This window comes from Triturus cristatus, chromosome 1_2, assembly GCF_964204655.1.
Source record: "Triturus cristatus chromosome 1_2, aTriCri1.1, whole genome shotgun sequence".
Lineage (NCBI taxonomy): Eukaryota > Metazoa > Chordata > Amphibia > Caudata > Salamandridae > Triturus > Triturus cristatus.
Window position 1 is genome coordinate 109095297 of NC_140580.1, and position 144179 is coordinate 109239475.

Consider the following 144179-nt stretch of genomic DNA (forward strand, 5'->3'; position numbering starts at 1 on the left):
CTGCGTGTACTGAACGAAATTCGTTTTGCTTTAATTATTTCGAAGTACATGCAGGTCTCCATGAACGAAATCAGCCCCCACCGCAGTGAAATCAGCCCCCTGCTCGGCAGAATTCCAAAACGCCCGGTAGCCAGTCCGGCCCTGGGGGCTTGACTGCATGGCCTGGGCTCAGGCCTTCCATTTGGCTGTGCCCAGCATGAGGTTGGCCACTGGTGACCTGTGCCCCATGTCCCAGCCACTTAGAGCGACTTTTGGCCACGTGCAGTGTGTGGTTGATCGTAGGGCCTGGGATCTGGCCAGGCCCTGCGTCCAACTTCCTCGCCCCGTGGACGGTTATCATTCCTGTCACTGACCAGATCCTTCTATATTTTTTTACATTTATTTTTGGAACCGCAGTAGTAGGTTGCTACCACAGTTCGGCAGCAGTTCACACTGTGTCCTGTGGTACAAGATGATACTACTTCAGTTGCTGATGACGTCACATATTACATCACTCATGACATGGTCAGTGACATCACTCATGACATCACTGATGACATCTCAAATGACATCACTGATGACATCACTGATGACATCATCCAGTGAATGTCTGTTTTTCGAAAAATTAAATATGTTTTATATATGTATATCTCAAGGTCGATGGAAGAATAAATGGGTATATAAGTGTCTAAATGGATGATTTGTTTTTGAAAAATTGATTGTGTAACTGACTGATTAAGTGTATCATAGTGAATACATGGCTTAGTGAGTAATATTTAAATATGTAAATATCTGTATCAGTCTCTCACTTTGTGTATAAGTGGCTGCATGGGTTGGTGATTAGCTACATGGGTGTCTATATAGGTTATTAGTTGGTTTTTTGAGTATCAGTCTGAGTGTCTGCATGGTTCGGTGGGGGGTATTACGTAGTGCATAGGTGCATGAATGAGTGACTCACTGTTTGTATGTGTTGAAGACAGCATGTGTGCAGGACTGTATGGGTGGATGAGTGTGTGTTTGGGTGTGTTAGTGAGTGAATGACTGTCTCAATAGTGTCTTTATGAGTAACTACATATGTTTTAAACTAGTTTATGTGACTATTGGTGTATATAAGTGAGTATATGTGAGAGTGAGAGATTGAAAGAGTTCCTGTATAAATAAGTATGTGTTTCTATAAGTGATTGTTTAAAAGACTAAGTATGTGTAAGTTTCCGTAGAAGTAAGTGTGGTGGTGTGTGTATAACTGTATATGCAAGTAAATGTATGTTTGATTCTTTATTAGCATGAGTGACTATGTCTGAGAGTAACTCTATGGATGAGTGGCATTGTGTAACAGGATGTATAGGTGTATGAGTACATATGATGAGTGAGTACATGTATGAGTGACTGTATAGGACTGTTGGTGAATGCGTGGATGTGTATGTGGATCTTAGAATTACTGAAGAGGTTGTTGTAACTGGTATTGGTATGTCCATTGTTTTGAAAATGTTAGTCTCTATTTTTGAATGTGTGTATCAAAGGGTATATTAGGGTGAGAGGAGGTCTGCCACTCTATCACAAGGATGATGTCATCAGTGATGTCATCAGTGATGTCATTTGAGATGTCATGAGTGATGTCACTGACCATGTCATGAGTGATGTAATATGTGACGTCATCAGCAGTGCTTTGCGGGCGCGCGAGTTATAGTTAGCTGAACTAACTATAACGGGGGAATTTCAATGGTTTTGTACAAGTGAAAAGTCCAGCTAACTATAACACCCCTGAAACCTATGGTTTTTTCCAGTGAATTTCTGAGGTTTTTTAAATGCTAATTTCTAACTATAACGTGCCTGAAACCTATGGTTTTTTCTGTGAATTTCAAAGGTTTTTTAAATGCTAATTTCTAACTATGCCTACAGAGATAGGACATGTGAAGAAAGAAGAAAAAATGCACAGAAAGAAAAAAAAAAGTGCAGAAAGAAGCAACAGAAGTCCGCAAAGACGAAGAAAAGTGCAGGAAGAAGGATAACGTGCAGAAAGAACAAAAAGAAGAGCAGAAAGAATCCTTGTTGCAAAATCATCCTGTACCCTCAACTTTTTCAGATGGATACTGGTGGTAACTGAGAGTGACTAACCAGTCCTAGAGCCAGTGCTATGTTAAAAGACACTTAGAATACAGTGAAAACACCTACATACACTAGGGAACATTATGCGTTGGGGTCCCCCTGTGATTAGCATGACCTCCTCTGTAAGCCCCTAGTATATAATAGGGCAGGGGGATTACAACTACCTCTTAAAACAGGCCACAGGGCGTTTTTGCACACGTTAACTCAGGCCCCGTCCCCTCCCTTCACCACTGTGTAAACACGCCCTGTGTCCGTTTTTAGTTGGGAGATTAAGTTCATTTGAATCCTGAGGGTCCCTAGGGTCCAACTAGCCCACTAGGTACCTCTAGTAGGTGCCACAGAGCTGTGTTGCAGAGAGGTGTAAAAAGTGGCACGGCCTGGACCACCTCTCTGCAATGCAGCTCAGTGGCGCTTACTGGAAGCACTTGGTGGGCTAGTTAGCCCCCAGGGGCCCTCAGTATTGAAGGGAAATTATATCCCCAATTTAAAACGTGCCATAGTGCGTGTTTGCACACGTCACCTCAGGCCCCGTCTCCACCCTTCACCACTGTGTAAACGCGCCCTGTGGCTGTTCTAAGTTGAGAGATTAAGTTCCCTTGAATCCTAAGGGTCCCTAGGGTCAAACTAGACCACTGGGTACCTCCAGTAAGCGCCACAGAGCTGCGTTGCAGAGAGGTGTAAAAAGGGGCTTGGCCTCAGAACACCTGTCTGCAGCGCAGCTCCCTGGCGCATACTGGAGATGACTGTTGGGCTAGTTGGCCCTCAGGGACCCTCAGTATTGAAGAGGAATTAATTCGCAACTTACAACTCACCAGGGGGCGCGTTTGCAGAGTGCTGCAAGGAGGGGGCGTGGCCTCCGGCACGATGCCAGTCTTTTATTTATTTTAATTTTTTAAGAAGGGGGGCTGTGTGGTTCCCCTTCTTATTCTAATTTATTGGCCCTGATGACCCCATCCCCCAGGGCCTGTCTCGTAATTATATTTTTTTGACCCCAATCCCCAGGGCCGGCCACTGTTTTTTATTATTTTTAAAAAATATATATTTATAGACACACCTAGGACATGCTGGACAAACCGTACGTACCTATCACCATGACGATTTGCGTGATATTCATTAAAAGGCGACTATGTATACAATGAATCCACGTGGAATGTATTTACACCACTAGTGAAGCTCTGACATGTCTGATGCCCTACCGTGCCTAATCCCGGTAGACACCCTTGTCGTTTATTTATACAAACATGGGTAGCTATTGACGGGCACATTTAATACACATGCACACCAAGCCATTCAAAGGGGATTCGACAAAAATTCGACCAAAACTATGCAAGAAACCCCCCTCACGGTTAATAAAACACACATCCACTGCTGGATGTGTAATACTTTTTATTTAACTCTCTGGAAAGTGGACGAACATCACTTGAGAGTCACAGCGCGCTCCTGGTAGAGCCCAATGCTGTGTTATACCCACCATTGCCTGCCGAGTGCCACACACCTCTGTGTTGTATTCCACCAGCTAGTGCATATGCTATGACACTCTCTGTATCTGCACTGTATCACCACCCCGTGAATATGTCATGCCACACTTGTCTTCGCACGGGTTATATTGCCCCATCTAACGTGCCTTCCTCGATGCCTATGTTATAACGCACAGTGCTATGCCATACATATTACAATCTGGGATCCATATCTTTGTCACAGTGCATATGCAACGTTACACTCCCCAGCACATATTTTATATTACAACTTTAGAGACTAGTTAGGTTACACAACACTGCCCTGTGCATATTACACTCCAAGGCGCATATCGCATAGCACGCGCTAGTGCCTGTGCTATCTCAAGCTCTCCAATGAATCTGTCACTCCGCACAATGTATTGCATATTATATTTCACGCCCGGTTCATCTTATATCACACTTTTGGGTGCATAGTTTATACCATACACTATATCTAGTTTTCATTTTCAATCGTGCTCTCAGGACTATGTTCTATATAACACTGTGTTCACCTACCCTTTTCACGGGCATTACATTTTGCGATAGGGGGTGGAGGGTCAGGGGGTGTTTCTGCCAAGTGAGCCCGGAGTCACAGTCACAAACATACTCTTCTTCCTGAATAAAAGTGAGATTATGCTGCATACTTGTTCATATTTTAAGTAGTTCGCACAGACACACGTTTTAAAAACAATAAAGTTCCTAATACCCGCCTTCTCTGAACAGTTAGCTTGCTGCCCCATCCCCCTCCTCCCTATCCTCTGTTGTGTGAATCCATGGACTAGCCTCCTCCCTCCTGCCATGCATGGTCTGATGTGCTGCCACTGCCCTTAATGTAGTATGATGTACCAGTCCACTCCTCCTGCCCTCCATTGCCCAATTCTATGCCCCATCATTGACCCCCTGCTTAAACTCTGTGCTTAGCTTGCTGCCCCTATTCTCCTTCCCCCTGCCCTCCGATGTCTTTGTGCATGCCCCTGCTCCATCCTTTTTGCCCACCATGTCCCATGGACCTGCCACTCCTATCTACTCTGAGTGTTCTGTTGAGCTGCCACTCCCCTCCCACCTGCCTAGCATTGTCAGATGACTGTAACCTGTCCCTGCCACCTCCACCCTGCCTGTCCACATGCCATGCCCCTATCCTCTTCCTCCTGTCCTACATGGTCCATTGTACTGCCACACCCTTCTGCCCTCCCTGGTCTGTTGTGCTGCAACTGCTCCTCCTGCCTGCCCCGTGCGGTCTTTTGTGAAGCCCCTTCCCCTGAACTTTCTTGTCTGTGCACAGGTCCTGACCCTCCCTTCTATCCTCCATCGTCCTTTGTGCATGACCCTGCACCCTCCTTCTTGCCCATCATAGCCATTGTGCTGCCACTAACCCTCCCACTTGCTATGCATGGTCTTCTGTGCTGCCATGGCCCCTCCCACCTTCCCTGTGTGGTCAGTTAGCTGCCCCTGACCCCCTCCCACCTTCCCTCCATGGTCTGTGTGTATGCCATAACAGTCTCACTGTTGCTCTTCATGGTGTGTCTTGCTTCTAGTGCCCATACTGCCTGACCTCCATGGCTATCTTGCTGCTCCTGCCCTGCCCCCTTGCCCCCAACCCTCTGTTTACATGTGCAGACCCCTACTCCCTCCCTCCTGGCTTGTCTGCTCCATTGTAATGCCCCTGATCCATCCCTCCTGCCCTTTATGGTCTATTATGCTGCAGCTTTCTCTCCTGTCTGTCCATTATGGTCAGCTAGCTACCATTGCCTCTTGCCCCTCTGTTCTCTGTTGTCCATGTGCATGGTCCTGTCCCCTCCCTCTTGCTTTCTATGGATTGTTGTGCTGCACTCCCGTCCTGCATGCCCTGTGTGGTGTATTGTGCTGCTGCAAACCCTGATGCCTGCCCTGCAGGGTCAGTTTGGTGCACCTCTCCATGTCCCTCCTGTCCTCTGTTATCCAAGTCCATGTCCCTACCCCATTTCCTTCCATAATCCAATGTACCATACTTGCGAACATTTTGAACTTGGTAAGAGGGAGATTTTGAAAAAGAACTGGGGTATTGATTTTCCCCTTTGAGTTACATTGAAAAAGAGGAGATTGTAGACAGGAGACAGATCAAATAAAGCCCATTTGAGCTTAAAAACATTGGACGTTTCCTGGCTGAATCGGGTCTGTTGACATGTATGGTTGTACTACCATTGCCTCTTCCTTCTGCCCACAATGGTCTATTACATTGCCACAGCCTCTCTTACAAGTCCTGTATTGTTGGTTTGTTGCCCCTGCCCCCCTTTCCACTGCCCTCCATAGTCTGTTGTGCTGCCACGGCCCTTCCTGCCTGCTCAGTGTGGTTAAATTGTTGCCTTTGCACCCTCCTACCTGCCTTCAATTTTCAGAGTCCGTGCCCCTGGCCTCTGCCTCTCAACAGTATCCTAATGAACAACTAGATTGCTAACATTCTATATTTATTACAAAAGTGTGGAACACCTGATGCATCTTGATGTAATTAAAACTGTAATACCTAGAGCATTTCCTTTAGAAATTACATATATGAGAGGGTCTTATTGGCATCAAAATTATGGTTAGTGCTCTAAAAGACTAAAATAAGGACATATTTTCTGAGTTTTCAAATAGCGACAAAGCACTTTCAAATTATTTGTAATCTTTATGTTTTTTTATCCAGTTGACCACTTGATTAAATGTTGCACCTTGGCGAGAGGATGTGGTGTTACTTCCAGAGCTTCAGACTTTGCAACTGGGGAACCAGGTTGGAGATTCTGCTTCAGCTCGACATTCTGTGATTCTGGTCAAATCACTTAGTCTCCCCATGTCTACAACCAAAATGAATTTGTTCTTGTGTGATGTAACCAATGCTCATGTAAAGCACTCCAATACCTGACAAGTCTGCACTATATAACACTGCAAAAACACAAAATAATAAGTGTTTTGCACACTTCTGTCATTGGGCTATATTAGGGCTACATCTGGGTGATTTTGGGCTACATTTGGGCTCTTTTGTCTCCGGTGGCCATCTTGGGAGATTTATTTGTTATGAAGTTTCCTAATTTCCTCATGTACTGCAGTCTCCTCAGTGGGAAATGCTTTCAGTTTTTTTACTTTGATTCCATCATGAAGGTATTCAGATATGTCACATATTTGCCATAAATTCTGAAAGTTAGCACTCTAGTTGCTCATTAGATCACTGTAGTAAAACTACTGTTCACCATGGAAGTCTGCTCCTGGTATTAAAAGTGCATGTTTCAGTCTGCATGTCAGAATTTTTTAATGAAATAGAAGAGGATTTGAGAAGTCACTCAAAATGTGCCCTCATTTTCTTTCTTCAGCATTAATCATAATTTCTATGGCAAAATGAACCCCCCCCATTGTGTTCCTTTTTAAATTAAATGTTTTAAGTGTTACCAGTTTATTCTCAGAACAACAGAAGGAGAAGGGTCCGTGTTCTCCGGCTTGGAACAGTGCATGCTGCAGGAACAGCGCCTTCAAAGCAAGGCAATGCAGTCAATAAATCGCCAGCTATGCCGCATACATCAGGACAATAGGAACATGGCAGCGGCAATACATGAGCTCTGTGCCACTTTGAGGGACACCCAAGCTGCCAATGACAGGGCTGGACGACGTGCCAATGCACGCATACACAATTATACAAAGGCAGTCAACCGCCTCTGCACCACCACCAGTGCACTCACACGCAGAAGCGTAACAATGCAGGTGGACATGGCACATTGCTGCCAGGACATTGCACGAGTGCTTGCGCAGGTGACCACTGCTGTGGAACAGCTGCAGACAGCCAATGCTGGTGGCAGCGCACTAATGGCCTCTGCTGAGAGTGAGGACACATCAAGCCGCAGCAGCATCACTCCAACCTTGCCAGGTGAAAGACGCCGCAGTGGCAGACAGGTAGCAGGCCAAGGGAGCACCATGGGTGCACTCACCCTGGACGGCACCGACGGAGGTGATCATCTGCGGGGACACTGCCTGCAACACGGGTGCATTAACCCAAAAAGGCTGTTTGCCCTATTACTTGTGCCTTCTCTGCACTGTGTGTACAACATGTGCTGGGGGCAATTACTATTTCTTGCATGTGAAGTGTGATTAAACACTTGACACATCATCAGGCTTTGTTGTCTCATTTCATCCATACTCACCTAAAAGTAGTTTTGTGTGATCTCAGTCCGTCTCTGGCGTCCAGCAGCTGCCCCAACTCCTGGTGCTGGTCTGGCAGGGAGAGCAGGGCGCTCGTCATCCGATGTGTCTGTTTCGGTCACATCAATTGTGGTGCCTTTCCTCATTGCCATGTTATGTAGCAGTGCACAGCTTGCCACGATTTTACAGCAGGTCTCAGGGCTGTATTGCAGTGCGTCTCCACTTTTATGCAGGCACCTGAAGCGGCTGTTCAGGATTCCAAAGGTTCGCTCAATGACGCAGCGTGTAGATCTGTGTGCCCTGTTGTGTAGCTCCTCTCACTTGCATTTGCAGGATCCAGGTATGGGGTCAGGATGAAGTCGCGCACTGCATAGGCACTGTCACCTGCATGGAAAAAAACACAATAGGTGAGTCAATGTTCCCCCCCCTCAAGTGATGTAGTGGATGTATTGATGTGTGCAATGTATTTACCAAGCAGGTACCCCTCCCCAAAGTCTCCAGCACTCAGACGTCTGTGTATTCCACTGTGTCTGAAGATGAAGGAGTCATGTGTACTGATGGGGTATTTGGCTACGATGTCTGTGATGTGATACTTAGCGTTGCACACAATCTGTATGTTGAGGGAATGGTAGCATTTCCGATTCCTGTAGACATATTCAGTTTCTGCTGGGGGTGTGATGGCCACATGGGTCCCGTCAATGCAGCCAATGACGTGGGGGAAACGTGCAATCTGGTAGAAGTCCAGTATCGTTTGCTGTAATGCCTGTTGGGTGGTGGGGAAGTAAATGTGATGTGAGAGCCTCAGTAGCATTGCATCTAGGAAGGCATGGAAGAAGCGCGAAAGTGCACTCTGTGACACCCCACCAACCTCCGCTATGACCCGTTGAAAACTCACTGACGCCAGGAGGTGCAGGGAGCACAGGACCTGCACATGTGTGGGAATTGTTTGTGTCCTGCGTGTAGGGTGCTCCAAGTGGGGTTTCAGCTCCTCAATCAGGTCCATTATGGTCTGTGGGTGCAGTCTGTACTTGTCATAGATGTCCTCTTCAGTGTTCTGGAACAGGGTGATGCGCAGCCTGAATATACGTTCCTGTCTCATTCTCCTGTGAGCAAGGGCCCGAATATGCAGCCTCCTGGCTATCACGTACATTGCAGCCATTGTGGGTGTGTTTGTTGCATTGTGGGCTGGTTTATGTACCTTGCACCAGTTTACCACCTGCAAGCAATTGGTGTTAATAGCGATTTCTTAAATTGCGAAATTAGTAAAATCGCAATTTGCGAAATTTTCATACATGTGTTGGCGATTTCTTAGCTTGCGATTTCTTGTTAGCGATTTTCGCTAAGCTAAGAAATCGCAAATTAAGTATTCGCAAGGAAATTCGCTGTTTTCATGTTTCGCAGCCTAAGAAATCGCTAATTTAGCGATTTCTTATTTTTCGGTGTGGAAGTGTGTCATACATATGTAATACCGAAAAATCAGTCTCAAACGCTGTTTTTTGCGATTCACAGCGTTTGCGACTAATTTTTCCTTTCATACATATGCCCCTAGATCACTGTAGTAAAGCTACTGCTCACCAGGGAAAACTGCTGCTGGTATTGAAAGTGCATGTTTCAGTCTGCATGTCAGAATTTTTTAATGAAATAGAAGAGGATTTGAGAAGTCACTCAAAATGTGCCCTAATTTTTCTTTCTGCAGCACTAATCATACTTTTTATGGAAAAATGAACCCCCTCATTTTGTTCCTTTTTAAATTAAATGTTTTAAGAGTTACCACTTTAATCCAAGCAAGATGGCTTCAGGTGTGCCATACGTTTATCATAAGTAGGACTGTTAGCGCTCTAGTTGTTCTTTGGAACTCTCTGGGAATCTGCAGTAGAACACAAAGGAATCAACTGACAGTCTCTGCCCTTGTTGGATGTACATGTTTTACTGAGAATGTCAGACTTCATTCTCACATGACTGAGAAAGATAATGTGAATTTACAGAAAATAAGCTCTCAGTTTAGCTTATAGATCACCTTCCAAACCTCTGTGGGAAAAGCATGAGAAAATATTTTTCTCTCAATCATGATATCCCAGCAGAAGGCTTTTTCACATGGTGAAATCACCTTAGAACATACCACAATTCCTAAAATGAGTATGGTACCATCAACAAATGATTTCTAATGTAACTAAAGTCTTAAAACCTTCTATTAACTGCAATGCTTTTTAATGAGGTGCTATCATGTATATTGGTCCCAAGATGGCTGCCAACACTTCTTGGATGAAGTGCTGACAGCCAATCAGATCTCAGGATGAGATGTGTGGTTAGGCTCTGCCCACATATATATATGATTTTACTTTTGATTTTCTCAGGAACTACTGAACAGATTGACACCAGACCTGCAAAAGGCACTTCCCTGAGCTGAGGACTACCTCTCTGCCAAATTTCAAGTAATTCTGTTCAGCCGTTCGGGCTGTACCTTGGACTAAAGGTCCCTATGGAAAATTGCATGGGGAAAATGCGTTTTGGGACCCCCCTTTTTTCTCAGCCCCCGCTTGACGAATCCCCCCGAGACTTTCAGGGTAGGAGCGGAGCGGAGCGCCCCACCTATTTTGAAAATTTCGCAAGGATTCGTCAACCGGCGCCAAAGTTATTCCAAATAGAATGTTGCGGATTTCCTATGGAAACACGGTCCTAACTATAACTATCTACTGGCGACCGCCAGTAGATAATATATATATATATATATATATATTACTTCCACCAATTCCGGTCAACAAAGCCAGGCTGTCACGGGCGGTCCGAGTCAAGACACCGGAAGTCTTCCAAATTCTGCACACCAAATTACTGATAGTTATCAGGAACCACTCGGACCTTTGTATTTTCAGACATTCTAGTTATCTGCGACAGGAAAAAATTGGAGGTGGCCTCATGGCAACTGGATTAATTATGACGCAACAATGAAGATATGACTTAAGATGTAACAAGTAATCAAACCCACTTGGGTAATGAAATGTTTTTCAGCATTGAATTGGTAGGGCTGTTAATTATGAGTTATGACCCACTGGGGTCAAATTCGATAGTCAACACTGAAAATCTCTGTACATATGAATGTTGTGTCGTGTAAGACAGTCTAAAACTTTATCAATATGTTTGCCGACAAGATGTAGTTTGTAATTATCAATGCAATGCTCAGTAAGCCCGAAAATTGGCAGGGTTGCTAACTATGAGTCATGACCCACTGGGGTTAGTATGCGATAGTCGGTACTAACTGACGTTTAATTTGGTTAAATCCTTACATATAAGAATGTTGTGTCATTTGCAATAGTCTAAAACTTTGTTGATGAGTCTGTTGACAACATGTAGTTTTCCACTATTGAAGTGAAAATGCATGAGATACTCCGATGTGTGTATTGTTACATATACGGTTTCAAATCAGTTGATATGTTACAAAATGGCCGCCATATTCGTGAGCAGTAACTTATGAGTGTTTGACATTAGTCCTTTGTTTATTTTCGGTATAATGAATTTAAAAACAGGGCAGAACGTGACTTCTATGAGCGTGAACAAGGCGTAATGCTGAAACGCGGAGTTGTTATTTGCCATTAAAATACGAATTTGTGCAACACGTCGAGGTGTCCGAGTGGTTCCTGATAACTATCAGTAACTTGGGGTGCAGAATATATATATATATATATATATGAAAGCCAAAATCCTGGAACAATCCATAATAAGATCCAACAAACAGGTACGGACCACGATGTGGAGAATAATTCCTTTTATTTCAGCAGATTAAAGTGCAAAGTGCATAAAAGTCTCACGCAAGTGCTCAGCCTGACGCGTTTCGACTGCCCACGGCAGTCTTGATCACATGACGCGCAGGACCAATGATTCACTTTATATAAGGTAACCAATAAATTTGCCGCTTAGATAATTGCCTACACAGTTTACGAGTTAACATAAACATAGGACTGCGTCTTATGCCATGTATACAGGTAAATGCTTATATACTTCCAAACGCTAGCACATTACGTCAATACAAGGAAATAAATACAAATTATCACCACAGTCGGTATGAGAAAACATTTGTCGAATTAGAACATAGTGTTCCTGTATGCTCATTTCCTAATCTAACGTTGCTGTTCTAATATTGAACATACAATGCTTTATGAAGTTTTATCTATTTGTGAACAATCTGATTAACTATTGCGAAAAAATGTTCATAAATCACAATTCACAAATGTCCGACTTCATTGAAAAGGAAAATAATTTATCCGTTAGTGCTGACTCTATCTAAAATATCTAATACATTCCTTTTAACATACATTGACTGGCGTTATTGCTAATCAGCAAAATTATTTTATAATACTATAGTCATGACCCACTGGGGTTAGTATGCGATAGTCGGTACTAACTGACGTTTAATTTGGTTAAATCCTTACATATAAGAATGTTGTGTCATTTGCAATAGTCTAAAACTTTGTTGATGAGTCTGTTGACAACATGTAGTTTTCCACTATTGAAGTGAAAATGCATGAGATACTCCGATGTGTGTATTGTTACATATACGGTTTCAAATCAGTTGATATGTTACAAAATGGCCGCCATATTCGTGAGCAGTAACTTATGAGTGTTTGACATTAGTCCTTTGTTTATTTTCGGTATAATGAATTTAAAAACAGGGCAGAACGTGACTTCTATGAGCGTGAACAAGGCGTAATGCTGAAACGCGGAGTTGTTATTTGCCATTAAAATACGAATTTGTGCAACACGTCGAGGTGTCCGAGTGGTTCCTGATAACTATCAGTAACTTGGGGTGCAGAATATATATATATATATATATATATATATATATATATATATATATATACACCCTCCATGGGTCCCTACACCCCAGAAGAAGCATCGTCTAATTTTGGTATTTCGAGTGAGGGGTGCGATTTGGACCGGCCGTCGAGGAGTAACCAAACCGTTGGAATTATAATTGCTGAACGCGATGGATGCGATGACACTGTGATCCGTGGAAGGTAAGCCTGGGCTTTTTTTCCTGTTCGTCCCTAAGGGGGAGCGGGAAGCTCTCTTGTTTGTTGGAAGACTTGATAACTACGCTCTCCCGGGGTTAACGACAAGGGTAGCCGGGTTTGCCGAGCGGTTCACTGGTCGTAACTCGCATGATCCCTGAGTCGAAGTCTTGCCCTGAATATACTCCGGGTGCATTATTTGTGCATCTTGTGGATTATTTATTTGTTGGCATTCACTGGCTCATTAAGCAATACACGCCTCGTGCATTCCTGAAACTTATCCCTTTAAGTATAAGTAGACAAGATTCTTTTGAGTTACTGACGGCAGAGGGAACTTCTGATCACAGAAGGGTAGCATCGGTAATTCAATAACATTGATACTGGTCAGAGCATCAGCCCGTATGGAGGAAGAAGCTGAAAGAAGAGCGGCGGCTCTTACCCTTTTCAGTAGGAAACCTACAACCAGTTCACAAATTGGACAATCGACAAACCCCACCAATCAATCTCTGGAGGATAAAATTAAGAAATTAGAGAAACTCAAAAGAAGTGAGATCTCAAAGTGGTGGGAAGCCACTTCTCTGCAAAGCTATGTCGATCAAGCTATGGCGCCGAGAGGACTTCGCATCTTTATTACCCCCACTTACGAAGCTCCGAATCCAAAGATGCTGGAAGACTGGTCACAACACTCAGCCTCCAGCTCGAGAGGAATGATGGAGATCCTGATTAAGTACGCTTGGCAGGACAGGGAGGATCTTCTAAAACAGATCACCGTGAGCATGGCCGAATTACAGCAACTGCTGGATGCAGCATCTTTGAAAAAGGTATTGGAAACCATGAAAGAAAAACTTTCCAAACATGAAGAAGAAATAAAAGCACGCAAACAAAGAAAAATGAACAGAGACCATTGTGACTATGAAAGTGGAAGAATATTAACTTTCAGCAAAAAATATGACCATCTTTATAAAATCCAAGAGTCGGATAAAACAACATCCCTGGTGAACTGTAATCCGATTGTTACTGACAACTCCATCATAAGTGACACTGAGTCTGATGTCTCCGGTGGTAATACATCTGGCGAAGAAAGAAACATAAGGCCGATTAATTTTTTAGAGGAGTTTCGGGTCCTGCAGAAGGACCGACAATCCACGAAAGACAACAAAGCACCAACATCACGGGGTCGTGGACGGGGAAGAGGCAGGGGAAACGTCGGAACAGAAGGAAGAGAATCCAACAACGCTGGGAACACAGGCAGAGGACGGGGCGCAGTGGGAAATCGTCGTACGCGCTCAAACAAAAACTATTAATGGATACCGAAACGGTAAATAGAACAGTGGTGAACTTGTCTAAAAGACCCATGACTGATACAGAAAAACGTACTCTTTGCCTAGGACTTTCTTTTTGCCCCTCTTCCCCCTTCAAATACACGGATACGAGAATTGATCTTTTTAAATATGTCAGAAAACTTAAACTTAAGAAGTGGCATGCTTTAAAAAGACTTGGTTACCAACAACCCTCTAAAAAGGCCAATACTACACCTGACACGAATTTAATGATCAGTGATGTAGACACATTGATTACTCTAGCTGAGCTAGCCCAAGAAAATAATGGCGTTGAGACCACTCAGACGCTTGAAGACATGGAAGTGACACATGCAGCAGCAGCTATGACCCCCTTCAGGGCCCAATCTACCTTCCTACCCATTTTGCCACACGATAACATTGACTCTTTTCAGGACTGTACCATCAAATCTCTCATAGAGCTTAGACTCAATACTTCCAAACGTACTTTTGATACTAAAAACAAAAATAATTTATCTTTTTCCCAGAGACAAGCACTTAAAAAATTGGCTGATGATACCAGCATTGTGATCCGCCCGGCAGACAAAGGGGGGAACGTGGTGATACTGGACAGGGAGGATTATATTAACGAGGCAATGAGGCAATTAAGTGATGATGATTTCTATATACCGATTACCATCAATGTATATAATCAAAGCATCACTGACATTTGGGATAAACTCAGCGTATGGCGAGACAGAGGTCTCATTGAATGGGAAGAATTTTGTTATTTAAAAAAAGACCATCCTAAATTGCCTATTCTATACCTTTTACCTAAATTGCATAAATGTAAGACCAAACCCCCAGGACGCCCCATTGTGTCTTCTATCGGATGTGTCACGGAACACATCTCCAAGTACATTGACCACTTTTTGAGAGAATTTGTCATCCTTCTCCCAAGTTACCTTAGAGACACAAAAGATTTTCTGGCCAAGATAGAAAATCTAGAATGGAAATCTGATTATCTGTTTATGGTACTTGATGTAAAATCTCTGTACACGATCATTGACCATACTCAAGGGCTCGAGGCATGTGAACACTTTCTGAAATTTAGACCTCTAAAATATCGTGAGCATAGCCGGATGGTAATGGAAATGACAGACTTCTGCCTCAAGAACAATATTTTTTCTTTTTATGGCGCCCTCTACAGGCAGACAAAGGGTACTGCGATGGGTTCTTGCTTTGCTCCCAGTTTCGCCAATTTGTTTATGGGATACTGGGAGCAAGAAATCTCTGCTAGTACCACCCTGCAGAAAGACTTCCAACAAGTTATCTTATGGCTACGCTATATAGATGATTTGTTTATCATCTGGAGCGGACGCCAGGAAGAAGCAGAATCCTTTCTGACTAAACTTAACACCAACCAGTATAACATTTCTCTGTCTGGTACCATACATGCCAACTATGCAGAATACCTTGATGTTCGCTTGGAAATCAAGGGGGACAAATTATGTACCTCTTTGTTCCGCAAGGAAACAGCAGGTAACAGCATCCTGCATGCCCTCAGCAGCCACCCAGAGGCTCTCAAATGGAGCATCCCCTTTGGGGAGCTGCTGAGGGCAAAAAGGAATTGTAACAACCTTGAATCCTACAGTGTAGAAGAGGACATTATTGTTAAAAGATTTTTGAGCAGGGGATACCCGAGCTGGGTTCTCAAAAAAGCTCGAGAACGAGTTAACACAGTACAGCGCATTGACACTCTCAAAGATAAACCCTCTATTGAGGAGAGCAATGATACGTCAGGGACACGGATGATTTTAACCTACAATTCTGAGGTACAAAAAATCAGACACATACTGACGAAACATTGGAGTATTCTGAAGTCTGACAACATTTTGTGTAGTACTCTACCTGACCGCCCAAACATCACTTACAGAAGAGACAAAAACATCCGTGATATGGTAGTTAGACACGACATAACCCAGTACCCAACCAATGAAGGACATGGTTTGTTAGGTTTTTACCCGTGTGGGCATTGCAAGGCGTGCCGACACAGTAAATTCATGAGTACTGTAGAGTACAATGGGATCAGTAAAAAATTAACTCAATTTCTAACATGTAGTTCCAATTTTGTATTATATGTAATTGAGTGTACGTGCAAATTATGGTATATAGGGAGCACTATTTGTCCAGCAAAGAAGAGGATACTAGAACATATCAGAGCCATCTCCCACAATGATCCTAAATACCCGGTTGCACGCCATTTCAATGAACGTCATTTTGCTAATGTTGCAGATTTAAGCTACATGATCTTGGAACAAATCCCCAGGCATCCTCGAGGGGGTGACAGAGTATTGACTCTGAGGCAACGGGAATCAAGATACATTATCGAATTCCTGACCAAGAGTCCGAGGGGATTGAACTTGGATGAGGAACTGTCCATACATCTAAAGACATGACTTGATTCCCCTGTTCTACTACTGACCTGTGCCCCACTAGTACTCGGAACTACATGTTCTATTGTTTAATGTAACTGAATTTATTTGAAGCTGTCTCATCGCATTCTAACTTTGATACTTGTTTTTCCTCCTTTTAGGCTGATGTTTGTCATACACATCAAATTCTAATGTGAATTTTTTGTATTGTTTTTATACAGGAGTGAAGGAAGGAGCCCCTTCTTTGGCACACACCGACACGGGCATCCTACCCTTTCCTCCGTTCCTGTTTCCACCGTCACAACTCTGCACACTGGTATTTGGTACTCTCCTTAGTGATATTCATGGATAAGTCAAGATGTAACTGAGATTTAGGTTTATTTGGAATGTCCATCCTTCTCATGTGGTTTAATAACAGCACTGTGCATGCAGATAGTCACTACCACTTCTGAGAAACTTAATGTATTTGACACTAATTTTCGTTTGATTGTTTCCTTATCTCTTGGAGGCATTCGCACACTTTAGGTATGCGTGTTGTATTGGTTGAACACAGTAGCTACCTCAGCACCACGCAGCGGATGTGTTTTGATTTTATCAACCTTGATTCTCACTATGAACACGCTCAAGACCTTTTTATTTTATTAATCCTAAGTTAATTGGCCATATGGCAGATAACTTTATTGCAATTGCAAATGATACCTCTTTTAATTACTCATGGTTGTTTCATGACCTCCAAGATGGAGACTATGCCGGTATGTCAACATCGATGAAACTTGCGAAACACGTATAACATTTTATCGACATACTGTATTGGAGTTAACTGTCTACATAGCAGATGAGCTTATTTGCAATTTTGCGGATCATGCCTCTTTTAGCATTTCAAACTGTTATGCAATGTGCATCATGGCGACTATGCTCGAGAGCGAGTCGAGATATCACTGATTTGGATATTTGTGACATTCACGTTTTTTCAGTGTGTTTCTGCTATTTGTATAATTCTTTACTGTGCAATTAATGGCATTGTGCTACACATCGTGTATATTATTGATGTACGCTTTACCACTCCAATATGGCGACCTCATTTGCCCTTGCTCAGTCTTTCCTTGATTTCCATGATACCGCTTCTCACTCGTAACTTTATTTAATGCCAAGTGGTGGCAACTTTTGTTACACGTGATCAAGGCTTCTGCCGAAACGCGTTGTGTAATAAACACTCTGACCTGAACTACGTTGTTGCTGTGCCTTTACTACTGAGAGCATACGAACATTGTTTGGAGTTTTTTGTGGAACATATATATATATATATATATATTACTTAGCCTAAGGTAAAGTCCTTTTAGGACACCGCACATTGGCCTGTGGATCAATGCATGCTCCCCTTGCCCCTCTGCTATGACCTTTTTACTTTTTTTCCAGACTCAGGGACTGAGTCCCCGAGTCCTGTAATATTGGTTGCCAGATGTCTCTCATCTTGCAGTCAGCCAATCATAACATTTCCATACCATGGCTCCTTCTCTGGATTTGCTGTAACAAAATGGACCGTTAAAACAAAGGGTAAACCCAAAAGTCACTGGGACCTGGGTGTCAGACAGTAGAAAGGAAATGGTCCCAGAACATACGTGCTTTTAAAGCCTGAACAAAATCAACAACAATGAATATTGCAACAATCAAGGCAAGTCCAAGTGTTATTTAATCACACCTAGATAAAACACATTTATGTGTAAATAAATTCACATTGATCAAAAAGTGCGGGGTGCCAAGGGGAAAAGGTAAGGGAGTGACGAGTTGGGTAAGGTAATGGGATAAGTGACGAACCACAACCGGATACAATAGGGCGCCCGGGTGGATGAAGTATATCTTTATGTATCTTCGGTAGGGTGTAGATGGTAGGTAGTCGTGGGCATTTCTGGTTCAGGTAATCAAATTCCAATTTGCTTAGAAAGCCGAAATTCAAAGCATCCAAAGTGATTTGGTGAATTTCACCCATCAAGTCCTTGGTGGGATCGGACTTAAGCAGGGAATAGCTAACACCATCTTGCAGTTGTCTTAGAATTTCCGACTTATATGCGGTCGTGTCTTGTACCACTATGGCTCCCCCCTTGTCGGCGGACTTGATCACAATGTCTTTGTTGTTTTTGAGGGTCAAGAGTGCCGCTTTTTCAGACTTGCTGGTGTTGGGTATGGTGTGTTTGTATGTCAAAAGCAAGGTGTTGACATCGTTCAGAACCATGCTCTCGTATGCCAAAATCCTACTACTCATAGCATTGGCAGGTGGGACGAACTTGGATGGAGGCCTTTGTATTTGTATGATTTATTTTAAAGTATTTCCTCTCTGTCACACAACCATTTGCCCTTTTACGCTCATGAACCCGTTTGGATCATTTTTGTTGAGTGACACAATCTAAGGTTTGGAGATTATTTAAACAATTTATAAATACAACTCGTGTTTTTGAGAAACATGTTTTAGCCCTTAGCATTATCCACTTAATTATTCATCACCTTTATATTTCATTAGTATAGCCTAACTAGCCAATTGCTCCTTCCCCCAACAAACTACTCAGGTTGTCTTTCTTCTAATACACCGGCGCGGGCAGCATCTAGCGTCTGCGCCCGGTTGAGCGTCACGCGGCGCGTGGCGTCTCCTTATGAGTGCGCTTCCTCACGGGTCCAGTGCTTTGTCAGAAACCCCGAGCACCGCATTCATGGATGCCGTCTAAGGTATGGGAGCTCCCTTTTCTATCCTTCCGTTGAGCCGTTGTTTCACAACCCTTTACGCTGGGAACGCGACCCAAGGTTTAATGTGTGGCACTTTTTCCTCACTCTGTATTATAGCACGTTAAGATCTTTTCCGTCTAAGTATATGACAATTTCTTTCCTTTTTAGGTCTCGCCTGAGACAGCGCTTTAGCGCTGCTCTGGCGAGAGCTATAGAAAACGGGGATCTGGAAGTGCAAACAGTGCTTTTCAGGCCCCCAACTACAGTGCATGTGCGCCGGGCGCGCGCACCATTTGGCAGCCTGCCTGTACATTTCGGGCGCTTTGATGTTCTCAGTGAGCTGCGCGGCCACTGCGAACATCAAAGCGCCCGCGAAATGATTACTTTCACTTTAACGTTCGACCCTACTTGGCAGACTGGTTCTCTGTTGCTCTTTCCTCATCTGCTCTCTCTCCTCAGAGTCCGTCCCTCTCCCTGTTGCAGCAGCTGGCATTACACGGGGGAGGGTGGCTCTTCGTGCCTACCAAAAAACAAGCATTGGCATAGCCAATAGGTCTCGCTTTTGAGACCTTATAAGTATTTAGTTATGCAACTGTTGCATAGTTAAACACTTATAAGGTCCCAAAAGCGAGACCTATTGGCTATGCCAATGCTTGTTAATCTTGGATGTGATGCTACTCTACCGCGCATGGCATTGATTGAGATTCCGGATAGGTTTTCTTAAGATAGGCTTGAACATCTGTTGTTTTCCCTATTATTGACGCACAGTTAAATGACAGATTGCACGTCCCACCACGTTTCACGGTTTTGACTATTCCCTCTTTGATTGAACGCTATTCTGTTGATGACAGATTAGGGGACCAGGTCCTTGTCGCCCTATATCCTCTTGGTTTGGATTACAATTTGGGTTTTTTAAAATAGTACTCTTTTCATTTTATTTATAGAGGCCGATTCCCCCCGTGATTAATTTCACTTACCATACCGATGTATGCTACGGCATGTGATGATGGAGTAATTAATACCTCCTTTGTGATTTGATCAATACTAGTAAGTTCACATTTATACTCATTTATACTATATGAATCCATTTAGCCGTTTTATGGATCATCACATTGACACCCTAAATTCGTTATAGGTGTTCTTCACTCTCACCCGTCTTTGGAGCCCACCAGCCCTTGCGCCTTTTGACGCCAAGTTGACAGTGACTAGATGTCCGTTCTCTAACATGGTAACTATGGTGATGCCTTCCCTCACCCAGTCTCCCTGATTAATCCTTGTGGGACTCGATACAACTTTTAATACCTACCCAATGTCTTTATAGGTGCCTACCCTTCTTGTCTCACCGTCCCCTTTGTCCTGAGGAAGACCCCGCCAGTAAGGACTGAATCAACCTACCTATGCCTAGGGGTCGAAACGTCGACATATGATTATGCCAGTACTCTCAATAGTGCAATGAGCACTGTGTCTCTTCGATTGTATATGGTTTCTGTCAAATCATCTAATCTCTCATGAATGAATTTCATCCTGACTATTTGGCACAATATTACGTGCCCAGCAATTGATTTGTACCAGTGTTATAAATATTTGTATGTCACTTATCCCATTACCTTACCCAACTCGTCACTCCCTTACATTTTCCCCTTGGCACCCCGCACTTTTTGATCAATGTGAATTTATTTACACATATATGTGTTTTATCTAGGTGTGATTAAATAACACTTGGACTTGCCTTGATTGTTGCAATATTCATTGTTGTTGATTTTGTTCAGGTAACAAAATGGACGACAGGAGAAAAACTTCCTGTGACCAATCAGAAATAAGCAGATTTTGAATTTTGTATCAGCAGAAGTACTCCGATGCTGGTTCCACTGTACCTTAGTGAATTAACGGTCCAAGTATCTATAACTTATTCTGTTGGTTAACCCCTTCATGCCCAACCAGAGCACCTCTTTAAATGCTAATTTCTCAAAAACTACTGAACTGCACAGCTTCAGAATAAAATATATCACTTCTTTTGCGTTATTGTTACTCAACATTTAAAAATAGCATGTATACCAAGACGGTTTCATGGTGCTAAGTAAGTAGAGGGATGACAAGGTCAATACTTAGTAATAAGTCTGTTCTTCCCTATATCTTCAAGGTGAATGAATCAACAGTTAGGACCAGTAATTCCTTACTTATCTTTACTACAGTTTGGTAGTTGATATTTTGGCTATGGTATACACATACACATGTTAACAAATCAGTTTTCTACCCAGTAGCATGTCAAGACACCGTCAAGCCTTGCTTTAGATACGTTTTGAGAAGTACTTTTAAAATTCTTGAGGATGACATATCTGCACAGCCTGAGTGCTTTTTAGGGTCCTACCGTGGCTCTTGTCCATTTCAAACGGTGCAAGAACAGCATTTTGGACATGAGCGAGATCTGTAGTCCTTCCCACCCTCTAGCTTGGACAGCTGGCACCACTTCCTGTGAGTGCCACGGGAAACGAAGTGGCATGGAATAAAGGCAATTATAAAGAAGGTTATTGGTTGGAGACCAGTCTGAGAGACAAGCTCCACCAAAAGAATTACAAATAGAGGTTAGCACTGTATACAGAAGGAAGTAGTCAAAGATTCTATTTGGTGTCTGCATTTTCCATAGGAGATGGGTGGAGCCCATATTTCCCTATCTGCAGATTACAGACTTGGCTCACGTTTCTTCCATTTCTGGTATCCACACCTTTGGAAGAAAATGGCAGACAAATAGTGGACAGAGTTACGCACAAGGAGCAATATGGAGTGCCTGGAGCCCCTCTGCACAAGTACTCCACTTGTTTTTCTGGATGGCAAAGTGTGACTGAGGAAACTCTGACTGCCCCACTTGTCTGGTCCGATGACAGAGATCGCATTTCAGTGGTCGAAATGTGGCAAATCAGAACTGTCGAAATAACCTAGGGGCAGATTTATGTTTCCTGGCGTATCCCTGCAAATCAGCAGGGATGCGCCAGGAAAGATGCGTCACGCAAGTTTACCCTTGCGCCACCACAGATGCGCCGCATTTACAATGCAGAACATCATGGCGCAAGGATAAACAGATGCGTGACGCATCTGATGGCATAAGGGTGGCGCATTGCTGGAGTCGTGTCGCAAGCACGACGCAACTCCAGCAATGCTCAGGGGCTGCCCATACCGAACATGCTGTGTCATGCCTTACGCCTGCTTCAAGCAGGCGCAGGGTTTTGACGCAGCAGCGTCGGAAAAGTGACTCAGTGAAATCTTGTAGATTTTACTGCGTCACTTTTCCGAGGCTTTTTCCGACGGAACACCCATCCTGCATACATTAAACCTGACGCAGGTTTAATGTAGGGCAGGGCTTTACAACGTAACGCATCTCCCTAGATGCGTCACGTTGTAAATAAGGCACAACATGGTGCATGGTTTACGCCGCCGCTGCGTCACAGAAGTGACGCAACGGCGGCGTAAATGTCTCGCAAGGGGCTTGTAAATCTGCCCCCTAGTGTTTCTCAAACTGATAATCCTACCTGAAACCAACCAGAAATTGTGCGTTTGTACAATTGTGGGTTCGACTTAGAATACATAGGAGAACCTATACATTTCAGACCAGCTAGGTAGTCTTGTAAAGCCTAGGAGGCATGAGGCAAAGAGTACCGTGCAGTGGTGGCGAGGTGGACAAACTCAGCAGCATGGAATTGCAATGCAGATTGAACTTGAATGTGGTTCTGCCTGCTGAGTGTTCAAACAGGTGGGTTCCTCCAGTTCAAACCCCTTGAATAGTGTTTCCCACCCCTACTCATTATACATGAAATAAAGCTAGACACAAATGCAAGAGCTGCACATTTTCAAATTTGATCACAATGACAGAAACTTACATTATTCCAACATTTTATTATCGTACGTGACCAGCAGCTATCGCATTCTGGTATAGTAACAGAATATAGTAACTAATATATCACCTCAAGCAAAATTGGGTCCTAAATTTTGTTTACAAAAATACTGCCCTCTTAGAGTTAATTATAAAAATAAATCCACACCCTGGGACAATTAAACAATATTTACTAGACCAGATTTGCGTCAGACGATATTTTTGCTAGCAATAGTCTCACGTTTCAGTGTTTGCGACAGCCAGGATGCAGAGCCGGTGGATTGGCTTGTCTGCCACTTGGACCCTTGCATCACCGGCCCCAAAGGGCATCACCAAGGAAGGATGGCGACTCGCGAGGCTGGAAATTCTGATTTGTTAATTACCTCCCGGCCTGGGAATGGCGCCCTCATTAGTGCACGCAGGGTGCAGGGCCGGGAACAGGCTCCATTTAGAAGTCGTCATAGTGTGAAAATATCATTAGAACCCGCACTTCGCTCGAGCTCCTGCGAGCGTGGAGCGCCTGCAGCCTGTCTGTGGAGGCGAGGAGGATGGCGGAGCCGAGATGCCTCGTGGGCTCTGTCCATACTTGCCCACAGGCCGCGATACATTGTTTCCCTCCCAGCTGCTGGAGGAAGGAGGCAATCTGCATAACATGAGGATGGGACGGCAGAAGCGTGAACGCATTTTCTTTCCTCTCGCCTAGGGCGGGCGGGGGTCATTTCCCGTGCGGCTCCAGAGAAAGATTGTTTAGGTCGCCAGGAAATGGGGTTGATTTCAATTCGCAGATGCATCACTGCGGTAGTGGAATGCTAGAAAGCCGGAAATAAATGTATGAAGGCAGAGAGTGAGAGGGGGAGTGAATGAAGAAGGGGGGAGCGTGCCAAGTTTGAAGGGAGAACTGATGAATGAGGGAGGAAAGAAGTGTTGAAAGAAGAAAAAAAGACTGATGAGGAGGAAAGAAGGGGAGAGGAGAAAGGGAGTGGGAAGAAAGAGAAGGAAGGGGGAAAGGAGGAGTGGAAGAAAGTATACCAAGGGAGAGAGATGAGAGTGAGGAGGAAAGAAAGAAAGGATGTGATGAAGAAAGGAAACAACGAAGGGAAGAAGGAAGGAGGGAAGGGGTGGATGGAGGGAGTAAAGGAGGAAGATGAACAGAAGAAGAAGGGAAAAGGGGAGAGAAGTGTGAATGAAAGGGTGAAGAAGGGAAAAAGAGGAAGGAGAGAACAAAAAAAGCGTAAAAAAAACAAACTTGTGTCGGGGGGAGGGACGAAGAAGTGCTTTCCTTATTCTGCTCCAGGAGGACTTGAGTGACGTCCACTCCACGCGTTGGGTGCTGAATGAAAGACCCATATGAAACTGCAGACAGAGGGCGCAGTTGGGCCCAGAGGTGAACGTAGTTATAGGATGTCTCAGAAGCTGCCGCGCCTCGCGGGAGGCGACGGACCCCTGTGGAAGCGCCTTCGATGTTGATCATTAGGGCTAAGCACAGGGGGGACCCGAGGAGCAACTCTTACGGATGCAGACCGAGGTGCGTGACGCAGAAGCCTTCGACTAAAGGATAACAACAAAAAGAATAAATACAAATTGAGATGTAAAACGTTTTTATATAGTGCACAGTTTATTTGATGCAAACCGAATCAAACTCATGAGCATTTGTTAAAGGTTAATACTGGGGTTAAACACAGGGACATGAATGACTTGATGCTGTGATGCCTGGAAGAGACCACAAGGGAGGGGGGGGGGGAAATGTGAAAATATGTATATAACACATTAAATGTATAGAGTGATTTTAAAACGGCAGTTATTTTATCATCCGAGGCGTTGTCTAGTCTAATGGCTTTGTTTGCTGACTCTTTTAGACACGCCAGATGGTCCGATAAGCTTGCTGGATCTTTCTTGTCGTCGCTGGCATCTGCGGGTATCTGAGATTCTTAGCACCTCAAAGACATGTCTCGCGCACATATTGAATGGAGCCTGGAAGAGAGCTGAACATTGTAAGGCAACACAAGTGACTTGTGGTGTGGATGCTGTATCATGAAGAGAAAGCAAAAGACACACAATAGAAACCGGTCATAGGATGCTTGTTTCCAGTCCAGGGAGGACCAGTCCAGGGAGGACCTGGCTTGGCAGTTCGGGCTGGACTGTTCCCATGAGGCACAGGGTCAGGAGTGATTTGCATAAGGCTGGGTTCAAACTGGAATGGCATGGTGAGCAAAAAAACGATGGATTTAGGCCCAGATCTCTGTACAGGGGTGAATGTACGACATTGTTCTGCATTCTGTCCATCAATTGCTAGTTTTTGTATATGTCACCCCGAGTGGGTATGCCCAGACGTGGGTCCCCATGCCACTGGAATCAAGCTATTCTGGTTGAAGAGGGGTGAAACCCCAAAACCGGTCCTAGGATGCTTCTTTCCAGTCCAGGGAGGACCTGGCTTGGCAGTTTGAGCTCGACTGTTCCCATGAGGCACAGGGTCAAGAGTGATTTGCATATGGCTGGGTTCAAACTGGAATGGCATGGTCCGCAAAAAAACGATGGATTTAGGCCCAGATCTCTGTACTGGGGTGAATGTATGACATTGTTCTGCATTCTGTTCATCAATTGTTGTTTTTGCATTTGTCACCCCGAGTGGGTATGCCCAGACGTGGGTCCCCATGCCACTGGAATCAAGCTATCCTGGCTGAAGAGGGGTGAAACCCCGAAACCGGTCCTAGGATGCTTGTTTCCAGTCCAGGGAGGACCTGGCTTGGCAGTTCGGGCTGGACTGTTCCCATGAGGCACATGGTCAAGACTGATTTGCATATGGCTGGGTTCAAACTGGAATGGCATGGTGAGCAAAAAAACGATGGATTTAGGCCAAGATCTCTGTACTGGGGGACATTGTTCTGCATTCTGTCCATCAATTGTTGTTTTTGCATGTATCATGAAGAGACAATCTGACTGCACGACAGGGCCCCAATTGGCAAAACTATCTCGAACCCTCTTCCGGGGTCCCACACACAGATGCCAGGCTTTAAATCAAAATTTAGTCAGCTGGTAAACAGATTATTGTCCATTCTGTATGAGGTCCTCTATGGCAACTGAGACATTTGTAAATGTGTAAAAACACAGATAAAGATCATTTGAAAGACGAACATCTAATCTTACTTATAGTCATGTATTTTAGGGGTGTGTGATGTACATAGTTCACCCCATTACCAGAGCACTGCAGTATTTCCTCTAAAAACTACCGAAATTACATGTGCTATGTGGAATCACCACTATTGAGCCCGTCCCTAGAAAATGGATATTACAGGTATATTTTCTCATTAAAAACACTAGCAAGTTACCTACATAGGCTCCTAGCAAGAGAAAAAGACATATTGCACCCCCAGTTTCAAAATTCTCCCAAGACATTTCCACACCAAAATAAGTTTTGCAAGAGAAAATTATTCAACTTATATAGGCATAACAAAACGAGAAACTACACATACAATGAATAGTCCAATAATCGGTGCCTACAAGACATTATGTTCACAAAATAACAATATGTAGACCCCTAATAATGTTATTTCACACATATCTTTTATTCTCTCTCTTCATAGGCAGTGCTGTGTGTGTTGCTTCTCATGAGATGCTGTAGATGGTGGTGGATTATTTGGTGCTGTGTTTGTCTTAACTAGCTGCGGCACCTCTATTGTGGCTTCCACATTGGCTTCTGCTGTGTATCCTAGGCCTATCAGCAACTTTATTGCTCCTCTTGGTCTCCTCCCAGACTCGGCTAGAGAAACTCTTGGTGGCTTCATGTGTTCCGGCTTAGGGGTGAACTGGCAGCCTGTACTCCGGGTTTAGGCCTGAGGTATGAGAGGTGAAACCATCAAAGAGATTATTCCACATTCAAATAAGGGGTGATTTGTTCTAAATATTTCTGAATTTAATGCAGGGGACCAACCTCAAATTCACCATGGAAGAGTACCTATAAGGATACAAACTCCACCATATTGCTCGCCTCAGCTACAACCAGCCACAATTACGTTTGGAGTCAGCAACATATGACGATACTCAGCCACAAGGCCCTAGCCCGAACCTTGTATAGTCAGTGGTAAAGGAGAACCGGGGAAGCGAAGAGGGAGCCTGGAATAGATGCTCAGAAAGAGGAAAGGCCTAGGCTCATTCAAAACAAATAAAAGCACAGAACTGAGCCCAAGGTTGTCGAGGCCCTTAAGGGTCAGAGGTGGAGAGACTGATGCTGACGATCTTTGAATCAAAAAAAATATATAAGTAACGTATTGTCCAGTGTAACCAGAATTGATCAACCAGATAGCCAACAAAGAACCAAGCCCATTACAAACCCCGGAAGCCCTGGTTCCTTTAGGCCTTCAAGAAAGCAACACAACAGAGGGGCAATCGTTAGACTTCCGGGTTGACAAATAATCTAACAATAACAAGGTGGCTTTCAGACTCTGGTCTTGAACACAAGGTGGCCCCACAGGAGAATCAATCCAACAAGGGATACTTAAATAGTAAACATGTCCAGAGTATTACGTTTAAAACCCTTTGGCATGCAGATTTGGTTTGGCCGCAAGATGTCTCGGATGTATACATGAGCAAAGAATAGGACAGCTGTAGGAGAGTAGGATCTGCACGTATGTTGCCCCCAATTTTTTTCTAATGTTAACACTGGTTTCTGGCTATAGTCTGGCTGGGTCCCTGCTAATCAGGGCCCCAGTCTCTCTGTTCTCTCTAAACAACTTGGAGTGCATATTAGATCCACTAGTGATTGGATACTGTGGTACCTTATGAGCCCTTAGTATATGGTATATTAGGTACCAAGGGCATAGGTACTTCACAGGCCTAGGGGCTGAAGCATGTATTATGCCACCCCTGGGAAGCAGGCTAAATCTGACACCACAGGCCTGCTACTGCAGCCTGGGTGAGGTAGTGTTAGCACTCCTCACTGAGGTATAGGTTCCTATATCTCACCATACACACATATATAAACCTATCAGTCACCCCTAAGGCAGGCCCTATCAATCCTGAGGGCAGGGTGCTTGGTTTACAATGTGAGGGGGTGCCTCTGCCTGAGCAGGGCCCCTCTGCAGCGGTCAGGGTCTATTCCCTGTGGCTGTTTGTGGATGCGGTTAAACCATATACTCTTAAGTGCATTATAACCTACCGGTAAATGCTAACTTTGGAATGACTGCATCAAACATGTCGTCTTTGGTGTCAAACAACTTGGAATCATACCCCCACACCAGTAACTGGTGTGGGAGTATGATCCCACCCTTTTAGAGGGGACGACATGTACCCACTGTGGAAACACAGTAGAAATCTGAAAGCGCCCTGGCATCACAAAATTGATGCCACCAGCACAGACACTGGGCTGCCCTCCTGCTGCTGACTGAAACTCGCAGTGGAGGAGGCCCAACAATAGGCATCCTGTCACATGGAGGTGTCACCACCTTCCAGACAGGATTTAGTGTATTGGGGCTGGGTGTGTGCACTCCTAGAGTGCTTTGAAGTCCTGCACTGGGGGAGCAGTAGGCTCCTCTGTGCATATGCCAGCTCAAACCGGTTCAGGGGCTACCTGTCCCTGCTCTGGTGCAAAACTGGACAAAGGGAAGTGGGTGTAACCACCCACTCCCCTGACCCTCCCAGAGGAGTGGTCATAGAGCTAGTCCCTCCCTGTCTTTTAGTATAAGATAGGGAACCCTTGCCATTGCAAGTTAGATATCCCTGGGCGACGCTTTACAAGAAGAATCCTGGCCCTTCGACGTTCCACTACCTTTGGAAGACTGAAGAATCTCCCTTGGAGTCAAGGAGCTGTGGAAAAGCAGCCAGTTACTGTCGAACGCCCAGGCTGTTGGCGCAAGGACGCCTCTAATTTCCCATAGCAAATAGTTACCAAATAAAGAGACAGGCGCTGGAAGCTGGAACGCAAGAACAGAGTTTATTTCTCATGAGGAGAGCCTGTCATTTCGGACACGCACACAGAATGTCTTCGGGAGGTGCTCTAACCACATCTCTGAGGCCTGGCCTCTTATACACAGGTTTATTGCTTTATTACACGTGACACATTCTTGTTGAGACTTTGATGTACGGAAAGACATCCTTGGAATCCCCACTTCAAGCTCGTTCCCACACATATCTACAGTAAGTGATGGCTATTCCACAGCAGGATACTCTGTCGATTCCCGGAACGGGGTATCTGATCGGATCGCACTGGGTGGGAGGCCTTTGATTAGTCGGAGATCCTTTGAATCGGGGCAACTGCTTACAGGAAGGGGGCCAATAAATGGCAGCTGCAGGACCAGGTGGTGGCTTGGGAGCGGGGCAGGGCAGAGGAAGGGGGTTCATCAAAGGACGGGGAGGTGCTGGCCCCGGGTTTTTTTTTTCGCTTCCGAGGTAGGGTCGCGCTGGGGAGGGGTGTATGGTCAATGCACGAGAGAGCGGGGGGGGGTGTTCGCAGCGCCAAGGGAACGCGCTGGTGATCGGCGAGGGGCAGAGGGGCCATGGCGCTTTCAAAATGGCTACTGCTTAAGTGAGCGTACGGGCCTGAGAGGGGACAAGGTGGCGCCGATTATGTTGACATCGCAAACCAGATTTTAACAGTCCTCCCTTTTCAACATATCTAGCCAGCTTGTCTAGCCGACATCCACCTTCGTTAAATTCTTAGCCACGACATCGTAAATGCTTTCATGCGTTCCTGTTTTCAAAGTACAGAGTCTTAGGGCAGACAGGAATAATCTGACACAATTGTACATAATTACATGTAGTTGATGTGATAGGCGAGGAGGTAGTGCATACAAAATTACATCAGCTGCGTCATATGTCAGACCCGGAGATAGGAGGAGGGAAGCTCGCTTGAACACAAACATGATACCGTAAAAAATGTTCTGGCAAAACAAGGAATATTACGTACATTACTTAAGGCCTAGACTTCGTGTGGATCAAACTAGACAGCATAGCCATGTGCACGGCTGATGTTATACAATTGTCATTATACAAAGTTAATGTTTCTTAACTATCAGTGTACAGTTGGAAGTGACCGATGTAATATCTTGAAAACTCGATTGGAAGATAGTCAATACGAAAGTGGTTGGGAGAGGAATTCAATTCAACATGAGTTACAGTCAGAGGGGGGGGGGGGCAATGTCCAAAAGGGAGTTCTTCTTTCCAGTGTCCTATTACAGCGAGCCAACACTCGTAAGCTCTCATTGTTCTTCTTCTTTCGTTGGCACTGTTGAGCACCGGCGGTGGAGCTAAGGTCCAGCTCAAATCCAGGTTTTCACGTTGCAGGGTGTGACCATTCTTTGCTCTCGGATCACAGTCCTGTTTTGTCCTGTTTCCTAACTGATCTTATCCTAGGTACCTTGAGACGGGGTACCCGCATTTCGTTCTTCTTTTGTCAAGTCAAGTTCAAAATCCCATATGAAAAAAGGGGGGGGGGATAGGGGCGTGCTTTGGGAGGCCGAGGGAAGAGGGGGTGGAGTGGGATCGGATCAAAAAGCGGACCAAGGAGAGCAGAATCTTTTAGCACTGAGCCCATCAATCGGGCTCGACGGGCTGGGACTTCAGGCACGAGCTGATCAGTGAGCAGGGGGGCTTCGGGATAGCCCTTCTTTCTATCGCTTTCCATGCTGAGAATGGTGCCTCGTCCTGCATTTTTTTTCTCCGTGGCTCCCCCTTGGTCGAGGCCATAGATGTTCCATGATCCGCAGCCAGGCTGTGCGTCACGTCCGACCCCTCTCCTCCGATGACCGCATGTTATCTTTGAATGAGTACAAGAAACAAAATCTTAGAGAACTGGTAGGGAAGACGTTTACACACTTCATTCTCTCTCCCAACCCCAAGTAGTCGGGGAAACGTTTATCGGTCACTCTATGGTGGATGTCTCTTAACTCTTATGTCGGTGTATGCTACTAACTCATTAATCATTGCTGTGGTGCAGGTTTGCGAGTGTTCCTGCAAATTTCCATCATCAGGTCTGCTAGGTGTTGATTCCTGTACCTTATAAACGTGGCAAGAAGTCTGACATCTATCAACTTCCTGGTCTATCAAAATTCGAACCGGCTTCTCCGGTAGAGACTCGTCTTTCTAACACAAGCCCTGTTGATTCATATTTTTCTCCAGGGACTGCTAAGTTTATGAAAAAGTGCGAGGTGCTACTGTCATGGGCTCACAAATATCTGTTTCGGGGAGGAACACAAGCTAAACATTTTTCTTGCTGGAGACAATAGTTAACCTTTATCAGTTTTAGGCGATGTATCTTTAAAAACAAGGTCATCAGCTGTATTGCTTAAAATATCCAGGGACGGCTAGTACAGAACTGGGACTATTCTGGAAGGACGGGGTGCTTAGACGCTCTATTTCTGTGCAATGGGCGGGGCGATTCTGAGCGATGGAGGTGGAGTCGTTAGAGCCCTAAAACAACAAAAACCACTGACATATAGTTCCCGTTATAAGGGCCAGATTGGGAGACATCAGTCGTCTCACCTGTCCTTTCTTTCTCAGCCAATTAAGTTCCATCATTTTACAGAAAGGAGAGGTAGTAGTGTGGCAAAATACGGTCGTTTTGCTTCTGTCAATTTTTTCGAACACTGTCGTGTTTAGGCCAATTATACATATACTGAGGAGGTACAGTGTCGTCATCTATTCAAAAAGAGGGTAAGGGAGCCTTCAGCGAGGGAGAGAGAGAGAGAGAGAGAGAGAGAGAGAGAAAGTGAGAGAGAGAGAGAGAGAGAGAGAGAGAGAGAGAGAGAGAGAGAGAGAGAGACGTGCGCATCAAGTAGGCTATTTGGTACACGTACGACATAAAACGAGAGAGAGAGAGAGAGAGACAAACGTGTACGATAATAGGCTACTTGGTGTACACACAACATAGAGCAGCACGGGTCAGTTTTACGTACAAAAACACAAGCTGGGGGAAAACATAAATTCAACGTTCACGTACACACAATACCGGATAGGGTGTAACAGTACATACATCAAGCACAGAAACCTAAGACGAAGACACAGAGCTATTTTGGGTAAGGGGACCTTTCCTTTCTTGTCCTTTTTCTATGCGTGCTGCGTATTTTCAGTATTTTCCGTAATTCATTTTGGGGGGGGGGGGGGGTCGGACCTTTTACTCCCCTCCCTTTCTGGGCAATTTTGTTGGAGGCCTCATTTTGAAAAAAAATACTTACTCCTCTTTTTCAGGTCGGACATTAGTCCAGTCGTGTTTATACTCACGGTGGAGCCTTCCAACCCCTGGGCAGGCGGTGATCCAAACTGAGGCAGAGGAGGGGTATCGGTCGGACGTTCAATGGTACAACTCTTATTTTCTAAGTGGATGGAAGAAGAAGTGGTGAATCTAAAACGTGCCAGTATCCCTAACTTCTGGGCTGAGGGGGGGTTTTGGATGAACCCTGACCTGGGGTATTCTTAACTTCTCTTATTTAGTCAGCACACAAATCGACGCACTGGTGGTACATTTGGGTTATCAGTTGGAGTCGGGTTCGTCGTACTGAAATGACCCTTCAAGTTTCTGGTGTAAGTCACCCTCCAATTTATTAGCTTCCGGGAGAGGGAGAGTCGTTTCTTCAAACGAGGAGTTACCATATTCGGGCTTATTTTCCCATCCCCTTGATCAATAGACAAGCATTCCAGTCATACAAAGACGTTCTCTCCAGCGACCCAGGCATATGCAATACATACACATTCATACCGTACAATCAGGGCACGTACGCACAGTCATACCATACAGTTTTTCACGTTCCCAGTGATGGTCTGCACTCCACGCACCATCTCACAGCGCTTGTCTATGTCTTTCCCTACATGGAGCACGGTGCGGTCCATGTCCACTCCATTCTTCAGTCGGAACTCCGATGTAACCTACAGAGAAGAAAAGAAGGGGGGGGCAGCATTCAAAGCACATCAGCGCACATAAACACGAAATAGTTCTACTTACCACGTACCAGACTAGCTGCAGGAACGTATAATACCACAGATCTTGACTATCCTTTTCGCATTTTTTTTCTGTGTACTATATCCTTCCTTTCTACTATACCAAAAATGCTTCATTTTATTTGTCCCTAAATTCGAGTTCCCTCTTCGTGCATTTGTTTCTCAATTAGTCGTATATTATGGGACAAAATACCATACCTTACATTCGGCAGATACCTTAAGCTACAGTCAACCATTTTCTAACAACTCTGGAAAAAGACAGGTGTGATGGATACAAATTTTCATCAATCCAAAATTCAGGCAACGGGTCTGCATTATCTGTCTTCTATTGTTTGGGAATGACAGCCATTATTCAAAACCTTACCAACCTAGGCGATGGTTATGACGCTGATTCCATAATTCCTTCAAAAACCCTTTATTGTGAAAATGTCAGTATACAAATACGGGCCTACAACCGTATAGGCCGGCCACGGTGCAAGAGGCGTCGAGTATCATGAGCAACACTACCTTAACGCGAAAATAAAAATAATCAATAATGAGAAGACCAGCATCAATAAGGTTGTTCGCATGCCCAGTCAGTACCCTCCCCGTCCCCCGCCCGCCATGTGCAAAAAGACCGTATACATATCCCTTAACATCAATGCCAAGTAACCGGAACGCCATAAGGAGTTGTAGGTCCCTCCTACATCGGCGCCATTTTGGGGCGAGGTCGGGTGGGTCCAGGGTACAGTCTAAATGTTTCCACTAACTAGCGGCCGGACCAGAATCCCTTTTCGCAGTTCAAAAATTTTTTATTAACGCCAACAGAAAGAACAGACAGCATGAACCGTGACTCGAAGGTGGGGAAAGCAAAGTTTTTTCCTACCGGGTCATGCTGAGGTTCCACCGGAACTGATTCGAGTTGGTAGTCTACAGTGTCTCCTGGTAATTCAAACAGAAGCTGGCGTCAGCATGAGGGCACCACCATCTCGCAGCAACGCCGTGGTCCTTTCGGAGAGCGGGACAGCAGGCGTGTCTCTCTGCCGACGCCCTGAATCAGTCTCTCTCACGGCACCAAATGGGGACAAGATGGCTGCCGCCCGGGGCAAAGACAAGTTAATGTGGAATGATCGAGCAATAGTGGCGGTTGCCCCCACCGGAAGTCCGCGGGAGTCGAGGGCCAATGACTCCCGTAGAATCTGCAAAGCTGAGAGGACGTCTTCAAGGGTGGGGCCCATGCCCGAGCAGGCAAGCTTCCGAGTTCCAAGGTAGCCCAGAGCCATCTTAGTGGACCAGGCCCGAATCCGAAGAGCCGGCCGCCATTTTGAGAGTCCTGTGGCAGCAGCAGTTCTCCACCACAGCCACCGGAGTGGGTCCCCCGACCAACCAACTGCGGGGGCCCACTTCTTGGGTGGAACGCTAATGGAAACTTGGTGCAGAAAGGAACCTCCGCCTGGGTGGTCGTCCGGCAGGTGAAACGTTAATGGCTGTCCTGCTGCAGCTGGCCGGCGAGGGAAACGATAAGGGGCGCTCTCTCAGCTGGTCGGAGAGTGAAACGCTAAGGGGTGCTCTCTCAGCTGGTCGGCGAGTGAAACGCTAAGGGGTGCTCTCTCAGCTGGTCGGCGAGTGAAACGCTAAGGGGTGCCCTACTGCAACTGAGGAGCCTCCACCTGGGGAGGCGGGGGAGGCCCGTTCACGTCGCCTCCCCCCCAGGGCACCCCACGCCGTCTTTCGGCGCAGCATTGTAGGATGGCCAGACCAGCGTAACAACTTGCTGGACACCACCTCGGTGCCGTCCGGATCTCGGCGCGCCGTGTTGCCTCCGGCCTATTCGCACAACAGTCCGCCACTGATGCCGCCTCACAGGCCGATGGATTTTGTAGGCTTTTTTAAAGCCCAAAGCCGACTAAAAGACAGACCAAAGCAGCCCAATGTTGCTACTCCGAGGAAGGAGGGACAGGGACTGTGTCAAGCGGACGGTGAATGCTTTGGGATGGATGTTGCAGCAGGCTGCCATGTAAATAGTTGTTTAAAAAGAGTGTTTTAACGTGTTTACTCTGTTGGAGTGTTGCATATACCTACAAGTTTTTAAAGCGTTTTAATCATACTACTTTGTTGGAGTGTTGTACATATTTGTAATCTGGCAACGAGCACAAAGATGTTACTGCATAACCAGAAAAAGACATAGCCCAATTGTGCGCGATTCCTTTTGTTTTTCTATAGCGATTTTTATGCCATAGTTTGCTAGAAAGGTACAGCGGCTAATCCGTATTTTATATGTATGTCCTCTTTATTAGGGGTGCCCTCCGGTGGGGCCGGACGAGCTACCTCTAATAAATGGTCCGGGTAGAACCAAAGAACCAATTACCAATCAGTGGGGAGAAGATAGGCATGACGGGTTACAACGGGGACAAAAGTCTGCACTACCTATCTTTTCACTGCTTGCAAAGACTAGACAGAATATCTCTATTCCACGTTATTTGTAAGCAGAGAATACCTCCAAAGAACCAATATCGAACAACCAGTGTTCGGACAATCAAACAATCAAATGGTGAGAAAGAGATAGGCACGACGGGTTACAACGGGGGACAAAAGTCCGCGTTACCTACCCCTCACTACCTGCAAAGGAAGAGAGAATCTTCGTATTCTTCTCCGTTTGCAGACAGAGAATCTCCAAAGAGAACCAATGTATCAAGTAGCAACCAAAGCTAAATGGACCAATCAATGAAAAATACTAGTATTTCCAAACAATTCCAATACAAACAATCAATCAAATAGTCAAATCAGATGGATAAAACCATTCTGCCAATCAGACGTATAAAACGTCCTACTTAACCTTACTCGGACCACGTGGACAGTTCTTCGCCTTCCCCTTCCAGCGCCCGATCGTCCTCTTACTCCAGTTTTAGCACAGCACTCCTGTGGGGTCCCAGTCAGGACAGCGGGTCACTCGAGAGAGGTCCGTTCAGAATTGGTGAAGTTCACTCGATCGGCAGCCAGACGAGGGTCCTCTCCAGGCAGGTATACTCCAATCGTTTAGACGTTCACCCCGTCGTCAGGACCTCTCTTACTGAACCCACATGTCACTGATGGGCCCCGCGTTGGGACGCCAATTGTGGAAAAGCCGCCAGTTACTGTCGAACGCCCAGGCTGTTGGCGCAAGGACGCCTCTAATTTCCCATAGCAACTAGTTACCAAATAAAGAGACAGGCGCTGGAAGCTGGAACGCAAGAACAGAGTTTATTTCTCATGAGGAGAGCCTGTCATTTCGGACACGCACACAGAATGTCTTGGGGAGGTGCTCTAACCACATCTCTGAGGCCTGGCCTCTTATACACAGGTTTATTGCTTTATTACACGTGACACATTCTTGTTGAGACTTTGATGTACGGAAAGACATCCTTGGAATCCCCACTTCAAGCTCGTTCCCACACATATCTACAGTAAGTGATGGCTATTCCACAGCAGGATACTCTGTCGATTCCCGGAACGGGGTATCTGATCGGATCACACGGGGTGGGAGGCCTTTGATTAGTCGGAGATCCTTTGAATCGGGGCAACTGCTTACAGGAAGGGGGCCAATAAATGGCAGCTGCAGGACCAGGTGGTGGCTTGGGAGCGGGGCAGGGCAGAGGAAGGGGGTTCATCAAAGGACGGGGAGGTGCTGGCCCCGGGGTTTTTTTTTTGCTTCCGAGGTAGGGTCGCGCTGGGGAGGGGTGTATGGTCAATGCACGAGAGAGCGGGGGGGGGTGTTCGCACTGCCAAGGGAACACGCTGGTGATCGGCGAGGGGCAGAGGGGCCATGGCGCTTTCAAAATGGCTACTGCTTAAGTGAGCGTACGGGCCTGAGAGGGGATAAGGTGGTGCCGATTATGTTGACATCGCAAACCAGATTTTAACAGAGCGACTCCCCTGCTTGGCAGGCACCAAAAACTTGAATCAATGGTCGCAAACTTTCCCGCTCCTGCCGGAGTCCAAAGTTCCTGCAGCCCCAAAAGTGGATTTCCTGACTTCTCAATGACCATTGTGAGTCCCCAGCAAAGCTGAGGTGAGTGGATCCCACGAGTGACGAGGAACAGCAATACCTGGGTACCATACACTATTGTCAAGTGCAACCCCTTCACGATATTCTACGAACTTGTGCTTTGGACCATTTGTGGCCCAAGCCTCCAGCAGGTAGTGCACCGAAAATCAGAGGCCTACCCCATCCCGAGTGACCGTGGGCTTCTGTAAAGCATTTCCTCATGAGGCATCTTTGCGATCCATTGCCCATTGGCTTGTGGGTCCCCTGAAGACTTTCTTATCAAACCAAAGAGCTCCCCTGGTTGCTCCAGGCTTGCCCTCACTCACCCTTGCTGGGCGAGTCCTTCAGACCTTGCTGGTCTGCCCCATTGACTTTATTCACTTCTCATGAGACTTGCTGTTGCCAAGGCTTGTTGGCTCCAATCAGGTTGCCGACACCTCAGTCAGCTGCAGACGTTATGAGATACTCGGAATCCAGCTGCTGGTCATCATCGATCCCTCCTGAACCTCATGGGCAAAGAGTCAAAATACCCTTGATCACCAGAAATCACCCAACATCGGTGGGCATCCATCTTCCAGTCCCGGGTCACTGGCAAGTGACTGTGAACACTGTCCCTTCTGCTTTCAGGTCATCTTCATCTTGAATCCAGCCTTGGATTCCACCGGACACTTCTCCAGTCTTCGCAAGCAGCAAATCTTCTTTGGCTTCCATAGAAAACAGCGACCCGACACCAAAAGACACCTATGCACCCGGCTTCCCTGGGTGAGGTAACTCGTGCACTCCGGTGCCCTAGTGTGTGTTGGCCCTCGAATTACTTACCTTGTAAGTGGCTTGCTTGTAGACTTCCTCGAAGTACCCTAAAACTTTAAAAATCCAACCACGACTTGCTCCATTGAAATCAATAGGGAACCCGAGGCTGTGTTCTCACACTGCACGCGTCTCCCGTGGGTCTTTTACTTACCTGCCTTGGGTGGATTAGTGAAGCCCCAGCGATTCTACAGGCCCTAGGCCATGTTCCCTTGCAAGTCGACTTTCCTAAACCTCTTTTTTAGTATATGGTCTGGTACGCCCTTAGGGCCCCAGCCATATTTGTGCTTAACTTATTGTGAAACGTTGATATTTGAATGTGTTCCTGACTTCTAATCTCATAAAGAGATTAGTAGAGTGTGTCTAGAAATAAATACATATATATTTGATATATATACCTGTGTGGTGTCCTTTCATTTGATAATTCAAGAGATTATAAGGTAAAACAAGCTGCTTTACATTCCTCTGAGACTTAGCCTGAAGGCTGCTCTCCACAGCTACCACTAGGATAGCTTTCTTTAAAACGTTGTCTTAAACCTATCTACCATAAGAGTCGAATTGGACTGGTGCAAGGTGGCCACTATAACTAGTGACCAGCATATGCCAGGCCAACTTCTCACATTGGTGGGCAGCGTGTGGGATTCCAGCTTGCCATTGTTTTACCAGAAAATCTCTATTTGAATTACTAACTGAAAACCACTTAAGGTACTCAAGGTACATATAAAAGTCAAGCTTAGTATCAATAAGTTCTACTGAACTTAGAGCTGTTTATTAAGGGATAGCACACCCTTGCTACAGCTCAAGCTAGGGTCAGTAGGCCACAAACTAGTGTAGGTAGTACAACACTGCACAACACTAGAATGTCCTCAAGGGATGGAGCCAGTGGGTCCACCCAACCTCAGTTTAAGGACATGACCTTCTTTGACTTGAAGTCCATGTGTGTTGCAAGACACCTGGGTTTAGGACAGAGTCCCTCCACACTACACCTGATAAATCTACTGATAGCAGATGATCTTAGACTAGCTCTAGGAGCTAGTGGATCTGGATCAGGGGGTGGGTCAGCCATAGTCTCTGGGTCAGATGATGAAAATCAAGATGACCTGGAGTCTGTGATTGAAGGGCCAGACCCACAAGGGTCTGAAAAGGACAGATTAATTCTCTCTAAGAGAGCTGACAGAGTGGAACAGAGTGGAAGAGAGGCCTAGGTCCCCTTCAAGGGAATCTAACCACTCATATCACTCTGACAGAGAATCTGTAAAGCAGAGGAACTCATACTCTAATAGAAGGGAGCCCTCCTCTGAAAGAAGGTACAAAATGCTCCAGTATGAGGAAGCAAGACTTGCCCTCAGAACCAAGCAGTTGGCCTTAGATAGAGAAGCCTTTGAGCTCCAGAGAGCTTCTAAAAAAGAGGGGTTAGAACCCCACGGTGGCAGCAGCAGTGTCCCTAGAGGGAGAGATTACATTCCAGACCATAGGAACCTGTCCAAGGTTGTTCCTCCCTACCAGAGTGGGGATGATATCCACAAGTGGATAACTGCTATGGAGAGGGCCTGTAAAGTACAACAGATCCCCCAGAAACAGTGGGCAGCAATCTTGTGGCTCTCCTTTTCTGATAAAGGAAGAGACAAGCTCCTCACTGTTAGGGAAGAGGATGCTGATGATTATGAAGTCTCTGAAGAGTGCACTGATAGATGGGTTTGGCTTAACCATTGAACAGTACAGGTTGAAGTTCAGAGATACCCAGAAAGCACAGACTCAGGACTGGACTGACTTTGTTGATTGTGCAACCTAGGCTCTGGAGGGTTGGCTGGTTAGTAGTAGAGTTACTGATTTTAAGGGATTGTATAATCTTATAATGAGAGAACAGATCCTTAATAATTGCCAAAACCAGTTGTTGCATCAGTACCTGGTGGACTCTGATCTGACCTCTCCCCAAGAATTGGGAAAGAAGGCAGACAAATGGGTCAGAACCAGGGTGAGGCAGAAAACCCAGAACCAAGGGGGTGACACCAAGAAGCAAGATCCTAAAGGCTCTGAGAAAGGTGGGGATAAGGCAAAAGACCAGAAGTCTTCACAAGGGCCCCAAAAATCTGCATCTGGTGGGGATTCACAGTCTACAGAGGGAAAAGGCCAAAAAAAGCCCTGGTGCAAATTCTGTAAACAGAAAGGGCACTGGACTTCTGATTGTACCAAGTCCAAAGACCAAACCACCACCACTCCTGCCCCTAAGGCAATTGTTCCTTCTAGTTCAGCTACTGGTGGAGGTGGTAATCAGAATAAGGGTGTAGTAGGGTTGACCCTGGGTTCTGATGTGGACTCTGGCCTAATCAGAGTACCCACTCAGGCATTGCTGGTTTGTGAGGGAGACCTTGACATGTCCTTCCTAGTGAGCCCCAGTAATCTGGGCAAATACAAACAGCAGCCTGTAATAAATGGCAAACAGGCTTTGGCATTCAGGGACACAGGTGCTAGTGTCACCACGGTGACAGAGGATCTAGTGGACCCTGCACAGATCATCCTGGGTGAAATGTACCAGGTTACCAATGCAAGCAATGTCAGGACCAACCATAGTCTGGCAGTTGTGAATTTCTCCTGGGAAGGGGTAACTGGCCTCAAGTAGGTGGTAGTCAGTGCAGACCTCCCTGTTGAATGTCTATTGGGCAATGATCTGGATACTTCAGCCTGGTCTGAAGTAGAGTTATGGACTCATGCTGAGATGTTGGGCATACCTGCAGAGATATTTGCTGTGACCAGGTCACAGGCCAAAATTCATAAAGCTGAAGCAGCTCTGGATCCTGAAACTATGGACCAGATGCTACCCAAGAGGAGGAGAAGTAGGGTTAAAGCAGTGCCTTCCCCTCTGTCTCAGATCTCAGATTCCCCTGCTGAGGGAGGAGAAGCAGATCCTGAAGAAGGAACTGCCCCAGAGGGACTTGAGCCTGATCAGGTTGAGTTCTTGGGGGCAGGGGGACCTTCCAAGGAAGATCTTAGTAAGGAGCAACAGTGCTGCCCCTCTCTTGAACCCCTCAGACAGGAGGCTGCTGCTGAGGCTGCTGGGAGTGCTAGCGGGTCCCATAAAGTTTATTTGGATGAGGGACTCCTATATTCTGAGGCTAGAGATCCTACCCCTGGAGCCACCAGAAGGTTGGTAATACCTCAGAAGTTTAGAGGGTTCCTCTTGACCCTAGCACATGACATCCCTCTAGCAGGACACTTGGGCCAAAACAAGACCTGGGACAGGCTTGTTCCACATTTTCATTGGCCACACATGTCAGAGGACACCGAGTAGTTTTGTCGCTACTTTGTCACTTGCCAAGCCAGTGACAAGTCAGGTGGCACAACAAAGACCCCCCTGATACCACTACCTGTGGTGGGGGTACCCTTTGAAAGGGTAGGGATTGACATTGTTGGTCCCCTTGACCCTCCAACAGCATCTGGGCACAGGTTTATCCTGGTGGTAGTGGATCATGCCACCAGGTACCCAGAAGCAATTCCCCTCAGGACCACCACAGCCCCTGTGGTGGCAAGAGCCCTCATTGGAGTTTTCTCCAGAGTGGGTTTCCCTAAGGGCGTTATATCTGATAGAGATACAAACTTCATGTCAGGGTATCTAAAAGCAATGTGGAAGGAGTGTGGTGTAAACTACAAGTTCACTACTCCCTATCACCCACAATGCAATGGGTTAGTTGAAAGGTTCAACAAAACCCTAAAGGGAATGATTAAAGGTCTCCCAGAAAAGCTTAGGCGAAAATGGGACCTTTTACTTCCCTGCCTTCTGTTTGCATACAGGTCCCACAGAAGGGGGTTGGCTACAGCCCTTTTGAACTTCTGTTTGGGCACCCTGTCAGAGGTCCACTATGTTTGGTGAAGGAGGGCTCGGAATTACCTCTCAAACCTCCCAAACAGGATGTGATGGACTATGTACTTGGTCTCCGCTCCCGGATGACTGAATACATGAAGAAGGCAACCAAAAACCTGGAGGCAAGCCAAGAACTACAAAAAACTTGGCATGACCAAAAGGCTGTACTGACTGTCTATCAGCCAGGACAGAAAGTGTGGGTGTTGTAGCCTGTGGCCCTAGCAGCTCTCCAAGACAAGTGGAGTAGCCCCCATACCATTGTTGAAAAAAAGGGAGAAATCACCTATCTGGTGGATCTTGGAACTTCCAGGAGCCCCCTTAGGGTGCTCCATGGCAACAGATTGAAACCATATGTTGTGTGGTGTCCTTTCATTTGGTAATTCAAGAGATTATAAGGTAAAACAAGCTGCTTTACATTCCTCTGAGACTTAGCCTGAAGGCTGCTCTCCACAGCTACCACTAGGATAGCTTTCTTTAAAAGGTTGTCTTAAACCTATCTACCATAAGAGTCGAATTGGACTGGTGCAAGGTGGCCACTATAACTAGTGACCAGCATATGCCAGGCCAACTTCTCACAACAGCGCAACTATGAAAAAAGAAAAGAGAAGCCCGCAAAACAGCAACAATTATAAATGTTGGCTGGCCAGTGGCGGCTGGTGACATTTGAAAGTGGTGAGGCTTAAAACTTTAGTTGGAGTGTACTGCGGCGAGCAAACGTAGCAAGCGTGCTCTAACAACCAAAGGGGGGTTCGGGGGATCTCTCCCTGAGAAATTTTTGAAAAGATTTGGGCAAATGGTGAGTTTTCAAGCTAATTTTAGAAATGAAAGTTGTATTGTGCGCCTTTCTTGCCAGTATGAATGTCTATGCATTCTGGACAAACATTGAAGTGAGCACAAATCGAGTTCTCCTACTCCCATTTTTATTGTTAATTTACTGCTCTTTCAGACCATTTTCACCACTCCTTATTACATGACATTTTTCCAATTAAAATGTGCCACAATCTGCTTTATTCCAACAGTGGAAATTAATCTAGTTATATTCACATGTACTAATGCTGAGCTATCACCCAGCCACTGCTGCCTTCGTTCTTCAGCCCCTGCCGCCTAAACTCACAACCACACTTTTGTCTCATCCCCACTTCCTTCCCATCACACTAGCCCACCGCATTCTTTATTTATTATATTTTGCCAAAAGTATTTGTCATAATGGCTCTCTAATTCATCTATAGATAAAGATCTTTAAACACAATCTAGATAGTAGCATATGAGCATTTACTTTAGTCATATCACCATAACAGCTTATATGTTTATAAACCATTGTAATAGCCTTATGTCAGGATTCCCATTGGGGACCATTTTGTTTTAAAACATTAGGCATAGTTGGGATGCTGTTCAAGTTTATGTTTTTTATTTTTGTGGTCCAATATGTCTCAAAGAAATCCTGGCAACATTGCTGAAAGGGATCACACAGAAACTAACGATTTAAGCTCAGCACCACTTATTTATGATTGCTGAACTTTTATTTATTATTATTACTGTATTTATATAGCCGGGACGGGAGTAGCGGAGTGCCTCATACAAAAAACAAGATTACACAGAACTGGTTAGCAGCACAGATAACACTGTACATGTCTAGAAGAAGGGAGATATAAACTACAGATGGTGTCCAAATAGTCATATTTGCTTTTAAGTATACTCCGAAACCCCAATACAGAATGTCCCTGAGAACCGGTAGGAGCATCCCACAACTACAGCCAGCAGGTCTCCACAGCAGTCGCCGCATCAGTCGCAATACTCGCAGGGGGTCGCACGGGGTTAGGGACCGGAGGGAGTTTAAAATTAAATAAAAAGAAAACTTACTTGACCGGGTCTTTGGCAGGTGTCCCGCGTTGGCGCCTTCAACTTCTTCTAAACAGGAACAGCCGCGTCACTGACGGCAACCCCTCTCAGCCAATACTGACGCTGCTCCAGCAGCGCCAGGATAGGCTTAGTGTCAGGAACTCAAGCGCTCAAGGGAGCCGATCTGTGGGGGGTTACAACCTCCCTCTTATCCCAAATTCACGGGGGTTGGTCTGCCTTGGTTAGAAGGCAGCATCTCAAGATGGCAGCGCAGCGCTAGGTTAGCGCTGCAGCCTTCCCGTAATTGCGCGTGGCTCAAGAGCACAGCTGAGGCTCGCGCTGGCTCTGAGTGCCGCGCACTTCACCGAGTCCGTTAAAGGACGTAGAGGAATTTCAACTGCGTTCGCGGTAGATTTAGTGTAGTAAGGCATTTGAAATCCTGTCGTCGCGACGGTAGTTTAGTTTATCATCTACGCGTCGGATCCTTGAAGAAAAGACCAAAAGAAGAGATCACGAAGCGAACTTACGGACCTCCGTTTATTCAGCTCTTCAAGTCTCCTTCCATATCCAGTCACGCAAGTATCTTAAGGGGAATAGAAGAGATAAGACATTTTAAAGTTTAAGACTTGTCAAGTAAATTATTCACAGAAGTATTTGCTGAGAATTATAGAGAATAGATTCTAAAGAGCCATAGAGTCAATACTTACCTGAACCCTTCTTTCCTGTAAAAGTCAGCACAAACTCTTTTTCTAAAAGCAAGAGGAAACAAAAAGGTAAACAAAAAGGTTAACATTAATGATTGATACTAGTGATAAAGAAAAAAGGTATTATAAAGAAAATAGAAATTTCTTTACACAAGGGTAATTGTTTATGTTAATTTTACAGGATATACCACCTCACCACCTTTTTTACAGTGTAGATACAGCACAAGGCAACAATATCCTAAAGAAGAGAGGCTATAGCTCGGTCTCCTTAGGTGTAGGTAGTCAGAAGCCAGGGAGAAAGTGTGCATGTTAATAATTTGATTTATGAGAGTAGTTTGACTTTAGTAACCTTTTGCTTGTATGTTACAGTGTGAACAGCGCCAGAAAAAACTAGCAGAGGTAGCTGTAGAAGACACCAGACTAAAGACCCAGCAGTCTCTTCTCTGTCCCATCCCCCTTTCCCCCCGGGAGTTCTTTCACGCGACTAGAGTTACTTTTGGTGCATGGAGGGAAGCTCGGAGAGGCATTGGGAAAAGTTCACCATTCTGCTCCTGTGAGTTCTTCTGGGAAACTTCAAGTAAGACTCTTGACACTTAGCAGGTATACTCGCCGCCTGCCCGCCCATTAGGAGACCGAGGGTTGCAGCGTTGATTAACCGTCCCTCTCCTAATGCGCAGCCGCCAGCCAGAGCAAAACTAGTGCGCATGACTGGGCTGGTCGGAAAACATTCTCCGACCTAAACCCAACATGCGCACTTGTGCTGCTGCCTGCTGTGCGCTAAGCGCCACCCCTGGTCTGACAATGCATGTCAGTCAGCATGACGCCACACCGCCCACCCCCTTCAAACTCTGAAGGGGGGTGGGAGGTCCGGCATCATGCTGACTGACATGCATTGTCAGTTCAGACAGAGCCGCCGAATGAGCTGCAGGCGCGGCTTGTGGGTCAACGCCCCAGCGCCCTAATGGACGCACGGCCACTGTGGCTGGCTATACTGCTTACTTTACAATCATAGCAAACTCATTAAAATATAATTCTGACAAATCCAAGTTGATTTACTAAACACATTCGCAATGTTCGTTTCAGGGACTCCAAGTTAGAAGCTCTACATAACTTTATCATCTGAGCGTAGGTGTCCTACATACAAAAAACATTGAATTAGAGCATTATGCTTTCTCCCCTGCACTAAACAAACTCAGTACATTACCTGAGGTGCTGGCTTCACTCATCTCACACTTAAAGCAGCAAATTGCTGTACGATCTTCCCTAAAGATTCAGCTCAAAGGACAAATGGACACTACTTTAATGTCACATCTGCAAATGGTAACGTGCTGTATCTTCGATCCCCAGGATGATTATATTAAATGAGGAGATTACCCCCATTAAGGAAACTGCTGGGCATATCATAAATCATCATAAACAGTCTCGGATTGCCACAAACAAGCAGCAAACATTCAACGAGTGATGTTCAACTCAAGCAAGAGAGAGCGCCCTCAGCTCCAGAAAAGAAACCCAGACTATGCGAGATTAGGAGACAAAGAAAGGTGAGAAATAAATGTATAAAACAACTAAGTGCATTAGAAACAGACGTAAAAAGATCAATCCAATCTTTAAAGTACGAAACATGCATTGTATAGCCCATGTCCACATAAAACGCCTACAATAGTGAGATTGGAGTAACACACACTGAGGCTGCAATAAATGCGGTCACAAAAGAGCTTATAGAAAAGGCGTCTATACCACCTCTAAAAGACAATCCAAGAGCCAATTCTGTAATCACTGTCCCCAAAAATCCCACGAAAGGCGGGCTTCCTGCCAGTAAGGGGGAAACGACCCAAATATTGAGACAGAAGAAACAATTTCCTTCCAAAGCCCAGTACAAAGGTGAAACATATGACATTCAGGAAATGTGTACCTGATAAACATTGATTGAGATGTCAAACTTAAATATTAGACCACAATAGAGGCTAGGCAACTCCCGGTCAATCCAATTGGAAATTCTATCCAGGCAAGTAGGTTAGCAAAGGATGAAAAGAGCTATAATTGCCAGGAGCATGCACCTACGTCAAGAATGCACCTGATCACAAAACACCAACATTTCAGTCAACTGAAAACAGTCGAATTCAGCATCCCAATGATCACAGGCCCATCCCAGGAGCTTACCAACTCAAGAGGAGAATCAAGCTCCCTTCAAGACACTTAGGGGCTAATTACGATGTTGGGTGGACTAAAGTCCACCCGACACAGTCTCTGTCCTGGGACCGACCAACCTCTAGTCGGCAGTTCGGACTGCGTAATTAGGATGCGATGAACACTGTTCGGTCGCATTTCTGCATTTCCCTATTGGAGCATGCATTACGGCCGTAAACCAGCCCTAATACATGCTCCCATAGGAAAATGGGAGTTGCAGTTCATCCCTGCACCCTGTGGCAGGCACCTCAAGGTGCCTGCCACAGGGTGCAGGAATCAACAGGGGGGCCCCATAGGTGCCCCTTCGGCCACCAACCTTAGGCAACACACACAAGAGGGCCCTGCTGGGGACTCCCAATCACGCTTTCCGACATGATGGCTGGCATGGAAACCATGCCAGAAACCGTGCAATCCCAAGGGAAGAAAGGCCCGCCCTTTGGGATTACGAGCCGGTTACGACTGGCCGACGGGCTCCTTGAGCCCGTTGGAAACCAGCCAGAATGACCGGCCAGTTTAGTTTCCAACCACCAGCATTGTAATGCGGCGGTCGGAAAGTAAACAGAGCGGCGATTTTGATGCGGCTCGGATGGCTCAGACGGTTGTGACAGTCAGAGACTTTCCAGGCCCCATCGTAATCGGCCCCTTAGCTGCTGTTCTACTCTGACTATGCCTCCAAAAGCACCCCTTGTGGAGTGTAATTGTCAGCTAGTTATTAAGAGAACATATTCCATATAGCAAAACCCCACTGGAGAAAAGTAATCTCAAAGAAATACAAGTGACCAGGAGAACACAAATAAATTCTGGAAAACTCGAAGGGTCCAGCAGGGCAACAAGCAAACAAAAGATCATTGAACTGACTGGTCATGGCTGCTATCAGCTCTAGCAATAAGCACAGGAAATAGACCTACAAAGAATCAACGCTAGGATTACATACAGCCGGACTAAAAGAGTGCTCTTGGAATGTGAGTGGCCTAATAAACGACCCTAACGTAATAAGCTACTGCCGTGAATTTAATATTATTATTTTACAAGAAACCTGGAGCTTGGATTTCACCCTACTAATTAGCTAAATAGTATTTACCACATTAGCACAAAAAGCAAAGGCAAATGGCAAGGCCAAGAGGGGGGCTTGCAATTTATGTTGCATCAGACCTAGTAATAAAAGCCAACCAAACTGATGTGGGGGAACCATGGGTCTTAGTAATAAAATTGGAAAACTGGCCACAGGCTCATCAGGAATCATTAATCATAGTGAATATGTATATTAGTCCCTGTCCAGCACAAAAGTGCAAGATCATCCTATCCTTAAGCTGAAAGCATTAATCTAAGACTTAGCTCAAATACAGATCAGCGCCCAAATAATATTAACCGGAGATTTTAAAATGACTTTACTTCATGCCCCTTATTAAGAAGAGTTGTTAATGCTACGGGATGAGCAGTGGAATATTCCTGAGCAACAGCAGTCAACTTTCAAACAAAGGGACTTCTTAGGGTGCTAAGCTCATGCAAGCAAGCAGGCCAACGTGCTATAAGTCTATACACCGCCAGCCAGCACACACATTTCAACGAAATCTGAATCCACATTATAGACTACATGCTACTCAGCCTGTCTACACTCAGTTATATAAAAGTGTTTAAGATTGGTCAGTGCCCCGCACTTGGAGTTAAATAGTGGTGAAACACCGACAATATGGAAAGAGTTCCTGGATAAATGATTAATACCCTCAAAAAGTTGAAGTGGAACTGACAGGTGGCTGATGGCATTATGGCGAACAGTCAAAGGTTATTGGACAGCCCTGCCAGAGCTTTAGAGTGCCTAATCAAAGTGTGGGAGGTGGCAACAGAAAAACTGGTTAGAGACTTTAAGCCCAAATTAAAGAGGGCCTATACATTGGCCGCAAAGAGAAGCCATCCCATTTGGTTCACAAATGAAATAAGAACTATCAAAAGGGATCTAAATAGGAAGTTGAGACTCCTGGGACATTTCCCAAAAGCTATTGCCCATATCAGTGTAATCAGAACCTTGAGGAAAAAATAGGCAATTGATACATTTTGCCCACGATTTCGCCACACAAGCAAACCTAGGAATTCGAAGACCTTTTGGGTCATTGTAAACAACCAGAAGAATGGGAGTGTCACAGCAAATAGTCCAAACATCTCAGGAATCAAATGGGTTACCTTCTTAAGTCTTAATCAGGAGGGTTATGAGAAAGCCCAAAAAGACCACCTTGTTGCATAGGAAAACCAACTGATTCCTCCGATTGAGTCTAAAGGGGAAGCCTCTAGCTTTACCCCCAAACAAAATTGCTTACAAAAGCACACAAAGATGGTGCTTCAACTGGGACTTAATGGCATGCCCAAGGCATTGTTTAAAAGCGAGTCTGAAGAGTATGCCTCTAGCTTCACCAAACAAAAGATTATTTGGGAAAGCACACAACAATGGTGCTCCGATCGGGATCAAATAGCCTGTCTCAGCCATTGTTTACATTTCACCTTGGATACTGGGCAGCCACACTATCTCAACTTTTCAATCATTGTGTGGCAACTCACCAAATCCCAAGCTCTTGGCGGGGGCAATAATCCATCCTATCTACAACGGAGGAAAACCAGCTAGCCCAGCTAAGTACCATCTAATTTCACTCTAACACAATGAGGCAAACTATTTTTCAGGTCTGCTTTTGAAATGTGTAAATGAGAAGCATTTTGTCAAACTAGTTTCAGAGAAGGGATCGCAACAGCAGAGATCTTTTGTCACTTGCCACCCTTATGGATACAGCAAATTTAGCCAAATCTTTGCTGTATTTTTATTTGTGTCCTTTAAAGCTGCTTTTGACTCGGTCCCTAGAGGTCTCTTATGGCAGGGACGTATATGATTGATTAAAACACCTTTCTTTTAGGGCTAACTGATGGCCCGTTTCAGTGTGTCCGCCCTAATGAGAGGACCCCAGTCCTATGAGTAATACCCTACTTACCCACCAGGCGAGTTTTCACTACCTTATCTAACTTAAGTATGTAGGCTTTCGGTAACTTGCATCTAATCTCAATGACTCTCTCATTTATTTAGATACCAGGTGCTCACACACCTTATCCTGATGATGACCTCACAGCTATAGCGGTCGATACGCCATCGACATTAGACATACCGACTCCTCTTTTACTATATAAAAATAACCTAAGGAGTCATGCATTCTGTTTTTATTAGTTGATGCATGCTTTTTATCACACACTTGTCACTGCATGCTCTAGCACCCAAATGTGAGCACTGGATCCTGTTCTACACTATCTGAATGATATGCTTCAAATATTCTGCAACAACAAATACACATTGAATAAATTAATTGCAGTTTGAACACAGTTTTTTTTGCCTACTTCTATATTTGCCCTGGTGCATTAACTAATTGTCTGGGTAAAATCTATATAGACCAGTTTTTCTTTTGTTTACATGATTTATTATTCATAGCGACCCACTGATTTTAACAATATGGTTTATTACCCCAGGTTTTCAAAACAATTTCAGGTCTTCATATTTTCTAAAATATATAACCATAAATATAGAGAAAGCCGAAGTCATGATTATGGGAGCAAAAATTAAGAAGCCAGGTGTTTGGAATGTAGATGGCTTACCAGTCAAGAGAGTAACAGAGTATACATAACTGGGGGTGGTGACTGACAGACCAGGAACTCTCCTGCCCCAAAAACATTCCATAAAAACAAAAGCTTCTGCTCTATGCCTTCTTAAATATTCATAAAAAACTTTGAGGCCCTACCTTCGACCCAATGGCAAAAGTCACATGTGCCAAATTATTGCCAACCATGGCATATGCGTCAGAAGTAATTCCTGGAAGAGAGGCCACACTCTTGGTTCAACTCATCTCCAACATCTATAGTCGAGTATTTCAGCTCTGAAGAATAGCTCCCCAGCTTAGATTTGACTGGAATTCAGCTTAACAACACAAGCCATTGAAAACCAAGGAAGATTCATGAAAACCTGTTTTAAGTTAAGAGAGGCTAAGGAAAACACGCTAGAACATCAACTGTGTTTGGAAACATTGCACTTGATAAAAAAGACAGCAGCACACACCAATCTCGACAAGTCACTCTACAACGTGGAGATTGGGAGTCTATGGACTGCAACAAAGTCTTTTCCAAGCTTCAAAAGAGCCCTAACAAAATCAATTAGGTGACAATCCTGAGGGGTGGATAAGAAACTTTTGGCAAAGCGTGTGCATGAATGGATGATTTTACATGACTATGTGTAGAGTATCCCCCACCCAATCTTGAGCTTTACTCTCACTAAGCAACTTAACCAAAAACGTCTGTAATTTTGGATGGGTGGACTGCCAATACTTGATTGTATTTCAAAAGGGTTAAAAAAGTCATCAGCGGTATCCTGTAGACTCTGTAATACCTATAAGACAGAGGTCTTCAAACATTTTTGTTCTAACCCCCCCCAAATAAAATGTTTTTAATTCAGGGCCCCCGTCCGAACTTTTCTGACAAGGATTGGGGGAGGGGCAGGGTGGAGCACAGGGGGGGGGCTTATGAGATCAATTCAGGGAGATGTTTTTGATACCGTACAATCTACAATACATTTGAGACTTATAAAAGAGCAACCTCAAAGAACAACATAAATTACCCAAAGAAACTCTGCTCCCCATAATTGAGGTTTTGTGAGCCCATCGCACTCTCCGGTCCCAATAAAATTGGGCCTGCTGCAGTAATGATGACAATGACCATGAGTAGCAAGACATTTCCTCCAATTACATTACACAAGGTGAGATTTTTTTTTTAAGGATCAGGAAAATGAAGTTCTTTGACAAGAATCACAGGATGTTGAGTGCACCCTGGGACTTGAACCTGGTTCCCCAGTTGGCACTTTTCAATGTTGTCAGTAAGTACTCGCACTTTTTAGTTTTTTATAATAATAATGTTTCTTATCTATGAATTGAGATAGTTGGGATCGTCCTTCTCTTAATATTTATAATGTATTTTACATTTCCTATCCTGTGTTATCTTATTATAAAAAAATGTGCCCCAAAGTGCCAAGACACCACACATCTATGCACCACTTTTAGCATGGTTCAGATGCCACAGATGTTGTTATCTTTTATCTAATGTATTTCACCTAGCACTTTACTAGGTTGACACTAAGCATTTATACTTTTCGTATGAAAGCCCCCGGGATCTTCTCCATGTTTTATGTTATACAGCAACGTGTCCTTACATTTATCGTGTATGGTTTTAATGAAGTGTGTCATGATATAAATACATTTGAAGCTTGAAGCCTGAATCTTTTCCAAAGTGGCCTACACACCACACAACCAACGGTGGTTGTTTGTGGACAAATTACGGTGCGGAATTAAAGCTGGAGAGGCACTGTAGGGATGTAGATTCTCAACAAAGAATTACCACTTTCTATGTTGAAAGACTACAGGTATAATATAATCTACGAATAATGCAGCAGTCTAAATGAAGCGCCACTCTACATCTGTTTGTTAGCCGCAGACAGGCACAGCTCAAAGTTGTTTACCAATCACATCTGCAATGCTCCTTGAATGAGCTCATCACAAGTGGTGCCCTCGGCATGCTCAAAGAGACATCTCAAAGGACCTGAATGTTAAGGCACATAAAGAATATATGACAAACCATCAGAAAATGAACAGAGCCCATCAGCACACCTCACACCCCCACTGCCACCCTTCAATTAATCTGTGTACACAACAGAGGCTACATGTTTGTATTTTCTCAATGAGAATTGACCTTTTACATTCAAATAGCCCTAGCTGCCAGTTGTAGTATATTTACAATGTTTACACATGACTTAGGTAGTATAAAATGTGGCCTTGGGACCTATTATAATTAGAAGACCCTGACTGGCTTCTCAAATAAAGATTTATTCTATACATAAAGGCCACCAGAAAACTCAGTCATCAAAACAAAAGTTTAACTGGAGAAAAACATGAAGCAGAAATGTCCATAAATGTGTTCTAATAACAATAGGGGCCATTACGATGGCGGTCGGACTTTTGTCCGACCGCCAGTGCTGCAGTAGTGGTACTGACTGCCTACGAGGCGGCCTGCCCAACCACTGCATTATGATGCAACCGCCACCCGGTGGTCGCACCGGCCATACTTTACATTGCAGCGGGTGCCGCTGGCTGCAGCACCCACCGCAATGTAAATATGGCACTTATTACATTTCCCTGCACTACGTGGCAGGCACTATGCGGTGCCTGTCACATGGTGCATGGAAATGTAGGGGGGGCATCATATGTGCCCCCAATCCCTGAGAGAAAGTGCCCGGGCTGAAGGGAGGCCCGCCACAGACCCCCAAGGTCCCTTTCCACCAACTTGTTCATGGCTAGTTAACCGTCATGAACAGGTGGGCGGAAAGGGATATCATAATCCCAATGGCAGTGTCTGGCAGGTACTGTCACAATGTTGCTCCTCCGACAGGCGGTCGAAAACGCTTCCCAACGCTTCCCCCCGCCATCATGGGTGGAAATTCGCATTGCGATGGCGGAGCAACCGCCACCGACAGGCTGTCAATGGCGGCCCTTCCGCCATCATAATCAGGCCCAATGTTGTGGTTTTAAAACCGACCTGCCATAACAGTCTGTTCACGATCTCGAATACCAATGTACTGTAAAGGTATCTATGTAAAGAAACGTATTGATTTACTCTTCTTAACTCCACATCGAGATAGCTTAGAGATATGCTGGTAGCCAACATCATCGATACAATATTTTGGCAAGTCGATATTAAACCACTGCAATTTACATTTGAAATGCCAAGGTCCTACGTTTTCAGTATTTGCACTTCGCAATAGGAAATATTGGCCCTCATAACATGTTGGCCAGAAAAAATAAATGATGAGATACTATGATACATTGGAGTAATTCACCATGAGTAAATAATCCAGTGCAGTATTACCTGATTATTAATTGTTATTGTGCTTGGAATGGAAACTAACCATTAAAGTTGATATTTGAGCAGCAATTTGTACTTGCTTTAAACCAGTTTTCCAGACATGTTTCTGATGCGCAATGTACTAGATTTTAATTTAATTTTTTATTTTTTATTTATGAAGTTTTATGAAGTGTGAACAAGACCAAAATTTGGCAGCAGAACGCTATACAACACAACAAATAGCATCAATTGTACAAGGAGCAAAATATAGAGTCATTGGGTGGCGCCCGAATGCTAAACAAAGGGGAAAAACATATAGGGTGAATAGATAATACAAAGAGACATAGTGAAAACACCAACAATGAATTCAAACTGGCACAGATAGATGCTTCAGATAGGAAGAAGAGTATTCAGTAGTCTCATTTTTACTTCGTTTTTTGAAAAGAGTGAATGAAGGGATGGTCCTGATCTCTGGGGGAAGAGGGTTCCAAATTTTGGGGGTAAATCCAGATAAAGTTCTCTTATATGTTTTCTTTTTGTGAATTTATTAGGGTTTCAGTAGTTGGGAGCTTGTACTACGAGAAGCTCTGTTCCTTCCAGATAGAACCAGTTTCTGAGCCAGGTAGCGAGGAGTGTTGTGGCGGCTGTGTACGTCATGCATGCTATTTTTAGGTGGATCCTAGATTTGTAAGGTAGCCAGTTCAGAGAGTGGAGGGCCGGGTGATATGATCATTTTTCTTTATGCCTTTTATGAGCTCTGCAGCCACATTTAGGGTAGCCCTCAGTGATGCTAGTTTTATTTTGGTAGGCCAGCAAGGGTAGCATTGCCATAGTCAAGTTTTGAAATAAATCACAAGAGCCTTAACTGCCATTTTGAGATCAGCATTGGGTAGGAAAGGCTTTAGTTTTCTTAAAAAGTGGAGATGGTAATTGGCCCCTCTGGTTGTGGCGCTGATGTGATTCAGCATGAACAGGTTGTTGTTTAGTGTTATTCCTAGGAATTTTGCAGAATCAACAATATGTGGGGCACAGTCCAAGACAGTGAGTAAGGGGAACCAGTCTTTGATGTCAGAGGTGGGGTTGGGTGGCGAGATTAATAGGAATTCGGTTTTGAGGGCGTTAAGTTTGAGGTGGTTAAGAGATAACCAGTGTTGAGTTTTGATCAAGATGTTATTTACCTCAAAAATTTAATGGGGTATAATTGTGTGAGATATTAACATATGCAGCATTACCACAACACCCATAATCCCAAATTGTGTTGGAACTTGAGTTTTCCATCAAATCGGAACTTCCTCAAAACTTAAAATGTGGACCATTGTGTTTTGTCGTAAACTAAAACTCCTATTTGTTGATCTAAACCTAGATTACGAATGTCCCTGTGTTGATGCATTAATTATCACACCCTAAATTATCCAATATCGATGCGTATGATGTTTTCCAGGTGTCATAAGTATCAACTATTCCAAGCTGTGCCCTTAAAAATGGAGCCTAACATGCACATTTTGATGCTTACCACACCATTGTCTGCAGGCCCCAGTATTTACAGAACATATTTCCACAGTAAATTTCATCCGGTTTGACCAGCTGAGATTTATCCATCGGATGGGTATTTTATTGCATCCAGTAGATACCTTCATTGCACCTGGTAGGCACAGGTTGCAATAAAATGTGCACAACTCATAATTCAATATGACTGGTAGCAGGAATTTACACATGTCGGAATATACTGAGTCCCTCACAATTGAGGCCCGAGGGAGATATCAATCTTTTCACACTCAGGAAGATTTCTCCCTAGCCTAGCATAAAATAGCAGGCATCTCCCTACAGTAGCATGAAATAGTGGACATGTTGCTGGTCACAAAAATATACCTCGCAAATACTGAAGTGCACATGCTGAGCAAGAAACAATATTAAAAGCAAAGAACTGCAACCTCCATGTAATGCAAAAACACATGAATGGATTATAATTAGGGCCCCCGGTTTCATGGTATTTATTTTCTTGACATTTCCGTCTGTATTTATCCATATTTCTTTTTTGTTAATTTTACCTGTATTTATTCATTTTTATTTTGGGTTTTGTGAGACAAAGGAAGCAAAAATAGTACATTTCCACATTTATTTAAATGATAAATGCAAACTCTCATCTGAATGTATGACAGATTTCAATAATATGAAGTCCGACGCAGGATAAATCAATGCACATATATGAAAATATGAACAGTTTAGCATCAACATTTTGCATATCTACTCGCTATTAGCCTGACAGTCATGACTGACAGTATTCAGAATAACTCAACAAAGATACACATTTCTGTTTTTATCCACATTTACATATAAATACATACAGGAAAATAAATGATTTTCTGTCTGTATTTATCTGTAAAAACAGAAAACAGGGAGGCTTCATTATAATTAAAATTTTGTGAATAGACTCAGGGCAGCAGCATTTCTATTCACAAGTTTTAGTTTCCAATTCTGCAGGCACATTTTACAAATATTTTGAAGGGACTACCAAGGGTAATGGATTTCGTTTATACAATGCAAGAGAACTTCAATATTTAATAAATGTATCAGTAAGTGGATATGAAGACAGAGACTGGAACTGGGATACTGCACTTCATCGCTCTGATTCACACATCAAAGTATTTCAAAATCAAGATGACTACACTGTTTGCAAAGCAGTGCAGTGAACCCATTTCTGAACTAAGCTACAACGGCATCACCAGATGATAAAGGAACACTGGATAGGTGATACATAAAGAGTGGCATGTATGAGGCACATCAAAACGCTGCACAGTGCCCACAGAGTCCCATTGTCAACTGCATCAGCTCTACATTGGTTTCAGAAATCCCCCAAATGTAGTTATTTATTTATTTATAACGTTTTGTATAGTGTGAACAGGACCCATGTGGGTATCAGAGATTTCATAGAAGAACAAAGATAACAGGGACGGAGAAAAGTAGGTCAAACAACAATCTTAAAGTGCAGTATAAATGAGTAAACAACAGTACCGAAATATCAGAACATCAGAGCAAGGCCTCAGGAGGGAGTAGGTTCAGAGAATATGCATAAGTAGTGCTTACGCTTCTTTTATGAAAGAGGACGTTGAGGGATTCTGTCTGGTTTCCGGCAGCAAGGCATTCCAGCATCTCGGGGCAATACCAGAGAAGGCTCGGTTATGGGTTTTCTCTCTTTGAAATTGTTGTGGTTTTAGCAACAAAGTGCTAGAACTCCTCAAAGATCTGCAACCACCCGAGAGTTCCAGTTTCTGGGCGAGGTACAGAGGAGTATTAAGGGGAAGGGCTTTGTGGGTCATGCACGCAATTTTAAGATGAATCCTAGCCTCAAATGATAGCCAGTTTAGAACTTTCAAATCCGGAGTGATGCAGTTATTTTTTTAGGATCCTGTGATGAGCCTCGCTGCCGAATTCAAAGAGGCCCTAGGTGGTGCCAAATTGTAGCTCGGAAGACAACAGAGAGTTGCACTCCCATACTGCAATCTGGAGATGACTAGCGCTTGAACAGCAGAATTGAAGTCTTCCGGAGGAAGGAAGGGTTTTATCTTTCTTAGTATGCTCATTTGGAAGTGTCATCCTTGGTGGCAGCGCTGATGTGCTCCTGCATGTTCAGGGCCTTATCAAGTATTATTCCAAGAGATTTGGTAGTGTCAATGATCTGTGGAATACAGTTGAGCGCTGTTAGCTGTTTCATGTATTCGACGATAATGGGCTCATGTTTAGGAGGAGAGATAAGGAGGAATTCAGTTTTGAAGGAGTGTAGCTTGAGATGGTTGGAAGTCAGCCAATGTTGGGTTTTGAGTGGGTTTGAATTGAGTGAATTAATATCTTCAGGAGAGGAGATTTTCAAGTACAATTGGGTATCGCCAGCGTACATGTGAGTATATTGGATCATTTAAGCATTTGCGTTAAGGGCTCCATGAACAGGTTAGAGTGTTGGTGAGAGCGGGGAACCTTGTGGGACCCCCAGAGTAGAGTTGGAGATGGAGTGATTGGCTTTAATTCTGTGCAGTCTGTTGTGACGAAACAAGGCAAACCAGTTTAACACTGATCCTCAAAGACCCATCCTGTTATCCAGTGGGTCTAGGAGGTTGTCATGTTTGAGCGTATCAAAAGCAGAATAGAGGTCAAGGAGGATTTGAAGGCAGGCTTCGTTCCGATCCAGCATTTTTAGAGCGTCATCCAGTATGTGGGTAGTGGCTGTTTCAGTGCTATGACCCTGCCGAAAGCCCAATTGGAATTGATCCAGAAGCTGGAATTGATCAATGTGGCTACATAGTTGGACGTGGGCACATTTGTCTAGCAGCTTCAATAGAGTAGGAATGTTAGTGATTGGACGGAAGTTGTTACGGTCGTCTTGCTCCGCAGTAGGTTTTTTAAGAATGGGTGTATCCTGCCCAGACTTTAGAGAATCAGGAATCACACCTTGCTGTAGGGAGGCATTTACTATTTTGGTCCAGACTCTAACTAGGGACCTCTTCATTTCATTGAAGAAACTGGGGTGTAACGGGTCACTGTAGTGGTTTGAGGGTTTATGTGTAGTAAGTATGTTAAGCATAGAGATTTTGTCATAGAGTGTGAATTTGCTGCAGGATGCGCTGTTTTTGGGTGTGAATCCTGCAACAGGACGTGGCAGGGGGGGAGGGGATGAGGGGCAGATAGGAGATGGGTCTGTCAGTTGGTTCATCGATGTCCGGAGAGCAGTTTCAATCAAATCCATCTTTTCGAGGAAGAAGTCAGCAAAATCATCAGAATTTGGCTGTATAATGGAAGCCGTTGGCGAAAGAATGGGAAGACTGTTGGATTGGAGTTTAATTAATTCAAAAAGCTTTTTTGGCTAGTTTCTGGCATTATCTAGTTGGCTTTTGAAGAAGTTTGCTTTCGCACTTCTAATATGTTTATTGTAAGTGCTCCTCCTAGATCTCAGGAGCCTAAGATGTTCAAGAGACGGCGATCCTCCCCAGGATCGTTCGTCTAGTCTCAGATTGCGTCTATCTGTATTTAAGCTATCATTGAACCAAGGTTTGGAGTCTATGATGGACCTTCTTTTTAGTTGAAAGGGGGCATTAGCATCAAGAATGTTAAATATGGAGTGGTTTTAATGCTCAGTGAGGTCATGGACCTCTGGCATGTGAGAAGGTGGAGGCAAGGTCATGTTGCTAAGGGATATCATTCTATTCAGATTTGCATTTCGTATGGATCGTTTCCAATGCCTAGGTTTCTTAGGTTGAGATTTTAATTTAGTTCATGGTTACCTGATGCGGAAAAAGATATAGTGATGATCAGTCCAGTCACAAGGGTTAATCGAGTCCAGTTGAATGAAGTTGGGTTTAGCGATGATTAGGTCCAGGATTGAGCCCAAGATGTGAGAGGGGCTGTCACAGATTTGAATCATGTTATGGTCAACTAGGAAAGTTTTGAGGCTATTAACTGCTGGGTCCTTTACGTAATTCCAGTGAAGATTGAAGTCTCCGAGGGAGATTTAGGGACAGTGATGATCCACATTGGAGGAGATTGTTTCCATAATTTGTACCACAAAAGGTAAGTTATCACCTGGCGGATGGTAGAATGTGTGCAAGGTGCATAGAGGCCTGTGGTTGCTTGTGATTTCTAGGCACATCTATTCGCAAGAGGGGAGAGTAGCCATGTGTGACTATTCAGGTATATACAGTCGATTCCTCCACCATGTTTGACCGATCTGTCAAGTCTGATAATGTTATGGCTAGGAGGGACTAGGATGTCAAGGACCAGATCAGAAGACTCCTTTAGCCAGGTTTCCGTAAAATTTATAAGGTCAATGTCCTGCGCCAACATGAGATCAGCGATGTCTGCGGCATGTTTCACAGCATTTTTACTATTGATAAGCATGCAATTCAAGTGGGGAGTTGCGTCGGATGAGGTACACTGAGTGATGAGAACTTGTTTGAGGTTGGTGGTGTTTATAGTATTAGGGTGGTGTCTGGGCCTTCTGTGAGAGTTTGGGGGAGTAGACTGAATATGGTCCTGCTTATCCAGTTTGACTGTATGAGTGGAATTGTGTGTAAGAAGGAGGGAGTGATGTCACTACTGTTAAGGAATTTTTAAATCTACAAGGTCTAGAGGCAGCATTCGGGCAAGGAGTGGTTCTCCACTTTTGGGGGGCAGACCCCGCATAGGGAGATAATCCCTTCCCTGAAAGGGGAGATGAAAGCTTAGTGTAGTAGTTAGTAACTGGTACTTGATTATGACTGTTCTTCCCTAAAGACCTGTGAGCCAAAAACTCATTAGCCAATTCTGAGGTGATGATAGTAAGCTTTTGTAGATCAGCCTTAAGTAGTTGAAGATCCCGAGAGATATCAGCTAAGCAAGAAGCAGGTAGGAAGTGATGATCAGACGGCAAGGAGTGTATCTGGGAGCCCGTATGTAGGGAGGGAGATCTGATAGTGGAGTTTGGGTGATGCTGGCCTGGGAGATCCAGAGGCGGGGAGGTTGAGTTGGAGAGATAACTAGGTTTTTCAGGGAGTATGTGAAGACTCCTAAACTGATTACTTAGAGATGCTAGGGTCATATGATGAATGATGTAGTTAGTGAAAATGGTTTTAGACTTCGGGGTGGTCACCTTGTGAGACATGGGATGTGTGGGGGCCATATTAGTAGCGAGTGGGCGGCAGGGGCTAGCGCAGGATGTGGGTGTATGTGAAGTGGCAGAGGGTGAGCCGTTGATATGACTGCCAAGATTATGGGGGTGGGTAGAGTGGTGCTGGGTAAGATCACTGATAATCATGTGAGACTCATATCCCAATGTCAGAGGAGGGGAGATGGGAAAGTGTGAGCTGATCGAAGAGAAGGTGTTGAGGAGGAAGCAGGTATGAGCGAAAAGGTGGGAGGGACTGTGCTATTAGATCACTTGGGGGAGATGTGAGAGGGATGAGGGGCTTAGCCACCAATTTGCAGTATCAAGATCGTTGTTAGTTATGAATTTCTTGATGTTGTGAAAAGTTTCCTCAAAAGTACCTAGATGACGGTCAGCAGCTTGGATGAGGATTATCCCTTTGTTATCTGTGGTGATGGTAAATGAAACTGCAAATTGTATATTTTATGAAGGAGGCACTCTCTCTGTAGTGAGTGTTCAGCCTAGGTCACATGACTTGCCATTGTACTCATGAGAGTACATGGCCTGTGTACCTACTGCTTTGGTCTTGTTAGGTGGCAGTACTGCACACCGCCTAGTAGTGTTGGAATAATTCTAGGTTTCTCCTAGCTACAGGAGGCTGGAGTGATAGACTAAATGGGCAGAGCGTCACTCTCATTGTGAGAAGGATAATATTGAGATTGACCAGGTTGACAAAGAAGAAGCATGAGAAACCAGAGCACAAGGCAACCCTGCTTTCTGATACTAAGACCTAACCGCAGGGAAAGAGCTTTCTATATGACCATGGTTCAACGAAACATATATCTTTATTATAAATAATCTTAACCCACATTAGATAACCTCACTATTAATGGATGTATTTGTGCAAAAAAGTGTTTGTGTTAGAAACATAAACACAGCGACAGAAAAAAGTGTGCAAATTGTGCCAAATTAAAAAATGGTAGTTTAAAAAAAGAGAGACTATAGGGGGTATCTTTCTTTTTTATATTGTACACATACTTCAGGCGGCTTTTGGTTCTAATGTCTAGCATGCTTAAGCTTACAAAGATTTTCTTATATGAGTCTTGTTGTGAAGAGAGGACAATAACTGACCAAGTTAAAACCGAAACACACTCATTGACATTCATAGACTTGCATGTAGTTCCACCGAACTATTCAGTCCATTGGGATGCTTACTGTCTAGGTTTAAGATGTAATGCATCTCTAATAATCTAAGGGATTTTTCTCTGTCACCTCCTCTTTTATTTTTTGGAACTGAGTCAATGAGGAAATATCTGAGGATTCCAAGTTTGTCTCTGCCCATTCGCGCATCATTTCGCGATCGGGTGCTTCATAACTTGGAGCAATAAGAATTCTCAAACCGCGGGGAACCCTCCCCACGTCTATATATCGTTGTAGCGATTTGGCTTCCCACCATCGTTTCTGCTCCGTTCTCATTAGCTTTTCCAGTTGTTTGCATTTGTCCTTAATCCCTGCATTTTTACCCAGTGTTGTTGATTTCTGGGTAATGTAGTCTTTTGCAGGGACTTTGTCATCACTAAACAGTGCAGCCGCTGCTTCCTCCCTCTCTTTGAGCGTGTCCGCTGCTAACATTCTGTCTGTGATTTACACTCTGATTGTAATATCTGAAAAGTGGTTGCTGGTGGCTCCGTGACTGAATGAAGTAATCTTCTGATAACCCTTTGTCACTCAGCCAATATGCCGCCCAGCTCGAATCACTCTGCACCCAACTCGGAGCTATACTTTTGAAGCTCAATCTTTCACCCCTCAAAACACCGGTCCCGCGGAAGCAGCGTCCTCTGACGTGCCCCTCACTTACCTTAGTGTTTCTAACGGGTGTCCGACTTCAGCTTGTTCGTCTTTGAAGCTCCGCTGGGGGTCTCGGTAGCTGGTAATCCTTCCGGATTTCGTTTAGACGCTCGTTGCCGAGCGAAGACTCTTTTACAGCAGATGAGCCCGTTTAGCAGAGGGGTCCGTGTAGAAGACAGGAGGGGTTCGAACCTGTCTTATTATATCCAAAAGCACTCTTCTTCCCCGTGTAATTTCACAGCCACGCCAGAGAGAGCACGGACCACAGGATTCTTGTTTAAATACCCATTTGTTTATTCAGGATGGCTATCACAGACAAACGGCAGCCATAACGTGTTTCATCCCTCCCTGGGGACTTGATCATATGTCGCGATTCTACCAATGGTATTTCTTTTGAAAGGTTTACACTTTTTTTCTTTTCTTTCAATTTTTTATCGTTGATTGTGATTGGATAATTCCCTATCACGTGATTGTTGTGCAAATAGTGCAGAGTACTCATTAAAATATACTGTATAAAATATAAAATACATTTAAACATCCATGAACTACAATCTTAATGGTTCATTTATCCCGGGATAATCCCTGCGGCAAAAATAGGTACTCGTTCCACCTACTGACCCCCTGTGCAGATTACGCTGTTTAAATACATTGTGTTGGAAACCAGAAAGAGCTATACTGTTTTTATATCAAAGCAATTGATCCAACTATTACTTCATAATTGATATTTGTTATTGGGATAGAATAAATAAATAAATATATAAATAGATATACAAGTATAAATATAAATACATATATAACCATATACAAACCTACATAAATAAACATCTGTATATATTCAATAAAAATACAAATATATAGACATAAATATATTCATAAAATCACCAAAAATATATAGAGAATATATAATATAATATTACTTTGTGCAAAAATGCTGATAAAAAATATATATGCGCACACATTAACTTCCCACAGAGTCCAAGACCTGACCGCTTTTTTTGCTATTGTATATATATATATATATATATATATATATATATATATATATATATATATATATATATATATATATATATATATATAATCTACTGGCGGTCGCCAGTAGATAGTTATATAGTTACAACCTAGTTTCCATAGGAAATCTCAAAATTCTATTTTGAATAACTTTGGCGCCGGTTGACGAATCCTTGCGAAATTTTCAAAACTAATGGGGCGCTCTGTTCAGCTCCTACCCTGAAAGTCTCGGGGTGATTCGTCAAGCGGGGGCCGAGAAAAAGGGGGGGTCCCAAAACACGTTTTCCCCATGCATTTTTCCATAGGACCTTTAGTCGCAGCTACAGCCCGAACGGCTGAACAGAATTACGTGAAATTTGGCAGAGAGGTAGCCATAAGGTCAAGGAAGTGCCTTTTGCAGGTCTGGTGTAAATCTGTTCAGTATTTCCTGAGAAAATAGCATTCTGATTGGTTGTTAGATGTTGGTAAACATTCGAATCGGTCGAAACCAGGAAGTGTCGGCTGCCATTTTGTCTCTCGCAGTCTGAGGGGGTGAAAAAAAAAGGTGGAGAACGTGAAAAGGGGGCAAAGTGGACAGTTCCTGACCCCCCTAGCCTTGGTCAGGGGGTCAGAGAAGGACAATTTTTTTGTAAAATCGCGAGGTGCGCGCACGTTGCGTGCACGGTGAACTGTAGCTGCTCGGTGTGCAACGCGCACCGAGCACCCACAGCTCGCACACGGTGCGCGAAGCGCCCACAGCGCGCGCACGGTGAAAACCCTGAAAAATAAATAAATACATAACTTAGCATTTGAAAAACCGTACAAATTCACTGAAAAAACCATAGGTTTCACACACGTTATAGTTACGAATTAGCATTTAAAAAACCTTGCAAATTCACTTAAAAAACCATAGGTCTCACACATGTTATAGTTAGCTGGACATTTCACTCGTAAAAAACCAATGAAATTCCCCCGTTATAGTTAGTGCAGGCAACAATAACTCACGCGACCGCAATCCTCTGCTGATGACGTCAGATATTACATCACTGATGAGATATGTGTCTTTATGAAAAATAAATATTTGTAATATATGTATAGCTAAAGATTAATGGAAGAAGACATGGGTAAATAAGTGTCTAAATACAGTGATGTAATATCTGACGTCATCAGCAGAGGATTGCGGTCGCGTGAGTTATAGTTGCCTGCACTAACTATAACGGGGGAATTTCATTGGTTTTTTACGAGTGAAATGTCCAGCTAACTATAACATGTGTGAAACCTATGGTTTTTTAAGTGAATTTGCAAGGTTTTTTAAATGCTAATTCATAACTATAACGTGTGTGAAACCTATGTTTTTTTCAGTGAATATATATATATATAAAATATTGATGTTCTGTTCCTTTGCTTTTTAGCTTTAGGTACAATTCATAAAAACTGTACTGTCGCGTGTGTCCCCGCATTATTTTAAAAATGCTTGAATAGATAATACAACAGTTGTAGGGTACTTCCTTCAAGTTCATTCACATAACATTGATTAACAGAGTAGTTTGTGTGAGGGGTAATACACATTAAAAGTGATGATGACAACTAATGTACACCTGCTTCCGCAATTCTAAAGCATACAAAAAGATGCCAAGTTTAACTAAGTAGTGCTTCCGAGTCTGAATTTGTGATGCTATTTTCTTTACAAAGAATCTATTCATTTTTATATTAATTTTGAGAATTATCATACTGGTCATTTGGCCATGAAAGAAATGTTGATTATGGAAAGTGCCTATGATCATTTCAAGATAACCCTCTCAGTTTCATTTGTACCAACATGCCAAATATCTTACTATATCTCCAATGAAGGAGATACAGTCTATTTGCAACCACAAAGCAAGTCTAGCCGCCCATGGAGATTCAGGGATACATGTATCGAGCAATTTTGCGTTCGTAAACAGGCCCTTTTGCAAATCACAGAATCAGCCCTTTTGCAAATGCAAAAAAGACTTTTCCCATGTATCAAACGCTATTTTTTGCGGTTCAGTAACCTGTTACCGAATCGCAAAATGGGTTTGCGATTTGGTATTTGGAAGGAGCATGTTCAGGGCATCCCTTTCAAATACTGAATCGTAACGTTATGTATGAATGTTTTGTGACCATGAAACCATGAAAGTGGTTGCAAAACATTTGCATTTTACCATCAACTTCAAGTTGGTGGTTACCCATTTGCAAACAACAGGAAGGTTTGGGGACCCCTTCCCCTCTGTAAATGTATGCAAAAGCTTTTTTTAAGAGAAGGCAGTGGTCCCACAGACTACTGCCTTCGCTTAAAAAATGAAAGGAAAACTTTTCATTTTTCTATTTTTAAAGCATCCCATTTTCGACAGAAAACGGGCTTCTTTACAAAAATAATTATTGCTTTATGTAAAAACAACCACACACATGGTGGTCTGCTAACCTTAGGAGGCCACCATCCCTGTGATTTTTGCGATTCCTAATGGGTCACAAATAGCAAATTAATATTCATTAGGTAGGTCATTTGCGACCCACTAAGAATCACAGAAAGTGTTCAACACACTTTCATACATGCCGTTTTCGCAATTAGGTAATCGCAAAACGGTTTCTTAATACATCTGACCCGCATTTCCTTTCTGTAGGGTCAAATGGAGGCAGCCCTATTGGTAGCCTGAACTTCCATTCAGAGCTAAATCACTGCTAAGATTCGTTTTTCCATTGCTCATGAATACAGAACATCACAAGTGCTGCTCCCACAATTCCAAAGTGATCATGAAATGGAGCTCTGCCTCTTATAATGAAAACCTTATTTCCTCAGCCGTTATGCAGTAACTTCCAGCACCTCCTCACCCTGATTCTTATGGATACCTTGACAATAATCCAAAATGACACGTTCTGCTCTCCTTAATCTAATGAAACACTTAGTTTTGTCAAGCTAATGTTGTAACCATTCATGTGCAAACTATGTTCATATAAGATGAATCTGTTCTTATGTGACACTGTCTGTGAATCACTTCTTATGTAAGCTGCTTGCATGCAACATGAAGGCCTGGCCCACTGCACTAAACACCTTCCTGCTCATAGGTCTTCGGGTCCTGATGAGTGGAGGACCTATCTCAGTGTAACAATGGACCCACCATCTCAAGTCCTTCCCTTATGTGGTTGTCGATAGGTTGGGGAGATGAAGGACTCCAATATTTGAATCTCTCAACCATCCTCTTTCAGATCTCTTTGCCTCTTCAAGCATGATGCACTCACTGGGGCTACTATTAAGACCACAAATATGGTGCACATGGGTGCCTCGTCTGTACTCCTCTAAGTAGAGCAGCGTTTCATGGGGCCAGGGACAGTCAGTGGATCCTTCATTTCCACAGTCAGTTTGACATTCACTTTGAGTCAAGTTACTCTCCCAGCAACCTGATCCTGGTCTCCAATATTGGAAGTTCAGTTCTTTCAGTGACAATGGACAACCCGCCGCTAAGGGTGCTGAGTGGGTGCGCTGGGAACGGCAGGAATTCTGATGTGCCTTAATGAGTGAAGCGCCTGAGGGGCAAAGGGGCACCAGGTGGTGGCATAGGACCTCCCAGAAACAGCCCGACATCTTAGCAATCTTGCCTGGACTTTGTCTCATCTTGACTCTAGTGTATGCATCAAGACAAGGAGTGCACACTGCTCAGTGAATGAATAGAATCATGAAATGTGTGGAAACCAGTGCACTGCATAATTGCAGAGATTCCTAATGTCACTGGCATGTTTCATTATCTATAGCTATCTCGTTCACATAAATTATTAATGTTTCAATTAGCCTTACATGACTTGTTGGTAAAGATCGCACTTAAAATGCATTCGAAAAGTCCCATTAATATTAGATGTAAGATCTTTCTCGAAACTGTTCTTGAACTGCTACTTCCAGAGAGGAATGAGGCTAGCATGCGGTCTCAAAAATTCGATCAATAGGAAGCTGGTAGCTTCCATCGTCCAATAGGAAATAGAATTTCTATCCCATTTGATCAATCCCTAACAAGCTTGGTCTCCTCCATGCTTCATCAGTAGCAAGGTTGCTGCTCACTTAATTGGCCCATCATCAGCAAACGTCTCCTGAATGTCATTTACGGCTGTTTTCATAGTTCTTCTCCACTCAATCTGTCCTTATCCTCACCCATGTTTATACCTTTAGTGTGTATTATAATCACTGCTAATTATTGCTAAACGACATGTTGCTTGGCATCTACTGAACTTTGGAAAGTTGGAACAACAGAACATCTGAGTGTCCACATTCTGCCGGATTGTGTAGGCGTTGTGCGCAACAGCAACAGGGCCCCGTCATGGCGCTGAGAGCCCAACCGACCCAGCCTGACCCATTCCTCGCTGACTTGGCGCCAACCCGTTACCTGTCCCTGAGGGCTCATCGACACCAATTAAGCGATGTGTACTCAAACCAATTAAGACTTAAGATGCTGCAAATATCCACTTTCTACATGTTTGTCTAATGAATCCGTGGAGGCGTTCTCCCCTCTGGAGGTTAACATTAACATGGTCAGGTTACAGATATACCAGCCAATTATTTTTGCGTTTCTTCGTCTCGTCTTAAGAGGTCGAAACATTGTGTAGGTCTGGACTTCTTTGTCTTATGAAATAGAAAAGAAGAGACACTTTTGGAAAGTCTGGGCGCAGCTCAGTAATTAGAGGTGTGAAATGTGGGAGCATTTACTTTTTAGGTCTTGGGCGAATGTGTCTTGACTTTTTCAGTTCATCAATTACAAACTCACTAAAAAGCACAATTAACTCAGCTCCTGTGTACAACTCATATTTGCAACCTTTCAAAATCAAAACTGGGGAATTTGAATAAAGTATCGTAAAGCCCAGTCCAAGAATGTTTGAATGAGTAGATGGAGGGAGAACTCCTGGTGAAGTGGGGAAGGGTAGAGGAGAGTGAAAAATGAATGCACAATGTACCAGCAACACATTTTGACCTCAATCCAGGAGATGGATGCCAGAGACAAGTGACTGTTTCAATTACTTGCATATCTGTTGTCCTTGGCACCGATCAATAAAGTATATGTTTTATTCAGAGCGTGGCTTCTGGTTACATGTAACATCAACAGTAAGGTGTAGTTGATCTAGGATGCAAATCTCCCCACCCCCTGCCAGCATACCTTGGATTCAGAACGGGTCTGCATCCAAACAGCCTCACCAACAGAGGGACACCCCTTTCGCACAAGAACAAATCCTTACTCAAACTCCAAGACTGTGACCTGGTCCTTCTCTTCCACAATGACACCCGCTCCACAGTGTTGATTGTGGCCAGAAAAGATTTATAGTTTCAGTATTTGTATATTATGAAACTACCTCTTGTTGTTTGCAACAATTAGAAAGGAAAGGAACATTAATACAAAGAAATAGTCAGAGGGGAAGAGAGAGCTGTGAAAAGTGAGAAAGATTGTCTTAAACTAAGTCCTTTTCCAGGATCAGGAACGTGTCTCCCAGCTGGTTACTGAGTGAGTGTGAAGACATAGCTGCAAACTGTTAGAACGTGGGTGTAGGTGAGTGCACAGTCTGCTACAGAATAAAGAAGGGGCCAGGCATGTGCTATAAAGAGATATCTAGTCCTGCTCCCCATTATAAATTATTGAAGGTGAGTAAGTGTGTCACTGAGGTGTGATTCCCCTCCACACCAGCTCCTTCAATGTTCCTCACCTACTTCAGTACTATCCTTGGACTTAAAAATTATGCCTACGAACCGGCTGTTCAATTTTGCAGCCAATAGCAAGCAGAAGTGAATCATGTTCCTACTAAGTGACTATGTGATAGCTTTAGATACTTAAAAAGTTAAAGTAAGAATACTAATTGCTTATTTGTTGGCAACATTCCAAGCCTCGGTTTCAAATTCAAGCAGAGCCATTCTCCTGGTCAGCCTTGCAAAGGCGCTGAAAGGAATGTTTTATGGATGGTCAAAGTTACCCCTATTAGCAGTTAGATGTTGATGCTAATTCAAGGATGTGAATGTTCACCACTAAGGAAGTCTTGTATAGTTGGTGAGTAGGAGCACTTGCGTAAATCCCTGGTGGCGGCTGCTTCACCAAAGGCACAGGGATCCCACCTGACTGGTGGGGATGTCTAAGTAAGGTCAGAGTTCCCACGCCCTGGGAATGGAGCTGGTAGCCTCTGCTTTCCGGGCAGGCTGGCAGGTTGCCCGCTAAGCTCTAGATGGCCCTCTTAATTTTCCCTGGTGGTTGTTTAGCAGGTCTATGTATAAATAAGCTTCATTCCCTCCCAACCAATCAAGACCTAGTATGTTTAGGCCATTACTTGATTTTCCAGGAACTCCAACTGGGTCGTCCATTGTACTTTCAAAATGCTGGATCCAACAACATTCAAAAGTGGCCATTTAGTTACTGGCAACATTACTGCTTATTCTGTATGAGACTGCTGTCTGCAGAGATAATACTGGACACACTGGTAGTTTTCTCTGATGTGGCTTCCTGTTGTGCACTGGCTATGTGGCTGTTAGCCATGGTACTTTTCACTAGACAAGTGACTGCTGGGAGCAATGTTTTAAGCTGGGCATTAATCATTTTTCAGAAGTGTGTTTGCAGATCATGTTCTTTTATTGTGGTTGTTGTGCTCACTGAACATGTGGCTGCTGGCGGTAGTGCAGTTAATTTGGGACAGTCATTGGTGTTCCACCCTGGATATTTGAAGGTGATTGTTGACAGTTTAGCTGCTAGTTATACTTCTGCTACCTTGGCATTTGTCTGCTTGTCCTGGTTCTATTTGCTGAATGCATGGTTGCTGCTTTCAGTGCTTCTTGATAAGAATGTTGCTTATGGTGGGGTCGCAGTTCACTTGATTTGTGATTTCTGGTTACTTTCCTGATTACTGTATTGCTACTGCTTGTGTTTATGTTTAAGAGATGTGGCTGCTGTCAGTTGTTTTGTTAAATGAGCATGTGTCTGCTGCTTCTGCTAGCCGTGGGTGTGGCTGCTGTCTGTATTTCTTTTTGGTGTAATTTGCTGTGTATTAGCACTGCTTGTTGGGCATTTGTTTATTTGTTCGCTTCTTTGATTGTTTAAAGTTTTATACAACACACTGGCACTCAGGTAGTAGACAGCTTTATGTGGAATCAAAACAGCGAACTTTAAAAGTTTCAAGTAAATGGCATGCCCATAGGTGTGTTGCCAAAGTCGGGACAGGCAATAATAACCAGTGAGTGAGTAGCTCTTCATGGGTGGCTACCTAGAAAATATCGTTTGTCTTCACGAGAATCCCTAACTAGAAAATCACTGATTTGATTTGCAAAAGTGATACATGTGTTGAATGAGGGCGAGTATCAGATCGAGGGTTAATCCTAGCGATTGAACTTGGGGTGAGAGCAAAAGAAAGAAGTCATCCTCGTTTAGTTCTTTAAGCAGTAGGCTGCCATCTTTGTTTCTAGGGGTGATGTGAAGGAAGTTAGCGATTTCCGTTTGCAACATAAGATCGCTTGCAAGCATGTAACGCTATATTACCGGTAACTAACTAGCTCAGCAACTGGTTGGCCTCTTGGAATTTTTTGCAGACTATGGCCTACGGTTGTTTCTCATCCACCAAATGTGTTGCCCTAGGGTATCTTGTTCCTGAACCACATTGGTGTGGGTGGGCGTCTGGCTGGATGTGAGCTATCCTCCCTGAGCAGATGCATGTGGCTGGGTGGATCTTGTGACTTTTTCCAAGCAAACCTGTGTAAATGTTGAATGTGTGCAGGGTGGTCTCTGGTTAGGAGTTTGGGTTGTGAGGTCCTTCGTTTAATCTGTGTCAGCCATGCTAGTGTTGTTGTGAAGGGGCAAGGGATCTTATGGACTTGAAAATGGCCCAGCTAGTTGTGTGCCAGAGTCTTTCTAGCGCAATATCTTTGTCTTATGTTTCTTGCCGCTGATGTAATGCTCATGATCCAAGTTTAGATAGAAACGACCTTCTCTGGGTTCTTAATTTCTCGTCTCTTTTGGCTTGGAGCAGTCCTGTCCCTGTCGTGCACACTTTCTGTTGTTCTTGGCTGTAACAGGCCTTTACTGTTGTATCTCATGTTTTCCACCCAAATATTGCTCAGTTGTGAGAGTCCCTCTGTCCCCTGACCCCATGTACCCTGTCCCTTCGTTTTGTCTGTCACAGCAAAGACACCTCTGAGGTTCACCAGCATTGTCTTTGAGGTTTATCTTCTGAAAATGGATGCTGTTTCCAGGTCCTCTATCCCTTGAGAATCTTTGTCCTCGAGTTCTATAGACTCGTTTACTGAGATTGATGGGCAGACGTAGGAAGACAAGCAGAACAGGCCAATGAACAAATAATCAGCCATGTATGCACCTGACCAGGAATAGGCCCCAGGTGCAAAACGCTGCTCTGCTCCTTGTAACCAATATGGGATAGCTCCGCTATTCCCAAAAGGTGAGAGGTAGCTCTGCTGTATGAGACAGCTGACAGACACCATTGCTGTCCGCACAGAGTGTAATATTATGTCAGCTGAGCATGGGGTTGATCTCCCAACTATAAGAGGTAGTTTAGCTGCTGGTGTAAAGTGAGGATAGCTGTGCTCTGTGACAAGTGAGGGGGATTTCTTCTATCTGTGGCATGTGACAGATAGGGCCCGATTACAAGTCTGAGGGGCCGAGGACTGCCAGACTCGTGGTGGCGGGGCGGATCCAGGCACCGCCGCTCAGACCTCCCCATCACCAGTTGACTGGTCAGACTGCCCTGGGACCGCCAGCTCCACCAGGGAACCTGGCATCGGAGTGGCAGACAGAGGCTGCAATATGCTTGGTGGGACCGCCGTGCTCCTACCAAGCATATTACAAGTTTCCTCTCCTCCAGGGTTTACATGGAGGTTCTTCCTCCATGTAAACCTTGGAGGAGAGTAAACAAAGGGGGCCCTATAAGTCCCCCCTTTGCCTCAACCGCATATGGATGCGCACAGGGGGGCATAACATGTGCCGCCCTATGTGCATTTACATATGTTCCTGTACAGTATGGACTTTCGAGTCCTTGCCGTGCAGGAACCTTGTAGTGCAGTCCCATTGCGGTGTCTTTTTTTAATGGCAATGCCGCCTTTAAAAGAGGCACCGCCATGGGTCCACCGCCTGCCTGCCAGACTACTTGAAAGTAATTATCTAATGGGCAGGCCGGGCGACCTTCAGCGGAGCTGTGGCGCGGGGGTTTGCACCACCGCTCCGCCGAATAGTCATAATCAGGGCCATAGGGATGCTGTCTTCTCTGAACAAACTGTAAGCGAGAAGAGCAAAGGATTGCTCTATCAAAAGTGAGGAATAGCTCAGCTATGTGTGGCAAGTGATGGATAGCTTTTCTCTCTGTGACAGAGAAGAGATAACTGTGCTGTCCGACCTTAGGAGGAATAGGTCAAACTGAGCAAGAGGTGGTGCTGCTGTTTGTGGCAGGTGCAGGTGAGGCCAATTGCACCGGATTCTAGATGAGTGTCAGGCACTGGTCCTGTGCTGATGTGTTCTCAGACCTTGCCTGGGGAGGGGGAGAGGCAAGCCTTGTGGTTTCCTTTCATTAGGCAGGCAGGCATGCCTTCATACTGTCTCTTGCTTAAGAGCCCAGAGCTGCAGAGAGAGATGAGGTCCATCATTGGATTACGCAGAGACACGCCCTGCCACCTTTATAGCCACAAAGCATTTAGCATCTTTTTTTGTTATAATTGTAATTGCATTTATATAGCTTTCACTGCCCCTAATGAGACATTCAAGCACTTTATGGTGCATTGCACGCTGCTGCATAACCCAAGGTTAGGAATAATCCAGTGGTTATTGGGTACTGCTGATTTTTGTCCGTTATTGGGATTTGTCAACTGAAAAGAAACCATCCCATACATTTACTTCAGTTCCTTTGTAGTATATTAAATTATTATGAATTAGTGTGATCATCAGCTGGGGGTATGTGAGCTCGTGCAGATAGTTTCAAAGAAGTCAACAACGAAGTGCCAGGTTTGAAGAGAAGTAAAATCTGTGCATTTCTTTCTGCAAGCCACAGCAGAAGTCACATTGGTCTCAGAGTTTTACAAAACTGTATCAATAAACACTGGATTCTATCTACAATGTGAGAGGGAAGTCAACCTGATAGTCAAACACAAGCTCAGAACACTGTATGTGGGAAACAACGTTTACAATACGGGTTTTACACTGCATGCAACACAACGCGCTCTTTACAAGGACCGCGTTGTTACAACGCAGTGCCATTACTACGCAAGTCGTTACAACAACTAGTGTTAGATGGCACTCTAGGTTAAGGAATAGTATGATTTACTATTCCAACACTTTCCCTAGTGTTGCACACACTGGAGTTGGAATAGTAAATAATACTATTCCTAAATCCAGCATGCCATCTAGCGCAAGTCGTTCTGACGACTTGCTTTGTAATGGTAGTGTATTGTGACAACGCGTTCGTTGTAACGACCGCGTTGTGTGTGCATTGCGGCGTAAAATCCGCGATGTAAAGAGACATATTCCTGTATGTCCACCAACCTCCTCTCTCCCTCACTCTAAGCACATGTCGGGCGGAGTTTTTCGGCTGCGACTTCCTATAATGATCATAGTGGCTTTTCTAATGTTCTCCAAAGACAGTGTATTTGACACCATGGTGCATGTGTAAATCTGCACATGTTGTGTCTACAGTAATGAATTCACAGGGAGGATCATACAGAAATGAAGGTGCTTGTTCTACAAGAAAATTGTATAGGACACATTTCTGTGATTTCCTACTCATCAGAAATTCCAATGTCATCTTGGGTCTGTTCACAGGTGCCAGGTATGAGCAGCAAAACAGGGGGCCACTCCAGCTATGCGAATAGATGGGAGTGTGGCTGGATAGTATTTATTTCACCAGACTAATGTATGTACTGAGATTTATATGGCGCTAACCTAGCGAGGGAGTAAAGCACATGAATGAAAACAAATAAAGACTTCGTACAAAGAGTGGGGTTTCATCAGGGCTTTAAGTGGGTCGGGTTCCTCCGGGTCTCAGACCGTGTAGTAACTAAAAATGGACTTTGAAAAGGGTCCCTACCAAGCCCTCTGTATATGTGCTTAACTCAAGTGACAGAAACATAGAAATTTGCATTCCCTAAGATTGTTAGCTATTTTTGGGATGTTGAGTTTTTGAATTTCTTTTCGTGTAGCCTATTACTCTTGTCCAGAGCATACTTTTAACTACGCCACCTCTGGGTTTTCATAATGTGCTCACGATTCAGAGCTCTTGATGTGAGGCAGTGTGATTTTCTCACAGTTCTTTTCAGTGGGTCAAAAAGGTGTTCAGAACATATGGTCATCCAATCCTTAGCCTCTGGACAGGAAAATGGTCATGTATTCCAGTTGCATTTATTATTCTGTGCAAATATCTGTGAAAGAGGTACACAGTTGTCAAAATATTAGCAAAGTGAAAGTTAGATAAAATGCAGCGCTTACAGGTGATTAGTTGTGACGTGTGTTTAGTGCATTCAGGAGATAGTGCTGAAGTGTAAACAGATTATGTAAAAAATACATATGGATGAAATTTGAAGAGAAAAAGGGCATGTATATCTAAAAGAATGCACATAACAAGAGTGACTGAGACACTCTGAAAACCACTACCACAGGTGGAGGACCGTACCAGGACCTATCCAAATCACCCACTCACCCCCCACAAGGTTGGAAGTCCCTCTAGCATGATAGAGTGATTGAGACAAGTTGAGGAATTCCTGTGTTAGAGAGTATAAAAATTCTCAGGCCGTATATATTACAAATTATAAACATGACATTAAAACATTTTTACAGCATTCTTGCATCCTATTTACAATATGTAAATCAACATCATTTTAGGGGAACTAATAGATGGTATCTCCTAACCACAGATCTTTAAAGGAGTCATGGTTGACCACCCCCCAGGCACTCATGGTATCAACTACTATTCCAATTGACTCGGGCATTGATCCCCCTTCAACAAGTTGCACATCACAAGGCGAACTCACATGCCCCTTCAAGATAGAGGTAGCATGGGCCATCATGAAATCTGGACCCCCAAAAACACAACCATGCCAGAGCCAACCCAAAAGGGGATCTCCCTGGCACCCAGTAGGAGATGGGCCTGGGCAGCCGGTCCATACCTTGGTCCCCTGGCACAGTCACCATCCGCCGAAATCCACCAGGGCCATGTAATGGAGTACAGTGGAAGGCTATACACAAACGCTGTAGAGGGCATCCTTAGCCCTTCTCTACACCCCAAGGCACCCTCAGCCCTGGTTTAAGCCAATGGCTTCCAATTCCATCTTGAAATTGGCCTGTACTTCTATTCCTGATGCCAAGGTTGTCCATCTGCTTTGTGTCCAAACATGACTCCTTCCCAGCCGGAACAGAAAATTCTCTGTGGGTCCAAAGGCAGCAAGGTCTTGAATGCAAGCGCGTCGGCAGTCATCATGGGCAGCCAGGCAAAAAACAGGTACAGGTGAGTGGGGATGAGTTCCACTTTTAATCTGCCCAGCTGCCCCTGCCACCCGCCCAGGTGCCCCCAATACTCTCCTATCAGCCAATTGCTGGCATTGCGGGATGTCCGCGAAAATTCAAAAAATTCAGTGCCCAACGCTGGCTGCTGACTGGAATAGGTCCGATCCGGCCCGCACCTGTCTTAGAGGCCTGCCATCAGTTGGCGTTGCCCCTTGTCCACTTCTACAGGCCTCAATGTTTAATTCACAACCTCACATTTAGTTTATTTTATTTTACTTTAAGTGTACCATGCTCCCAGGGCAAAAGAGTGCTGTATAAAAACAAAATAACAATCATAAGCTCATCAACCAATACAATTGAAAATAAATCATCATAATAAAATAAAAACATGGCGAAATTATATTGGTTTTGTTGTTTTGTGTTGTTATATAGTCGCACACATTCTATTGGCTCTTCGTGATTTGTTAACCAGCCCATTGGAGAATGGAATGCATTCTGCATATGCAGCGCAGTGTCAAGACTGCCTTCTCTTGTATAATACTACACAATAACCAATAGATTAGCGAGCTTTTTTCTCATTTATTACCCAAATAACAAGTAGGAATGGTATTATCACTATATACTATACTGTTTGAATGGAGATTGTGAAAGCTATAAATAATATGAAACAAGAGAAGCACAAGAAATACTGGAAGCAGATGTAGAAATGTGGAATAAATCAACAGACTCATAAAAAACACAAGATAAATTCTAGCAGAATACAAACAGGTTTCCCTCAGATCCCCTTTATATCTTACAGATAGTCCTTCAAATAGCATTATCTCATCTTTAAAATATCAATTATTTATTTTCTCCATCCTTTGAAAGTTCAGAATCAGTTATTTTTGGATCATTGTTCCTACCTAAAGAACTGGGTGATAAAAACAAAACAGCGGATAGAAGTGTAAAATACATCTCTAGATTATTTTTAAACCTTAAAGGACTCAATGTGGTAATAAAACATATGTCAAACTTCTAAAATGTAAAGATCCAGGTGTGACTTGTTTTTTTATTACATCTTCTTTGAGTTATGTTTTATTACATCAGGCTGCATTGAACTGCATTGTGTTATTCTTTGCCGCTAGCTCTTCTCTGGGCCCCGCTAATTTAGTAGTTACTGGGCAGCGTCTGTAGTGGGTACTGTTGTATACGACGCATGTCCTAGGGCCTCAGTACTGTACTGTGCTCCTATTGGATAATCCTGTTAATGATTTGTCCATGTGACTCTGTAAGCGTAGCTAGGCTTAACAGTCTATGCTTACTCCAAAAGCTAGTGCTAGGTTCAACACTCAGGTAGAGTATGACACAGGGCCTTATTATGAGTTTGGCGGTGCAGGACTGTCCTGCTCCACTCCCACACCGTCAAACCCATGTTTGAACAGCCCGCCAGATTAGGTGTTTTCTTCTGTCTGGCGGGCTGTTTTTTGGCATTCCCACGGCAGTGCCTATGAATTAGGCACCGCAATGGGAATGTTAAAAAGTACCTCCATGGCATGTACTGCAGTCCATGCCGTGCAGGTACTGGTGTGCATGCACACAGGGGGGTACAACGCATCCACGTGGTGTGAGCCTCAACCCCACACTTTTCATGGCGGTCACACTGCCATGAAAAGTGTGGTGATGAGGAAACCACACTTGGACCACAGGGCCCCCCCAAGCATATTGTGGCTTCAAGACCGCCGCACCACCACCAGGTATCACTAATCCCTGGCGGTTGCAGTGGTTCCAGGGTGGCCCAACCGGTCATAATAGGGTGGTCGGAAGATGGCAAATGCCGCGCCCCCACGAGTCTGTCGGTTCGTGGACCACCAGACTCGTAAAAGGCCCACAGTATCTAACATAATAACTGCATTATCCAATATTAACATTCTCTTTTAAAATAATAAAGTTATGCTTATACATATGACCGATGGAATAGTGAACGTCATAAACAACGAAACAAGCCAGAATATTCTGGCATTTTATTAGCCCACATATAACCCCAAATGTTTTACAGCACTAACACAGTAAGGCACTATAGGCAAAATAGCAATGCAGACAATTTTATTTTAGGCATTGCACCTTACTGCATAAGTGCTCGTAAATACAATTATTCTATGGGGGTAGGATTGGGGCATATCATCGATGTCAGTATTTATCAGAGAAAGCCAATACTTTGGAATAGCAATTTCCACAGCCCTGAATGTACTGCTTTTATTGTGAAAGTCACAGAAATCATCGTAAAAATAATCCGTAACCTAAATATTTTATCAAGAACATGGGGCCTGATTATGATGCCGGTCGGACTCTATTACGACCGGTGCTGTGGCAGAGGAAGGACTGACTAGATGTCGCGGCCCGCTGCCCGGATTACGATGCGACTGCCTTCATGGCGGTGGCAACGTGTATATTTTCTATTGCAGTGAGTGCTCCGGGCTGCAGCACACGCCCCAATAGAAAATAAGCACATTTAGAATATCATTACACTATGTGGCAGGCATCATGCGTGGCCACGCCATGGTGCAGGGATGTTTATGGGGCACCATAAATGCCCCCACAGGCCCCATAGCAGAGGGCCAGGGGGAAGGGGGCCCTGGTAGGTTCCACAAAGTCACTTTCCGCCTGCCTTTTCATGGCGGTTCGAAGGCGGAACGGGACATTGTAATCTCTATGGCGGTACCTGAGCAGGCACGGCCCTCATTGTAGGGATTACTGACCCTCCATCTGAAGCGCGACGGATAGTCCCTCTGCCAGATGCCTCCACCCACTGCATCTTAATGCGGCGGGCGGACCGCAGGGGCTGATGTCGGTGGATGCGCCATAGACGAGCTGTCGGTGTTGGACTCACCGACATCGTAATCAGGTCAATTGTTACTACAAAAAAAAACTGAATAACGTAGACAATAATGTTTTTATGTAAATAATATTGTTTTTAATAAAATATTTGTATTTAATATTGTTTACTTAAATGTAGTTGTACTACATTTTGTTTTTTAAAATTAATTAAATATATATTAGGAAATTATTTTATTTATTAGATTCGTTACTATAATTGTATTTATTTTATAATGCAGTTCATTTACTTATTATTTATTGTGAAAAATAAATATAAAATAGATCATTATTTATGTAAATTTTTTCATTGTTGTATTATTATATTAAGTATTTTAGTTTCATTTCTTATTTTTATGCACATTTTAATTTTTTTTTGTGTTGGATATTTATACTTTAGTCTCGAGTTATTGGTATTGGGTTTATAGGGGAATAGTTTGGGAAGTTATTTAAATTATAATACATTTTATTTCATTGTTAATTTTGTATTTGCAATTAAATATTTTATGACGCATTAACTATGTAAATTTTTTAATTGTGCAACAATTATTTTATGTAACTACGTTTAATTTGTTTATTTTAATGTATATTTAAAATGTGACATTTTTGTTAATTATTTTATATTTTACTTGCAGCTTGTTAGGTGTGTAGGGAAATAAGGGTGGAACGTTATTTGAATTACAGTTAATTCTATATTAATATATAAATGGCTTGGTTTTTAATGTTGCTTAGTTTATTATTTTTTAAATGTTAATGGATATTTTAATGTTTATATTTTGGTTTGTAATTTAGGGGCTTATTTATGAACCCTTTGTGCGCCATCGAATCACTTTTTGTGATGCTGTGGCGGTGTAAGAAATGTGCCACGTTGCGACATATTTACAAAGTGATGCACTTTGTAAAGTCCTGCACTATGTTATACCTGCGTCAGGTATAGTGCATGCAGGGTGGGCGTTCCCCCATAAAACCAGGTCATAGAAGTGGCACCGCGAAATCTATGAGATTTCACTACACCAATTCTAGGAGACCACTGCATCAAAATCTTACACCTGCCTCACAGCAGGTGTAAGACTGGTTCAGGCACTTTTAACATGGGACTTGCACATGGGTAATGACCCATTGCAGGAGCATCGTCGCTTTTGTGAAAAACTCCAGCAATGCATTATTACTGCACCTACAGATACGTCAGAAATACTGACGTATCTGTAAATCCTTGTGCCATGGAGCACCGTCCAGTAAATATGGCACACAGAAAAGAGCTACATCGCTGTTTTCATGCAGTGATGCAACTCTTCATAAATGAGGCCCTCGTATTTTAGTAGGGGGTTCTGGTTTTGTAGAGGAGTAGGGTGGGAAGTCGTTAAAGCTATAATATTTTTCATTTATGCGTTTATAATTTGTGATTGATTAATTGAATATGTATCATTTTATTGGTTCACATAGTACATAAATTATTTGTTTTATTCTAAATATGTTTTAATTTAGTGATTAGGGTTTTTAATAGTAATATTTTTAAAATTATTTTTTTTATTTTACATTCTAATGTTCCTATGTAAGTAATATTGTAAATGATATATTTTAGATATTTTAGAATTTATTAGTTTATTTTAATTTTTTTTGTTCATTTGTTTTCTTTGAGTAGGGAAGTACATTTAACCCCTTGCAAGTCAAATACGTTCCCTTGTGCTCGTTAAACTACATTTATATTAACTATTTTTTTAATGATCTGTATTTTGAAATAGTTATATTATTTTTAGGAAATGTATTTTTTATTGGAATTTAATTTTTATATGCATAGCATTTATTTATTTTATTATATAATATATGTTTTTATTTGTTTCTGTTATTATTTTTGTAAATGCTTTTAATTGTAAATATGTTGATAAATATATATTATGAATTGTATTTGAACATATCTCTTTCTTTTACATTAGATTACATTTTACTATACTACTAATTTAAAATTATTACTTTACTGTCTATATGTATTTTATTCTTAAACAATATTCTTACCTGGATTTTAGGGATTTTCCCTTCACAATATTTTTGACGGAATATTTTATATTGTTTAAAAGTATAGGAAGATGATATTGTGGTAAACAATATTTTTGACACATTATTATGACTCCATATTATTGTACACAACGTTCTGTCAGATAACCATATTTACTGGTATACTTATCAGTTCTCTTACTGAAAACACTAAAGAGACAGTGGCTGTTCCCACCCCTTGCTCCGAATCTATTTACCTTATTAGATGATGCTGGTCAATGTAAAACATCTCACAGGCCTCCCATACTAAGTGCTAGTAAGTTTGCACCTAGAATTCTAAAATGGTAACATGAGGTATGGGGCCTGGGACAAAGACCCTAGGCGTAACTGTTTTCACTTATTCCTGTGGACCTTGGAACATTATTCCCTTTCTTGTGTGTGTGTAGAGGTGATGACTTGGGAGCAGGTTTGTCTGAAGTCGACCTTCTCTGAATAGCACTCTTTATGCCCAAATAACCTCATCAAGGCGAGTCTGGAGAGTGAGTGTGAGTGCTGAATCAAAAACAATGTTGGCTTAGAAAAGACACACAAGGGAGCCATTGTCGTGTACGAGCACAGGCAGAGGTGCACATTAATGGCACCTGGAATTATGCGGCATTGGACGGCTACGTTATGTGGCACGTTGACAAAATGATGAGGCACGACAAGGCAAATTATGCAGCAGACCGTGGCATAATTTCTGCCATTATTATGTTGCTGCTTTGTCATTTTAACACCTATTGATGCTGTCTGGGCATAGTTGCACCTCAGTACTACCATTTAGCACCTTAATACAGAAATCAGCAACAAATAAAGGTTCCTAGTTTAGGATGACCAGGCGTCTCGGATTTGCAGGAACAGTCTTGGTTTTTCACCAGCGTTCCCGGCAGATTTCTGCACATTTGCCTCAGGTCCGGGTTATCAGTGATGCTCCACTTAAAACAGTGAGAGGGTCGTTTTTTTGTGCTCCAAAACAGGAGCAGCTAGCAGCCTTATTAGAAAGCAATGTAATTAACATGTGTGATCCTGGGTTGAAAACTGGCTTTTCATTTATTGGGCTAGGGCCTCATCTGTATTTCCATGTTGACTAGCGCTGCCATTCTACACCCCTTGGTTGATGTAAAAAGTTGTCCTTTTATATTTGCGAAATGTCCTGGTTTTTGGTTTTCAAAATCTGGTCGCCATACACTAGTTAACCTTTGCAAACGTCTGCCAACTTTTGGAGCTTTTTAGTGGATTTTAATTCATTTGAAGTGCAAACACCTTTTTGAGGAGATCTGCAAATTATGTAGCAGACGGTGGGTTATTTGGCAAATCTGCAGGTTCGAACTGGAACAGAAAATAGGCCTGGGCAACAAAATTAAAGTGGTCCCCATTAATTAATTTGAAAGCTAAAAAAGTGGCCTATATTTATAAACGGGGGAAATTTTGAACTTGTAATGGAGCGTTGTTTACGTTCATTGCAAGGTATGAAAACTGCATGGATTTGAGCTTGCTGCTGGCAATGTTTGTTTCAATATCAGGGAAATCAGGTCCACAAAGAAACCGCCCACTCAGTGACCTGTCACACCAGCCCTTTGGGCACTTCCTGGTTCCCCTATAGGCCAGTCTGACCCTACAAATGTGGAAAAGCTATAATTGAGGGAAACAAAGTGAGTGCAGAATCCCATAATTCCAAATAACTGACTAACATATCCACCACTCAAACGACTTTCATATTTCACTATACTAATTCAACACTAATCCTTTATGGGTTCCGGAGTAGCCTGCTACTCACCCAAAAAGCGCTTCGACGCCTCGTCAGCGGTAGTATGCGCTATACAATTGCAATTACCTCAGATTTACGTCTGTCTCCTCTCTTTTTTTCCAGTGCAAATTTCACCAGTTTTTTTCTGGGGAAGTGTGGACGGGGGTTAAATCTCAAAGTGCACAACATTTGTTCATGTTGTCATCTCATGTCAAGAGCTAAAAAAAACTGTTTGTGCCCGAATCGAAATTAGCGAGTGAACTGGAGTGAGTGACAGAGTGGAGTGTGAGGCGTCGCAGCATGGACTAAACACAAAAGAAGGGCGTGTGCTGTAAGTATCTTTTCATACAGGTATCGCTCTAATCAGCAAAAACAGGTCGTTCGGTAAATCCAAAGTACTCCTGTTTATCGTAGAAGGAGGTGAGAATTGCTAAAAGGAACAGTTCCAGCTAAACCCATCTCAGACGGCGCGTCGACCGTGCAAAGGCCGCCAACAGGCTGCAGCGCCGCGAAACCACTGCGCATCTCAGCTGCGCCTTCTCCTCTCCCAATTATCTTGCGGTTCTTTCGAATCTCTCCCAGGGCCGAGACTTGTTTGTTGCAGCACAAGCTACCTATTAATAATCTTTAGGCAGTTAGCAGAATAATTTGCCGCATTCATTAGCAAGTATCACCTTATGGATTACTAAACTGCGTCTCGGCGCTGGCTAATGAGCCCCCAGCCCTGCCGTACTTTACCGGCGTTATCGCGCGGCAATTAGGGCAGGCTTAGCCGTGATTAGCTGCTCTCGAAATAAACCGCAAGCAGGCAGCGGCCAGGGGAACGGGCACCTGGAGACGGATGTGCATGGCGGAGAGAGTGCGGGGCCAGTGCTTGGTGCCCGAGTCTGGACGCCAGGGGGTGTCAGGACTGAGTCCTGGTGGCATATCCGGCAGGGGCGTGACACAAGCCCCTGCAGCCCTTCGCCCCGCCCCCCCCCCCCCCCCAAAAAAACCTTTCTATGGGCCCCTAGTCAGGTCAAGGTCAACGACTTTCGGTGAGATATGGTGGACCCCAGGGCCCCTCATCAGATTCACCAGGGGGGCCCAGCATATCGGTGGGCCCTACTGAGCAATGTCTGTATGGATCCTGGGCAGGAGGATGCGTTTTAACACACTACCACAAAGCCTATAGTTGTGTCTTTTGTACAAGAAAGGATCCCCCAGGTACAGGACAACAACAAAGCACCAACATCTGCCACACGCAGATAAACACAGCACAGACAGCAGCAGAGCAAGCTTCTCTCACACACCGAGAAGTCACAGCATCTGCTGATGGAGGAAGTAGGAGGTGTAGGTGGTGATGCAGAGAATGGGTGGTGTAGGGTGGTGCAGATGCATGTTGTTAGGTGAGATGTTCAATGTTGGCAGTGGTGTATGTGCAAAGCCACGATTTAGGTGTAAATGCAGGTGGTGATCTGATAGTAGGGTTCTGGGTGAGATCGCAGGGCATAGGTGGTATTGTAGGTTAGTGTATGGTGTAGGTAGTATGGGTTGTAGGATATAGGTGCTGTTGGTTTAGGGTGCTGATCTAAGGCAAAGGTGTAACTGCAGGTTACTAGGCCATTGTGAAATCTTATACAGGGGTGCTGGTTTCTTGGCCACAATTGTGGTTGCAAGACAAAACAAGCATTGGCATAGCCAATAGGTCTCGCTTTTGAGACCTTATAAGTATTTAGTCATGCAGCACAATATCCATGGTGCAACAACATCAACTGTTGCATGGCTAAACACTTATAAGGTCCCAAAGGCGAGACCTATTGGCTATGCCAATGCTTGTTCTTTCCCATGTGTCACATATTCACAGATTTCTCCTTCAGTATTCAAAACAGAGTTTAAAAAAATAATTTCTAGCTCTTTGTCATAGTCCCGCTTTGGCAGTATATTTCTTCACAGAGCTCAAACGTACAGCTTCATGGGGCTCAAAGCCCCTTAAACAGGTAATAATTGTTCATCAACACTCTAGTGGGGGTGCTTGGGGGAAGAAAAGGGAGGAAGGGGTTCAGGTTGGTTGCATGGTGGGAGGGTAACTTAGTGAGGGAAATGGAGACAAACAGCCCTAAAAAAGTGTGGATTGCTTGAGACAGAGAGTATGTTGCATAATCAAACGATATTTGTATTTCCCATCTCAATTCATTCCATAAGCACCTCTCTTTAACAGCAGATGCTACAAAAGACCCGATTCAACAGTGCTCATTGAATCAACCTCGGAAGTATGAAAGTCTATGATGACCCTGCTGAAAGATTCAAACCTCCGACCTTCAAATTACATGAAGATATCTGCAACAGGCACATAAACCCACAGAACAAATATGGCGATTACCTCCTGCACACCGATGGCGCCTGGTTCCAGGCCCGTCCAGTGGTGCAAGGTCACACGCTGAGAGAGTGATCGTCACGGGTGCGCTGAGAACGGGTGAAGTGATCCCTGTAGTGCTTTGTGTGTTCGCTATTGTTTGTGTGGTCCTTTATATATTTTGCCAACGTCAAAGTGAACCCTTTCCACTTACGCTTTCATTTTTAACACTGCCTGCATCACTTCCACCTATTTGTTCTTCATACTTATCTCCTACACAGATGCTGCAAACGTAAGAGTACCAGCTCGTTTTACAATAGCGATAAAGGATGATTAACCTCGCTGATTACTTGCCAAGACACATTCTGCCCGCGACCCCTCGTGAACCACTCAGGAGCACATTTGTCAAGTCACCTCAAGGACCTTACCAAAGTGTGATCGGGCGCTGAAAGTTGGAGGCTGCGCGCGTGCACGTACCTTACCAAAGTCGTGACAATGATTCCCGCCCATGTGATCGTATGTAGGTGTAGCAGTCACAATGTCATCGAATTCTAGAGATGGAGACCTTAATAAGCTCCTACCTGCAACAAGAAAAGCCCGGCTTCAAAAGTGGTGCATGCGTGAGTGCCCGCCGCGGCGAAAGTGAAAGCAGCACGTTTGAACATATGTTTCCAATGAATGCGAGACGCAGCGGGGGAGGAGCGTTGAGAGAGTAAGCGAGAGGAAAGCCATATGGCGCCTGATCGGGCGCTGAAAGCTGGCGGCTGCATGCGTGCACGCACCTTACCAAAGTGCATCCGTCTGAATGCAAGAGTAGATCGGACAAAGCCACATCCTCCAAGCAGTCAGTGAAGTATAACAACAACAAAAAATAGAAAAAGGCAGGAGACAAGAATCAGCATTAAATCCCCACTTTAAAAGCCAAAGTCGTGACAATGATGGGACATGCTCCTGGAAATCTCAGTAACTTCTGAAGAAATGGTTCAGAGAGGGTGTCATATCACCCTGCCCGGTACACCCCGGTACAAAATGATTCTCTTAGCAGAGTATAAATGCTGCCCCTCACGTAAGTATTGCCTAGTAGTTGTGCCGAAAATACCTAGAAGTCAAAATCATGAATACCACGACTGCTGCGGTAATCCCAAAACTTGAAAAGAGAATGCCATCCCATTGATTGCCCACCAAAATACCGAAAATCCTGAAAGGTAATTTACCTAACTCTGGTCCAGAATCAAAAGTGGAAGCTAAGTGTCGTTCTCGCCCATGTGACCGTATGTAGGTTTAGCGGTCACAATGTCATTGAATACTAGAGCTGGAGACCTTAATAAGCTCCTACCTGTAACAAGACAAGCCCGGCTTCAAAAGTGGCGCGCGCGCGAGCACCCGCCGCGGCGTAATTGAAAGCAGCACGTTTGAACATATGTTTCCAATGAACGCGAGACACGGCGGGGGAGGGGTGGAGGAGCGTTGAGAGAGCAAGCGAGAGGAAAGCCAGATGGCGCCTGATCGGGTGCTGAAAGCTGGCAGCTGCGCGCGTGCACGCGCGCATAACCGCAAGCGCTAGGCCAGCAAAAGCGTGTGGTAGCACTTTTAAAAGCCCACTTACTAAATGTCTAGCAGAGCAGCGTATGCGCTGGCTCAGGCAAGACCTAAAAAATTACAAAGTCCAGTTGTCTTATACATTTAATAAAGTGCTCTGCATTTTCGAAAAGAGTATCAGAGTTATTATTTTTTGCACTTACTTCAGCTGATCACTAAAATCTTGGACCTCTGTCTTGGCTCTTGCCCGTAGGGTGAGTGTTCTTGTATGTGATTAATTCTGAGCAGAACCTAACCGAAGAAAGACATTCTAAAGATCTATCCTGAAATGAAGCTTGAAGATAGACACCTTAATTACATTAATTTTCACCACAGTATATTTACTGGTGGTGTTTCAACTGTAAATATTGTTTTACATATTTGGTCTTCCAGCCTTGAAAATGTTTCAATTGGTTCTCCATGCCCCTGAGAGGTTGCAAGGTCTCTCAATTCTCCGTGTTTTTACCCTTGTTTGTGCTTCCTATTTAAAGGATATTTGCAACATAATTGTGATTGCATTTGTGAAGCTCTCCATACCCTGTGCAGAACGCCGAAGCACTTTATCGCAAGGTGGCATGCTCCATTGTGTATAAAGTCCCACAGTTCAAGGGCTTCTCTTCCAAACTATCAGACCTTGCAGACTCCCTCACACCAGTTCTTAGGGGTTCTTCTCTTCAGTGCCATTCACTCAATAGAGAAGAACATACAGGAGATGAAAAGTTGAAGATGAAGCTTCTTAGAACTCGTTTAGTAATGTAGTGATGTACCTTTTACAGTTTACAAACCCTCCTGTTGGATCATGTTTATAAACTTCAAACTTTTCTAATGGTCCAAGTTAAGTTTGCCAAGCCATCTCATGCCCATATTAGTTTTCAGCGTTCTTATTTCATGGCTAAAGACCTCTCCTGGTGAACCATACTCACAGTTTTATCAAAATTTACAAGCCCTCCTTGAAGATCAAGGTTACAATTTGCAAATCTCTCATAGGCTCCCTTTATGAGTGGCCCGGTATTTTCCCAACTTTGGAGTTGCCAATGCCAATGCCTGTTGGATCCTGAGGGTCTTCTAGAAAGTGAGGATCTACCAGAGAATCATTAATTCTGGTCCTGGTTCCTCCAGTAATGGCTCATTTCCCCCAATACTTTCTAAGCCTGGGCATAGTTGGCGGAGTTTTGCTACGCGGAACTCCGCAAAGTTACAAAAAATCTCTGTGAAGTTCCACAAGTGGTGGAGTGTAGTGCAAACTGCTGTTTGCGCTGGTCTTCCTGCCGCTCGGGTAAAATATCTACCCGTGCGGCAGTTTGCGCTCGCAAACTTACTGTTCGCGAGCACGAACGGTGAAAAAACTCTGCTGCACTACTCAAAGCGGTGTTTTCTGCACTTCGCAAGCTCTGCGGAGTGCAGAGTGCAGAAAACTCAGCGAACGGAGCGGAGTTCACCACCCAGGCCTAATACTTTCCCACATAGGTTTCGGCTGTTTTCAGCAATTGAAATCTCTCTGTGAAAGCAAAAAGATTTGGTGTGTTTCACACAGATCTAACAAATTCCGAAGGGACCAGTAACTGCCCCATCTGAATTATTAGGTCACTTGTAATGAGGGACTAAGACTCCATATGTTTACTGTTTATATATTGTCTTGCAGTAGCGGCCTGTGCAGGTAAGCAGGGTGGGGCAGAGTGGGGGTGAGGGGTGGTTGAAAGTGACAAACGTCGGGATAGGGAATGTAAATTAAATCAATAAATAAATCTACTTACAGTATGCTCGAGTCGGCTATGCCACGAGCGCAAGGTAAGTGGTTTTATTTATTTTACATTCCCTACCCCATCGTTTGTCACTCCTCCTCCCCTCCACCCCGCCCGCCTCACCACGCTTACCTGCATGGGCCACTACTGTTGACTTGGTGGTCCAAATTTACTGACCTGGTCTGGTGGTTTCCAAAGGTATCTGCATGCAGAGGCCCCAGAACAATTAGTGATCGACAAAGATCCAGTGAACATAATGGCACCTCATGTGACTGCGGCCACTAGTGCATCCACCAGTACCACAACCCTTCCACTTCCCCCTCCGTTACTTCGACACTAGCATTGACTCGTTTATTAGGACGTTGACTTTTGGTTTCAACTCATGGTCCTCTGGAACAAATCTTTTGGTGACCCACTGCCACCATGTCTCCTGTCTCCGCCTTATGCCATTGTGCCACCTCTTTCTTTTTTTGCTAGGGGATGTAGCAAGGGTTCTACCACTCTCCAAAGCCCTCTTCTGCATGCTACCTCAGCAAAATACATCACAGAAGTGTTTTTTTGTGGTTAATTATACTTCAACAGCTTCTACGGCTGCTGTTATTCAATGTTTCTCTTTGGCCCTTTCATCACCTCCCTGCAGACTGTGAATAGATTTTTGCTAAATGCAGACTTTTTGAGTGCAATACAAATTTGTTTAAGATCGCTTCTTTCCACTTGTATTCTTTGGACACTACCACCATTGCAGATAATTCTTTTTCAAACTCTTTCTTCGACTATTTGACTTTTCTTTCATTTGCCTTTTTTGAAGGAACTGTTTTGTTAAAAAAGTGCATACTTGATGTCAGTTACTGTTGCTTCGCTTCCTCCATATTGCTTTTAGATGTTTCATCTACCCCATAGGAAGTGTAAACGAGTCCTGTTATGAATCCCCACTTTTACAGCTTGAGCAGGAGGGTGTAAGTTCTTCTAACAATAAAACATCACAATTGTTGTTTAAAGCTCCTTTCATTTAGAACGTCGATGTTGGCCTCCAAACAGAACTCCATAGCTACCAAAGCAAGAGGATCGAATGAGGTTGAGCTCTGGTGGGGAAGCAAATGGAACAAGCTAGCATGAAAGGAAAGCTAGAAAGAGAAGTAGAGGAGAGAATGATGGATTGATAATGAAAGGGTACATGGGCGGATGAAGTGATGGAAGGATGGAGAGAAGGTTGTACAGATAGATGGACAGAAGGAAAGACAGAGAGAAGAATGAATGGTGGATGGATATGTGGGTGGTTGTATAAATGGATGAAACAATGAATGATACATTGATACAAACTATAGTGGAGGGATGGATGGCAAGAGGATGGATGGAGAGGGTGATAGATAGATGGATGGGTGGATGATGGATGAATGAGAGGCGAGAGGGATGAAGGGGCGGCTGTAGAGAAGGCTGAATGAGTGGATGGTGTATTGATAAAGAGGAGAGTGGAGGGATGGAGTAAGAGAGGGATGCATGGATGAAGAGAAGGATAGATAGATGAAAAGGGAAAATGATGGAAAGATAAACAAAACCATGCATTGAAGGAGTGCAGGTTGGATGGAAAAAAGGATAGAAGGAGGGATTGAAAGATGGAGAGGAGGGTAGATGTTGGATGAATGGAGGGATAGATGGGTGGGTGGATAGATGGAGAGAAAGACAGGTGTTTGGACGGGACATTGATGAATGAGACAACGATGGATGTAGAAATGTATGGATGAGTGAATGAAGGATGTAATAGATGGATGGAGTAATGGATGAGAGAAGGGAGGATGTAAGGATGGAGAGTTTGATTAATGAACATGTGAATGAAAGATGGCTTGATCAATATAGAGAAGGAAAAAAGATGGAAAACTGGAACGAAGAATGAGAGAGGCTGAAATGAAAGAAGGAAAACAATAAAGAAGGACAGAGAGAGGAAATTAAAGATCGAAACAGATAGAAAGATGAAGTTAAGGCAAAAAGGATAACAAGACAGAAAGAAAGCTGGAATGAAGAAAAATGAAAGAAAGGAGGTGAGAAAAATAGAAAGGAGAACTGAAAAGAGATGAAGAGAAGCAAGGAAAAAACCAGGGAATAAAGAAGGACGGGGGACTGGACCAGAGGAGCATTATGCTGAAAACAGAGTTGTGTTTTAGGGTAAAAAGCAGACTGGCAGTGAGCCACTCTGTAGGGGGCGTTCAGTAGCAAGTTTGTCACTCATTCACTGGCTGGGAGTAGGTGTCAAACGGGAAGGGACTTTAAATAACTCTCAAAGTTTCTTCCTCCCACTTCTTTTCTGATAAAGGATCACATTGAGAATATTTTTGCACTTTAGGGAGGCCAGGCTGCACATAGCATGTTGACAATCATGCACTTAATTGCATTTTTAAATGAGATAACTGAACTGTGAGAAGCTGGCTTGGTATATGGTGTACACTTATGTAAGTGAACACCTTGCCCCAATGGTAATTTTAGTGGTCTTAGACAACCTTAGAAAGCTCTCTAAGTGGTAGCTGTGGAGCGCAGCCTTCAGGCTTAGTCCAGAAGGAGTGTAAAGCAGCTTGTTTCACCAGAACATAATCTTGTATGTATAGATTAAGTGAAAAAGAACCACAGTGTATTTATAAAAAATATGTATTATAAGACACTCACTAACATATATAAATATCTCCTAGTTGGAGATATACACAATGCACACAATACTTTTCAATAGAACCAGGTAAGTAGCACGAAATACACAGTGGTCTCCAGGAGGAGACCAAACGATATACTAAAATAGTGGTATGCAAACCACAATTTGAGACAAGACTATACCCAGTAGATGTAGAAGTGCCGAGGACCCAAGGAACCACCCAATGTAAGTAACCAGGAACCCCACGAAGGCCGTGTGCAGAGTGGGATCATGACCGCGGCCTCAAAGCAAGTCAATGGATAATTCGCAGTTGCCATTTTTAAGAAGAAGGACCCTTCCCAGTGGACCCTGAAGAATCCCAGGGAAAGACAGAAGGTTGGAGAGCTACCCCACCAGTGGATACTCTTGGAACCAGGATACCTGCACCAGGGAAGCTGGGTGCATAGGTGTGAAGTGGCATCAGAATGCGCTGTCAAACCCAATGGAGGGATTCAAGGAAGATGCCACTGCTGGAGAAGGCAAAAGTGTCCGGTGGAACCCAAAGGTGGATTCAAGATGTGAAAAACCTGCTAGCAAAGGGGACAGAGCCTATGCTACACAGGAGTGACCAGGAGGCATGGAAGGCGTATGCCCATCGCTGTTGGGTGTTTGCAGGGGAGCTGATGGTGACCTTAGAACTGCAGCTGTGTGGACCGGGTGATGCTGTGGAAGATCAGGAGACATACATGAGCTGTCCCACGTCAGATGTGGAGAGTTGAGGGGTCGGTGTCCGGTGAGAGCACCAATAAGCCTTGGCAACTGCAACCAACGTGGAAGTGGAGAAAGGTGCAATGTCGGGACCAGCAAGGTCCAGGAGACTCACCACAAGCAGGGGAGTCTGAACAGGCCCCAAACAATCAGGGGAGCACAAAGAATATGAATATTACTCTCAAGAAGATCCATAGGCTGGTGGCCCTGGAGTCGCAACAGGACCTCAAGCAGCTCATCAAAGATGCAAGTCCACGATGCAAGAAGATGTGGTGAGGATGAAGATCTTGGTCACTGGAGATGCTTGAGGTTGGGGCTACTTGGAGTTCAAAGATCTTGGTGGAAGGAAGCCAACAAGCCTTTGCAACTGCAAGTCAAAGCAGTGCACAGGGGTTCAGTTCCTGCTGCTCTGAAGAGGGAAACTGGCCTTAAACTTGGTGAGAGAACATGGCAGGCCTTGAGGGATGAGAAGAACCACCACCTGTGTTGCTGAGACTTTCGGAGTCCGTGGGAGCTCAGGATCAGCAAACTGGTCAGCTAAGTTGTGGTGCCTGCAGATGCAGGGAAGTGACTCCTTCACTTCAAGGGAGATTCCTCCAGGTTTCTTGGATGCCCACAGGCCTTGGAAGGTTCCTGTATTGTGCACAGACACAGACGTTGCAGCAGACAGGCAGGGCAATGAAATCAGGAGCAGCAGGAGTCTTCCCGATTGCAGCCTTGATGCCCAGAGCGAAGTCCAGAGTGCCCAGATGGTTGCAGAAGAAGCGGTATCAGAAATGTATCTTGTCCCACGATTAATCTAGCGACACACCTACAGGTAAGCTCTTAAATACCCTAAGGAAAGGGTTAGGACGATACAGAGGTCCCTCCCTAAGGAGGGGCTAGACATGGGGGAGGATTCTCAACTGTCCTTTATCCAGGTTCACACCAGAGTGGGAGCCAAATGCTCCCTGAACTGGTTTGAACTGGACTATGCATGGAGGGTACCAAGTGTGCCCTGCATTCACGCTATGTGGCACTGGCAAGCGCTCCCACCCTGCCCCAATACACTAAATCCTGTCTGGGAGGTGGTCACAGCTCCCTGTGACAGGATACCAATTGCTCTGCCTTCCCCTGTCTGAGCTTGGCTCAGCAGCAGGAGGGCAGATACATGTCTCTGCCCGGCAGCAGCCCTAGCTTGCTGTCTCGGGCTGGTAGACTGGCATCTGGAGCACCGTGGGCCTCCCAAAGAAGCTTTATGGTGTATGGAATCATACCTCCCACACTGTTTGCGGTGTTGGGGTATGATTCCAACATGTTTGATACAAAACATGATAGAATTTGTTGTAGCCAGTTTTGAGATGGTCATCGCGTAAAGATGCGGTGCCCCTCTATTTGTCATATGGCTGTCTCACGTACAACCCAGTAGAATGGACTCCATGGACTGTAGGGGTGCCCTGCTCATGCAGGGGCACACTTCCACTTAGACCCAAGCACCCTGCCTTCAGGATGGTAAGGCCTGCCTTGGGGGTGATTTATATGTTTTAAGTGTAGTGACCCTAGATATAGGGAAACCTATATCTTTCGTAAGTGGTGGGTGCACCAGATTACACAGACTGCAATGGCAGGCCTGTAGTTGCAAATTGAGTGGTCTCCCATGGGTGGCATAATGCATGCTTCAGCCCTGGGTACCTTAGTACCATATACTGGGCACTCATAAGTGTACACCAGTGTCCAATCTGGGATATACCTAAGTTCTTACCAAACCAATTTAGGGGAGAAAGCACAGAGACTGGGTCTTGATTAGCAGGATCCTAGTCAGACTAATCAGAAACAGCATTACATGAAGAAAAAAGTGGGGGTAACCATGAAAGCAGATCCTACTTTCCTAAACGAATATAATTGTAATGTTTGAATTGTTAAATATGTTTAGAGGTGCTATTTTTATAGAGTAATTGTGGGGAAAATTATTTGTCATTTTGTGGATCCCATATGAAATCTTTTTACAGAGCGGGGGATGTGGGGTGATATTGTAAAGTTTGTAGAGGGATCAGAAAAGAAGGTAAGTCAGAGTCACCGTAGATCGACCTGCTCCATAATGACTTAATCAAGCAACAGATCGGCTACTGAAAGATGGCTTATTGAATTGCTTAATCTGTCAAAAAAAATGTGTCAGCGCCGAAAATGTTCTTTGGAGGACACAACGGCTGTCAATGCTGGGACCACCCGTTTCCACTACTGACATCATCCACTGGCAATATGGATGTGTTAGACCTGGCATCTTTTGGCGTGGGTTCCCGTCTTTTTGACCTCCTGTTTTTGATTGTGTGCGCAATTTCATTTTTGCTGACTTTAAGACTCTGGACACTTTCCCATTTCTGACCGGTGCTAAAGTGCAAGTGCTCTGTGTCTAAAACCTGATGGTAATTGGTTTCTCCATGAAGAGTGCAGAGTTCTGAACAACTTCGCGTAGCGGTGTAGAGCGGAGTTTTTTCTTCTTTGCGGCTTATCAATGTTACATTGGCGTGCATGAGCGAGGAAAATCCAAGGTTAGACCACCTCCCAGGAAGATTTCTCAACACGGGCGTTTATGGCAGGTCACTACCGCTCACATTGAGAAACCTGCCACTCGCGTTGAGGAAGCTACAGCCCGAGTAGAACATCTACTCAAGTGGCAGAAAGAAGCTGCACCCTCTTTTGCTGCACATGGTGCAGTTCGCACTGATTTTACAGCGCAGAACAAACACCCGGTGCTAAAAATCAGCGTGAGCAGCGCGACTTTCCGCATAGCGCAGCAGAGTTTTTTTGTCACTTAGCAGAGTTCCGGGGAACTCATTGAACTCCACCAAAGCCTACGAATAAGTCCACCATATGTGTCCAGGGCATGTAAATCAAATGTTAACAGTGGGCCTGCAGCACTGATTGTGTCGCACCACACGATTAGCCCTGCAAACATGTCTCAGGCCTATCAAACATGTGTGTGCAGCTTTAAACTGCCATTTTGATCTGACAAGGGCACCCACTTGCCAGGCCCACACCTTCCCTTTTATTACATAGATGTCACCCCTAAGTTAGGCCCAAGGCAGATCCCTGGGAAGGGTGCAGTGTATTTAAAAAGTAGGACATATACTTTTGTGTTTTACATGTCCTAGTAGTGAAAAACTGCTACATTCATCTTCCACTACAGCAAGGCCTATCTCTCTCATAGGTTAGCATTGGAGCTGCCTTGTAACATCTTACAAGTGTATCTGCCAATTGGGCACAGATAGAAAATTGGAGTTTGGTGTCTCTGGGCTCAAAATAAAAAAAACATCTTTCAGTGAAGTTTTTTTTCAAATTGCAGGTGTAAAAATTCCACTATTAGAAAGTTGACATTTTCTTACTTTATCCATTCTGTGCCTCTGTCTGTCTCTGAATACACATCTGGGTCAGGGTGACAGTTGGGCTCTTGTACATTCACTCTACACAGTCACACAAAGGGAGCTCAGGTGTGCCCTACATATCCTCATGGCCCATCACCAGGCTTAGAGGTCTTCTTGAGCTATAGTTGTGGGTGGAGTTGACACTTACACCAGAATAGGGCTGTGCCTGTCCCCACTCAAATAAGTTTCCACCCCCTGCAGAGTGTCTGGAGTCAGGGCAGGATAAGACAGGGTCCTGTGCACTTTCAAAGATCTTGCTTTGAAGTCCTCCTACTTGAAAGGCGAAATTGGGTATATGTACTGAACCTCTGACACCATATACTCAGAACACTTAGGGACTGAGGACATTCTGCCTTGAAGAAGAGCTGTTGTGCTGCCAGGAGGGACTGCCACTTTGCTATTTGCTTTGCTGTGTTGGCCCGCTGCCTACTGCTTCGGTCCTGGAAGTGAGAGGAATGGACTTTGCTCTCTACATCCTGTTTTCTAAAGTTTCTCTAAGGGTTTGAGTGGAGCTTGCCCCCTGTTGGAAGTCTCATGGCCATCAAAGACTTCACTTGTAGTACCTGGGCTCCTCTGCTGAGAGCCCTACTTGCAAAGTGGTGCCAATTCCAGTTCCTGGGCCTTTGGAAGTGAGTTTCAGAGCTACAAGAAGAAACCAAAGGCGAGCGACTTTGGAACCAGCACCTGCCTGCACCTTTGACGCCATGCCGCTGCGTGCATCAAAGCCGTGGTCGCCGCTCTATGCAACTACCGTGACTTACAACGCAAGGCTCCGAGAATGCTGCAGCGCCTCCAAAGAATCACCACTGTGGCAGCCCTGAGCACTGCACAACCGATGTCCATGACGCACTGCTCTGGCTCCACCACTGCAGCTGTGGCCCAGTGGTTTGACACTGCAAAACCAAAGCCTTGCGGCTTGACCTGCATTGCCTCAATGACACTGCTCAGTAGTAAGGAACTGAGGGTGTCACATCAGAAACCACTGCATCAGCTCCCCTGCACCTTGCAATGTCCCTCGGCTTCAGCAACTCCACAACTCTGCACCACAACCAGGAACCGATGCCTCACTTGCTTCAGTGATGCCTCATCTCCCTCATACAACGCACTGTCTTCAAGTGCCGACATGACAACAACCTGCATAGCAGTAAGGAACCGACGCAGCACTAGCCTCTCCAATGCCTCACCTCCCCTGCGCCTTGCACTGTTTTTGATTTCTGACACCTACAAGGTAAAGTAACGGGGTACGAGTAACTCCCATCGCAGGCCCTTGCTCCATTGAGGTCAGACTGACTTTGTGGCGTTATCAACGTCAAGCATGACCAAATAGACCCATTGGAACTATTGTTATCTAAGAGCTTTAACACTGAAGAATTCATATCTTGACTTGTGTATGTTGGATTTTTTTTTTTTTTTTGTTGAAAAACCTTTATTGACATTTCAATCATTAACAAGTATGGGCCTACAACCCCCCGGGGCCGGCCGCTAAGCAATCAGAGCAATAAGAGCAAATGTAAACACAGGCGGCACCTCGGAGAGCAGGATCTTCATTCCAATATAGTCCGGCCAGTGAGCCGCGCAGGTAGGACACCAGGAGAAAAAGGGTTTTTCATTTTATAATGAAACAAGACAGTAGGATCAGGTGCCAAGCAATTTCCCAACAGCGATAAGGGACAAGAGTAATAGACGTAAGCAATAAGCAGCAATCTATTGGATCAATGGCGCAGACACGGGAAATTCCGGATGAGGAAGAATATCAAAAACAGTTGCGCCTGCAGGCCCCGGTACCTAACGCCCAGAGAACACCCCGGAAACTGTGGCACACATGGAGAGGCGACGATTCACAACAAAGGAGGTGTACCGCGCTGATCCCAGAAAAGAAGAAACAAGAAGAAGCGGAGAAGAAAAAGGAGGCCATGGAAAAAGAGATAAAGACTAAAGAGTCCCCTCCCCCAACCCCCCACCCTGCACCTCTGCAAATGAGTATGCCCCCCCCCCCCAGCAGTGTGCCTGTCGCCCTGGAACTAGACCCGAAATATAGAAGAAGCAGGGAAAAAGGAGTAAGAAAGAACCCCACCAGACGGGGGGGTGGAGAAAGTATAATAAACTGGAGGAGGGCCTTCAAAACATGCCCCCGGCTTCTCCCTCCCGCACGGTGAAGTCTCCCCACAGCAAACAATAAGCCGCACCAAATCGACCATATCAAAAAAGGGGGAATGGGGAGCATTATGCACCAACTATGCTAATAACCATGAGAGTACGCAACCATGAGTCCGCCCGTCTACTAGATGACCACCCCCGAAGGATCAGCCTCATCCTTGACCACTCTTTGCAATTCTGCCCATGCCTACCCCTCGACCCAGCACCATGTCCGATGTTCCAAGGTAAAGGAGTGTCCAAAAACAACCGGGAAGCGACGCACACAGGTGGGGTGGAAGTCTCTGAGTACCAACACAGTCCGCATCATGGAGGGACGTCTTTCCCAGTGCTGCCCCAGGATCTGCACTGCACACAAGGTCCAGGAAGGCTGAATCAGCCAAAGTAGACAAACTTTGCTGGAATTGTCCCTGGGTCGCCGGAGGCCGTGCACGGGACAAGGCCACCACCTTCCACTCAAGTCCAGTACCTCCGGAACAGATCAAACCCTCAGTTAGCCGATCACACGGTAGCATACTGTCCGGAGTGTCCGGCTGTGCACTAATCGCAGGGGTGGCCGCAACATTATCCTCCTGTGTGCAGTGTGGGAAACCCCTGTGTACCTGTGGACCAGCATGCCGCCACTGTCCCAACGCTGATGCCACACCATCGAGCTTACTCCCCAAGACCCCGGCGCCACGAGCCAAGGAGAAATGAAGGGCACCAAGGGCCTCTAGGAGGTCGCCGTACCCCAGCACAGCTCTCTGCGATCGCTCCGCCACACTCCCAAAAGTCACACACTCCCAATCCTGCTGCGACCCAGTGGACAGGATGGTAGGCTGCATAGCAACAAGATGGCCGCCGGGAAGGCCCGACTCGTATTGGGGCCGGGACCCAGGGACAAGCGCCTCGAGGTCCACGTCGCTGAAGACAGGGGTCCGGGGGCAGGCACAAATTCCGCCGTTGCGTGGTCACGGGCAACAGTCGTCCCCGCCACGGACCAGCTCCCGCTAAAAGCCGGGAGCAGCCCGCAAGGATCAGGGCGAGCTAGGGGCGGCGTCCGGGCAGCTCACCGTCAAAGGCAGGGGCAAGCACCGAAGAATCTGAGAACTGCACCCCCGGGCATGTCCTCGGTCCGCTACGCCCAGCAGTGGGAGCGACTATGGCAAAATGCAGGCCGAGGGCAGCACCGCTCCGGTGGACCGACTCCACCCAGTCACCACAGGCCGCTGTTGTTAAACTGCCACCCGGCCGAGGCGTCCACTCGAGGTCCCGGCTCCGGGGCTGCACGGGCCGCAAAGTTCAACTGCAGATTTCTCCGGCGGTACGGCAGCCAGAAACCTCGGAGTCACACAATCGGTTGCCACTCTCATTCACAAACACGATCTCATGGCGCAGACTGAGGATCTCGTGCAGGATATCCGTGCGGGATGCGGAGGTTCACGGAGCCGGGAATCTACGCTGCCGTCCCGGTCGCCATCTTGGCTCCTCCTCGTATGTTGGATTTTTGTCCTTTCGGTCTTGTTTTACTCAGATAAATATTGGCTATTGTTCTAAACTGGTGTGAAGTACTTTGTTGCTCTGTGTGTGTGTATAAATACTTTACACATTGCTTCTGGGGATAGCCTGACTGCTCTTGCCAAGCTATCAAGGGGGTGAGCACGGGTTATTCTTAGTGTGTAACTCACTTACCCTGACTAGAGTGAGGGTCCCTGTTTGAACAGGGTACAAACCATTGCCAACTAAAGACCCCATTTCTAACATGATGCATCCCACTGCCTTCAATGCTAGAAACACCCATGCCTGTAAGTGGTAAGTCTTGCACCAGCCGTGGAAATGGTGGAGAGTAGAAATAAACAAATGTCCAGACACAGAAAATAGGAAACAGAAGAAAGGAAACTGTACTAAGACAAGAGAGGAGATAAGGATCAACCCAAAAAATAGAAGAATTGAAAGTGGGGAGAAGGAGAAAAAGAAAGATGTAGATAAGAGACTAAGAGAAGTGGGGATAGAAGGTCACAGAAAAGATAGAAAAGTTGCAAAGAGAGAGCAAAAGAAATATAGATAGCAAGATCAAGAGAATGAAGAGATAATTAAGAGGGAAAGAGGACAAAGAGTATGTGTGACTCATACAGTATTGTCTACCTCTGCCTGACCCTACCCAACCCGTAGATTCAAAGGAGACAAGCAGGTCTCCTACCACCTGCTTTCAATCCCCAGCAGTAGGGCACATCAGCAGAAGGCCAAATCAATTTCACATGGTACATTATAAGAAATAGGGTCACACAATATAAGCATGAGTAAGGTCAGTGTGCTCCACGCATAGCATGAGCGTCAGTAGAACATGCTTCCTCCACACTCACTACATTGTCTGGGCAGCATTAGCGAATGCTTCTTTCACATGTTGCATGAATAGGAAGCGTTATGCACATACAGCAGGTTCAACTGTACAACAAAACAAGTAAAAACTAGGCCTGGCTGAAATTGAAATCACACCAGCATAATTTGCGCAAAATTCCTGAAAGTATACCATCACACCACTTTGCCTAATTATGTGCCATTGGCAGTAAAACTGTACTGCAAATGGCAAAGGTTTGGGTAAAAAAATGTCCCCATATGCACAGGAACAACAGGGCAGGAGCTGCTATGCTTATTTAAATGCATCCTTGCACCAAAACTTTAGCTAGGACACATTTCACATGAACATATAGCACAACGTGCCCACACACACGCACTTGTGTCATAGTGCAAGGGAGCTTGTGCTCTCTAAAGCTTAGATTTTGTACTGGTCGGGACCCTCTAAAACGTTTCCTACTTATTATTTGTGTGATACAATGCAGCACACATGCAAAGTGGATTTTCCTGGTTATGCTTGCACCCAGGAGGCATCAGATGTTGGTACAAATCTGTGTCTTGGAATGTTAGTAGGATCTAAACCCATGGGTGGTTGCCCCTTGATACAAAGTAGCACAAAGTAGTGCATGGCACTACTTTGCATTACTTTAGAATACTTTCCAATATAAATTGATTGTAATTCCCACCCAAATGTTAGAGCTGGGCTCATATCACAAATGTGATGCAAACCCAGAACAAAGCGTTAGTAAATCTGAGGCCCCAGTATTTTGTAGATGACCCCAAACTTTCATTCTGTTTCAAATTCCCTACTAAATATCCATGTTTCATCTTTGAATCGTCACCTCATTGATTTAAGTCTGCAAGAATGTGTATCATTTTCTCTTCAGACCTCATCAGTAGGGCCTCTAAGTAAACGTGGCCACATTTTGGAACACAGCTTTGTTTTCTACAGTATAATTTCCATCAAGTGATGGCAAAGCCAACAGGTCTCATCTTTATTATGCAGATGCTGAGTTGTTGGTTTTTCCAATGTCTGCAAAGTTTTGGTTAACAAAATAAAAGAAAGAAATTAAAGTTCTGGAGGAAAAGCAAACATTTTTCTCATGGCATTTCAAAACTGTAAATTGAATTCAGTATTTCCAGTCTTTAAATGTGTAATGGTTTTGCTTTCAAATACTTTTCACTCAGGAAACTCTGAACAGAATTAAAAAAGAATAAGAAAGGGTCAGACTGTAAATAGAAACAAGTGCCAATGCCTAATTCACTCACTTTCCACAGGATTTAGCCATGTGGTTCTCTATAGTAGGCAAGGGAGTAGGTTTATAGGCCTCCTGGAGAAGGTCATGCTAAGTACACCTTCTGCCTCAGACACCAGCTGAATGAATGCACCAGATGACCCTTCCTCCAACGTCATAACAGTCTTTAGGTATCAAAGCTTGAGATTTCTTGCAATGTGTGGAATGCAGGAGATAAAGCAAATCAACCCTTGGAGTCTGCTTTGTACTAGCCACACCCAGCAAAAACATCCCTCTTACTATGCTTTAACAGACAATCTGGTTGGGGAGCAACACCGTGTAGGGCTAAGGGCAGGTGTTTGTTCTTTAAAAGCATCACAAGAGGAAGGCAGCTAGAAAACACATGCACTCTGATGGAGTGCTGAATGAAAAAGTTAAACGTAGTTCCCTAAATGTGAGCAGTGGAAGGATACAAATCAGCCTATCAAACGGATCATAAAGATGATACGACTCAGGGGACAGACAAACACAAGAAAAGGATGAAAAGAAGGCAAGTCATTGAAAAAGAAGCAAGCAAATGACAGTGACAAAAATGCCAATAAATGGTAAGCCATGGGCGGGAAGTAAGTAAGCCCAGACAAAATATAAATCATTCTAGCGGAATGTGTGTAATTTCAGCAATTTTGTGATACACATGTTATGTGAAATTTCGCTAATTACACCATTATGCCACACTGCATAAGTACGCTGCTGTTCACTGCAATATTATAGACAAGGAACAATATGAACAACCAGAACATGAGAGGCTGTTGTTCACAACAATTGTGGTATTCGTGCTCATTTTTCTAGCACAAAATACATCCTAGTGTCAAACATTTACTCGAGAGTGCATTTCACATTGAAATAAGGTGCTATATGATAGATTTTAATTTTGTGTAATCATGGGTAATTTTCCTCAACTTTTTGCAATATTACACAAAAGCAAATTACACAAATTTCGCACACCAAGCTGCAGGTTCAATGTAAGTTCACAATAAGTCTTTTGCAACCAGACAGCGTGCACTGTCTGGTAGGTGAGACCTAAAAACGATAATTCAACATTCAAGCTTGTGATAGGGAATATAAAACTACAGTAATACTTGAGTATCTGCATCTGTGAAAAAGAGAGGGAAAAAGTGAAAGTGCCTGTGAGAACCAGAATCTGACAAAGAGAATGACATGAGAAAGAGAAGCCAGTGTAAAGTGAGGTAAAGTGTGTGACAAGGGCACATAAGTTATGTTTGCGAGAGAAAGGAGGATTTGAAAGAGGGAATGGACTGTGCACATTGGTTTGTGAGAAGGGCATTTCATTTAGAGATGAGGTGTGAGAGTGCGTGCAAGGTAAAATGGGATGGTAAAAGGAGTGTGTGGGACAGAAAAAAGGGCCTTTACGGGAGGTGTAAGAAGAAGGTTAAACTAGAAGGAATGGGAAAGGAAGTTGTGAAAAACAATGTATGAGGTAGGAAGAGTAGCGTGTGTACTGAGTTTGAGGGAAATCAGAAAGGATAGAGAGAAAGCAGGGTATCAGTAGATGGAAAGAAATAAGTGTGTGTGAGTGAAAAGTGTGAGAGAGGATGGTATGTGAGATAGAGAACCAGAGGTGGAGGTATGTGATATAGAGAATGGGAGACATGTTTGGATTGAAAAAGAGGTGGATCCCAAAACACGTTTTCCCAGGCACTTTCCCATAGGAATTTTGGCATACAGAAAAAAACAACTGAAGAGCATTTCACCAAATGTGGCATTAAGCGAGGGGCATATTTACAAGCCCCTATTGCCACAGGAACATCACTTTAATGACGTTCCTGTGGCGATAGGGGCTTCGCCTTATTTACAAGGGGGTGTTAAGCCACTTAACGTAACTTAATGCGCCTTGTAAATAAGACAGCCTTTCAGCTATAATTAGTGTGAAAGGGGTGGGCAATGGGTGTTGCGGTGAGCATTCCACCGCAACACCCATTCATTTTGATGCTGCCCCCTATTTACAAGAGTGGCATGAATAGGAGGAGGTGCCAAAATTAAGACCAGGAAAAACCTGGTCTTATCCTGGTGAAATTAGGAGAAATGCTTTATTTTTCCTTGTTTTTGCTGTTTCTATTGCGCAGCACCCATTAAAACAGCAAAACGTCATAAATGATTGTTTATATGCAGGAAGGTGTCCCTTAAAAAAATTATGATTTGAAACTTCTATGTGTGCTGCACAATGCAGCACACATAGAAGTTTCAAATCACCATTTGTGATTGTTTATGTGCAGGAAGGGACTCCTTCCTGCACATAAACAATCATTCCCTCAACGCAGGCATCCTTGCACTATGGTGCAAGGGAACCTGAGATGGCACTAGGCAGCTTAATTTAGCACCAGCACTAGTGAAAACACAGGGATGTTCTGTATCTTTGTAAATACAGCGTATCCCTACGTTTTCGGAATGGCGTAGCGTGGCGTTAGCATTTTGTGCTTAACGCCATGCTCTGTCATTCCATTGTAAATATAGCCCCTAGATCTGTTTGTGATTTGTTGTAAATCTGTTCAAAAGTTTTTGAGAAATTAAGCTTGAAAAAATAGTGATGTATAGATGGTTTGTCCCGCAGGAGTATGGAAGTAGTCCAACGGTACCGCAAATTTAAAAGCACAGAGATTTGATTTGTAGAGAGGACTTTTTTCCATGTCAACCTCTTTGGTACTGACTGTACTGAGCAATCTCACTGGCTGTTTGCAACATCAAAAGAAATATTGCCACCATCATTTTAGAACTTGGGGACTCAGTCTCCAAGTCCTGTGATGTAAATAAAATAAAGTTACAGGGTAGAGCTACTCCTTCCCTTCTGTGGGGCCAAACGTTTTGTGCAGCAGGCCCTTGCTTCTCCAGAGGGACCCAGTGAGACCTCTTTTGAGAACCTACAGGAGTTCCGCGGAACTCAGCGTGCCCCCCCTGTGGTCCTGTGGGAGAACCACAAGTACTGCTAGACTGTGCAAGGGCTAAAAAGTGAAGCTTGCACTGTCCCGCTGGACCTTGGAGTGCCACTTGTGTGATCGTGCAGCAGGATTACCAAGTAAGAACAATTAAGGAAAATAAATGAAAAATCTGGAGTGGTTGTCTATGGGGGTGTTGAGTGATCATGACCGGTTAGCCGGAAATGGGTTTGTAGGGTTGGCACCCAGGCTCTATGGCCAACCCCCAGAGTGGATGGCAAAAGTGACATGTTAAATGATAGAGTGATCTGATATGTGAGGTCATAAGCAGTGCATGGTGGGGGTGCAAGTTATAGATATCTCAGTAAACAGTCGCAAAAAAGTGTTTGGCCATGTGCAACACCTGTTTTAGGAGTTGGTAAAGTTTTACCAACTCCTAAAATGGTTTACAACTGGATACTGATTTGGTATTTGAAAGGGACATGCTTTGGGCATGAATTCCAAATACTGAATCAGTATGAGATGTAGTGAAAGGAACCAAACTCCTAAGTTGGGGAGGTAAAGAGACCTTTGCAAACTCTCACGGCAACTTAAAAAAAAAAAACTTTGGCCAGCAGCATCGGGGTTTAGGAGCACCTCACTTGCCCCCCGCCCCCCCTCTGCTCCGGATGGCTATCCACTGTTGCACAGATCCCTACCTCTCTACCTGACATGCTGTCTGACTTTTTTTCACCTGTTAAGAAAATTGTGAGTCACATCTGACTTGTGATTTTTCACAAAATGGCACTTAGATTGAGCACCTAAAATGACTGCTACCAAGCTCAATATTGTATCATGCCCCTTGTAATGTAGTTCAAAGCATAGTGCGGTTAATTCCAGCTCTCCACTTAGAGCAGTGGCGTAGCTAAGGAGAGGGCAGAGGTCGTCGTCTGCCCCCCCTCCCCAACAGCTCTTACCTCCACCGGCTGTCCCTGGGCGGTAAATGCGCTAGCTATGCCACTGACTTACAGTTCTCTGTATCAATCTCCAGGAAAGTAGGGAGCACCTCTTTCGGTAAGGGTAGGTGGGTTTAGGGATTAGAGATTAGAGAGAGAGGGGGACAAAAAGATACATACTTCCATCAGACCTGTACTGGACTCTCTGAGATATATGATTGCACAGCATTGCAGAGGCACACTACGACTCACTCTCAAGATGGAAAAACAGAAGACAGTGAGTATTGTATAAAGGAGTAGGAATGTTATAATAAGAAAGTATGACGTCAAAAGTCTAATGCAGCTTACCCAGTGTGAAAGGAAGTATTTCTCTAACAAGCCACCAAGCAAACCAGGAAACGTGCCCAAGAACAAAAGATGAGATGAACACCTCTCTACCAAAAGATGAAATCATAATCGCCAAACCAAAAAGAGGAAATCGATAGGCAAGAACGAAAGCAGATTCTAGCCATCAAAGCCTAATCGCAGAGAAAGCCAGGAGATGGTGCAAGAGTATAGCCATGTCGAAAACCAAGGTCAGTCCAAGATAAAACAAGTGTCAACACAGGGAGTAAGGACAAATGAAACTTAGGCAGCTAATGATGGGAAAATAACTAAGGTGAGGGAAAAGAGATAAGGATGCAAACTATATCCTCAAGCGAAATAGTCGAAACAACCGATGAAACGAGATTCAGTCTTCAGCATCCGCTAACACTTTTAGGCCTCAGCCCTCTCTGACCTGCAAATCAAGTCCTGGTCCTCAGGTGGCTGGGGCAGCATGTTTCAGACCCAGCGCCGGAAGCTATTAGCCTCCATGATTGTAGTCTCCACCGCCTGTTTTTAAACTCCTCCATGTGGTCCTTTTCCTTCTATGGTGTCTTATGTTGATACCTTACAGCAATTTACTTTTGACTCATGTGTCAAGGTTTTTCTAGTGTAGCCCATGAGTTGTCCTTGTCTCTGGATATATCTGAACAATGCCCTGGGGCAAGTCAGCTCCGGGGTGGCCTCCCATGGCTGCTCAAATTATTTTCCATGGGCAAAACTCATAAGTAACAACTCATGAGTTTCAAGATGGCCCAAAAATAATTCAGATCCTTCATCTGGCCAATCACATTTCATAAAAAGATCAAAATCAAGAAGTGAGTAGGAGGCTCTAATGTGTAATGGCAGGTTGTTTCATGCTTTAAGAATGATGTGGAAGAAAGCAAGACCACTGGATCTGGTTCAGCATATGCAAGGGATGTAGAGAAGTCCAGTCGAGTAGAGGGATCTCTGTGGTTTGTGAAAGGGGATGCATCTATTGAGGTAGGCTGGGCCACTGTTCTGTTGTGCCTTGAATGTGTGAGTGAAGAGTATGAACTGTGCATGTTTGTGCATAGCTAGCTAGTGGAGCTCCATGAGATGGGGTGTGATGTGAGTGCAGTGTGAGAGGTTGAGAGTGATTCTGGATGCAGAGTTTAGTTAAATCTGATGTGTTGTTTGCTGGTCCCGGCGTAGAAGGTGTTGCCATAGTGCAGCTTGTTAGTAACTAGGGCATGTGTAATGGTTTTACGGGGACTGGTCAAGAGCCCTCTGATGATTTTTCTCAGTATTTCCAGTGAATGGAAGCAGGAGCCTGTGACGGCATTGACTTAGGTGGCCATATTGAGTTTGATGTCAATGATGATCCAGAGTTTCCTGTAGTGGGTGGTGGTTGTAGGGTTGGGTGGGGTCCTGAGTCAGCCAGCCACCAAGTGGAGTTCCCCAGAGAGGTGATCTTCCTGAAGACCATTACTTTTGTCTTGTCGGTGTGCAGTTTGAGACAATTGTTTTCATCCAATTGGACTTCAGTTGTGCCAGTTCTGGTTGTTGGCAGTCTTGTCTGTGCGGGAGAGTATGAGTTCAGTGTCGTTGGCATAGGATGGACGTCAATGGACGATGCTTGCAATCGGGGTCATGTATACGTTGAAGAGGGTCTGATTAAGGGATGATACTTGAGGTATTCTACTGATAAGGTTGTGGGTGTATGAGGTGTAGGGGACCAGGCTGGTTGCTGTGCCCTGCCAGTCAAGAAGGAGCAGAGCCAGCAGAGAGCAGTTCCTTGTATTCCAGTCCCATGCAGGCATCGGATGAGGATGGGATACACTGTGGAATGCAGCGGAGAGGTCAAAAAGGGTGAGGGCCTGCTGTGTCTCCTCTATACAAGATCATAGGGATTCTGTCTGTGGTGGCGATGAGAGCTGTTTCCTTGCTATGATTGGGTATGGAGTCAGACTGTGTGATGTTGAGGAGTTGACCGTGGCTGAGATGGTAGGCGAGGTCTCACAGACTTAGATTCTTACAGATGCAGGGAATCACTGCAATGCCTTCTGGGGTGGCTAACATCTTCAGTGTTGTATTGCTTCCTTTTTAAAACCTTAACTGTTAGACTCTCCTCTTTTATACAAGGTGTCCTGCCTGCTGGAGATACTGCTCTCTTGGCAAATAAACCACTGTAGTGTAGTTCCTATATCCCTGATAGGCTCTGCGCATTGGAATAACATACACTATAGATTTGACATAGGACTAAGGTCAGTATGTCTCTATCGAGTATACTAAACTTAATTACTTGTGTGTGCCTGGTAACTCAGAGGTCACTAGAAACTTCTCGAATATACAAGAAGGGATTAGTCTCTGACAACCGCATAAACATGACAACTTTGTTTCCTTTTAAAAAGGGAACAGTCTTAGAATTGTGGAAACAATAGATAGCAGTTTCACTCAGTCAATCGTGCAGTCTTCGTTTCTACAGAGTTGCACAGAAATAGAGAGACGGGCATTTCAATAAAAGGGTTTATTGAACAGTCTTATTTCTCATGTAAGACAGACTGCAAAGTACAATATGTACGAGGTATGCAGTAAGATAAAATAATACTGCAATAGCATGGTCTGTAGCTATGACATATATTAATCAAAATACATACATAAATAACATAAGCTAAAATGTGATACTCATCTGATGCTTCTAAATTGTTTTACCCCAGTGTCCCTAACCTAAGTGCAGTACGAGGTTTGAAGTAGGTGCCATTTCTAAAGTATAGCTAGCTATATTTTTAGTTTAGCCAAGAGTTGCCGAAAGTTTCTCTAAGTTCTAGTCAGCTCCATACCTTCGAATGAGAGAGGTTGGAATCTCTTTTCTGGACTCGATAGTCTAACCCCCCGCAAGGGAAGTCAGAGAGCACTGGAGTTGGATTCTCTGCGAGGAGGATGGCAGCGTCAGGTCAGTGCATCAGGCTGGAACTCGATCTCCTTCCAAACTTGCCGTCGCGAACCGCATAGTCTGGGTTGAATCGAATCCTCCGGGAACTGCAATTCGCCAGGGCAAGTGCTGGTATATTTATACCTTGAAGGTGTCTAGGAATGCCAGAATTGACGTAAAAGTCGGCAGCGGAACGTCATGAATGAACCCCTAAGGAATAGATGTTCATGCATACTTAATGAGTTCCTGAAGAAATCAATATTCAAGCTGAGGGAAATTCCTAAAGGCTTAAGGGTCTGGTTTTCCAAGAATTCGTTGTGACGTGGATGGACGGATGTAGGTGACCATGCCTGTATTTGGTTTTGTACGGACAATGTCTAAATAAGGGACGGATTTCTATGTCCAAATAAGGGCAATGTGAATTGTACCTATAGAAGGGCATAAATCGGGAAAACCTATATACGGAATCTAAATCTGCACACAACACCCACTCCAGTTTCGTATGAATGACGTTACTAAATCCTAAACGTTCTAAACATATTTTAAAACAGAGTATCGCATGTGTTTGCTAAAATAAGCTAAAAACATATCTAAAACATATGTCCTAAAAATGCATTACAAAACCATTGCTATGCGTAAAGTGTTGTACATATTAAAGGCAATGTTCCATTCTAAGCATGGGATCACATTGGAATGCTAAATGAATGAACCAAAATATATACATGTGATGAAATGGCTCGTAAATACAGAAGAAAAAGGGGCCGAAACCATTTCATATCAGGTTACACAAGTCAATTTGTTATTCATGACAAGGTGGCATACTGTCCCTGGAAGTGTTATCAAAGAATTCTGTTCTCTATGAATAGTTCTGCTATAAGCAGATTACTGTACCAAAAAATGAAAAATACAATTTTGGGACAGGGATAAAAAAATATATATAATCATAGAAAAAGTTCCAATATCAGTATCACGTTTGAAAAAGAATGAAGGCCAAATTCAGAGTCTCTCTGGAACACTGTGTGCCTGAATCAAAAGTCAGTGTGTGGGGATGGAGAAAACATAAAATGTTTTAATCCTGTAGACAACAAGTCGTCTACCGTTGTGGGTGAGAGTTGGAATACCTTGTGTAGAAGATCAACAGCACATAGATGCGAACTATCGCCTTCAGCATGGGAAGCATCAGCAATGTCCGGATTGGATGTTACCTGCGCGCCTGGTGTTTCCTCTCGTACCTCAACAGTAGCATGTTGCGTCTGTAAGATCTCAATGAATGCCGCCATCAGGATTGGTAGTCGCTGGGGACCACACATAGCATACCGGCAGAGTATCGATATCCGTAGGCCTGACTGATGGGAATGTCAGACAAATGTCCAGCACGCATTCTTCACCGCATAGCAGGCAGCGTAGAACAGGTAAGATGCAATCTTGCCAGATTGGATTGAATGACAGAAACCAAGTGGTGTTTAATTCTCGTAGATGAGGTAAACCCAGAATTTGGACGATGCGCTCACGGCACTTCATCTCCAATAGAGTTCTTCCCATGGTGAACTGGGTGTCGCTGGTGATTTGGCTTGCCATATCGTAGCAGTAGGAGCAAAAATAGTATCCCTGCAACGAGTGCTAAAAGGAGCGGCAGTCCGCCAAACACAGAGTGCACGAAGTTTGGAAAAATTCCGAGGACTGCTTGAAAAGGTGCTAACAGTCCTGCACACACGTTCTTAAACACATGCACAATACCGCTCGTATCAGACATGTTTAAAATACGACCTAACACTTCTGAGAAATGCACAGGGCAGTTTGTGTACTTCTCTGCAGAAGTCCTTGCGACTTGGAGATCATAGGTTTCTTTGGCAGAGGTCAAAGGCACAGTTTTTTATAAAAGAATGGCTTTCATTCGGCTTAGAGTATCAACTCGTATAGAAGAGATATTCAGTGAAGGCCATAAAGGCGACTCCCTGACTATGTCTATTTGGGGAAACAAGACTTGCATACAGCAAGTGACCCTGGATGTAACCGTTACTAGATGTGGGATGTCTGGCAGCATGCCACAGCAGCTGTGATCATTCAACATAATGGAACTCCCATTTGAAAGTTGACCAAAGATTGGATTAATCACTGCTGCCGGTGAACCATGCAGGTGGCAGGATAAGTTTGTAGTGGAACCATCACAGGCCCCGTGTAAGTTAATACCCTGACAAAGGAGAGAACTGCTTAGTGTGTGTTCACAGTTTTCAACGCTAAGAAACACTTCACGTCCCCCACTCCAACATCTGTGTGTGTAAGGTAAATCCAAGGATGTCTTGATGTATTCTTTACCCAACCTTTCATATTTGCCTGTTGGTAAATTTTTTAGGCAATACTGAAAATGGAAAGTCATAACAGGCAGAGTCATCTTACCATGTATGATACACTCAGTAGCTAGTTTTTCTGCCACTGTGAATGGTAATTTCTCCAGTGTTTCAATGCTCAGCACCGTATAGTCTGCTCCCCTTTGTGCCAGTTTGATCTGTCTATCAGTGAGATTGAATTCTGCAAACAGTGACGTAGTATTGATTAAACGCCAAGGCACATAGCCAGAACACAGGTTTTGAAGCGCCCAGCCTAATAGCATGATAGAACGTAGCTATGACTGACCATGTTGCAACATGATCAAGTCTTGTTCCATGATGTCTATGACAGAGGATACAATGCTGTCCAAAGAATATATCCTGGACGACAGAGTCGTTAACCCATTGTCTACTACAGAGAGAGATTTCTCTAAATTAATACGATCAATTTCTCGTATTTGTTCTGCAGTCTCTGCTTGGGTGACCTTCCGTGCTTCATTATAAGCAGCTTAGATACCGGCATATATGAAACGTTTTTGACGCGTTTTTCTTGGTCCTAGCAAGAATTCCCTAAGGTCTGCGCCTTCTTGAAGTAAAGTTAAGTGTTGTTTTATATCCTCTAGTGTAGCTTTCTGTAGACAATCAAGGCAAAGTTTCCCTACACTGTAAGTTGTTACTACCACCGGATGCTGTCTTTGGACATAACGTGGGTCTGGCCTATGAAAGGTAAAACCTTGTGTTTTGTTCAGGAATCTATCTTGACAGTTGTTTGTGTCTAAGGGCCAGAGCAACCATTTTTTTCATTCAGGATCTGATCTGTTATTATTCAAAATAGTATGTACGTTGACCTCCCCCTGTGTAGTGCTTTCACTAGTAGGTGCAGGTATAGACGTGGTGTTCATGTCTTTTATCTTGGCTATTCCAAGGCATGATGTTTGTTGGATAGTGTCGTTCAAAAACATAATTTGTTCAGGGATGATACAGGCTCTAAACAAAGCTTCTATTCCCTGTACTTGCCAAACTTTAGTACCCCAGGCAGTTTTTGTCTCAATATTGTCTTTCCAAAAGTCGTAACCCTGTCTAGACAGTTGGGCAATAAAGGCTATAGAATAAATCTGTTTGGTATTCGTTAACATCGTTTTTATTCCTGTCTTATTGACATTCTTAAAGTAAAATGTCTCTGCATTTGAGATATTAAACCCTGAAAAATATGGAAATTTCATTGCAAATGTTTTCGTGCTACCCTTTGGTGGCGTAGGACAATGTTCCCATTGGTTATACATAAATACATTTCTAGGTGTTGCAGATTTATGTAAGAAATGATGACCATAGTGGTTATAACAATACAGTTGTTCAAAGTCTGATGAACCTTGTAAATATTCATTATTAGTGAATGCAGTTGACATCTCTAGATCAGACATCATATTCTTAACAGTCTCGAAGTCCCAATCATCAGAAAAGGTACTGGAAGTAATAAAGTCACTTAATTACTTTTTAAATAAATGTGGAATCTTCAAAAGCTCCAACGGGCCAAAAATGTCATATTCGGTTTTGTCCCAAACTAAACCATCAGGTATAGGAATCGCTGTGATGTTCACTGCTGACAAGTCTCTTGCTTCACGATGGGATGATTTGTGTGGCTGGAGAAGTAAGTTCACTCTTTTACTTGCTGTGTCCATTTGAATATATCTTCCATTAATCAGCATACCCAGAGTTATTACCAGAGCTAACCAAAGTAGAAAGAAGAATATTCCCAAAACAATCCATACTTCAATCCATGGTGAAACCAGATAGGTTTTTTCCAGTAGATGCAAAAAGTCTGTTGCTTGTTCTTTGAAAGTTCTTTGTACTGGTGTCATTTCAGGCTTGCTGGGATCCTCAGAAAACGTATCAAAGTTCATGAAATAGCCAGAAGCAGTTCTGTCAATGGTTGGAATTGCATCCGTATTTGATGAAATTGCTGGAGCCAGTTGATCACTTGTTACTTCGTTGTAAACAGGTGTATCTGGACGAACTGTTATTTGCGTCTCAAGAGGTACAAGGTCCATAGCATTGTTGCTTAGTCCTCTATTTCTTACTGTCGAATCTTCAAAGGTGATGAGTCTCTCAGTTTGAACCTCTTGGATTGTAGCTAGAGGAGTGCGTTTGCTACATTGGCGGAGTGAGTCCACTTGGCCTACTGTTCAGTATCGGCCACATAGTGTGGTTTGATCAGGCCGATGGACACAAATCTTTTCTCCTTTTTACCAGCAAGGGGCGGCAAAAGTACTGTTCTTGATCCGTGGATTGCTAGGACAGGTACTGGTTGTCTGTATGAAGGCCCAAATTCCTTCTTATCCGCGATCTTTTCTCTGACTAGATCCCCAAGCTTTGGGATCCAGACATGCCTTGCTGGGACGGCGGATTTTTCTCAGTAGTGGTTGGCTTCAGGACCACGTTGCTTTGTTGCGTTCTTAGTTTATTTAAGTCCTGTAAAACAGCCAAACGATCTTTGATATCAAATTGTTTGTTTTCTACCACTGTGCCTTTCATATCTAAGTCCGGAACCAACGTTCTAGTCCCAAACAGGACCTCATATGGAGTGACACACCCTAGAGAACTTCTTGGCAAGTTGTTTATTGCGCGCTGGAACCCATATAAATGTTTGACCCACCCATCACTCGAACCTAATACCCTAGCTGTTATAGACTACTTTATGTCCCGGTTTTTTCTTTCCACAACAGAATTTCCCTCAGGATGGAAAGGAGAAGAATACCGCAATTCTAAGCCCAGACTGGCCATGGCTTCTTTGTAAGCCCTAGAGCTAAACGCAGGACCCTGGTCAGAATGTAGTGTGCCTATTTCGTATGTGCCGATAAAGACTCGCAAATCTTTTATAACAGTTCGAGCGTCAGCCGAGCGCTGAGGCCACATCCATAGGAACCATAGACTTAGTGTTTCTGGGATTGCATTTGTCCATGAGGACGCATGTATATTGTTAGTCTGATGCTATCTAACAATGGTGTCTGAACTGGGCAGGCTACATTGTAGTCAGGTGTCTGGTGGCGTTCTGTACTGTGATCTCTATTGCATGCTATACAGTTATTAATGAAGATGTGAATGAGAGTATTCATCCCTGGCCACCAGTACATCTCTTTTAACTCTAAAATTGTTTTTGAGATCCCCTGATGTATCAGACCCTCTCCCAGATGTGCTTCGTAAATCAAAGCTGCTCTACGTTCCCTGCTTGGAATTACTCTATCCCCCACTCCAGGGATTCGAGTAAACGGAACGCCATTCGCATCAATTATAAATGAGTATTTGAGTGGAAACTTTTTAGGTAATGACGCACCGCTGCCTTTGCTTGATGCATTGACAGCCAGCATTATTTCGCTGTCTTTTTTCGTTTTTGAACGAGTGATTGCAGCTACGGAAGCCGTTTGCACAGCCCCTTTCGCGGCTTCATCAGCCAATGAATTCCCTTCAACGTGAATGCCATCACGTTGGTGACTCAGCGTGTGTATCACGTGAGTGTTCTGTAGTCCGTTTCGTAACTTAACTACTTGTTCCCAAAGCAATTTGTGCTTGATTGTGCCACCTTTTGCATCTTTGGAACCATTTTGAATCCAATTCGGTAAATATTCATTGTAAGATTGAACACAGTAAAAAGAATCGCACACTATCAGTGTGGGGAATTCGCGATCTGTATTTTCAAGTGCCATCTTAAATGCTTGTAGTTCAGCTCGCTGAGCTGTACAATCTCCTAGAGATTGGGTTTTTGTGACCATTGGTCTGAATTTGCCATCTCGCATGCGACCTTTAACGATAGCACACGCTGCACAGTAAGCTTGTTTACTCCCCTTAGCGGGCTATGCAGATCCGTCAGTATAAATTATACATTCGTACTGGTCAAGAGGGAGAATTTCAGTAGGCAGAGGACATTCGTGTTCATATTGCAGGAATGCTTGTGTTTTTAAATATGGATCAAAAACGTATTCAACATCAGTTGCAGCAAGAGAATTAACCCATTGTATCCATCTCGGATGTAAAGCTTTTGCATTTGGAATGCTAGCCTTTGTAACTACCTCTAGGGCTGGTACAGGAGTCACAACCATAATGCGTTTCCCCTGTTCTATGGCTCATTCTTTTGCTACAGCAGTTTGAACTGCTGTCAGAATTTTTTCTGTAGAAGTGAATTTCATTTCTGCTTGTGTATACAAGTGGGATTTGTATGCAATTGGTACTTTTTCACCTTCGTTAAAAGTTAAGTAGGTGAATTCGCATTGACCCGGAATTATTCAGATCACTAAGTTGCGTACGTTTACGCGTGTTTGCAAGTATTTCGTTGCTAACATATCTGTTTGGAGTGAATGCAAAATTTCTGTGTGTTTTTGTGTCCAATGTGTGATTTTAAAATCAGGTTTGATTAATTCGTAGATAGGTTTAACCCGTTCTGTGTAATTTAAAATGTAAGTTCTTACAAAATTCTGGAAACCTAGAATCGACTGTAAGTTCTTCAGCGATTTTGGAGGTTGGAGCAGCGCACACTTTTCTAAAAAGTTGGCTGCCAAGCTTTTGCCTTCACTTGATAGTTCATATCCTAGGAAAAGGACGTTGAGGTGGGCAATTCTTGACTTTTTAAAGTTGAATTTGTAACCCTCTGAGGCGAAGCCCAATATTATGGTGCTCACCCTTTTCAAGTGCCTATCCAGGTCATCGTCTGTCAGATATATATCATCGACATATGACAATGCCTCATCATCATAAGTTTGTAGTAACTCTGTTATCTTTTCTGAGAATAACCCGGGCTGTTTTTGAATCCCTGGGGCAGTCGACAAAATTGACCCTGGGTCCCCATTATTGAGAAAGCGGTCAAATATCTGCTTTCTGGTGCAATATTTTGACAAAAGAAACCATTTGAAATGTCTAAAGTGGTTTTATATTTTTTACGCACAATGTTATTCATTAATGCTGTACCATGTGCATTTTGCACTGCAAATGTTTTGCAACAAGAATTTAAGTGTCTGTAATCCAAAACTAGACGATATTTATTGTCTGGTTTGGAGACAGGAAAATAGGATTGTTCATTGATGAGGGGCATGTTTCAATCACCCCCTGATATTCAAGTTGATCTAAAATCCCCCTGACCTGTTTTTTAGCTTCTTGCTTAACTGGGCACTGCCATTGTGCAGTCGGTTGATTTTTTAACTGGATTTTATGGTGAGGTGAGTCCTCATCCCATCCTACATGGTTTTTAGGTCTCGCCTAGCTATTGCGTTTACGCAATCGCTATGCGAGACTCTAGTAAGAGGGGCATTTCAAAGTGCTCCCAAAAGTGTATTGCATGGCGAGCACGCGCACAATCACGTGCATCGTGCTGCCATGCAATCCGTTTGGGGAAGCGCTTCAGCCCACTGGCGCGTGCACGTGTAGCCACAGCCTCGGCATCATACTTCAATGGGTCCGCTCCCCCACCTGGAATGCGCTTCCCCGCCCCCGCCACAGCATGCCGAAAGATTGTTTCCTCATGGCTCCTCTCACAACTGTCCCTCCCCCACCACAGGGCTAGTCTCACGGACGCATTGCCATCCATTGATTTCACTTTCATGCCCGTGTTCTCTTTGCCTTTCAGCACACAGCCCGCCCTCCCCCCTCCGTGTTTTCTTGCAGCTTTGCCCAGATCTGAGTCTCAAACAACCAAAATAATAAGTTTGCCCTGCACGCTTTCTGCGCTTACAAAGTTAACATATGCCGAGCTCATTCCCTTTTCATCCTTCTAAGGTCGATAACATTAGCTCCCTTAATTCTGCATCTAAGGATTTAAATAACCATATGTTTTCTTGCAACTTTAGGCACTTCACACACACAACCCCACTGCTCACACACACAGGCATCAAGGCAGCAACAGAATGCTCTGAGCCCCACCAGTGTTTGCCTCACACACATGCCTCTCGCATCTCGTGTTTTCTTCCAGCTTTGGCCCGTGTTCTCTTTGCCATTCAGCACTCAGCTTCCCCGTAACCAACATTTAACTAACATCCTGCCACACTCATTCCATTTTTATCCTCGCTTTCACTTTCATGCCCGTGTTCTCTTTGCCTTTCAGCACACAGCTTCTCCGTAGCCACCATTTAACGACCATCCTGCCACACTCATTCCATTTTCATCCTCGCTTTCACTTTCATGCCCGTGTTCTCTTTGCCTTTCAGCACACAGCTTCTCCGTAGCCACCATTTAACGGCCATCCTGCCGTAAACACCATTTAACTACCATCCTTTTAGTTAAAATAAAAGAATTGCCTCTAAGGGTTTAAGGAACCATAGAAATACAAGGCAAGGCAGCAACAGAACGCTCTGAGCCCCACCAGTGTTTGCTACCCACACATGCCTCTCGCTTATCTCTCCCCGCCCTCGCCCCTCCGTGTTTTCTTGCAGCTTTTCCCAGATCTGAGTCTCAAACAACCAAAATAATAAGTTTGCCCTGCACGCTTTCTGCGCTTACAAAGTTAACATATGCCGCGCTCATTCCCTTTTCATCCTTCTAAGGTCGATAACATTAGCTCCATTAATTCTTCTTCTAAGGATTTAAATAACCATATGTTTTCTTGCAACTTTAGGCACTTCACACACACAGCCCCACTGCTCACACACACAGGCACTGATCACACGCAACCCTGCGTCTCAACCAACCCAAAAAAATAGTTTAGCCTGCACGCTTTCTGCGTTTACAAACTTAACATAGGCCGCGCTCATTCCCTTTTCATCCTTCTAAGGTCGATAACATGAGCTCCATTAATTCTGCGTCTAAGGATTTAAGTTACCATATGTTTTTTTGCAGCTTTGCCCAGATCTATATGTCACGCGCCCCAACAGTGTTTTCCACACACACATGCCTCTCGCCTATCTCTCAACCGCCCTCCCCCGATGTGTTTTCTTCCAGCTTTGCCCAGATCTGAGTCTCAAACAACCAAAATAATAAGTTTACCCTGCACGCTTTCTGCGCTTACAAACTTAACGATTGCCATTATAATTTACATTAACTTTTATTTAAGTATTAATTATTTGCAAAAATTAAAAGCCAATGTTATTTGTAATATCAATACATCTAAGTCACGTAAATACAACACATATTGCATTACAAATGCTATAGGTGTCACATTTGCAACAGTTAAAACTATTGACATTGTACATGAGAAAGCTAGTAATTTTAATATTTTCAATAGCAACACATAAATAAAAAATTAGTCAATTTACAATACAAAAAGCTCAAACTTTCCTAATGCGAGATATATTGCATTGCAAATGCTTGTTATACAGTGCTGGGGCTTGGGCTACTGCCCATTTCCTGGCTAATGTATTTTTTAAATGAACTGGAACATGGTTGGTGAAGGCAGGCATAATGATGTCCTCGCCATGTGGGCACTCCCTGACCGACTTTGGTGGCCAGTCCTGTTCTGCTAGAAGTATATCATAATCCTTTGAATGATGCTCCCAAAAGAGTGCTTTCACTTTTCTTGGTATGTCTCCCTCCATCCAGAGTGTTATTTCATATAACCTATGTGGAAAACTAACCCTGGTGTCTACAGTCTTAACTTGTATGTCTTCATTCAAGTCCACTGTCTCCAAAAGTCCCTTCAGGTTCTGGCGAGCTATTGTAACTTCTTCTGCACTGTCCAGCATGGTCTGGGCTCATTTTCCTTTCTTGAGTTGGGTTCTCAGTATTCTCGGCATGTCTGATCTTCAGACCTGCTACCTTTTTCTTGGAGAATTGAGGTTTTGCTTTATTTTTCTGAACGTGTTGATCGTCTTTGGACTTCACGCGTTCTTCCTTGTTTACTGACCGTCCTCTTCTTTCGGATGCCTGCGACGATATCTGAAAGGTACGAGAGGGACGTGTATCATTATCTTGATATCTGTCAGGTTTTCTCAAATTATCCCTATTCCTGAGGTTGTACCTCCTTTCCGAGGGCTCCTTCTGTGGAGGAGACCTGCCTCGGGAATGAGAACGCTTCTCTTTGGAATTCTGTTTGCTATTTTCCCACTTTTTTTTAGAAGAGGTAGGAGTGTTTTTAGGAAAGACCTTATCAGGACTTTCAGACAGTTGTGGTTTAACTGTATATTTCTATTAACTTTTGTATGTTATTAAGTAATTCCTTGTCCGACATTGATTCAATGTCAGGGTCAGGTGTATAGCTGGCTAAAATCGGCCATGTTGCTCCTGATCTACCTAGTGAACCGAGCCTGGTAATGTGATCGTAATGTTTTAGTGCGCCTTTAAACCAGAGCTCATGCTCCTGGTATCTTAGTGGAATTTCAATATCCTCAAAAGTAATATATTCCTCAGGTGGATCATCTTCTTTGTAGAAGTGAAACAAGTGTGTTACTGGATTTGATTCTGGGAATACTATCCATGAATACAATACCTCTGTATGGTGAGATTCATGTGCCTCTATTACAAAAACTGCTCTACCACCTGTTGGTGTTAGGCCATGTTTTATAAGTTTTAGAGTAATGGCTCTCCTTAAATTTGGAGTGATGATTTTCGCATTCTCATCGGTTTCATTAAAACCTGTATTATCAAAAAGTACTGCAACATCATCGGGTACAGCTCCACCAGTATCGGTGTTTGTGCTGTTTTCGGTCATTGTTTAATGAAAGTTTCAGAGCAAGTTTAAAGGGAACAAAGATAAGGTGCACAATATTTTTGGAACACTGTATCCTTCAACATTGAACAAAACCAAACAGCTAATACATAGAACTTTCGTCCTACTCAGCTATGGTGGATATTATCCCTACCCACTCCAGACGTCTTATGGAGTTTTATGAGTAGAGGGTCTCTGAGAAAAGCACGACTGAGTTACTTCAGTATCTAGCATTAAATTTAGTGCCTTACCAAACTTTTGGGCACCATGTAGTGTAGTTCCTATATCCCTGATAGGCTCTGCGCATTGGAATAACATACACTATAGATTTGACATAGGACTAAGGTCAGTATGTCTCTATCGAGTATATTAAACTTAATTACTTGTGTGTGCCAGCTAACTCAGAGGTCACTAGAAACTTCTTGAATATACAAGAAGGGTTTAGTCTCTGACAACCGCATAAACATGACAACTTTGTTTCCTTTTAGAATCGGAACAGTCTCAGAATCGTGGAAACAATAGATGACAGTTTCACTCAGTCAATCGTGCATGCTTCGTTTCTACAGAGGTGCACAGAAATAGAGAGATGGGCGTTTCAATAAAAGGGTTTATTGAACAGTCTTATTTCTCATGCAAGAGATATGAATTGCTACAATTGTAAGACAGACTGCGAAGTACAATATGTACGAGGTTAGCAGTAAGATAAAATAATACTGCAATAGCATGGTTTGTAGCTATGACATATATTAATCAAAATACATACATAAATAACATAAGCTAAAATTTGATACTCATCTGATGCTTCTAAATTGTTCTACCCCAGTGTACCTAACCTAAGTGCAGTACGAGGTTTGAAGCAGGTGCCATTTCTAAAGTATAGCTAGCTATATTTTTAGTTTAACCAAGAGTTGCCAAAAGTTTCTCTAAGTTCTAGTCAGCTCCATACCTTAGAATGAGAGAGGTTGGAATCTCTATTCTGGACTCGATAGTCTAACACCCCGCAAGGGAAGTCAGAGAGCACTGGAGTTGGATTCGCTGCGAGGAGGATGGCAGCATCAGGTCAGTGCATCAGGCTGGAACTCGATCTCCTTCCGAACTTGCCGTGGCGAACCGCGTAGTCTGGGTTGGATCGAAACCTCCGGGATCCGCAATTTGCCAGGGCAAGTGCTGGTATATTTATACCTTGAAGGTGTCTAGGAATGCCAGTATTGACGTAAAAGTCAGGCAGAGGAATGTCATGAATGAACCCCTAAGGAATAGATGTTCATGCATACTTAATGAGTTCTTGGAGAAATCAATATTCAAGCTGAGGGAAATTCCTAAAGGCTTAAGGGCCTGGTTTTCCAAGAATTCGTTGTGACGTGGATGGACGTATGTAGGTGGCCATGCCTGTATTTGGTTTGTACGGACAATGTCTAAACAAGGGCCGGATTTCTATGTCCAAATAAGGGCAATGTGAATTGTACCTATATAAGGGCATAAATCGAGGAACCTATATATGGAATCTAAATCTGCACACAACACCACCATCAATAGACTCTGCATTGGACTATGGTTTCATTTCTGCGGCTTTGATACACAGAAGTGGGCGATAATGTGTGCGAATACTTTATTCCACACCTACAAACACCTTACTTCCGGAGTGGAAAATAACGCTAGAAGGCTTAGATAAATGCATATAGTATTGCCTTTATGCTAAGCAGAGCAGAGAGATAATTCCAAATAGGAAATTACTGCTTAGAAAAAAGAATGCAGAAATCTATACATCCCAGCCAAAATCAATGTCCTGTCAATGTAGTCAATCGTGCAACGAGCTCAGGGTTGGATAATTACATATGCTGTGGCTTTAGCTTATCCTAAATGAAAGGTGTGTATCTTTTATACCCTACCCCTTGTAGCCCAAATGTAACTCGATTATGGCGTATTCATTGAAGCAACCCTTCAGAAAAACACAGGAAGGAAATCCGCAGCTTTATTTCTGGAATGTCTGAGAGCACACCGCTGCAGTGAGCAGCCAGAGAAAGCCATAAAACTGTCCAAAACAGGTGGCCACCTGGGTGGGAAAGTAGCATTTTGAGAAAAGCAGGTTGAAGGAAGAGAACAGTGGTTCGGTGAGCAAGTAATTAACACAGTAGATGTTGATATATAGTGCATTTGTATTTTATTTGTACATAAAGCAGTTTTCCGGACAGAAGGTGACAAAGCAGGACATTGGCAGAGGGCTGCCTAGATAGATCAAGGTGAACGAGACTGGTGATAGATGGGACAAGACAATGACGGTGCATTATGGACTATATCACGTAAAAAACCTCAATACTGGCAACCATGAGCGCCAAAAATGACGTTTTATGCTGACTGGCCATATTTTTTAACAGGCAATGAGTGCAAATGTTGTTTCAAGCCTGGCACAACATTTTACAACACTAGTCAAAGTTCCCACCATCAGTGCAAAAATGACAGCCATTGGTGCAATGTACATGACCGGACCATACATAGATCTCAGACGACATTATGTACATTTACAGTTTCTGACGCTGTGAGATGAAGTAATTTGCTCAGAATCTCACATTGTTTGGTCATGTGCCAAAGCCGGTGCAAAGGTCAGCCGCTTAGAACCAGACGAGACAGTGAAAGGTGCAGACAAACTATGTGCTGACGAAGGACGCAGACGTCTGTCAACACAAGTGTATTGCGCATAAATAGTCAGTCCACGTTTCAGTCTAAAATGCACCCGAGGTGAGTTCCTCGGATCTGTTGATCTGTCACGCACAGCTCAACATTTGGTTTTACAAGTCTTTTTTTTTTGCCTTTTTAAGAGTTTTGCATTCCTTTCTATTCCGCCCCTTCTTCAAGGCCCCAGATATTTGCTGATGGGCTTATGAGACAAATTGTCCGGCCCCGGGCATAAGTTGGTCTTTACTGTTGTCTGTAAATGACAGCTATTCCCTAGCCAAGCGATTTCCTGCAATAAATACCTCTGCCAATTTGCCAGGAGGCGGGTGACTGACCTCAGACACCTTCTGTTAGAAAATGCGGCAACGGAGATGATAGTCTTATACTGCACTGAAAACATCAATTATGTGGTGACTTAAAAGAGCAACTGATAGGCCCGGTGGCCTCAGATCTATGGGCGCGTCTCGAGCGAGAATGAAACTCAGCTTTTAAGCCATCCGCTCTTGAAGACAATTTCCCCAGCGATGACAAATGGTTTCTAGATTTTTCTTAAAGGAGCCACCCGGTGAATGATGTCACAGTGGATCTCAAAACCCCAGCTGACATCAATCTAAGGGGCATATCAACAACAACCGGCGATAATCATCGCTAAGCGCATTTAGCGCTAGGATAATTATCGCCGGCTGGCGTTGATTTTTATCGCTGAGATAGCGTGCTATTAGCAACGCTTATCTCAATAGCGATAAAAATCCTCACGCTAAGTGGCTAACGTGAGATTATTGCTGGAAACCCAGCGATAATCTGACGTTACCTTGTTGATAGGGACAGACAAACTTAGCCATGATGTCCTCCTTCCATAGGATATCATGGCTAAGTCAGAAAAATACCAGACGTAAAAAAGCAGCGTTAACCGCGGTTAGAGCTGCTTTTTTTGTCTCTAACAGGGTTAGCGATATTCTTGATAATAGGAGAAATGTCGCTTAGCGACATTTCTCCTATTATTTTAGTCTGGAACGCCCCCTTTGCATCTCATTAGAGATGCAAGGGGAAGCGTAGAGTAAAAGGGTGCTAACATGCGAATTTGCATGTTAGCACCCTGTTGTTGATAGGGTGCTAGTTTTATCTCTGCTTTTTTGGCTTTTAAAGTCAAAAAAGCAGAGATAAAGTCCTTGTTGATATGCCCCTAAGTGATTGTTAGCTATGCAGGGCTGGGCAAACTGAATTGTTTTTTTTTCACACTTGAAGGCCCATTTTATACTACAAAGTCTGATCCTTTGTAGCCACACTCAATGAACATTCACTCAGCTCTCAATACCCTGAAGAAATTATACCAGCCTATGAAGATTGTTTAGGGGTCTCTAACTTTTTCTATAATAAGAGTTACTTATGTTCAAAGAAAATCATCCTGTGCTACTAATATTATTAGAGTTTTAATACTGACCACATGAGACAAGATTACATTATTGGCCACCATATGCAAGGTCACCCAGCAGTGATCACCTCAGAGCATCAGGAATGTTGTCAGAAGTAATGTAAAAAATCTGTGTCAATGTTGAATGCCTCGATATGGGTAATACATACCTGCCAAACCTCCAATGATCTATGCAGCAAGGGAATGTTAGAAGTAAGTCTCCCTATTGCCACAAGATATATCACTCAAATATCAAAAATATATTTTGAAATCCAACCTTTCATTTTCAAACATCAGCTTATGAGTTAATACACAAATTTTACTCTCGAATAGACACTTTTCAATTTTGGTATACATGTATAAATTCAACCAAGTAAAAACCTCTAATTTAGTAGGCTGCGATGCACACAGGAAAAATACTTAAAGATAATTGGAGAGCTACCAGTACCTCACAAGCTACTCGTCGAAGAAGCCATGCGGAAGCTTTGCTTTCATTCCTAGGGAATATTGTCAGCCACACACTTTACACTGGTTTCACCCGCAGAAGCAGCGGGTGCCAAAATGTTGCCAGAAGGAGGGAAAAGTTGTTGAAAGTGGAGAATACAGTCAGAGTTTGTGACTTTCTGCACATTCACCCAGTAATCCAGACAAACATTTACAAACCTAAAAGTGACTAAAATATGCCAAATCGCAGCACAGTTTACAGTTTACTAGGTAAGCGAATATGGCTAATGTTAGGTGCAAGCTGTACAATATTCAGGGACTAAAGCAAATGCCATTTTGTCTTCCACCGCTAATGAAATTTTATCATTGTATCTGAGCATTTCTGGCAGTGAAGTCAAGGCCAGACTGGACGTAGCGGGCATCCGGCATTTTCAGTGGAGGCTGGAATGGTGGGGCCCCTTATTTCAGCAGTGTGGGCTGGTTTAATTACTGAGGGACAGTTTTGCAACAGTATTGCAATATCGGCCCCCCAGTAACAAAAGCAGCAGTGCACTCTGGCTCATCCTCCCCACCCCCCAGGCTGGCCAAATTGCCAGGGCAGCATTAGGTTCCCAATCCAGCCGTGAGTGGAGGTTGTGGGTGGATTTGCTCTTTAAGCAATCTAAGTGCAGCATGTGGCTCCTAAGAAGGCACAAACAAATATTTATTGTCTATCACCTGTGTCACAAAGTTTTCAGTTGTGAATTGTAGTTCACAGACAATCAAATATGATACTTAGGTTACCTGTAACACTTAGGGCCACATTACGATGTCAGTCAGAAAGCCTTCTGACCGACTTCTTGTCAGAATCGTTTCCGACCGACTCAGGTTCGGGGAGTCTGACCAGCTGATCACGATGATTCTGAACACCGTTCGGTTAGGCTCCCATTGACTTCAACCGACAACACAGGCTCCCATTGAAAAACGGGGTAGTTGCGGAAAAGTGAAAAACGGGGTAGTTGCGGAAAACCTTGCACCCTGTGGCGCACCCCATAGTGCCTGCCACATTGTGTATGTTTGGAAAGAGGGGATTCTTGGATACCCCCACAGGCCCCATCTGGAGTCCTCTGGGTGAAGGGGGGTCTACTACAGGCCCCCAAAGTCAGTTTCTGACAGCCAATTCATGTCGGACAGACTAATTTGGAAAGGCTGTCGGAATCTGACATCGTAATTGGTCGGTCGGAAAAGTGGCAGTTGAGCTCTGCGATTCGGCTGCGACTGATTCGGACTCTCCGAATGCAGGTCGGAACTGATTCTGAATGACCGACGGATACCTTCTATCGTAATCGGTCGGAAATGTTTCCGAGTCGGTCGGAAACATGGGTTCCGACACGTGTTGGGAAAATATGAATGTCATTTGGAGCCTTTCCGACTGACATCGTAATGAGGCCCTAAGTTGTATTATAGAATTTATATAGCAGTTTGTGGGGTGCAGAGGAGCTTGCCCACAAGGGTAGAATGTTAAGCTGTTTGAGGTGTGCTGTTGGCAGTGTGTTGTCTTTGAGCATATTAAGGAAGCATTTTCATATCACTCATGAATGACCAGCGAGGTGCTCTTACCGTGTCTTTAGACGCTGCCCTTTAGCTGTGTGGTGGATGAGGGGTGTGAGAGCTGTATGCACAGTTTATGACTTGTAGTGTCCTGGCAGCTGTGATTAGCTCTGCGGGTCCCATTATTAAGTTTATCATTTTTGTAAATTTCTGAGCCCAAATTAAGATGTTGACTGTGGCAGAGGTTACCGGCTCTGAGGTCCTATGGATCTGATTTAAGACCAGGCCTATGGAGGGTGGTGAGAGACAGAGGTCTGCCAGGATCGACTGAGTTTCAGTCATACCTTTATATAAAAATCTCTCCCGCGGAGTGGGGACTCATGTTGAAATCATGCTTTTAAACATTTTCAGTACATATAAACCACCAATTATTGACGGTCCGATATTTCAAAGATGGCGCCCATGGTATCGGTGGTTTTTGCCATTTCCGTCGTCCCACAATTTTGGGTGGGACATTGCACAACCAGGTGCGATCTCTTTCGCCCAATTACATGGACTATAAATATGGGACCCTCCCATTGGAGGTCCTACGGCTACCTGATTGGATGGGTGGATGTTTGACCCTCCTTTGGAGATACGGATTCTGGTAAGCGCTCGTTTGTCAGTAGATACTCTTTTATCTCTAATCACTGGATACATGGTGGTCTAGGAGTTATGTCATTTTTTCCTTTAGAAGTAACGTTTTGTGAACCCTAATTAGCCTAGATCGTTCAAATTGTTCCTAATGAGCAGACGAGTGAGTTTGTAGTTGTGTAGCCATATGCCACGATTTTTTCTCATGCCTCATATTGTTATAGGTATTGATACAACCTCAGCCCCTTAGCGCGCTATTTTTAATACTATTACAGCGTACATGAGTTTGTAGGTTGTGTTTGTTGGCTTTTTTGTTGTGCCTCCATCGACTTTTATCGAACATTTCCGAATAGAGGCGCTATGATGTAGTTAAATATGAGTTAAATTTGGGTTATATATTTACTGAGAAGGCCCCGTATACCATTCCAAGATGGCGGCCGTTATACTAGGACCGCACTTTTTCGTTAATTATCCCATAGATCGTATCATGATGGCGGTCTCAGCATTAGGGATCGCTTCTTTCTTTTTTCTACCTCTCTCCCCCCCCCCTTTTTTTCACTCAAAACTCTCCCTTATTACAATAGACCATTCAGATTATACGTACCCTCACCAATTGACAAGATTTTTCATTTTTTATTCTTGTAAATTCGTAATCATGGTCACGTTAGGATACATATATGTTGTTTGTCTTTTATCATAGGTATCTTCACTTTTCTACATATGCCTAACTTATTGGACGATACTCGACTCTGACCGACCTTCATTTTCCGTTCCAAATTGGATGTGATTTCTTCCATACATTAATTGGCTTTGCCATTTTGCCATTTGTTTTTGTGATATGAAGTGAGTACTGTTCGCTTGACTGATATGATTGTACTTTGATCTTTTATTTTTCTATCAGGTCTTTGACCTAATCACGGACGCACATATATTATACTTGTTTCCTTAGATATATTGACCTTTAATCTCATTACTGGGGACATCGGCAATTGTGAGGAAATCACAAGATCAAGACTAATTTATGGAGATACCTTTCACGTCACATTGAATAACTCTTCTTGGTGTGTATATATTTCATATTTTCTTCGTGCCCGTCTGGGCTTTTAGATACTTATACATGACTTTGACAGTTGGCTCTTCTCTGCGTTCCCTCTCTACCCCTTCCCCATCCTCCCCTTTTCAGACTTTTTTAGTTATTTTGGTTTTTTCCCTTCCCTTGGTCATCCCATCCCGTGTTGGCAGATAACTTAACCATACTGGTGTTGAGACATTTCGAGAGGAGTGCTCTTACACAAAAAATGTTTCTTGACCATAAGCCTCACATAGATGATTATATGTATACTGATTTTATGTATTTCTCTCTAATATAAATTATTGTGTCATATTGTAAACTTATAAATTTCTACATGTAATGGCTCATCCCTAATATGTCATGATTGTATTTGTGTGGGTTTGAATAACCTTTTTAAGAAAACACTTGTAGATGCGTCTGATAACACTTAGATGAAATTCTAAGCATTTTTTGTAATGTCTACTTGTGTCTTGTCCTTTTGTTAAAACAAAGTTTTCAATACGTCTTTGTATATATCTGTTACAGCCCTGAAGAAGTCCTTTGGTGGACGAAACGCGTCGGCTGTTCCGGCTGTTCTGGAAAACTTTGACTTTTAAGTGTAAAAATTATCGCAAAATAAAAGTGAATCTTTTGTGAAAACATAAAACTACTCAAGAATTTGAATTTGATTTAACTTACAGTGTTTAAGTGGTGCATTTGGTTTGGTGATTGTACATGTATTTTCCAGTTTTTGGAACGACATTGTGCTGGCGGGTGTCTACCAAGCTTGCACACTTGCGGTGATTGGATTATATCACCATAACTGACATTGAGTAATTTTCAAATCCGGTGCTGTTCTAGAGGGCCACCGCTAGCTTTGTGTTTGGTTGTATATACCTTTATATAGCTGTTAGTGTAAAGGTTCTTGACTATAGTCATCAAGAAATGGTAAAAATATATACAGCTTTTCAGGCATGATCTATGTTACAATTCTCCAAGGTAGGACTGGACTATAGGGCAATCAGGCAGTGCCCGAAAGGCTGGTCTGACAGATCAGTGTGTGGTCCTGTTTTCGGCTGTTTGTGGGCCTGTTTTATGGACTGTTGAGTTAATTTTTATGGTTAATTTCCTTGACATTACCACAAATATTGTCTGCAGTAAGCACAAATCTATGCAGTCTTGCATACCTAGCACAACACTTACAGAGCATGTCTGAACAAGTTCAAAACAACATTAATTTTCAAACATGATACACTTTTATAGCTATCAAAATCACCAACGGGGGCCACTTTCATTTTATTGCAAGGACCTATTTTCTGTCTCAGTCCGATATTGAAGTTCTACGATGACCAGCAAAGTGTACCAGATCTCTTTGAAAATTGCATGTCCCTCCAATTGGTATTGAGGGGATGGTTATAGAGAACTGGTTTAAGAACACAGCATTCACATAGGTGATGTCTTGACTGAATGTGCGGAATACCAAGGAGTGGGACTTCATCTTGGGTTATACCCAGGAGTAGCTATGCGCTTGTATATCTGAATGGTTACCATAACCTAGTGAGTTTGGAGGGACATTCAACCCAGCAGCCAGTAGCAGCCAGTGTTGTGGACAAGTGGTGGGCGCGCAGGGACAGTGGGGGTGGCATAGGTGTCTCGGTGGGCAAAATACATAAAAAATAATAATAAAAAAACTTACCTACAGCCAGCCAAGTCGCACTCTTCTGTTCCTCTTCTCACAGACCCAGGCTCCCAGTCTGCCCTGTGGCCAATCCTGAAGCTGCTCTCATGCATGAGAGCGTTACAACAAACAAATGATGGACGGAATGCTGACAATGCAGACATTCTCCCCCAGTCAAGAGATCTGGGTTAAATCCATCGTTCTTTTGCCCACTACGCTACCCCAGTTCAGACATGGCCATATGCAAATCAGTCTTGACCCTGTGCCTCATGGGAACAGTCCAGCCCGAACTGCCAAGCCATGTCTTCCCTGGACCGGAATCAAGCATCCTAGGACCGGTTTCTGGCTATCAGCCGTCAACAGCCAGGATAGCTTGACTCCAGTGGCGTAGTGAGCACGGGTCCCACGTCTGGGAATACCCATCCCACTTAGGGCGAAAAGCGTTACAACAAACAAATGATGGACGGAATGCTGACAATGCAGACATTCTCCCCCAGTCAAGAGATCTGGGTTAAATCCATCGTTCTTTTGCCCACTACGCCACCCCAGTTCAGACATGGCCATATGCAAATCAGTCTTGACCCTGTGCCTCATGGGAACAGTCCAGCCCGAACTGCCAAGCCATGTCTTCCCTGGACCGGAATCAAGCATCCTAGGACCGGTTTCTGGCTATCAGCCGTCATCAGCCAGGATAGCTTGACTCCAGTGGCGTAGTGATCACGGGTCCCACGTCTGGGAATACCCATCCCACTTAGGGCGAAAAGCGTTACAACAAACAAATGATGGACGGAATGCTGACAATGCAGACATTCTCCCCCAGTCAAGAGATCTGGGTTAAATCCATCGTTCTTTTGCCCACTACGCCACCCCAGTTCAGACATGGCCATATGCAAATCAGTCTTGACCCTGTGCCTCATGGGAACAGTCCAGCCCGAACTGCCAAGCCATGTCTTCCCTGGACCGGAATCAAGCATCCTAGGACCGGTTTCTGGCTATCAGCCGTCATCAGCCAGGATAGCTTGACTCCAGTGGCGTAGTGAGCACGGGTCCCACGTCTGGGAATACCCATCCCACTTAGGGCGAAAAGCGTTACAACAAACAAATGATGGACGGAATGCTGACAATGCAGACATTCTCCCCCAGTCAAGAGATCTGGGTTAAATCCATCGTTCTTTTGCCCACTACGCCACCCCAGTTCAGACATGGCCATATGCAAATCAGTCTTGACCCTGTGCCTCATGGGAACAGTCCAGCCCGAACTGCCAAGCCATGTCTTGTTGTAACGCTTTTCGCCCTAAGTGGGATGGGTATTCCCAGACGTGGGACCCGTGCTCACTACGCCACTGGAGTCAAGCTATCCTGGCTGATGATGGCTGATAACCAGAAACCGGTCCTAGGATGCTTGATTCCGGTCCAGGCAAGACATGGCTTGGCAGTTCGGGCTGGACTGTTCCCATGAGGCACAGGGTCAAGACTGATTTGCATATGGCCATGTCTAAACTGGGGTGGTGTAGTGGGCAAAAGAACGATGGATTTAACCCAGATCTTTTGACTGGGGGAGAATGTATGCATTGTCAGCATTCCGTCCATCATTTGTTTGTTGTAACGCTTTTCGCCCTAAGTGGGATGGGTATTCCCAGACGTGGGACCCGTGCTCACTACGCCACTGGAGTCAAGCTATCCTGGCTGATGACGGCTGATAGCCAGAAACCGGTCCTAGGATGCTTGATTCCGGTCCAGGCAAGACATGGCTTGGCAGTTCGGGCTGGACTGTTCCCATGAGGCACAGGGTCAAGACTGATTTGCATATGGCCATGTCTAAACTGGGGTGGTGTAGTGGGCAAAAGAACGATGGATTTAACCCAGATCTTTTGACTGGGGGAGAATGTATGCATTGTCAGCATTTCGTCCATCATTTTTTTGTTGTAACGCTTTTCGCCCTAAGTGTGATGGGTATTCCCAGACGTGGGACCCGTGCTCACTACGCCACTGGAGTCAAGCTATCCTGGCTGATGACGGCTGATAGCCAGAAACCGGTCCTAGGATGCTTGATTCCGGTCCAGGCAAGACATGGCTTGGCAGTTCGGGCTGGACTGTTCCCATGAGGCACAGGGTCAAGACTGATTTGCATATGGCCATGTCTAAACTGGGATGGTGTAGTGGGCAAAAGAACGATGGATTCAACCCAGATCTTTTGACTGGGGGAGAATGTATGCATTGTCAGCATTCCGTCCATCATTTGTTTGTTGTAACGCTTTTCGCCCTAAGTGGGATGGGTATTCCCAGACGTGGGACCCGTGCTCACTACGCCACTGGAGTCAAGCTATCCTGGCTGATGACGGCTGATAGCCAGAAACCGGTCCTAGGATGCTTGATTCCGGTCCAGGCAAGACATGGCTTGGCAGTTCGGGCTGGACTGTTCCCATGAGGCACAGGGTCAAGACTGATTTGCATATGGCCATGTCTAAACTGGGGTGGTGTAGTGGGCAAAAGAACGATGGATTTAACCCAGATCTTTTGACTGGGGGAGAATGTATGCATTGTCAGCATTCCGTCCATCATTTGTTTGTTGTCACGCTTTTCGCCCTAAGTGGGATGGGTATTCCCAGACGTGGGACCCGTGCTCACTACGCCACTGGAGTCAAGCTATCCTGGCTGATGACGGCTGATAGCCAGAAACCGGTCCTAGGATGCTTGATTCCGGTCCAGGCAAGACATGGCTTGGCAGTTCGGGCTGGACTGTTCCCATGAGGCACAGGGTCAAGACTGATTTGCATATGGCCATGTCTAAACTGGGGTGGTGTAGTGGGCAAAAGAACGATGGATTTAACCCAGATCTCTTGACTGGGGGAGAATGTCTGCATTGTCAGCATTCCGTCCATCATTTGTTTGTTGTAACGCTCATGCATGAGAGCAGCTTCAGGATTGGCCTGAGCGCCCTCGATTTGTGCTCACAGTCTATGCCTGCTCTCTCCAAACCAGCAAAGCAGCTGTGTTGGAGAGAGCTTCAATGCGCATTACGATTTGGCCGGCCTGAGACGGTCGGTCAAACTGTCATGTGCACTGAAGGCAGTGCACCACCACCCCTCCTGTCATCCCCTGGCCCCACTCCCAAGATTCGGCAGGAAAGGAAAAATAAAACAAGTGCTTACTGTTGTTTTAAATTTCCTTCCCTGAAGTTTTTTTGGGTGGTAAGCTCCTCCACTGTAGCAGTAATTATCTATAGCCTGTGGGTAAGTTGGCCCAACCCATGATAGTGTAAAAGGTATATCTAAGGTTCTTGTTTGCTTTAGATAATTGTTAGTTGCTAAAGGGTTGAGGGCTGGTAGGCAGGATTTCTGACCAAAGGCCCTTTCCTTTCCCTAACAGGCCCAAACACGAGTGATGCCATTAAGAGCCTTTGAGATGCCACCCTTTAGCTGCCTGGGCAGGACCTCCTGAGGAACAAATTTAAACTAAGTAAAGGGGGGAGGAGATGAAACCCCTCATCATGTGACAAAGCCCTAAGGTCCTGAATGTGTAATCTCATTAACAAAATACATGCAAAAATAATACACAATGAATTTGGAGACAAATTACTTGTTTGTTTAATGAATACATTGTTAGTGAGTTAAATGGTAAATTAATGAGAAGTTTGGTATGACGTTGCAGCAGCGCAACATCTGGCAGTCCCTTAAAGATCTCCACTAGCCCTTGTTGGCACCAAGACAAAATTCAAGGTCTTGCGCAATGTCCGTGAAGCATACTTGATCAAAGGCCATTTAATACCTACATCAGGCAAAATAGAGAGTAACCCCTCGAACCAAGGGGCCAGGGTTATGTAAATCAAGGGGCAGATATTCAAAGCTCTTACGCTACTTTAGCGTCACAAAAGTGACGCTAACCAGCTAAAATTTTAGTTTTGCTATTTTCTTTCCAGCACAAAACGTGTTTTGCTCTGGAAAGTACCCTGTAGGTAGCGCAAAGCAGCACGAAACACTGCTTTGCATTACTTTGCGCCGAGGGGGCGTGACATGGGTGGTGCATGGGCGTTCCCATGCCTTTTGAGGCAAAACCATATTTACAAAGATTTGTAAACATGGTTTTGCGACAAAAGTTAACACCCATTCAAAGGAGGCGCTAGCAGGAGAAATGCTTTAATTTCTCCGTGCTTTTCCGACTTTCCATGCGTGCTGCACTCTGCAGCACGTATACAAAGTGGGAAAAGTTTTGCATCGTGCCTTGCATAGTATTTTGTAAAGGAAGGGTACCCTTCCTGTAAAAAACCTATGCTACACTCATGCACACACCCTAGCGCTGCGGCGCTAAGGTGTGTTTATGGCGCACGGCAGCTGAAATCAGCGCTGGCACAAGGGAAAAGGGAGGAGAGAGCCATATCTCTGGAGATATGGCGCTCTCCTGCTCCCTCCCGGTCACGCAACACGGCGCATCCTCGCGGGGGGCTGCGCTGCGTGACTTTTTTAAACTCTCCCCCAAAATGTCTAAAGAACTCCCCTCAGTGGATATTAATATAAAATGCCATCTACACTCCACAGGCAATGGGTCTTACTTCATTTTAAACACTTCCACACACAATCAAAAATATAACAAAACTGAATACCCTAAAGATTAAAAAAAATAATATATATATATATGTGTGTAGATATACATGCTTGGGTTGATGCTATGGCAGTTCTCCTTCCAGCGGTGTCGGTTTCTGCTACGGCGGCAGCCGCCATTATTGTATTTCTTTCCAAACTCCTCCTCCAGATCTCCAGAGAAAAGATGAGCAGCACATCAGGGATGTTGCACAATTTTTAATGCGCACCAAGACGACGCGTTTCGACGTTAGCCTTTTTCGAGTCACTCGAAAAAGATCACTCATACTTCATTCATTCTTTCACATTTAAACTTCAAACTATTAAAAACGTCGTAGCTTGTGGAACCAGAGCATATACTTAAGTGCGGGATTAGTTTGCCACATAACTACTTTCGTATCCTTGTAGGATCCTAATTTGCCTAGCGAGAACACAGTACAAAAGTAAATTATACAATGCACTATGGGTCTTTTCAGTTATTTCTTTATAGCAATCAATGTATTTATAGTAAAGCATGTTGTATGTAATTGTGAGGTTCCAGTATGTTATGAAGCATAGGCAATTTGAACAATATTAAGCATGCTGCTCAGTCCATTAAGTAATCAGGCATATTATTACATTTGGTATTACAAGGCTTGTAAAAAAAAAAAATAACAATGTTAATATTATTTCATTATCATTATTGTTATTATTGTCTTTCTGTATCTCATACTCTGCATCCCAACATTACTCTTGCTTTCCCCATGGCCTTGAGATTTTTCTCACACAGATCGAGGTCATCCAATTTGACAATTCCAAGATGCTCGAGGACAAGAGAGGCATGCATTGCTGCAGCCTCTGCTTAACTGCAGCCACAAAGCAAATACAACAAGATGATGGACACAGTGCTGAAACTTTTCAATCACTCACCACCAGTCAAAAGACCTTGGTTTAGTCCATCGCTCTTTTGCTCACTATGCCATCCCAGTTTGGACCCAGCTACATGCAAATCAGTCTTGACCCTGCTCCCAATGGAAACAGTCCAGCCTGAACTGCTAGACCAGGTCTTTCCTGGAACTGCAGCTACAAACACTGTTCTTAACCGCTTCAGTGCCCATGACGAGATGGTCTCGTCATGGAGCACGGTTGCGCTGTGCCCATGACGAGGCTATCTCGTCATGAACCCCGCCCGCTAATGCAACGCCCGGCACAGGGCGGGGAAAGGGCGTGGCACTGAAGGGGTTAATTTGTACATGTGAGGGAAACTTGGACTTGTACTGTCTGATTTTGCGCTGCTGCTATCCGTGCTGTACTCGTTATGTGTGTGTTATGCGTGCGCTGCCGTGTTGAACCTGTTATGTTTGTCTTACACCTGCATTGCTGCTACCCATGTGTGTTAAGCTTGCATTGCTGATGCCTGTGCTGACCCTCTTATAGGTGTGTTAAGCCTATGTGTGTGCTTAGACTGCATTGCTGCACCCCTGTGTTGTGCCTATGAGTGTTAAGCCAGCCATGCTGCTGCCTTTCTTGTTTTTGAGATACCCACCTTTGATTTTTATTTTTCACACTTGTGTATCACTGATATTGAGAGAGCGCCGAGCACCATCACCCATACCCACGGCACCGTTGAATATGGAGAAGCACATTAGGACCCGGGACCTCAGGGGCCTGGCCCCACCTCCGTGACCGTCAACGACTCGTTGGTCAGAAAGGAGGAGTTTTGGTCCCCTTCCGGGGCATGGATGATGTCACTTCTGCCGGATATGGGGGGGGGGAGGAGGTTGAGGGCCTATTTAGGGCGCCTTGGCCCCCTGCCTCTTTTTCATCGGACACCGGCGGGAGAGGAAGTGACTCGGACCCACCCACCCATCCCGTTGGTGATTTATATCGAGGGGTGTACAGTGGGAGTAGTACCAGTAAGGAGAGCCCATAGATTGCTGTACAACGTCAAGGGGAGTCCTCCTGCATACTCCCCAGGCCAGCACTGAGGGGGGGGAGATGGCAAGCTGACTCCAGAGGGAATGGGTACGCCGGCTGGGGGCAAGGGCGCTCAGTCAGGCAAGCTTGGGCATGGGGCTTCTGCCTCTGGTTACACCCTACGAGCCCCCGTGGGCAGCCTGGTGTTGGAGGGGGTGGGCCCCTAGTGTTGCGGACAAGGAGCAGATGGCTGGGGACCACCCCTCAAGGATGCGGGTGGGTTACTCCTGCATGGTTCTCCCTGAGGGCACGGGCCGGCTAGTCCCTTAGTGCCGAATAGGATAGGTGACTCTCGAGAAGCACGTGGATTAGCCTACTGTATACTGACTCCAAAAATAATCTGAAATGTGCATATATTGTTCTTATGCTGAGATGATTATGCTTGTAAATATGATTGTAGAGACTCTTGTTAAAAAATGATTCATGCTTTAATGTTTTGTATGATTTGAGAATTGAACCATATTGGCATGTTTTATTTTGGATGACTCGAATAAACATGGCCACGTACACCCACAAAAATGTCTGTCAGTCATTGATTGGTGGGGTTGTCGGGTGGGGTCAGGAGCAACTGGGGGATCCGGGTTCTATTGTTTATATATTTTATGCTGTGAGTACATGATCATTCATGTTCAGGAACCAGTATTGTGAATTACAGCTACTTACCCGAGGTCCGTGACGGCCCTTGTGTTTCCCTTGTGCGGTATACATTGATATGGACTGGGAGTGAAGCATTAATTACATCAGCCTGTGAGCCACTATGGGTTGTGAGGGAAGCATTGATTACGTCAGCCTGTGCGCCACTATGGGCTGTGAGGGAAGCATTGATTACGTCAGCATGTGCGCCACCAGTGCTCTGCGTGTGTTAGAACAGGTTCGTAAAACCCCTTCACTATGCAAAGGTCACAACTATTGGCTTTGGCAGTGCTGGCCTCTCATCACAATGATTGGTGAAAACTTTTAGCAGTTGTCACAAAGGCCCTTTTATAGATGGGGCGGAAAATTTCCTACAGCTCATAAATGCTGTCAGTCCCCAGACAGCGCCGGGCGGATAGTTTTTGTGTTTTACTCCTTTTCCTCCTGACATAAGCGAGGAAGTCTTCCTGGCCAAGCAGTCCTATTGGCTGCAGTCTAAAACCTCTTTACAGCACTCAGCAAAATTAGATCTTTCTCTCATTTTCGGTTATGTGTGAGCTCTCTATTTCTGGTTTTAAACTAAACGCATCAATCACAACAAACCCAGTCATTTCTGCACACTTTTTTCGCACCAAAATGTGTTTTTTGTTAAGATATTTGAGGTGACGCCGAATAAACTTGAAATAAAAACAAGCAATCATTCTGAATAAAGATGAAAATAGACGTCTTTGCTTACAGATGGGGGTGTGTGCAAATAAATCCGTGTGAAGGCCCATTTTGTTTCTTCGGAATGAGGATCTGCAGCAGACGTTACCCTGTGAGAGGCGAGCATTAAACAGTAGGGCACAGAGTTACAGGGGAGGTCGGTTCTTGCAGGGGGCGCCGCCTCGTGGACGAAGAAAGCGCTATAAACCGAGGCCCTGGACCCACCACATATATATATATCTATATCATACGACCTGTGCAGAAATCTCTCTCTCTTCTTGAGCCACACCGCCTCCATCTCTCTCTCTCTCTTTCTCTCTCTCTCTCCTTTTCCGTGCAATTTCCAAACATCAGGATACAGAAAACATAAAATGCAAGCAGTAATGCAATATTGCCATCACGCTCAGACATTTCATGGTAGTTAATGCCCCTCTGACCAACAACTTTACTTTATTAAAACAGTGGGGCATTAACAGACAACAAATACCTTGTACCCCGAGATTTCATCGTCGCAAAAATAACAAATTACGTAAGAGCAAAATGTTCTTTTCTGAAAGTACATGGGGCCTCATTTATGAAAAGTGACGCATCACTGCGTTAAAACAGTGATGCGTCACTTTTCACTGCGCCCTCCCTGCGACTCCAGTGATGCATCATATTTACAGTATGATGCATCATGTCGCAAGGAGTCACAGATACGTCAGTATTTCTGACGTATCTGTAGGCGCAAAAGTGACGCATTGCTGGAGTGTGTCACAAAAGTGACGCAACTCCAGCAATGTGTCCTTTCACATGGGGCAAGCCCCATGTGAGAGGGCCTGCGTCAGTCTTACGCCTGCTGTGAGGCAGGCGGAAGATATTGAGGCATTTTCACCCTAGAAGTGGTTCCAGTGAAATCTCGTAGATTTCACTGCGTCACTTCTACGATGCTTACTTACGTGGGAACGCCCACCCTGCATACATTATACCTGACGCAGGTATAATGTAGCGCAGGGGTTTGCAAAGTGACGCATCTAGGTAGATGCGTCACTTTGTAAATATGGCGCATGTTTTACGCCACTGGTGCGTCACAAAAAGTGACGCACCGGTGGCGCAAAAGTGACGCAGGGGCTCATAAATGAGCCCCATGGTCTCTGAGGTCTTGGCTTCTGGCCAAAAGCAATTTGAGATTTATTGAGCTAGGTTATGAGGCCTTGTTGCCTGTAATGCCACAGTGACATTAACATCGAGAAGAAGAAACAGTAAAACGAATGTTTAGACGTGGAGTAGTTTGTTTACTTTCCTTCCTTAATTTTTATATTGTCCTTGCACTTGCCAGGCGTTTAGTTGTGCTACACATCAAGAAAAGTCCCAAACACAAGCCTTCTTTTCAGTAGTGTGATGAAGGCTAAAAGTGCAGCGATGGTCTTGGACATGTCTTGCATGTACAGCCAGCATGTCATGGTTGTTGTGACATCAGGTGGAATCTCATGTGCATCAGAAAGGTTGTTGTCGTGTCCTCGGCTGACCTTTGTGCACCCTTACAGTGAATCCTGTACACTAAGCCAGAGGTTTCGGTGCATCATGAGGTTCGGCTGCTATAGACTCATTTGAAGTCTCGTGTACATCATGACAGCTGGTTGTGGCCCTGACACCTGCATGCAGGCGGACAAACCTCAGGGCCAGGTCTGACAATCCTTCACTCTTTGGATCGCCGCCAGTGTACCAAATACCCACTCGCAGCTGTTGATGGTCAGAAGAGCACTCCTTCTGCAGCAGGAACAGCCGTAGAGCGTGAGCCTATGAGCATCCGCTTCCAACTGGTTTGATGCTGTATGGAGTACACAACCTGCCCCATACAAGATCCCCACAAGCTGTAGAAGAGCTAGAATCATCCAGCTAGACCGCGCCTAAACCGGAGAAAGATGGATCACATCAACCCAGTAATGATAAATCACCATGGCTTCCAGTGGAGCAAAGAGTGAAATTCACAGCTTTTTGCAATATCAACTAGACCTGGGCTAAAAATCCATTCCGCTCGCGGAAATTGCGATAATTTGACATTTTCGCGTTCCGCGGAGAACGCGAAAATGTCAACATTTCCGCAATCCACATTTTACCGGAAATTTTTTGCTTGCTCGTGCTGTAAAATAATACATTCTCGCGTGCGCGCGATCGCCTTACCTGAATCCCCGCGTTCGCCGACAAGTTTTCCCGATCCGGTCGCGTTCTCCACGAGATGGTGGATTGTTGGTAGCCGTTTGCGCCCCCAGTAACGTCATTCGTCGCGCGATCACGTCTTTCTTCTCGCGATCATGCACCGCGAGACAAGTGAAAACAAGATGGCCGCACCCGCGAGCAACCGCAAGGGTAAGTTGGCGAGCCGCGACCACGCAGAAAATACCGCGAACAGGCGGGAAAAAAACTTCCGCATCTTCGCAATATTTCTGCGTGTTTGCTGAGATTTTTAACATTTTCGCGATAATTTGCGAAAGTGAATTTCGCAAATTCCGCCCACCCCTAATATCAACCAAGGCTATTGGTGCACTCCCTGACTGCCTGAAGGCTCTGGCTCATCCTGATACCCTGGGAGATAATCTCATGGCACGTTACACCAGCTTCATCAGACTAGTCAGATGGAAGAAACAAAGGCAAAAAACGTCCTGCTACATGCACAAGCCTCTTGAAATTTATTGATGGATTCCTCCTTCTACTGAATACCTCTGCTTCACCCACTAGCCTTGAAAAAGGGCTTAAAGAGGTGTTGAGAGAGGAGAGGTGTGGCATGGCGGCCAGAGTGGCAGACTCCAGAGTGCGGGGATCACATCGATCCCTAGTGCCGGAGGCAGCTCATCTCAGCATCATGTGACTCTGGGCAAAAGCTCACTTAATCTCCCCGATGGCCCCCAGTGCCTTGAAACCTTAAGGGATGATATGTTCGCACTTTACAAATATGGAGGATTATTATTAATATTAAAGAGAGTTGTCTCTAAAAAAGCTTCCCGCTTCCCTGCAAACATCACCATGGCCACTCTCTCCCAGACCACAGAAGATTAAGGCCCTAGCACAGGGCTCAATTCCACTAACAACTAATCAAGACACCGTCCTTGGGACATTCTGATTGATACAATGAAGAAGAGCAAGAATTGCTTGATCCCGCGCTGAGGGTATTCTGCTCTGTGAATTGGCTTCAAGGCGATATGCTGATGCTTAAATAAGAATTAGGCATTGGTGGTCTCAAATTGGCTCTATGGACAGCATTTCTGTGTATTTCTTTTGTACTTAGCCAACACTGAACTAGGCAAAGGAAACAGTGCAAGAGATTTAGGTAGAAAATGAAAAAACAACACAGTCGTGCTAGAAGTTGGTTTGATAATTCAAAGAATTGTTCTTTAGATAATGTTTTAAACATGGGAGAGATTGGCACACTTCTGATATGAATAAGAAGCTGACTCTAAGGTTTAGGAGCAAGAAGGACAAGCAAAACAAAGTGTAATGAAGTGCATGGAGACCATGGCAGAGACAAACAACTAGGGGGCAGAGCAAAGAATTCGAGAAATAAACCAAGGAGCAGAGAAAATGAGGAGCTAAAAAGTACATACATTTGTAGGAGCACAAGAGGGACACCACTTTAACAGAAGAACAGTAATAGGGATGAGAGGTAGAACTAAAGTCTGGAGCAGCAGTTTTGGAGACAGGAAGAAGAGATCTGATTTTCCATTGGATAAGTGCAAACGAGAGACTTTTGACACAGAAGACATTTGATGCTGCAAATCACATGTGTTGGGTGGTGTAGCATCAGTCAGTGTCATAAAACACAGGGGGCTTAGCCTTGTGGTTGCATCATCAGAGTTTCATGACTATTATACTGGTAAGTTTTAGTAACCGTGGTTCAAGTCTCATGTACATCATGAGGGTGGCGTGTGGTATCTTCAGGTGGACCCTTAGGGTTGAACGCTGCAGTAGAGTCAAGCAGAGCCCTTTGTTAATAACTCGAGCAAATTGTTGTAACCTCAGATGTTCCATGTAAATGTTGGATCAGAGTAGTTTCAGGTGGAGTCAACTGTACACCACATCATCAGAGTAACTCAAATGGAGCATCTTGATGTTTAATTAACTTAGCCTTGGATTGTCCTTGTGAATGTCCCGAGAGTTGGATACTGGACGGGTAGAGTACTGTCAAGTCTCAAGTACATCATGAAGGCTTATCTTGAAACCAGAAATAAAGTTGCACACATTTTTTACTGAAAAGTCATAGGTTTTAATGCTGTTTTTTCAGCATTTCCTTATTTGTTGACAGGTGCTCAGTAGATGGTGACACAGGTGAAGGAAAGTGATTTGGACATCAGAGATGGTTTGTTTGGTTCTAGGCGTCGCCACTAGATATTTATTTGTTTATTTATTTATTCATTCTTGATTTACAGGTGACATGAGAATACAATGAAAGACTTGTTTGGGCGGGGGTTGAATATCATAAACAGGGTAGAGATAAATTAATTTACAAGGGTAGAGCTACAGGAGAGTGATAAGCAAATGACGGAGGATTCAGAAAGCCTTATAAATATGCTCCGAATATTTTCATATTACTGCTGAATGACAGCGGCTTATTATTATACAGTCGTAGATCCCCAGTTAGAATTTTCCACAGTATTGTGGCCAGGCACAAGAAGGCCTGGTTGAGAGTCATGGTCTTCTTTACTTTCAGAATTTCCCAAAATTGTTGTGTTTTGTTTCTATTGCTTCTGTTCCCTCCCGTGATTGACATTTTTTCTTTGATGTAGATGGATTCCCAAAGGTTTATTACTTTAAGGCCAACTTAAAATGGATTCTGGCTTCTAGAGGCAGCCAGCCGAGATCTATCAAGAGAGGAGTAATGTGTTGATTTTTTGGCCCCTTTGACAAGACACTCCATGTGGAGGATGGCTTTGAGGGAGGGCAAGAGCTGTTTGGGTTGAATAGCATTACCATCATCAAGGTGTGACAGGTCTAGGACCTGAACGTTATTGCTGGAGTCTTCAGCTGGAAAAGAATGTTTGAGTTTTTAAGAAGGTGGATTTGTGATGAGGCCGTTTTAGTTGTTTTGCTGATGTGTGCGGTCATGGAGATGTTTTGGTCAATGGTGAATCCTAGAGATTTTAGTGTAGGGACCAAGGTGGAAGCAATCAGGTCTAGGAGCCAGTAATGGACTGGAGGTGGGAGGATTTGTGAGTAGAAAAGGAGGAGTTCTGTTTTACTGGGTGTTAAATTTGATGGAGAATGTGCTTAATCATTTCAAATTATTTTTTATGAATAGTTTTAGGAAAAAGATGTTGGATTTGCTATTTTAAGATAAATTTGTGTGTCATTAGCATAATGATATATTGTTGTTCCATTTGTATGGAGCATTGTCCCAAGTGGCTCCCTGTGAAGGTTGAAAACGGGAAGGGAGCTGATAGACCCTTGAGGTACATCGAAGAATAGCAGTAGATCTGAGATTGCCCATTTTGACAATTTTGTGATCTGGACTCAGTGATGATGGATTCAAACCATTTCAGGACAGTTCAATTGATTCCCATTCTTGTGGGAAGGATTTTCAGGAATGCCTCCCTCACTCAAGACATCTTCCAAGAAGCTTTCAAGGCAGTTTATATCCTCCCCTCCTTAAAGACACCTACACTAGACCCTAATGACCTCACCAACTACAGGCCCATCACTCGTCTACTGTTCTTTAGCAAGCTAATTGAAAAAGCAGTTTATGCTCAACTCCAAGATCACTTCAATGCTAACCATCTCCTGCACGACATTCCAGGCTCCTGAGAACATGAACGCTGACAAGGGAGTCAAACTTTCTTCTTCAGTTTTAGAGCTGCAGGTTGGGAGGCAGAAACTCAACTAACAAATGTCAGGGGGCAATCTAATGATTTCATTTTCTCACATCACAGAGGTAATGAAGCCTGATGTTAACAGATAACGTGTAGGTAGGACTGACAGAAAGTGAACGATGATTGAACTGCTTGCTATGCTTAGTGGGGGTCCCAGACAGTACTAGCTAACAGAGAGTGTAAGAAAGGTACTGCTCCCTCAAAGAGCTACCTTAGACCCGATCAATGTGGATTGTCCAGTCAAAGAGCTAAGACACTTAAGTTCTAAAGTGAGTAAAGAAGAGCAATAATAATAAATGATCTAGCGAGGGACTGTTACATTCGTCTAAATAAAAGTTAAAATAAGGCTGTTTTCTGTTAGTGCCATGACCATGCGTTTGAGTTGGGAGCTGATTTGATTCATCTTCAGATCAGGTACTCAGAGTTACAACCAAAGGAAAGGATGGTAAGAGGCAGAATTGTCACATTAAGGGTATAGACAGTCATATTATAAACAGACATTTGATAACCCAGGCCACGGAGAAGACCCTCACTGAGTACAGGCACTGCAAGGTGCCAGTTCCTTTTCACTTTGAGCACTTTTGTCCTCTTTCTTTTCATTCTCACCAAAGCCGACACCCTGTTCTCCTCATGTTCAAACCCTTATAAGAAGGCCTGTGGAGCAGATGTGCCCAGCAGATGTGCCGCTGGCACTCCAAAGGCACACCAAATGCAAGCCAGCCTGGCACATGACTGAACAGGCTTTCCATTCTCATCAAGTTAATGTAATTCCCCTCCATTCCATTACATACTTCCTTCTTTCACAAAATAAGCCTCCCTTCCCTACTTTAACCCAATCGAGGAAGTGCCATCTTGTCTCGAAACATCCAACTATTTTGACACTTAACAAACTGGCTTTCATCCCTGTTTTAGTAACGAATCAGCTTCAGTGACAGTTGTAAATGAAATCACATCATGTTTAGACGCTGGGTATTCTGCTATCTTTGTCTTACTAGACCTCTCTCTGTCCTTCAACACAGTCTCACATCCCATCCGTCTACACAGACTTCATCAGGCTGGGATGGGAGACCGTGCCTTTGACTAGTTTCATTCTTTCTTCTCCAATAGAACCCATGCTGTGCATCCCTGACCTTTACAATCTGATGTGTGTAAAACCACATGGTGTTGATCTCTTCTGGGGCTGAGGTGCTGTTCTTCACTAACCCCCTGTGAGGGAATCCGGTAGGTCACCTTGCTCACTAGGGGCCCCTCCACTTCCCACCTCCTCCGCTCGCAACTTAAGCATCATTTTTGACAGCTCTCCTCTTTCACTTTTCAACTTTTCAACATCATATCTCGAAGACTGTTTCTACGTACATCATCATTCTGAAAATTCTCAGATGTCACCCTCCATTTGCCTAAAGATTGGTGGAAAGCTTTAATCCAACCCACCTTCCTATCCAGATCAGAGTATTGCAATTCTAGATACCTTTGCCGTCCATAAAAGTCGCTTCACACACTTAAAAGCATTCAGAATGCAGCTGCCCGCCTTTTGCTAGGCATCTGTAAATCTGAACCTATATGTACCCAACTTTGTGCTTGCATTGACCCCCAGTGCAAAAATGATGCTTGTTCAAATCCTCAGGATCTTACTATAAAACCACTAGAGAGCAAATGAGTTGTTTCCTTCCTCATGCTCCTTACCGCATACTTAGATCTGCATCCTCCAATCTTATCAGCGTCCCTCGCATCAAGGAGTCCAAAACCGGAGGTTGATCCTTTCAATCTCTCACAGCCTCTCAATAGAATGAGCTTTCACTGTCACTCCGTCTTATGCCTCCCTGTGTGAAATGTCGGAAATGTCTTTAAGCGTTTATTTTTCGAATTAGCTTCTCTGTTGCCCTGTTGGCTTCTAAATATATTTAGCACAGGACCAGGATAACAGTGCGCTCTGTAAAAGGGTTATTCATTCACAGCCTTCAATCGAGAAACGTAGATCTGCCAGGTAGTTATGTGTTAAATGTTCCAGAATGGAATGATTGACACACATATGAGGAGACAGAGGAGTATATTCACAAGAACCTGCGCTAAACATCACCAAAAAATGTTGACACAACTTTACACATCGCAGACTATCGGGCGAAAATAACCCTATGTCAATGTGGAATTCACAACAAGCCCCATGTGATAGTTTACCGAAACCGCAGCCAATGCCTGTGATACAACCACTTCGACGGAGATAAAAATACAAACCCCAACACGAAAAAACCTGCGATGGGCCAAAGCGCAATGAGGAAATCAGTGCTAAGCAACTGCAGGCCTGCAACACACAGCTGGAAGGCAGGAAAAATCACCATAAAAGTAGAAAAAACACCCAAACACAAACTGACAAACACCCAAGCACCATAGAGGCTGCCGGAGCTGGGCAGAGGACGAGCGCGACCCCACAAGCACCCCAGATACCCAGTCCGGGACCTCGGGGACAAGGAGGGGCAAGGACAAGAAGAAGAGGAAGACGAAGTTCAGTCTGCAGTCAAACAGGATCATAGTCACGGAGGTGATGGAACACCATCAACAACTGTTTGTTACCTCCAACGTGTCATTGGGTACCAAAAATGGAATATGGCGGGACATCGTGGACAAGGTGAATGCCGTCGGAGAGCACAAAAGGACAATGGACGAGGTGAAGAGGCGATGGAATGATATCAAGCGAAAGACCAATGAGAAACTCACAGCCAACCAGAAGGCAGCAATGCAGACTAGAGGTGGGGGCCCAGCGCCACAGCTCGTGCTGGATGACATGGAGGAGCTGGTGTCGACAGTCATCAGTGTGGATACTGTGGCCGGAGTCGAGGGACCGGACACTGCTCGACAGGACACAACACAACCGCAACAGGGTGAGTGACCACCAGGTACTGGGGGGACGGGTGGAGATGGCCACGATGGCACACATCCACAATCAAGCAGAACACAGTGCACACCCTCAATGACTCTGGGTCATCGCCTTGATTTATAGACTGTCACA